Genomic DNA, 144,179 nt, shown 5'->3' on the forward strand with positions numbered 1-144,179 from the left:
TACAACCAGAGAACGTGGTCCTTCTCATCCTTGAAATGGTTCAACATGAAGTTATAAAACCAGAGAAGAACGTGGTCCTTCTCATCCTTGAAATGGTTTAGCACGAAGTTATACAACCAGAGAAGGACGTGGTCCTTCTCATCCTTGAAATGGTTCAACATGAAGTTATAAAACCAGAGAAGAACGTGGTCCTTCTCATCCTTGAAATGGTTTAGCACGAAGTTATACAACCAGAGAAGGACGTGGTCCTTCTCATCCTTGAAATGGTTCAACATGAAGTTATACAACCAGAGAAGAACGTGGTCCTTCTCATCCTTGAAATGGTTTAGCACGAAGTTATATAACCAGAGAAGAACATGATCCTTCTCATCCTTGAAATGGTTTAGCACGAAGTTATACAACCAGAGAAGAACGTGGTCCTTCCCATCTGGGGGCAGTGTTGCGCTTCTGTTTGCGGAATGTAGACATCTGCTGATGTGAATTGTATAATATCCAATACGCCAACCCTGTTAAGCCGGCCATACATGACTCGAAATTCGGCCAGTCCAGTAGGGAGTCTTTCAACAACAATATACAAAAGATATCTATTATCCGGTTTACTAACATGAAAACTACAGAACAATCCTAGGTAACATTAAGCATGGCCACCACACAAAGATACAAGGTATGGTATCATTACATACAATTCATAGCTACCATCAAAAATATTTCAATTTTTAATTTTTTACAATTCTGTACAAATGAGTACACTTTTTTGTTTCAAAATGACCAACGGGTCGAATTTCAGAACACATGTTCAGACTAATTCCAGTCTTCAAAAATGTGATAGAATCGTTGTTTGTCTCTGTGGTTAGGAATTTACTTAGAAGATATCCTGTGTGCTTTCTTCTCAAAAGAATTTGCTGAAAAAATTTTTGTGCTCTATTGACAAAGACTTGTGCTCTTGTGTCCTCTGCATATTCTAATACATTTTTTGCCGTGTACTGACCTCGTGGCTAGTAGGACAGAGCCATATGACCTTTGTGTTTTTTTGGAGATTGGCAAGGCCTTTTTCTTGAAAACAGCTTATAGCCCGTCATCCTAAATAAACCAGGATGTACAGTCCAGTTGACTTACTGCTTTAGTTTTGGTCAACATTTTTGATATGAGATGGTGTTGTTCCTGTGAAATATCCGAATTAGGGGTAAATTGTGTGGTTAAAATTTTTGACAGCAGCAAGTGATGGACTTTTTCTTGAAAACAGCTTATAGCCCGTCATCCTAAGTAGGCCATAATGTACGGTCCAGTTGACTTACTGCTTTAGTTTTGGTCAACATTTTTGATAGGAGACATTGTTGTTGTTAGCTGTTTTTGGTTCCTGTGAAATATCTGGATTAGGGGTAAATTGTGTGGTTAAATTTTTCGACAGCAGCAAGTGATGGACTTTTTCTTGAAAACAGCTTAAAGCCGTCATCGTAAAAAGGCCAGTTGACTTACTGCTTTAGTTTTGGTCAACATTTTTGATATGAGACATCGTTGTTGTTAGCTGTTTTTGTTCCAGTGAAATATCCAGATTAGGGGTAAATTGTGTGGTTACATTTTTTGACAGCAGCAAGTGATGGACTTTTTCTTGAAAACAGCTTATAGCCCATCATCCTAAATAGGCCATAATGTACGGTCCAGTTGACTTACTGCTTTCGTTTTGGTCAACATTTTTGATATGAGACATCGTTGTTGGTGTTAGCTGTTTTTGTTCCTGTGAAATATCTGGATTAGGGGTAAATTTTGTGGTTACATTTTTCGACAGCAGCAAGTGATGGACTTAATCTAAAACTGTTGACACATATAAACAATTCAGCATAGAGTAGCTCAGGAATGCTTGAAAAAGGTGGCAGGATTGAGGCCTTCTTAGACCTTCCGCAGTCTAAGTATGACATCATAGTTCACCAATCCGGTCAGTTGGCTTGTGGCTACAACCAAGTTACAGTCCGACTGCAGGACAACTGCCACATATCTCGCCATTTCACACAGTAATTTTCCGCTGACGATTATCTGTCGGAGGCCACAAAGCTGGATATGTGCACATCATATGACGGTAAGCTGCAAAGAAGTCCATATTCTATACAAATTTAAGGTATGCCTTATTACGTCAAGAGCAAGTAGACCGTTACAGCATCATTTGCCCATATATATATATATATCTAAGTATTTACAATATAATACACATGGTGATGAAATTACCATTTATATTATATAAATAGACCTATTTTTTTTGTCTTTACATTTAAATTCAAGGTTTTTTTTTTAGATATATATATTGTATGTATAAATGTAACTACTCTCGCAGCTCAGAATGCGTTCCCCTATAGGCATGCAGTGTGCTTGGAGACCTAGCGACTGCCACTTGACTACTGCAACTGAGGAAACTAAGAACCCGTTAGCTGTAAATCAGGTGGCACTCACCTGTATGAGGGTTTTCCTATTAAAAAACAGAAGTCCACCTATTGTACAATATAGGGTCCCACCAAAGCAAGGGGGCCTTAAAGACTTAGAAAGGCTGTTTTGCTTCTGAAGAACATATAGTAATATTAACATCTCATAATGCAATTAATTCTCTGTGTTACACAGGAAAAAAAAAAGCATTGGAAGTACAATATTTCACAGCCAGCCATGGCAAAACAGTTATTTTCACAGGTGAAGAAGCCTTAGTATACACTATACATGGTCACACTGAGATTTTTAAAATGGGGCCTATTGAACATCATTTTTACTCCATTCTCTTACTTAACATTTACAACAAATACTACACATTGAAACGTTTTTCATTGATGTGCGCAATCTTAATTCAGGAGCTGCTCCGAAGCAGAGCCTTGATGGCGATGTATGTTTTTGGATGGCAAATCGAAAAAACAAAATGGATACAGTAATGTCACACTTGCCAGTGTTAGTTATAGATTCTGAAACAAATTTGACCACCAGTCTTTTAAAGCCTGACCTAATGGGCATTTTACACAAAGGGCAGGTTACTCTTAAATGGGTTATACTTTAAAATTGACCGCTTTCAGGTTAGGCCCCACTAAAGTGATTTTGGAATGCAGGCGCTCTCCTAGACTTCTAAGTTGTAGTTTCTTTAAGTGTGCTTTTAGAATATTTTAATTACTATATATCTCCATTTTGACTAAAATAGGGACCTTGCTGGCATGGAATGTACCTTCACGTTATGGAATATTTAATTTCTGTTTACCAAAAGCTGGTCTAATGTTTGTGCTTTCTCTATATCTCTATATCTTAAAGTGTACACCAAGAGTTATATTGGGAGACCAGTTAGAGGGGTGGTGACTTAAGTGGTCTTTGGACATCACATAGTGGTCATCCATTCGTGTAAGCTTCTACATGTTCATGACTATGGAGGAGGGAGAGTAGGAGAACATATCCAATCTTTTCTCAGAGGAGAATATTGTTCAGTTGGGAAAAAATCGAACCATGCTAATCAATTCTGTTCCTGAGAACAGAAGGCCAGGGGGTGCTTGGAGGAGAAATCACCAAGTATGGTTGTTTCCTGTTCTGACTTTAACCGGCAAGATTTGCTGATGACCATCCTATGCCTTGGGGCACATTAAGAACTAAAGTATTCACTGGCTAGCACAGTGTTGGTATGCATCAGCAATTATTTTTTTTTTGGAGAGATGACCAAATTCAGATGGCCACATATAATAAAATAAAACGTCTACCCAGAATTGAAAACGTATACATGTGTGGACATATGTGGGTTCACTAATGGGGGGATCTGGACAGTAACTCTGCCTTTCTCTCCTGGACCATTCATTCAGAGTGTGGTCAGTGCCTCTTGTGCTTGAAACTTTACAGGAATAGGTGGAGAACTCGGGCCTAAGTTGTAACCTGGCGTTGCTTCCTATGTGAGATAAGAATATAATATTACTGAGGAACCTTGGTATTTGTTAGAGGAATGAGTTTGTCATGTCCATATGGAATTAACAGAGCCAATTGTGAGCAAGAAAAAATGCATCAAGCACCCTCATGGACTTAGAGCAGGGGTGTCAAACTCAACTTCACCGAGGGCCGAATCAGCATTATGAATGCACTCAAAGGGCCGGTTGTCTTCTCCATTATTATATTCAAATATAGCTTTATTGTGCACCTTAAAAGTCCCATTATTCCCATTTCTTGCCGGTTGTATATGTACTACTAGATGTCCAGAGTATCCCCCCCCCCCCCTTCATCAGATGTCAAGAGTCCCCACCCTCCCTTACCTCAAAGTACACTTCCTTACCTTGTGTTGCTGCTGGACAGAAACTAGGGACGGAGCTGGGAAGCAGATAGTGCAGGGTCTGAAGGGGGCCCAAAAGTGGGCTGGAGCTCTACTGCAGCTTTAGGTGAGGTGCGAGGGCCACATGAAATAGCCTGGAGCAGTGGTCCTCAACCCTGGTCCTCAGGGCCCACTAACAGGTCAGGTTTGCAAGATAACTGAAATCCATCCCAGGTGACATAATTTGCTGCTCAGGGAATGCAGTATTCTAGTCTGCATCTCCCCAAGGTAATACTTAAAATCTGGCCTGTTGAGGACCACTGGCCTGGAGGACCGGATTTGGCCCGTGGGCCTTGTGTTTGACACATGTGGACTAGAGACAAACCAGTCGAGTAAAAAATGTAACTTTATTAATATAAAGCAATATAAAAAAAAGTAGAAAAGATTTAACATATAAAAACAGATACATTGGTGGTGATCCGATGCAAAGTACAGGCAGGTGCATATTGACATAAGAAAAAATGCGACCATCAGATTGTGCCATAGATTCGGTTAACTACATTATAAAATTGCTCTGCCAATCATATCACTAATAGGCTATATTTATATCCTAGTAGATATCGTTATCTAATGTGTCACCTCTGAAGAATGACATTTAAAGTCCGAAACATGTCAGGTGTCTTCACACACATACATGATAACAGAATCTATGGCACAATTTGATGGTCACATTTTTTCTTTTGTCAATATGCACCTGCCTATACTTTGCATTGGATCACCACCAATGTATCTGTTTTTATATGTTAAATCTTTTCTACTTTTTTAATATTGCTTTATATTAATAAAATTACAATTTTTACTCTAATGGTTTGTCTCTAGTCCACATGTGTCAAACACAAGGCCCGCGGGCCGAATCCGGTCCTCTGGACCGGATCCGGTTTGTGTCTAGTCCATGAAGGGTGCTTGATGCATTTTTTTTATTGCTCACAATTGGCTCTATGTGAGATAAGAAGCATGCTGGAGCAAGGATGTTTAGACCATCTCCTTGGTTGAATTCACGGCATGATAACGGAGGCAATAAATCACTCTATCATGCACCCAGAACTCAAAAAAGATCAGTTTCACGTCAACATTTACTTAAAAATTGTTGAAAATGTGGGATATCTATATGCAAAGATTAGGCTAGAAACTAGTTGGCCCAATCTTTGAAATGCATGAGACTGAATCTGAAATGAAGTTACAGAACAAGTACGGGTTAAAGGGATCCATTGAAATTCTTTAGATGTGGTTCATCGCCCAGCACTTATGTGCGCCTTCCCACGTGTATGACAGCCACTATTCATGTCTATGAACAAAGTTGTAATTCACACAGTTTAGACAAGCGCAGTATTGAACACAATGGTCGCATTTCTTCACTTCTGATGTCGATTAGTCTGCTTTCTTTTGCAATGAGTAAATTACAGCTTTGTCCATCCTTAGATGTGAATAGGCTTTGCAGCACATTGTGGAATCTCACACACAAAGTGCCAGGTGATGAAGAGTATGGGAAGGATGCATCCTGTCAACTCCTACTCAACAAAGACAAAGTAGAATAATGGCTACATACATGGGCAGATGGACTCATGGTGTGACTGGATTTTTCATTACACTTTACCAATCTGAAAGAGGACAATTTAATGCAGTCAGTAGACTCCAATAACCCAAAAATAAACTAATATGATATCAAGTGTGACCTAGAAGGACTTCATCCTAAGCTACTATGGTCTAGAACACAGAACAGGCTCCACAGTCTAATACTTCTTTAGACCAGTCATTCTAAACCGGGGTTCAATGGAACTCTAGGATTCTACCAAGGTTGGCAAGGGGTTCCTTGAGCATTGAGAAGTGGTGGATTGACATTCTACTTGATGGTCACCAATGTAGGGGTATTCTTCCTCTCACTGATCACCGATTTAAAGAGACCCTTCTCCGTTGGCCACCAATGTAAAAGGGGCATTTCTTCACTGACCATCAATATATTAGGGCATTACACCACCAGGGTAATTTATTTTTTCTGCCATTGGTATTAGTTTTATTTTACCTTAATGATTATTACCAAAATAATTGTGTTGTAAAGGGCAGGGGAATTTTAAGAAAGGATCTACCTCTGGTACCAAATACTCTAGGCTCCTTATTTATTTATGATTACATCAATTTAGTAATTAAGGTAATGTACCTTGAGTTGTAGATATAATAATTTATAGCAGGGGTTCCCTGAGACCCAAAAAATATTTCAAGGGTAGCTCTAGCTTGAGAAAAGGTTGCTCTACACACTATAACCTATTGTTCTATGTATTTCTCAGAATTAGGAATAGTGCAAACATTGCCATCTCTGATAACCCATCAATGCTAAATGTATGTGAATATGATTTAAGCCAACACTCTATGAGGAGAAAACGAGGAGAGACCTGAAAAAAAAAAGACGTTTCACAGTGTCTACAAATCTGATTTATCTTCTCATCTCAATGAAGAACCTGGCCTCGTGTTTCTGGCAATCTGAGGGCTAAAAAGCTACCCAGCGCCAATGCAGCAGACGCAAGGAGGATAGGCACTGCCTTGGCTATTCCCACAAATGATGTGAAAATGCTTATTCCCAGGACGGCGGCCAGCTTGCAAAGGGCATTCAGGAATCCAAAGGCAGTTGTCCTAAAATGAGAAAAGGAGGTACAGTAAGGAAACGGCTGAGAAGTTATTGAACAGCACTCATAAAAAAAATGCCTGCCCACCTAAAAGTAATATTTTTATTCACAGATGGAGTCTGGTGGGCTGTGTCAGCCCCTGGCACATTATATGTGTTAGATGAGATCCCCCTGCCATAGTTCCCTACTCTGTTCCTGTCCATGTCGGTGTTTCAGGTGTTCCCGTTTACCCGTTCCCGTTTACCTTTGTGTGTTCCAGGTACTCCTGTTACAACAATGCCCAGGTTGGCCTATGCATTAAGATGGCACTGGCCAAGTGCCTGTTAGGTTTTTCTACTATGGATAGGTCTGCTATTGTTATGACCAAGTTTTGGGGTAGACAATGCATTCATCTCTCTCATATGTTCTACTATGTATGTACGGTATAAGTATATCAGGGAGTATGTAACCCTGTATTCTGTTAAAATTTGAAGGATGTGGGCTTTGACAGACCTCTATATTGTTACTGTATGACTTGGATGCTGCCTCCTTATTATGATTTTGTATTCTTTTTTAATCCTTGAACAGAAAACTTTAATAAAAAAAAAGATTAAACATAAAAAATAAATAGAAGAACTAACAGGGATCGAGCAGAACCCACATTTACTTCAATGGCTCATTTACAGTGCCTTAAAAAGTATTCATACCCCTTAAAATTTTCCATATTTTGTAATTTTACAACCAGAAATGTAAATGTATTTTATTGGCATTTTATGAAATAAACCAACATAAGGTGGCACATAATTGGGAAATAGAAGGAAAATAATAAATGGTTTTCATAATTTTTTACAAATAAATATGTGAAAAGTGTGGCGTGCATTTGTATTCAGCCCCCCTGAGTCAATACTTTGTAGAACCACCTTTCACTGCAATTACAGCTGCAAGTCTTTTTGGGGATGTCTCTACCAGCTTTGCACATCTAGAGAGCGACATTTTTGCCCATTCTTCTTTGCAAAATAGCTCAAGCTCTGTCAGATTGGCTGGAGAGCGTCTGTGAACAGCAATTTTCAAGTCTTGCCACAGATTTTCAATTGGATTTAGGTCTGGACTTTGACTGGGCTATTCTAACACATGAATATGCTTTGATATAAAACATTCCATTGTAGCTCTGGCTGTATGTTTAGGGTCGTTGTCCTGCTGGAAGGTGAACCTCCGCCCCAGTCTCAAGTCTTTTGCAGACTGTCAGGGACTCAATACCCTGCGCAGGCGCTGTTAGGAACGCTTCCTGAGCACACTGATGTGCTGTCATGAGTCTGCAACCTAAAGGGTTAACCTAGAGCAGACTAATTGCAATAATTGGCAAACAGGCTGCCTTATTTAAACAGCCCAGCAGCACTGCACTTTGCTGTGTTGTCTTCAGCTCTCCTGTATCCTGTGCCTGTTATATCTGCTGTTCCTGTTTACCTGACCCGGCTTGTCTTTGGATTCTGATTACCTGCTGCCCGCCCTGACCTTGGCTTGTCCTGACTATCCTCCTGTCTCGTCCTGATCTGTTTACCTGCTACCGGCTATTGGTCCTGGACCTGTTCCTGGCTCTCCCAGGGAATCCGGGGGGCCGCGACCTGCTGTTAGCAAGCAGCCAAATCCATCCCCACCATCTGGGGCCCTGGTGAAAACCGGCTTACACTTAGACTCCGCGCCTCTGGTGAACCTGTGCCACCCCAGTTACCCGGTAAGCCACTACTCTTACGTCAGGCTCTGCCACGTTACCCCGTGACACAGAGTCTAACAGGTTTTCTTTTAACCACATTAAGACCGCCTGCTGCACATTTACTGCGGCAGGCTGCCTCTCCTGCGCGAACCGACGTAGCCCTACGTCGGTCGCGTGTGGTGCTGAGGGGCTAGGGTGCGCTCCCGCCCCCACTAGGCAGCGGGGATGCCGATGCACGAAGACCGGCGACCGCGATCGTTCCCCTCTGAGAGAGAGAACCGTTCTTCTCTCTGAAATGATCACAGAGCACCTGTGATCCTCCTCTATAGGATCACAGGCCTCTGTGGTCATTTCACAAGCCCATCCCCCATATAGTTCGAAAACACTCCCCTAGGCTCACACTTAACTCTTTGATCACCCCTAGGTTAACCCCTTCCCTGCCAGTGTCATTATTACAGTAACAGTGGATATTTTTAGCACTGATTACTGTAGTAATGTCACTGGTCTCCCCAAAAGTGTCAAAAATGTCAGTTAGGGGTCTGATCTTTCCGCCCAAATGTCGCAGTCCGGCTAAAAATCGCAGATCGCCACCATTACTAGCAAAAATAAATAAATAAAAATGACATTTTCCCTTGTTTTTAGATGCGATAACTTTTGTGCAAACCAATCAAAATACATTTATTGCGATTTTTCTTTTTTTTTTTACCAAAAATATGTAGCAGAATACAAATTGGCCTAGAAGGATGAAAAAATTTAGATTTAAAATTATTTTTTTGGGGGAATGTTAAATAGCACAATGTGAAAAATATTGTTTGTTTGGTTTTTTTTTTCCCAGAAATGTCGCACATTTTTGTTTATAGCGCAAAAAAAGAAAATCGTAGAGGTGATCAAATGCCACCAAAAGAAAGCTCTATTTGTGGGAAAAAAAGGACGTCAATTTTATTTGGGTACAGCGTCACACGATCGCACAATTTTCTGTTAAATTTGCGCAGTGCCGAATCGCAAAAAATGGCCTGATCATTAAGGGGGCAAATCCTTCCGGTCCAGAACTGGTTAGGATGGCCCTGTATTTGGCTCCATCCATCTTCCCATCAACTCCTAGACAACTCCACTGACCAGCTGCCCTTTTAGTGCAGGTTCGGAATGAATTGAATCTCCAGCTATGACCGGTCCCCTCAGAAATCGCTGTCGATTCGCACCTGCCACAACAGAAATCACACTGTGAAATCGCACAGTGAAAATCGCAGACTCGCACCGCGTCAGTGTCAATCGGAACTCAATGTCAGTCTGTGCACCCAATCTTATCTTTGTGTTCACAATGTCACCCGTGTATCTCTGAAGATAAATGAGGACTGAAAGGAGGGATAAAATCAGGGATGATATATGGGACAGTATATTGTATAATGACAGGGCTTAATGGGACATGCGACAGCGATAGGCTTGTAATGACGCACTTCATCAAAGGTTTTTCCTGGACATATCAGTACCTTTATGGCGCATGTGGTTAAACATTGGCAGAGTACAGGGTGACACAGGCTGTTATATGCTCCCAGGTTGCCATGTGCTTAAAAGACATTCTTCTCCCTTATATGATACTAGTCCTAAAGTGTATCTAAACCCAACAATGTAATATATTGCAGCATAACCAGTCCTCAGATGTGGTGGCTGTATTAGTTTACTCTTTTCAGACTTTTTTTCTTTATTTTCACCTGATGATCCTGCCACTAACATACATCCTGTCCAGCAGTGACAACACTAACTCCACTGTAACTCCACCAGCCTTCCTTGAGGCTCTGAGGAAGAGGCAGGTCCTCGAAACATGTTAGCCAGTCGCTGCAAGGACTTCATTACTGTGATGCGACAATTCAGATGCTGTAACAACATTGTTGATATGCTTTTATGATATCTTAGTTTGTGAGTATGAAATTGTACCTTCTTCTGTTTTTTTTTTTTTAGGTAATGCGCTAGGCTGGTGCGCCCTTAGTTTTTATCTTTCTTGTTTATAGCCTGGTCGGATGTCCCCAGTCTTGGGAGGGCAGCAAGCAGGGCCGGATTAAGAGCATCATGGGCTTGGTGCTGAGGATTTTGAAGGGCCTTAAGGGCCGTGCCTTGGCATGCACCCAGAGGAGGAAGGGTGCAGCCATGCATGCCTAATTCAACATGGGATGCTGTCTCTGAAGCCCATAAACACATCCATGCATCGGCAACTGTCCCTCCTTGTCCGGCCTTCGCGCTGTGTGGGGAGGTTCTGAGGGAGCTGCCTGGGGAAGCGAGCATAGAAGCCAGACTTCTGTGTTTAGAGCGGTATCAGTGAATATGGCCAACCCGGGGCCTATATAAAAGGTAGGGGCCTGGAGCTGCAGCTCCAACAGCCCCTACGTTAATCTGGCCCTGGCAGCAAGGCAAGTGCTATCTTGGAATACTAGCATTTAAGCCCTGAGAGTCCCTTTGCGTGATGCCCACCTTCAAGCGCAGGGGAGTGGAGTGTTTGTTTGGAGACATGTACAAGATCCTGTATAAGAAAAAAATTGTCCCTACTATGTATGTATGTGAGTTAGGGACCTTAGATTGTAAGCTCCTTGAGGGCAGGGACTGATGTGAATGTGCAATGTATATGTAAAGCGCTGCGTAAATTGACAGCGCTATATAAGAACCTGAAATAATAATAATAATAATAATATTATTTTATAAAACGGGACCAGCGCTATGGAGTGATGTTAAAATTATAAATATATACAGGTGTAAAAAGTTGCCACCAACCAACCCCTAGGATATAAGAGCCAAAGGTAGGTAAAAAAAAGTAAAAGGTTGGAACCGGCGCTACCTGGTATGAATATATATAGAGAGATCCTGCTATATGCACTAGCACTTCATTTGCACTTTAATTTGCACTTGTGTATATATTTACTTATATTATTAGTCCCCACTGCCTACGTGCTGTGGAAGGCTAGCTACGAAGTCCAGCAGGGTGTCCCCCCAAGAAAACCCTTTGTTTTTCATGGGCATCCTACAACACAGCTAACAAGGAGACGGCTGCATAGAGAGCTGTCCGACCTCGTACATAGGAAGATAGGACTAAGTGCTTCATGGAGACCAAAAACCTGCAAAAAAAAAAAGTTAGACTTCTTCTTTAAGGCCCAACTCCAGGCTAATTTTGTCCTCCTATACTTTTGTCCCCTAGCTGTAAAAAAAGAAAAGCAGTTCGGGCTGCAATACTAACCTTCAATTCAGACGTTTTTTTCACGTAGTACCTCTTTTTTGCCACAAGATGTACTCAGTCTTCCAGGTTGAATGATGATCACCGTAAGGCCAGCCATACGGCCAAGATTTAAACCGTTAATGGGCAGGCTAATGTACTAAGTTGATCGATCAATCAACTTGGGTACAACCAGCCTGCCAGACTTGCTTCCAATTATCACAATACCCTCTACTGATAATCACTGTCCTCTCCTGGTGGGGACAGCTTCCCCCGCCTGGGGAAGACAATGGCTGATTCCCCTGTCAGCACTGTCTGTGTTAATGGGAGAATCATGCGAATTCCTTTCCTGACCACAAATTTTGCACCGTGTATGGCCAGCCTTAGACATGTACACGACGGAAAAATGTAGTTTCCAATTTATTTGTTAAGTTAATAATTTCATTTCATCATATTCGTTATGTTAGAATGATTTGTTTTCGGAATTCATTTCGTATTTGTATTTGGATTTGGTTAGTACAATCGTTATCTTTGAATTGATCCAAATTTCGGAAGATGGCTATATTTGTTCTATTCTCTTCAAATACATTCAAATTTTGTCTATTCTATTCTGATCATCATCTTATTTCACTTTTATACCTTATTGTATGTGTTGCAATATGTTTCTGTTTTAAATTTAACCTCTTCCGGACCACCCGCCGCCTTTTTACTGCGGCAGTGCGGCCCTCCTGCGTAAACCAACGTAGACCTACGTCGGTCATGTGCCTGCAGCTAGGGGGCGAGCCGCGAGCGCGTGCCACCAGGGGCGCGCCCCTACTCGTCAACGAGGAAGGCGATGCACGGGGCAGGCAGCTCCGATTGCCGCCTGACACCCGCGATCGCTCCCTGCTGAGAGAGAAGAACGGTCGGCTGTTGTAAACACAGCTGACCGTTCTTCTCCCTGGAATGATCACAGAGCTCCTATGATCCTTCTATATAGGATCACAGGTCTCTATGATCATTTCACAAGCCACACCCCCCACAGTTAGAATTACTCCCCTAGGCACACATTTAACCCCTTGATAACCCACAATGTTAACCCCTTGCCCTGCCATTAGTACAGTAACAGTGCATATTTTTAGCACTGATTACTGTAGTAATGTCACTGGTCCCCCGTAAAAGTGTCAAAGATGTCAGTTAGGGGTCTGATCTGTCCGCCGCAATGTCGCAGACCCGCTAAAAATCACAGATCGCTAGTAACAAAAAAAAAAAAAAAACATTAAAAATGACATAAATCTTTCCCGTAGTTAGTAGATAAATTTTGCGCAAACCAATCAAAATACGCTTATTGCGATTTTATTTTTACCAAAAATATGTAGCAGAAAACAAATTGGCCTAAACTGTTAAAAAATTTAGATTTTTTTTGAGAATGTTATATAGCAGAATGTGAAAAATATTGTTTTTTTTTTTCAGAATTGTCACACTTTTTTGTTTATAGCACAAACAATAAAAATCACAGAGGTGATCAAATACCACCAAAAGAAAGCTCTATTTATGTGGAAAAAAAAACATCAATTTTATTTGGGTACAGCGTCGCACGACCGTGCAATTGTCCGTTAAAGTAACGCAGTGCCGAATCGCAAAATATGGTCTGGTCATTAAGAGGGAAAATCTTCCGTTCCAGAAGTGGTTAAATTAATTTTCGTATTCAAATACATTTTTTTGAAATATGAATTTGAATTAATTTTCTAATTCAAATTTGTTTTATTTCAAATTTGTTACTTAATTTCCTTATATTTTTATCGGTTTTGTTTTTTCGTTTTCTTATATTTTTGTTCGGGTTTGTTGAAATTCGTTATTATTGAAAATGAGTAACAGTTGTGTTTGTTGATAACAGGGGTTTTTATCTCCAACACCCATACCGCTTAATATGCTTGACCACGTCTATATCCTCTCTATTTATAGCAGCAAGTTATTTCGGCATGTTTTAAGTCTACTTAAGTTTATTGATATGTTTTTTTTACACTTTTTCCTTTTTTGTTATTGTCTCCATGAGCCGGGGTATGCCCAGAGGCTCTGTTTCTGTACCTTTTTATTATTTTCTTTTGGAAAAAACAATAAAAAGAACCTTCAAAAAAAATTAATTATTATTGTGATTAGGAAATTTGGATTCATCTGAATCTCCCAATAAATGAAAATGAAGTCCGAATTTAAATTCATAACAAAACCAATCGCACATCTCTACCCACCGTCAATCAACCCAGAAGGCTGAAGATTCTTATGGTAAAGCCAAAGACTGGCCATACATTTTTCTTTTCACTTACGTTCATTGGCGGACATAGCTCTTTTAAATCTTGATGATAGGGTTATATCGCCACCTACAGGAGTAGGATACTTCAGAAAAGAACACAGTACCCTCTGGTATAAAACCCCCTCTCTGCCATAGGCCATCCAGTTCATCTACTTAGTGTTCATGCGGCACGCTCCACCATGGCTCCCAACTTTCCCTGATTTCGAAGGGACCGTCCTTGACTTGGAACAAAGTCCCTCTTTCCTCCTCATTTGGGTTGGATCCGTATAGTTGTATATAAAATGCACTTTTTATCTTTCAAAAAGTGTTTCCCAGTGCTAAACCTTTCATCCAACTTCTAAAATGCTGCATTTGTAAAACATTTTTGGGATAATTCAACTGTAAGTGGGCGTAGTAAGGGGTGTGTCCTATCCCTACATCATTTTGCTAATAGGCGTCCCTCATTCCCATCTCAAAAAGTTGGGAGGTATGCGCTCCACTAGGGCGATTGGTGCCTGCTATGGTTCCTGGCATCTCTGTCTCTGGTTTGCGTGCAGCCACCTGGTTATCTGTGCACACTTCTACAAAAATTAGCTTAGTTGATGTATTGACATCCTTGGATGTTTGTTTTTGACATAGTAGTTGAGGTTGAATAAAGACAACAGTCCATCCAGTTCAACCTGTGCAGATATGTGAGTGTCAGTGACGTATTCATCTCCCATAACCCTGAATATTGTGATCTTTGAGATGCACGTCCAAGAGTCTTTTAAAAGATAGCCATACTCCCCGCAGTTACCACCAATTGTGAAAGAGAGCTCCACATTCTCACCGCCCTTACAGTGAAATACCCCTTACGCAGCTTAAGGTTAAACCGCCTCTCCTCTAATCCCATTGCACTCCTTGAGACTAAATAGTTTTTTTCCTATGCTGGGATCACCTTTGAGGTGTTTGTAAATCGCTATCATGTCCCCCAAGGTGTTGTAGGCTGCTGTGTACGGTTACTTGTTTGCCTCTTTTGGGGTTGTTTGGGTGGTTGGCATGTTGGCCTGGTTGCTCCAGTTGTTTTTTTGGTTTGCCCACCCTTCGTTGAGGCACTGCACTGTTGAGGCAATGAACATAAGTGAAAACGGGATTTTTTTTGTTACTCACCGTAAAATCCCTTTCTCTAAGTTCATTGACGGACAAAGCACCCACCCCTTTATTGGAGCTATACTTCTGACAATGCTTTGTTACAATCTGGATTGCCTATGGCAAAGGGGGGGGGGAAGTTATATCAGAGGGGACTGCCCATAGATGGTGGTGTGCTCTTTTCTGCCTAGAGTCCTACTCCTGCACTGTAGGTGGCGATATAACCCTATGGTCAAGATTAAGAAGAGCCGTGTCCGTCAATGAACTCAGGATTTTACAGTGAATAACAAAAAAATCTATTTTTTTGGATCAGTCAGGAGGCTGATAGAAAAAAAATGAATGAATCCTTCCATCCACACCAGCGAGGTGGATGAAGGAATCCTCCCCTCTGTGCTATTGTATTCTGACAGCAGGAATGCACTGATGAGCGCTGCAGCACTCCTGTTCGACAGAAGTCGATTGTTAGATTTACTTCTGTCCGGCAGGAATGGCTAGAGATGGATCGAAATTCGGCTGGTCCTGCCTGAACTGGCCACATTTCAATCCATCTATAGTCAGCTTGAGTTTAGCTAAAATCAAAAACATTAAAATCAGCACAAGGAACATAACTTACAGTTAGTACGATATGTCCCTTGTGCTGATGTGTGGCTGTACTACACATTATTCTAACTTACAGTTAGTGGGGAAGGGTAGGACAAAGGAAGATTTATCCTACTAGAAGAAGAATCAGATCTGTAAGTTATGTCCCTTGTGCTGCTTTTTTATGTTTTTCGCTAAACTTAGGCTTAAAAATACAAGCTATCATGGTCCCACCCCCTAAGGGGGCATCACCAGCGCACCCCTCCTTCACACTGTACTGGTGCAGAGAGAGGCACTGACATCATCACCTCAGTGCTACTCACTGCATCAATATGAATCACTCAGCCAGAAGAAGATGAAAAGGATCCTGCAGTGTTAGGCACGGAGCCGTGGCACGGCCCCACCCCCTCTCTCTTTTCATTGGCTCGCTGACTTTGATTGACAGCAGTGGGAGCCAATGGCCCCTGCTTATGTGTCTCAGCCAATGAGGAGGGAGAGTCTCGGACAGCCGAGGTTCTCATGCTGGATTGAGATGATGCTCAGGTAAGTATCAGGGGGCCTGCTGAACACTGACTTTGGAACCGTTTTATAAAATCTGGCTCTACAAAAATGTGTGTGTGGAATGGCTATATGATGGCTATGTGATGTCTGCATCCTTCATTGAGATCAACATTGCTGGGGTTTTTAGGGAGGTATTGCTGTCTAAACCTTGATCTAGGATAAGGGCTCAGATTTCATATAGCCCTCACCTATCCCATGGATGGATTTTTTGGCTATAAAAGACACGTTGGGTCTATCTGTAGGTGCTTTAATTCACAAAAAGAATAATACCTTTTGTTCGAGGGGTAGAGCTCCACAGTCAGTACATCCAGAGCATTCCACGATGCGATACTGACTCCACCAAAGAGGCAGAGTAAGGCGATCATGGCGGACTCACTGTTCCCGAAGAACAAGAAAAAGCAGCTTATACACGACATCACACTGGATCCCGCTGAAAAGACAGATTGGTATAATAGTTGTTGGTCAAATGCTAAAATATGTCAAAAACCCCAAAATTACCAAATAAAGCATACCCTTTTGCAAAAATATTAATTCGCCTTTGGGTGGATGGGAAAAGATCTCAATGACCTTGCTAATGGATTTCCCACTCTGTCACAGCCTTGATTAGCTTCTTCATGAAGAGTATGAGTGTCTCTTGGCCCAACCTACAATCTCTGTATCTTAGTGATTAAAACTTCTGCTTGCAGTACTGTGGTCCTTGGTTTGAAACCCAACCAGGACACAATGCATGTTCCCGCTGTGCTTGTGTACTTTTCTCTGGGTACTCTTGTTTCCTCCAACATGACACATGGTAGGTCAACTGGCTTCTGTCTAAATTGACCCAAATATGTGTATTTGACATACAGTAGCTTCTCAGCCTTTCATCTAAGATCAAGTGTAAAATCTATTCTTAGCAGTGTCCAGTAGGGGTGCCATCATTCTAGCCTTTTGGCTGGGCTGGCTGTATAGTATCGCTGCTGGTATGATCAGGGTCCTGAGGACCCTGCTCAAGAAGCCCTATCAAGCGCCCACTGGGTAAGGTGGGGGTTTGAGGTATTTTACTGATGTAGAGGGATCTAAGTGGCTCAGTGCCCCCTGATTTAAACAACCTTGCCTTGTCTGGCCAGGGGCTGGGAAGGCAGAGAGCCCGTGGTGTTAAGTGCTCCCTGGGAGTAATGACCAAGGGGTGCTCTAGGTATCACTGTGGGTTTGGGACCCCACTGTAAGAAAAGGCATTCAGCCAAACACTACAGTCTTTTTCTGCACATCGCCTCATGGGCTAGGCCTTTTGGCCACGACCAGGGCAAGTTTTGTTACCAGACCACAAGGCCCAGCCATTTTTTTATGCATAGTAGGGTTCAAATATTTGGCCTACCCTGAAGTCTAGGGGGAGATGTGTGGCCCTTAGGTTCCTTTCTCCCTGTCCTGTGGGGGGGGGGGGGGGTCTCTCTTCAGGAGAGCCCTTCATCCAGTACTCGTTGGTCAACTTCGGTTGATCATGGGGAGAGGAGTCCGCTGGGCCTTTTGGCTAGGTGGACCTGAGTGTGCCTAACTCCCGGTCAGGGTAGGGTCCTTTCTTTTCGTAAGGGGACCATATGACATCTAAAGTGCACTTTTTTGGCTCACTACCGGTGTCTTGTTTTTGTACATCACATTGTGGGCTTGAAAAAAAAAATATGTATTTGAGATACTGAGCTTAGGTTGGCCACATGTTTAGTTTTGTTTTTATTCAGCCAGTGGGATTGATAGTGGAACATTGCCAGGACATTGTAGCCTGATCATCAAAAAAAATTCAAATGGTAGTAGGCCACACATTGATCAAATTTCACCTAGTCCCCACTGGACTGGCCAATTTCGAACAGTGTACTCATATAACCAAGCTCCTTTAAAGGCAGGTACTTCCCAAGCACCTACCCTTAGACTTTAGCTTTACCCTGAACCCAACCTTAAACCTAACTTAAAATAAACTCAAAAAATGTTCACATTATGGCCTTTTCCTCAGCAGCACATAATCATCTTGCCTTTGCTTCTCAGCTGCTATGTTTGCCAAAGCCAGTTAAAACATTCCATATTTCAAAGTACGGAGGAGCATGTGACTCACTCCTCTTCCTCCTACATGGCAGGGGTGGATCTTGGTGTATTTGCTGTGTAGACACCCAATGCTGTCACATGGGAGATGGAGAGAGAGAGAGAGTCTCCAGCCCCTAGTAAGGTCACAACTTGGATCCTAGAATGGTATTCCTACCTTTGCTCCCAGTGGCTGAAAGGAGCCAATGGAAGGTATCTATATACAAATGTGGAGGGGGGCAGTTAAAGCTAAAAAATAATTGGGACGATATTGGCCACCAACATCCGGATTTTTGAATAGTATGGGTTTGGTTTAAAAAAAAACAACCTTGAAACATACTTTGAGAGCCAAAGCCAGTTAAAACATTCCATATTTCAAGGTACAGAGGAGCATGTGACTCACTCCTCTTCCTCCTACATGACAACGGTGGATCTTGGTGTATGGCTGTCTAAGCACCCAGTGCTATCACATGGGAGATGGAGAGAGAGTCTCCAGCCCCTAGTAAGAGCCAGGTCACAACCCGGATCCTAGAATGGTCTTCCTACCTTTGCTCCCAGTGGCTGAAAGGAGCCAAAGGAAGGTATCTATATACAAATGGGAAGGGGGGCAGTTAAAGCTGAAAAATATTTGGGATGGTGGCCACCAACATCCTGATTTTTGAATAGTACGGGTTTGGTTTAAAAAAAAAACCTTAAAACGTACCTAGAAAGCCAAAGCAAGTTAAAACATTCCATATTTCAAGGTACGGAGGAGCATGTGGCTCACTCCTCTTCCTCCTACATGGCAGCGGTGGATCTTGGTGTATGGCTGTGTAGGCACCCAGTGCTGTCACATGGGAGATGGAGAGAGAGAGTCTCCAACCCCTAGTAAGAGCCAGGTTACAACTCGGATCCTAGAATGGTCTTCCTACCTTTGCTCCCAGTGGCTGAATGGAGCCAAAGGAAGGTATCTATATACAAATGGGAAGGGGGGCAGTTAAAGCTGAAAAATAATTGGGATGGTGGCCACCAACATCCTGATTTTTGAATAGTATGGGTTTAGTTAAAAAAAAAAAAAAACATTCAATGCTATCATCCCTCTACATAAAGAGAAAGAATGAACCTCTTGCTTTTCCCCTTAGCACTTAGTTCTTCTTCTTCTTACCCAGCATACGGAGACGTCCGATCTTGTCCATCAGCAAGGCAGACACAATGTTTCCCGGAAGAACGGCCAGAGTCCCCAGGAAACTCACAAAGTAGATCATATAGGCGTTATTGATATCATCACTGAAGTCCAGCTGGCAGCCCTCTTTGCTGTGCAGGAACGTGCTGTTAACTATTCGGCTGTTGATGAATTTGTAGTCAAACAAGTCTGCAAATAGGAAACAAAGCTGGGGACACCTACCATCATAACAGGCCTTAAGGAAAATGTAAACTCAATCATTAAACCTCACAGTAGATTTACCATGTTAATGTCATTTAAAAAGTAGGCTTTCATTAATATAATCCTTAGTGATCCTGCCATGAAGGACTTCTGTCTGTGTTGGGGGGGGGTCTATCATGGGGTCCATCTGTTCAGGCACTTCCTGTTAGGGGGGTGACAACTTGTCAGTAGACATGTGCGGTTTGTTTCGTTCCGAATCGAAATTCGGACAAATTTTTAGTACGTTGGAAATTCAGATACAAAAGTAACGAATTTAAATGAATCGGAAATAACGAAATGAAAATTGGGGCGAAATTCAAATTTGAATAGAAAAGAATAGAATAGAATAGAAAATAATATAATAGAGTAAAACAGAACAGAATACAAAATAAAAGAATTAAAAAAAAAATAGAAAAGAATATAATAGAGTAAAACAGAACAGAATACAAAATAAAAGAATAAAAAAAATTTAAAAGAATATAATAGAGTAAAACAGAACAGAATACAAAATAAAAGAATAGAAAAAAATAGAAAAGAATATAATAGAGCAAAACAGAACAGAATACAAAATAAAAGAATAGAAAAAAATAGAAAAGAAAAGAATATAATAGAGTAAAACAGAACAGAATACAAAATAAAAGAATAAAAAAAAATAGAAAAAAATATAATAGAGTAAAACAGAACAGAATACAAAATAAAAGAATAAAAAAAATTTAAAAGAATATAATAGAGTAAAACAGAACAGAATACAAAATAAAAGAATAGAAAAAAATAGAAAAGAATATAATAGAGCAAAACAGAACAGAATACAAAATAAAAGAATAGGAAAAAAAATAGAAAAGAAAAGAATATAATAGAGAAAACAGAACAGAATACAAAATAAAAGAATAGAAAAAAAATAGAAAAGAAAAGAATATAATAGAGTAAAACAGAACAGAATACAAAATAAAAGAATAGAAAAAAAGAACATAGTAGAGTAAAAGAGAACAGAATACAAAATAAAAGAATAGAAAAAAAATTGAATAGAATAGAAAATAAAGGAATAGAATAGAAAAGAATAGAAAATAAAGGAATATAATAGAATACAAAAAAAAAAGGAATAAAATAGAAAGAATATAACCACCTTCTAAAATTCGAATTTCAAATAAAATATATTTGAATAGAAAAAAAAAATAGAAAAGAATAGAAAAGGAAAAAAAGACTAGAATAGAATAAAAAAAAACAATAGAATTGAAAATAGAATAATAGAGTACAATAGAAAAAAAACAACAGAATAGAAAGAATATAAGCATCTTCAGAAATTCAAATTTAGAATAGAATAAATTGAATAGAAAAGAGTAGAATAGAAAATAAAATAATACCATAGAAAAGAATAGAATAGAATAGAAAAACAATTAAAATAGAATAGATTTAGAAAAGAGTATAATAGAAAATAAAATAAAAGCATAGAAAAGAATAGAATAGAAAAACAATAAAATAGAATAGATTGGAAAGAATCTAACAATATACATCTTCCTAAATTCAAATTTTGAATAGAATACAAAATAATAGAATATACAGTAATGAAAAAGAAAAGAATAGAATAGAAAAAAACAATAGAATAGAATAAAAAGAATATAACCATTTTCCAAAGTTTGAATTTGGAATAGAATAAATTTTATTTAGAATACTGTAGAATTTGATTCCAATTCGAATGGAATTCTAATCCGAATCGATTCGAATTTTCAGCATTTGGTCAAATTGAACTTAATTCGAACAAATTCGGAAAATTTGAATTGGTTTGAATAAACGAAACGAATTCCGAAAACGAAATAAACGAATTAAACAAATTTAACTAAACCAATTTATGTAAATAACTAACAAACAAAATTAAACTAATTTTTTTGTTCTGCACATGTCTAATTGTCAGGTTGTCACATGGCCCCCTGATGGAGATTTTAAGGCGGTGTAAATACACATGTGCAGGCATGGTTGGCACTAATAGGAAAATGGTCCAAAGCAATGTTGTGCAGCTGACATTGATAGAGTGCATGTAGATAGAAAGTGGCTGAAGAAAGCTGTAGGTCAGGGATCCTCAAACTACGGCCCTCCAGCTGTTGCTGAACTACACATCCCATGAGGCATTGTTTTTTTAAAGGGACAGTGTAAAATGAAAAAAATAAAAAGTAAAATAAATAGGAGGAAAAATTTAAAGCGCCCCGTCCCTCCCAGCAGAAGCGAACACACATGTAAACGATGTTCAAACCACACATGTGAGGTATCGCCGCGATCGTTAGAGATAATGTTCGCCCTGGGCTCTAAATGGCCTTGAAAGCTTAAAAATTCTCCTGCGCTCAAGTGGTGTGTAATGAGGGAAAGATTAGTATTCAATGGTCTTTGTTGGCTTCACTTATGGTCTTGCCGCCCCCCTCAGGACCAAGGGTATCCAAAAACACTAAAAAACAAGAGAGGGGCGCACCAACCTTGTGCATTACCATAAAAAGGTTTATAAAAATCCAAAATGATATACATTATGCTCACAAACATCTCCAAAGATCTTCAAGGTAGCCAAGGCACTCCAAGGTGCTGGATAGCGTGCTGGTGTCTGCACGAATGTCTGACGCGTTTCAAGGACGAACCCTCTTCCTCAGAGCCAATGAGTGCTACTAAGTAGCAGACACCAGCACGCTATCCAGCACCGTGGAGTGCCTTGGCTACCTTGGAGATCTTTTGTCCGATTGTGTGTACATGTGTGCTATCTATAATTGTTTGTGAGTATATTGTATATTATTTTGAATTTTAAACACTTGCCAACCGCCCCCCTGTAGTATTACTGCGGCAGGGCGGCTTGGCTGCGCTCAGTCACGTACTACTACGTGACTGTCTGCACGTGGTTTCGGCGGCGCGCGCCGCTAGCCTCCTGCGATTGCCGGTGAAACCGAGAGAAGACCCGCCTGCTTATGTAAACAAAGCAGGCGGATCTTCTGTTAGACAGGCAGGGAATGATCAGAAGTTTCAGCTAAGCTACAACCCCGATCTCTTTGTGCCTGTCACAGAACCACCCCCCCCCCCACAGTGAGTCAGCACATTTAGGCATACATTTAACCCCTTTTATCACCTCCAGTATTAACCCCTTCCCTGACAGTGTCATTTATACAGTAACAGTGCATATTATTTAGCACTGATTACTAGGGATGCACCGAAATTTCGGCCACCAAAATTTTTGGCCGAAGATGAGCCTATCCCATTTCGGCCGATAATGGGTTAAATATGCCGAAATTAATGGCCGCCGTGAGGAAGGAGGAGGGCGCAGCGCAGGTTTGAAAAGTCCCGCCTCTGGCCGGCCGCCCGCCTCTCAATGATGTCCCTACTACGATCTGTGTATGAATGAACTGACCTGACACCGGGCGGGAGGGCGGCCGCTAATAGCTATAACTATTGGCACTTTTCCACTGCAAGTACCGGCTAGTACCGGCTCGGCTCTACTCGGCCCTGCTTGGCCCGGTTTGCTTTTCCACTGCTGGTACCGCATGGTATAGGGTCGGAACGGTTCGGTACGGTACGGTATAGGTTTGCTTTTCCACTAAAGTAGTACTAAGTTAAGTGGGTGGGATAACAACGGGGTGGGTGGGATTCTCTGACCAATCAGTGGCTAGTAGTGACTGCATGCAAAGGATTGTGGGATATGGTACCAGTTTGGAACCACAATCGAGTAGGTACTGTTTTTTCAGAGCCGTACCGTACCGTTCGGTTCCATGCAGTGGAAAAGCAAACCTATACCGTACCGTACCGAACCGTTCCGACCCTATACCATGCGGTACCAGCAGTGGAAAAGCACAAAAGGGTGCCGAACCGGTACGGTTCCATGCAGTGGAAAAGCGCCATATGTGAGCACTTCACTTCCCTGTCATGCGGGTATCTCCTCTGACAGGGAAGTGAAGCGTTCAGATAGTTATAGCTATTAGCGGCCGCTCGCCTGCCCTCCCGCCCGGTGTCAGGTCAGTTCATTCATACACATAGTCCCGCTGACAGGGAAGTGAAGTGAAGCTCTCATATAGCTATTAGCGGCTGCTCGCTCGCTCGCTCGCCCTCCCGCCCGGTGTGTCAGTTCATTCATGCACAATTGCACAGATCGTAGTAGCAGTAGTGACATCACAAGGAGGCGGGCCGCCGTCCAGAGGCGGGACTTTTGAAAGGAAGGACAGTGACCGGAGGAGCAGAGTGAGAGTAAGGAGATCGCATGGGATGGGGAGGGACGCTGAGATCTTACCAATGGTATCTATTATTATGCAGCATGAGGGGGTTAATGTATTGCCACTGCTGGTCACTGATGCATGATTAAACAACCCGCTTTTTCCTCTTTTTGGCTAACAGGAAACCATCCATGTGAAAACATCCTTAGGGAATCGACCACAACTAGACTGACACATAATCACTTACCTGTGTTGTAGAACATGGTGGAGATGAAAGTGCAGTTCTTGAAGAACGTGTTACTGGATGTAATATCTTCAAAGTAGCAGTCTTTGAACAAGGAGTCCTCAAATATGACAGATTTCAACTTGAGGCCAATGAACCTTATGAAGAAAGCGGAGGAGGTGTATTGATTTCAAGCCCCACTAGACAGAAGTCATGTTCACGTCTCAGATAGACATGGAAGGTTGTAGATACTAGAACAATGGGATTTCTCTGTCCTTAGCTTGTTCTACCAGCGGTATCATGATATTCTGAAACCTTATTTTTAACTGTTTCAAGCTCGTCAATTTTTGCTGCAGTTTGTTGGACGTTAAGCGAACATACAATAAAATCAAAAGTCGGCCTAAAAAGCATGTTAGATCTGGATATAGAAGCCTCCAGCTTTTGTTTTCATGAGTCTCTGACAACGAGCCAAGGTTGATGGAAGTATTGCTGCTGTGTTTGGCATTTTGCCTGGGATATTAAAGGGTTACAGCTGCACTTGGCATATGTGTAATTTGTTAATGAAGGGGTTACTATCCCCATGTGGTGGTTTGCCAGATCTGCAGGGTCCTGCCAAAGAGATTTCAGAGCAACAGAATGACTCAGAGAATGTGGGATGCCATTGTCTAACCTATAATGATGCCCTGCCACCGTCTACTCGGGGGTAGAGATGTCTAATCTGTCCGACTCAAAGGAATACAACAGATTGGAAGGAGAAACCCTTTAAAAGACTTGCATCAAGTTGAGTGGCTAGGTTTACAATTGAGCCATCTAACAATGAGGGGCCTATTTATAAAAATAAATAAAAAAATTGCTGTGAAAACCTCTCAGCATTCACCGAGCTGCCATGAATAATCAATACAATGTGTCTAATATATTGATTTCCAATAATTACTATAATTTTTTCCTGATTCCTCTATATATATCTTTACTTCTCACCAGAGGGCTCACCAGCAGGAGGAACGAGGCTCTGATTCCTCTATATAGATCTTTAGTTATCACTAGAAGGATCACCAGCAGGAGGAAGGAGGCCCTGATTCCTCTATATAGATCAGGCATGTCCAACCTGCGGCCCGGAGCCGCCGGCAATGCGGCCCACCGCAGAATTCCAGTCTCCCGCTAACATTTATTTAAAACAGCCGCGCTCACGGCCGCCGTCTCTTGACATTTTTTTTTTTTGAGGAAAAATTGGCTGATTTGCTGCTGCACTGCATTCCGGGAGTTGTAGTACGGACAGTGCTCAAGTTCTCGGTGGCGGTGGGTGGAGAGAACTGAGCAGCAGAAAGCAGGAAACTACAACTCCCGGAGACGGAGTCTTGAGGCGAGCAGAGGCGGGGAGCGAGGGGAAGGGTCATGTATGTTTGGATGGCTGCAGTGAAACAGATGAGAACAGCGAACAGCTTAGTTATAAAACTCCCAGAGTCTTTAGACTGGAGGCAGGCAGAGGAAGATGTCATCACCCTCCAGGAGGCCTTGCAAGGAGCTGCAATCGGCATTACTGAGGTGAGAGACCCTGACACCCCCACCTAACCCCTACATTCCATCCCCCCCATACACCCCATTTACCATGCCCCCGTGCCCTGCCCACCCAGTAACCTTAAAATAGGAAATAGCCTTCAATACTGTCTGGTTGTCTGGTGCTGGCCATAGCCTGTGGGTCCTGATGGCCACGGCCTGCGGGTCCTGATGGCCACTGCCTGCGGGTCCTGATGGCCACTGCCTGCGGGTCCTGATGACCACTGCCTCCGGGTCCTGATGGCCACTGCCTGCGGGTCCTGATGGCCACTGCCTGCGGGTCCTGATGACCACTGCCTCCGGGTCCTGATGACCACTGCCTCCGGGTCCTGATGGCCACTGCCTGCAGGTACTACTGGCCACTGCCTGCGGGTCCTACTGGCCACTGCCTGTGGGTCCTGCTGGGAGCTGGCCACTGCCTGCGGGTACTACTGGCCACTGCCTGCGGGTCCTACTGGCCACTGCCTGTGGGTCCTGCTGGGAGCTGGCCATTGCCTGTGGGTCCTGCTGGGCAAGCCATTGCATGTGGGCCTGCTGGGAGCTGGCCATGGCCTGTGGGTCCTGATGACCATGCCCTGTGGGTCCTGATGGCCACTGCCTGCGGGTCCTACTGGCCACTGCCTGTGGGTCCAGCTGGGAGCTGGCCATGGTCTGTGGGTCCAGCTGGGAGCTGGCCATGGTCTGTGGGTCCAGCTGGGAGCTGGCCATGGCCTGTGGGTCCAGCTGGCCATGGCCTGTGGGTCCAGCTTGCCATGGCCTGTGGGTCCTGCTGGCCAATGCCTTTGGGTCCTGCTGGCCAATGCCTGTGGGTCCTGCGTGCCAATGCCTGTGGGTCCTGATGGCCACTGCCTCCGGGTCCTGATGGCCACTGCCTGCGGGTCCTGGTGGCCACTGCCTGCGGGTCCTGATGGCCACTGCCTCCGGTCCTGATGGCCACTGCCTCCGGGTCCTGATGGCCACTGCCTGCGGGTCCTGATGGCCACTGCCTGCGGGTTCTGCTGGGAGCTGGCCACTGCCTGCGGGTACTGCTGGCCACTGCCTGTGGGTTCTGCTGGGAGCTGACCACTGCCTGCGGGTACTACTGGCCACTGCCTGCGGGTCCTACTGGCCACTGCCTGTGGGTCCTGCTGGGAGCTGGCCACTGCCTGCGGGTACTACTGGCAACTGCCTGCGGGTCCTACTGGCCACTGCCTGTGGGTCCTGCTGTCAGCTGGCCATTGCCTGTGGGTCCTGCTGGGCAGGCCATTGCATGTGGGCCTGCTGGGAGCTGGCCATGGCCTGTGGGTCCTGTTGACCATGGCCTGTGGGTCCTGATGGCCACTGCCTGCGGGTCCTACTGGCCACTGCCTGTGGGTCCAGCTGGGAGCTGGCCATGGTCTGTGGGTCCAGCTGGGAGCTGGCCATGGCCTGTGGGTCCAGCTGGCCATGGCCTGTGGGTCCAGCTGGCCATGGCCTGTGGGTCCTGCTGGCCAATGCCTGTGGGTCCTGCTGGCCAATGCCTGTGGGTCCTGCTGGCAGTTAGCCATGGCCTGTTGGTCCTGCTGGCCATGGCCTGTTGGTCCTGCTGGCCATGGCCTGTTGGTCCTGCTGGCCATGGCCTTTTGGTCCTGCTGGCCATGGCCTGTGGGTCCTGCTGGCCAATGCCTGTGGGTCCTGCTGGCAGTTAGCCATGGCCTGTTGGTCCTGCTGGCCATGGCCTTTTGGTCCTGCTGGCCATGGTCTTTTGGTCCTGCTGGCCATGGCCTGTGGGTCCTGCTGGCAGTTAGCCATGGCCTGTGGGTCCTGCTGGCAGTTAGCCATGGCCTGTTGGTCCTGCTGGCCATGGCCTGTTGGTCCTGCTGGCCATGGCCTGTTGGTCCTGCTGGCCATGGCCTTTTGGTCCTGCTGGGTGGGCCATGGCCTGTGGGTCCAGCATTACCCACCAGCAGTAACCGCCAGAAGGACCCGTCAGCAGTACCCGTCAGCATTACCCACCAGTAGTAACCGCCAGCAGTCTGCAAAATAAGTAGAAAAGGTATGTGCATTAGCGTGTGTAAATTGTTGCAATATGTTTTTAATAACTAGTTGTGTTTTATCATAATATGTCATGTCCTTGTTCGTACATGTATGAATAAGGACATGCCATTTTCTGGCTGCCTAAGTCATAGGTGCTAGAGGGGCAACTATCCCCCAGCACGTAACTGTAAGTATCCCAGCATATGCAGTGTTCCTGACTCCTCACACCATGACCACTTCAAATCACTGACATGGTCATGGTGGTTAGAGTGTTCCTTTATTATCTCTCAGAAGTAAACCTCTGTATACTGATTCCATTTCATGTGATCATCCTCTAGTTGTGTTAAATTAGTTTGGGGGGGGGGTGGCGCGGGAAGGGCGCAACGGCATTTTATTACTTATATACCTTAACTATAGTATATATTTTATATGCGGCCCGGGAAAATTTCTCTATACTCAATGTGGCCCAGAGAAGCCAAAAGGTCGGACACCCATGATATAGATCTTTAGTTATCACTAGAAGGATCACCAGCAGGAGGAGTAAGGCCCTGATTCCTCTATATAGATCTTTAGTTATCACTGGAGGACTCACCAGCAGGAGGAATGAGGCCCTGATTCCTCTATATAGATCTTTAGTTATCACTGGAGGGATCACCAGCAGGAGGAAGGAGGTCTTGATTCCTCTATATAGATCTTTAGTTATCACTAGAAGGATTACCAGCAGGAGGAAGGAGGTCTTGATTCCTCTATATAAATCTTTAGTTATCACTGGAGGGCTCACCAGCAGGAGGAATGAGGCCCTGATTCCTCTATATAAATCTTTAGTTATCACTGGAGGGCTCACCAGCAGGAGGAGTAAGGCCCTGATTCCTCTATATAGATCTTTAGTTATAACTGGAGGGATCGCCAGCAGGAGGAATGAGGCCCTGATTCCTCTATATAGATCTTTAGTTATCACTGGAGGGCTCACCAGCAGGAGGAATTAGGTCTTGATTCCTCTATACAGATCTTTAGTTATTACTGGAGGGATCACCAGCAGGAGGAAGGAGGTCTTGATTCCTCTATATAGATCTTTAGTTATCACTAGAAGGATTACCAGCAGGAGGAAGGAGGTCTTGATTCCTCTATATAAATCTTTAGTTATCACTGGAGGGCTCACCAGCAGGAGGAATGAGGCCCTGATTCCTCTATATAGATCTTTAGTTATCACTGGAGGGCTCACCAGCAGGAGGAATGAGGCCCTGATTCCTCTATATAGATCTTTAGTTATCACTGGAGGGCTCACCAGCAGGAGGAAGGAGGTCTAGATTCCTCTATATAGATCTTTAGTTATCGCTAGAGGGATCACCAGCAGGAGGAATAAGGCCCTGATTGCTCTATATAGATCTTTAGTTATCACTGGAAGGATCACCAGCAGGAGGAATAAGGCCCTGATTCCTCTACATAGATCTTTAGTTATCACTGGAGGGGTCACCAGCAGGAGGAAGGAGGTCTAGATTCCTCTATATCAGGCATGTCCAACCTGTGGCCCGGAACCGCAGGCAATGCGGCCCACTGCCCCCTGACAATTTATTTTTTTTTTTTTGCTGGGGAGGAAGGAAGTCAAATCGGGGGCACGGCCACAGCGGCTTCCAACGGTAGGCAGAGGCTGCCTTGGATTGGATCATCCACTAGTTGTGTTAAATTAGTGCTGGGGGGGGGGGGTGCAGCAGCATGGGAAGGGCGCAGAGGCGTTTTATTACTTATATACCTTAACTATAGTATATATTTTATATGCGGGCCGAGAAAATTTCTCTACACTCAATGTGGCCCAGAGAAGCCAAAAGGTTGGACACCCTTGCTCTATATAGATCTTTAGTTATTGCTAGAGGGATCACCAGCAGAAGGAAGAAGGTTTAGATTCCTCTATATAGATCTTTAGTTATTACTAGAGGGATCACCATAAGGATGGAGGAGTTGCTGATTCCCCTAAACAGATCATTAGTTATCACTAGAGGGACCTACTAGCAGGAGGAAGGAGGTCGTGATTCCTCCATACAGTATGCTGTAGATCTTTAATTATCACTAGCAGGAGAAAGGGGGTCCTGACCCCTATATAGTTCCTTAATTATCCTTAGAGAGATCACCAGTAGGAGGGAGGGGGTGCTGATCCCCCTATACAGATTTTCAGTGATTGCTAGAGGCATCACCAGCAGGAGAAAGAAGGTCCTGATATAGATCTTTAATTATCACTAGAGGAATTAACGGCAGGACAAAGGAGGCCTGATTCCTTTATATAGATCTTTAATTATTGCTAGAGGGATTACCGTCAGGATGAAAGAGGTCCTGATTCTCTCTATAAAGATTTTAGTTATCATTAGAGGGATCACCAGCAGGGGGAATGATGTTCTCAACCCCCCCCCCCCTATATACTGTAGATTAGTTATCACTAAAATAATCCCCAGCAGGAGAAAGGAGATACTGATCCTCTATACAGATCTTTAGTTATCACTAGTTGGAAAACCAGCAGGAAGAAGGTACTTATTCCCTCTATCCAGACCAGGGGGGTAGCTACAGAGGTCACAACTGTGACCCTGCCCCAGAACCAGGAGACCCTTGCAGCCCCCTGTGCACCTGGATAGGAGGGTGGCATATAGAGGAACCGATCCCCTTCATTTTCTTCCTGCAGCCTTTCAGCAGCTACAGGAGGAAAATTGGTTCTTCTACATACCGCTCCCCCTATCCACCTCCTGCTTTGACCAAGTCTCTGTATGCTCTCCCGACTACCCTCATCTTTCACAGTGCTGCTGGGTTCCACCCTCCTCTCTTATGCTGGCTCCTGCGGGGGAAGCTGTCAGGACGGAGAGCGGGGAAAGGTCCTGTAAAATGTGTAATTTACCGGCCCCTTACTTGTCCTAATGAATAAAGTCAGTGATATGTACAATGTTTACTATGCTTCAGTTTGTGAATAAACAACAAGCTCTGTATAATTATTCTGTGCTGCTGAGGCTATAGACATGGAGGTTGAGGGCTGTGTCCTCAATCTCCTTTCTCTGTCTCAAAGGTTAAACATCAGAAGTCTGTTTAGACCCCTGATAATTCAGCAAAGCCCCCCACCAGGCCTACTAAAAAATGTAAAGAAATAAAATTGTAAAATAAATACAAAAAGGACATGGTAAAAAAAATAAATAAAAAAACTACTGACGCCAGTGGTGGAACTACCAGGGTCACAAAGGTCGCACTTGTGCCACCGTTGGTGGGGGGACCCTTTGTGATTTCTTGCACCGGGGCCCAAAAGGTTCTAGCTACGCCTCTGATCTAGACCTATAGTTATCACTATTGAGACCTCAAGCAGGAGAAAGAAGGTCCTGATTCCTCTATTTAAGTCATTAATTATCACTAGAGGTATCACCAGCAGAAAGAAGGAGGTCCTTATCCCCTCCATATAGATCCTTAGTTATAACTAGAAGGGTCAGCAGGAGAAAGCAGGTCTGATTCTATAAGACATGAAAATATTGACTTGATAAACCATTTGGTCTTTTTTTGCCACTACTCCTCTATGTTGTTATGTAGGTCACTGGGATAAGAAAAGGAAATCTCTCCATTGTAAACACAGCATGTAATAAAATCCAGAGAACAAACCAAAAACAAAAGTTGGGGCTCATATATAGAGAGATGACAGTTAGTAGTGGTGGCATTATGTTTTTTTACACACGTCAGGATGGATCATATCTTACTTATCGTTTTGGTACTCTCCATTGGTATGGACTTGGTTTTCAAGAGTGAAGTTGAAGTTGAAGCTGATCACCCGTTCATTGGAGAAAAATTTGGTGCGTGAGGCATAGTCGATGTTCTGCAGATGCTTGATCATGTCTGGGAACCACACCGTCAGTCCGTAGTAGCTAAAAGACAAATGCAGAGGAAAATATTAAAAATGTAATTCCTTTAGACCACTAAGGCATTTTGAGTTTAAATTGTTTTTAATTAGGTTTTTAAAACATGAAAGGGCCAGTCTACCCAATAGTTGGACGGAGGACTGGGCAAGCCTCTGGATTCTTATTGGATATTGCAATTGCGAGATCTCTGTGCCATAAATCCTAACTCTGTTCATGTCCTCCTGGGAATTTTTAGGTGTTTCCACCCGCCCTTGAGTGTTCTGGGTCCTCCTGTTACATTCTCACAAACCTAATATAGACTATAGGAATCCATGACCTCAGGTGTGCAGAGCCGGGAGCCCAGTTCAGAGATCTCACTAAAGCGCCGTACACACGCAACGATTATCGGCCGACCGATCGTCCGTCTTTTGTCCAAAGTTGTGTTTTGTTGGTTGGAATGTGCCTAGACTGCACACAAATTTTCTCATGTGATGTCATGTGTTGGTTTGCTTTCTTTGTGTTCTTTCTTCACTGAGCATGCTCAGACTTGCTCATCAGATTTTTCCCTGTCGAAATCTGTACTGACTGCACGAAAATCGGCCGTTATGTTGACGGCCAACAAAAATTTTATAGTCTGCACACCAGATTTTTTTCGGCCGAAAAATCGGAGTTGGTTGTCGGAAACATCATACTAACAAGCCGAAAATCGGCAGATCGGTCATCGGACGTAAATTCCCTGCCAATTTTCGACGCGTGTGTACGGGGCTTTAGGCTGGCTTCAAACTTTTACATTGTCATAACCAGGGCTTTTTTTCAGCTGGAACTTGGTGGAACTCAGTTCCACCACCTTTGGCTCAGAACCTCTGCTATCTGCTCACCAATATTGCTTGTAAACACAGAAGTCTGGCTTCTGTGTTTACAGGTGACAGATTGTCTCCCAACGGCTCCCACAGATCTGACCTCCTGAGTGTCTCCCGCTGAGTGCAAGATGAGGACAAGGGAGATGCAGATGCCTGGGGTGCAGTGCAGATGCCGACGACCCCAGTGGATGATCTCTACGCAAGTGAGAGAGGCAGAGCCGAATACAGTGTGCGGGGAAGTACCGCACCCCCAAACTCTGCACTCATTTTGTAAACCCCCTGAACTCTGCACTCTGTACATAATGCACTCCTGGTATTTAATGCCTCTTTAAAACCCTCCTACTGTTAGTGAAATATGACCACACCCACTATTTAAGGTGGTTTGGAGCATGTATGTGTGTGTGTGGGAGGGGGTTTGGGAGGGCCGTGGTTGAGATCCTGTACCTATTTTCTAAAAAAGAATGTCCTGGTCATAACGCAACCAACGCACTAAAGCAATGCTCCCTTGTTGTAGTGTTCCATAATGCCCAGTAATGCACTATCATATGTTGCCGCTGGGTCCATTCCTAAATTGAGGGTCAGGTATGGCTTTGTTTCAATAAAAACAACCTCCTGCGCACCAGCGTGATGTTTGTACCCCAATGTTTCTCACTTGTCCAAATATTCAAAAAAATCATCATGCTTTGCTGCCCTCTCGGGACTGGGGGAGCCCCAGTAACAAGGTACTACAAAAGCAAAACAAAGAGAGCTCACTGGCCTAGCGCATTACCATAATAAACCATTTATTACTAAAAGCATATTGGTTATATATTCAAAAACAATTGTGATTCACAAATTCATCTAATTCATCGAAGACAGTGTTGCTCGGTCCTTTCCACGTGCTCCTTGCCTTGGGAAGATGTCACCAAGAAGCCTACAGCTTAAGAGTTTTGAGGAATATCCCTCTTCATCAGAGCCAAAAGCTCAAAAGCTCAAAATAGACAATTGTGAACCACAAATTTATTGAAGACAATGTTGCTTGGTCACTTCCACGTGCTCCTTGCCTTGGGAGACGTCACCAACAAACTTACGGCTCAGGGGGTTAATCTTTTGGCTCTGATGAAGAGGGGATACCCCTCGAAACATGTAGGCCGTAAGTTTCTTGGTGACATCTTCCTGAGGAAAGATGTCACCAAGAAGCCTACAGCTTAAGAGTTTTGAGGAATATCCCTCTTCATCAGAGCCAAAAGCTCAAAAGCTCAAAATAGACAATTGTGAACCACAAATTTATTGAAGACAATGTTGCTTGGTCACTTCCACGTGCTCCTTGCCTTGGGAGACGTCACCAACAAACTTACGGCTCAGGGGGTTAATCTTTTGGCTCTGATGAAGAGGGGATACCCCTCGAAACATGTAGGCCGTAAGTTTCTTGGTGACATCTTCCTGAGGAAAGGAGCCTAGTGGAAGGGACCAAGAAACATTGTCTTCAATAAATTTGATGAATTTGTGCTTCACAATTGTTTGGGAGTATATATATCCAATATGCTTTTAGTAATAAATGGTTTATTATGGTAATGCGCTAGGATGGTGTGCCCTCTCTGTTTTGCTTTTGTGGTTTTGTTTCAGGTGCAGTTTGATACAAAATTAATTGGCTGCCCCAACACAATAGGCATTATCTTGCAATGTGATACATGTTAATGCGCCTTTCTGAATGCACAGCGCAGATGTGACTCCGGACTAATGGAATCCCTGAGAGACAGAAGAAACAGGAGTTTTAGATCTCCAGCATCCACCAAACATTCAAATATCAGTTTTAGGTGGACTGGCCTTTTAAAACTCCCTGATAAGAATACTTAAAACGTAACTCCACTTTTGTAGAGAAAAAAAACATTCCCCTCTGGGTGATCTATGTACATTACAAGGATTTTAACAAACTTTGTTGCAGATTCCTACCCTTTGTTATTCTGAAGAAATCATTGTTTGTCCCTCTGTGTCTCTGTGCTGAGTGGGTCAAATGGGAGTGGTTTCATAATTATCTATCAGCTGTGGCAGCTGCAGGGCTCTAATGGGGGAAGTTGCTGGGCCTGCACCCCTTTAGACGTGTTCCTATTAGGAGTATCTCACCAAAAATGAAATTTTTGTTGCAGGGGATGCCAGAAATCTGACTTGTATCTTAGGCAGACTTCTGGGAAAATTGGTGAGCCAATCACATAAGCAGGAAATTATGTTTCTGGGGTGTGGTCAGTACACATCCTGTGTACAGAACAGCTGCAGGTAGCCATATTGTATTGCATTTTCAGAAAATTACAACAGCTGCAGATTAAAAAGGAAAGGTAATTTTTAATAACATTCAATTACAATATAATTTGTGTCGCAATTGTATACGCTGTATTGTTTTTTCTTTATTTGCTATTTTTTTTCCCCCACAAAAGTGGAGTTACCCTTTAAAGGAAGTCATCTTCATGTCTCACTTCCATTATAAATCCTATTCCTGACTTCAGGACAATGGGCAGAGCTGTGAAAATTATTTGTGTTTTGCCCTCTATCCTAAAATAAGCAATAAACCCCTGTGTAACCTTCTATAACCTGTCGGGGGAAAACCCTCTAAATAAACATTCCGCCCTCTATCCTAAAATAAGCAATAAACCCCTGTGTACCCTTCTATAACCTGTCGGGGGAACACCCTCTAAATAAACATTCCGCCCTCTATCCTAAAATAAGCAATAAACCCCTGTGTACCCTTCTATAACCTGTCGGGGGAACTCCCTCTAAATAAACATTCCGCCCTCTATCCTAGAATAAGCAATAAACCCCTGTGTACCCTTGTATAACCTGTCGGGGGAAAACCCTCTAAATAAACATTCCGCCCTCTATCCTAAAATAAGCAATACACCCCTGTGTACCCTTGTATAACCTGTCGGGGGAAAACCCTCTAAATAAACATTCCGCCCTCTATCCTAAAATAAGCAATACACCCCTGTGTACCCTTGTATAACCTGTCGGGGGAAAACCCTCTAAATAAACATTCCGCCCTCTATCCTAAAATAAGCAATACACCCCTGTGTACCCTTGTATAACCTGTCGGGGGAAAACCCTCTAAATAAACATTCCGCCCTCTATCCTAAAATAAGCAATAAACCCCTGTGTAACCTTCTATAACCTGTCGGGGGAATACCCTCTAAATAAACATTCCGCCCTCTATCCTAAAATAAGCAATAAACCCCTGTGTACCCTTGTATAACCTGTCGGGGGAACTCCCTCTAAATAAACATTCCGCCCTCAATCCTAAAATAAGCAATAAACCCCTGTGTACCCTTGTATAACCTGTCGGGGGAACACCCTCTAAATAAACATTCCACCCTCTATCCTAAAATAAGCAATAAACCCCTGTCTACCCTTGTATAACCTGTTGGGGGAACGCCCTCTAAATAAACATTAAAATAACTTGTTTCCTTTTAATTAGAGAGGAGTTATTTTTATAAACGGTTCCCTAAATGCTAATTGAATTAATATTCTGTCAAAACAGCTAAAAAACGCTAAACTAATGTTCGGGAAGAAAAAAATAAACATTCTTTGACGGCAGTAAAAGCACATTTGGAGAATCAGTGAATTAGCATAACTGAGCTATTAATAAAACATTATTATGATGCATTACGCAAGGTCGGAGTTATTCTTTGCATATATATGAGATAACAGAGCAAGAAATACAAATCAAAGCGGTTCATAACCCATTTTTCTACAGATGAACGCCTGACTTCCCTCACTAGTAAGCTATTGTTGTTTCTCGCAATTGAAGTATAACTAAAGGCAAAACTACTTTTTTTAAATTTTATTTGGATGGAGTGGCAAGGGGTTAGAGCCCCTGACATGACGTCTGTCACATGTGCTCAGGGTGAACCTGCTCTCATCTGTGAAAAGCACAGGGTGCCAGTGGTGGACCTTCCAATTTTGGTGTTCAATGGCAAATGGCCGGGCATTGTCATGCACCAGGGAAACCCAGGACCCACTGCACCAGCGTAAGGTCTGACAATGGGTCCAATGATTTCATCACGATACCTAATGACAGTCAGGGTGCCATTGTCTATCCTGTAGAGGTCTGTGCGTCTCTCCATAGATATGCCTCCCCAGAACATCACTGACCCACCACCAACTGAGTTCCACGGTGCCAGGCAGTTAGCACAGGGCCCACTAGAGGACGTTGGGCCCTCAGGCCACCATCATGAAGTCTGTTTCTTTGGTCAAAGACATTCACACCAGTGGCCTGCTGGAAGTCATTTATTAGGGCTCTGGCAATGCTCATTCTGTTCCACCATGCACAAAGGAGCAGATACCGGTCCTGCTGATGGGTTAAGGACCTTCTACAGCCCTGTCCATCTCTCCTAGAGTAACTGCCTGTCTCCTAGAATCTCCTTCATGCTCCTGAGACTGTGCTGGGAGATACCGCAAACCTTCTGGCAATGGCACGTATTGATGTGCCATCCTGGAGGAGTTGGACTGCCTGTGCAACCTCTATAGCAGTGATGGCGGACCTTGGCACCCAAGATGTTTTGGAACTACATTTCCCTTAAAGCTCAAATACAATGCAGAGAGCATGAGCATCATGGGAAATGTAGTTACAAAACATCTGAGGTGCCAAGGTTCGCCATCACTGCTCTATAGGGTCCAGGTATGGCTGAATGCTACCAGTAGTGACACTGACCCTAGCCAAATGCAAAACTAGTAAAAAACAGTCGGAAAAGATGATTCAGTGGCCTCCACCTGTAAAACCATTCTGTTTTGGAGGTCATTTTATTGTTTGCCCATCTAGTGCCCCTGTTAGTTTAATTAACACCAAAGCTGCTGAAAGTTATTACCAACCCCCTCTGCTACTTAACTGACCAGATCAATATCCCGGGAGTTTAATTGACTTGATGTTCTACTCTGATTAAAAAGTGTTCCTTTAATTTGTTCTTGAGCAGTGTAAATGTGATGCCTTGGAGGTGGAGATTCAACCAAAAATCGAATAAAAGGGGTATTTGTACAAATTCCCCAAAATACAAAGTTCAGGTTTCCAAATTGCAGGTTCCCAAAGGGAATATGAACTTTGAGCTGGCAGCTTTTGGACGCCAAAGGATTTCCACACTCACATTGGGTTGTGATGAGAATGGAAAGAATTGAAGAGCCACACCATAATATTCAAGTCCAAAAAGTTTTATTCCAAAAATAAATGGTATACAAAATCCAGTGCGTTTCGGGGGCTTAGCCCCACCCCCCTTCATCGGGGCTTAAAAAAGCATAGTAACAACGTATGTGGATTTAAAAAATAGTGGGGGTTTTTAGACAGTTGCTTGAGCCAGCCGCTACTGTAACTGGCTGTGCCAAACCATTGTTACCACTTGCCGACCGCCAGCAGTACATATACTGCGGAAGGTCGGATCTGTCCCGCGAAATGACGTAACTGTACGTCGCTTCCCAGGACCGCTAATGGGGGCCATTCCCCACAGGGGGAGCCAATCAGCGGGTCCAGCTGCCGCGACTGCCGCCAGGCACCCGCGATCGCTCCCTGTGAAGAAAGAACGGCGGTCTGCCATTGTAAACCCAGCAAACCGCTGTTCTGTCAGTAATGAACACAGGGATCCTGTGTTCCTCTTATTTAGGAACACAAGTCTCTGTGTTCATTCAGTAAATACATCCCCCACAGTTAGAAAGCACCCCCTAGGGACACATTTAATCCTTTGCTCGCCCCTGGTGTTAACCCCTTCCCTGCCAGTGTCATTATTACAGTAACAGTGCATAATTTTAGCACTGATTACTGTAGTAATGTCACTGGTCCCCCCCAAAAGTGTCAAAAATGTCAGTTAGGGGTCCGATCTGTCCGCCGCAATTTTGCAGTCCTGCTAAAAATCACTGTTTGCTGCCATTACTAGTAAAAAATTAAAAAATAAATAAAAATTACATAAATCTTTCCCCTAGTTTGTAGACATGATAACTTTTGCGCAAATCAATCAATATACGCTTATTGAGATTTTTCTTTTTACCAAAAATATGTAGCAGAATACAAATTGGCATAAAATGATGAAAAAAATTAGATTTTTAAAATTTTTTTTTATCGGAAATGTTATATAGCAGAAAGTTATTGTTTTTTTTTTTTTTCAGAATTGTCCCTTTTTTTTTTTTCGTTTATAGCACAAAAAATAAAAACCGCACAGGTGATCAATAGAAAGCTCTATCTGTGGGGAAAAAAAGAACATTATTTGGGGACAGTGTCGCACGACCGCACAATTGTCCGTTAAAGTAACGCAGTGCCGAATCGCAAAAAATGGCCTGGTCATTAAAGGCTCGTACACACTATAAGAAAATCGTGCGAACATTTTCGTCCAAAGAATTTTCGTACGATTTTCTTATAGTGTGTACAGAACTTTCTACAGACGATTCAGAATTTTCGTAGGAAAATTCTCGAAGGGACAAACTCCAAAATTTTTCTCGTACGGGAAAAAACGAAGGATTTTCGTTTAATGTGTACCGTTTTCGTACGATTTTTGTACAAGAGAAATCAGAAAAGAAAGACTGTGCATGATCAGAAACATAAACAACAAAAAAAGCCTTTGTCTTACGAGAATTTTCCCACAAATTTTCTTACGAAAATTCTTTCATCGGTTCCGATTTGCTGTGAAACAACGAGGAAAATCGGACAATCGTTCGCCCGGTTTTCTTATAGTGTGTAACCCCATTTTAGGGGGAAAATCTTCAGGTCCAGAAGTGGTTAAGTAAGCATTTAAAATATTTTGTTTTTTTGTAGCTTTACCTGCAATTTTTTTTAAGTTGGTGACAGGGTCTCTTTAAGCCTTGTCATTATTTATCTCCCTCCTGTACCGTGGTTAGATAATAAAACCTATGATCTATAATCCTGTAAATGCCAATAATGTGCTTCTTTCTCCTCGTTATTGTGACTGGCTTCCTTTCTAAATGTTCCAGAGTGGAAACCGCATTAGACGTAATGCAATATTTGATTCTCTCCACAAGCCCGGGATCTGGTTATTGCTCCCAGCGCCCAACCACAAGACTATAACTTCATTAGCAACTGATGGCTGCCGCTTTTAATGCACGGCAGAGGAATGCCAAGCTGTAACTGGGAATGTAGCATTTTAATTACCTCCCTGACAGCTCAAATTAATGGATATTTGGGGGGAGTCAATTTGGAAGCCTCAATGCTGATTAGAAAATACAGATGTTAGGCTCCGTACACAAAGCACCTGTCAAGTTAAAGATACACTTCCAAGAGAAGAATCTGCCATTGAAAAGAACACAAGGGTGAATGAAAGGTTTCGTGAAGTAGGTGACCCAGTTCTGGGATCAAGGAGGACCTGTAGGCAATCACCCCCCCCCCCCCCTTTCCTCCAACATACAGTGGGGAAAATAATTATTTGATCCCCTGCTGATTTTGTTAGTTTGCCCACTTACAAAGAAAATGAAGGTTCTATCATTTTTATCTTAGGTGTATTTTAAATGATAGAGAGAGTATATCAACCAAAAATCCAGAAAAACCCATGACTAGGGTAGTTCAGATCCCACCTGTTTAACCATATTATATGGATCAGTACCCAACACCACCCCTCTTTACCTTTAAATGACAATCCTAACTCAGGGATTAAATGGCCGGTTCGACCGTTTATTAACCACTTAAGCCCCGGAAGATTTTACCCCCTTCCTGACCAGGGCCTATTTTGCGATTCGGCACTGCGTGACTTTAACGGACAATTGCACGGTCGTGCGACGCTGTACCCAAATGAAATTGATTTTCTCACAAACAGAGCTTTCTTTTGGTGGTATTTGATCACCTGTGCGATTTTTTGATCATGTGCTATAAACAAGAAAAGAGCGTCAATTTTGCAAAAATAACAATATTTTTCACATTTTTTTATATGAAATTCCCCCCCCAAAAAATTTAAAAATCAAAATTTTTTAACATTTTCGGCCAATTTGTTTTATGCTACATATGTTTGGTAACAAAAATTGCAAAAAGCGTATTTTTATTGGTTTGCGCAAAAGTTATCGCGTTTACTAACAAAGGGAAAGATTTTTGTCATTTTTGTTGTTTTTTTTTTAACGCCTAATGGCGGCGATCTGCGATTTTTTTGCGGTACTGCGACATTGCGGCGGACAGATCAGACCCTTGACTGACATTTTTGACACTTTTGGGGTTACCAGTGACATTTCTACAGTAATCAGTGCTATACATATGCACTGTTACTGTAAAATTACACTGGCAGTGAAGGGGTTAACTTTTTTTGAGAGGGAGGGGTTATGTGTGTCCTTAGGGGCGTGATTCTAACTGTGATTGACTGTGGCTTGAGGTGTAGGAACAGTGATCAACGGTCCTACATAGTAGAACCGTATGATCACTATTCCTACACAAGGGAGAATGACAGGCGGCTTGTTTACACAAGCCACCTGCCTTTCTCCCTCTGCACCGATGATCGCCGAGTGACCGGCGGACATCGGGTCGCCGGTCACACGCACGGGGGGGTCTGTGACCGCGTGGGAGCGGGAGCGCGCCTCCGGGGGCGCGCGCTCGCTCCCTAGACCCTCACAGGCTAGCGACGTAGTACTACGTCGCTCTGCCTGTGAGGGGCTGACTGCCGACGTAAATAGTCATGCGGCAGTCGGCAAGTGGTTAAACAAAACCATAAATAACAGAAAAACAGTCAAACCAATCCAGATGAAAGAATGGTCGCAGATCCTTGACGACACTATCTCCCACAACTTTGGAGTCTGTGGTACCATTAAGTTAGGTTCTGTCCCCAGCTGCCAAAACACCGCCTCGAGGACTATCCTAACTGACAACAGACTCCTACTACCTTACACAAAAGAAAATGAAGGTTCTATTATTTTTATCATAGGTGTATTTTAAATGATAGAGATAGAATATCAACCAAAAATCCAGAAAAAACACATGACTAGGGTAATTCAGATCCCACCTGTTTAAGCATATTACCTGGATCAGTACCCAACACGACCCCCCTTTACCTTTAAATGACAACCCTAACTCAGCATTGAGAATAAATGGCCGGTTCGGCATTTTGTGAAACAAAACCATAAATAACAGAAAAACATAAAACAGTCAAACCAATCCATAACAAAGAATGGTCGCAGATCCTTGACGACACCATCTCCCACAACTTTGGAGTCTGTGGTACCATTAAGTTAGGTTCTGTCCCCAGCCGCTAAAACACCGCCTCAAGGACTAACCTAACTGTCCACAGACCCCTACCAACTTACATTACCGGTCAGTCTAGACCAGTGGTCTCCAAACGATGGCCCGGGAGCCGGATGCGGCCCTTTGCGTGCCTTTATCTGGCCCTTGGAGCACTATTTCGCCCACTGACTGCAATGATGGAGCACCATTCCCCCTGCTGACACTATCAATGGGGCTCTTTTATTCCACTTGATATCTACAATGGGGCACTAATCCTCCCAAAGAAAACAAAGATGGGGTACTGATGTCGAGACATTTTCTACTACCACTGGCCAGAGTCCAGACCCCCTTAAGTCTGAAGGACAGGCCCTTTGCTTAGAAAGTTTGGAGACCCCTGGTCTAGACTGAACCAGACCAACCATAGGACTCCATACCTGAGATGGGTCCCACCATTTTATCATTCAACGCCATGTTTTAGACCTTCGTCAAGGACCTCAACCACCAACGTCCAACCTCCTTAGCAGAACAACAGAAAAAGGCGTCACCAGGGCAGGTGGGAGGGACGTTTCTCCTATGATCTCCAGTCTGCAAGTGAAGCCCCTTCACTCTACCCTTCTAACTACTCTCTCTCCTGCTCCTCCCCATCACCTTGTCTGCTCTGGTACTCCTGACCTCTCATATCCCAACAACTAATTTAACCCCCTACTGCCTGGTTTTCCTTCCACCCTGTCATGTATGCCCTATGCTTATCATTTCCTTCAAGCTCCGGGCATGTCTTGACACAAATGTTATAAATTGATTTGCGGTTCTGTAAGTAAAATAAGTATTTGATCTAGGGTTGCCACCTCATCCCTTTAAAACTGAACACATATTAATTACACAGCTTCTGTGGCTGAATAAGGTGGTAATTAAACCCACTTGGTGCCCTATCTGCATTAAATTAGCATCAAAACCTCTTTAATCATATGTGTTTGGATTTAAAGGGATGAGGTGGCAACCCTAATTACAGTGGTAGAGGTGGAAGGTAGTGGGGCTTAATCTTGACTAGGTAGAAGTCAAATCCAAGTTATCATCTGAGCCTAGGTTTGAAGGGGGCCCCACAGGAACACAGGGATTGATCTAAAGACTAACGCAGGTACTTGTAGAACCCCAATGTGGCCATATTTCACCACTGTTGTTGACTTTAAAAAGTTTTAGGACAGGTCGCTTTAAACTCTACCACATAATATATCCAGTGTAGGGCCAAACCAATTCTCCTAGAAATACCTGTGTTCTTGGGGACAATCAAGGCTAAAACCCTGCTAGTACTTTAGAACCATTTTAGACCAGGTCAAGGTTACTTTAAGTTGCTTTGGAGGTTGGAACTGATGTAAACAGTTTAATGTCCCCTGTAAAGAGCTATGGGAAGTGCCAGCACTATAGAAATTAGCAAAAAATGATATATCTACACAATTTGCCATTGGCCTTATTCAAAAGAGCAACGCCAACAGTAAAATTTTGTTGCTATGGCCTTCTACACATTGCTCTCTGCCTTTAAAAAACTGCTATATTTTCCAGCAACAGCTTGTATGATTCCTGAAAAACTGGGTTACTTCCCTGACTGAGCATAATCCATGGCTAGCAGCCCAGGTCCCAACAGGAATTGGCTTGTGCCCAAAACTGAAAAGCCAGCCATTGTGCCTCTCGATTTTAAAAGCATTGGTCTATCTGTATTTCAAATTACTTCCTTAATGCCTTCTAATGTAAAGGCTTTTGAGAGTATGAATGGTGACCATTAATTCTACCTTATGAAAGTGTGTTAAATTGAACATAACACCATGTATTCGTCACAGTACTCCCCCAATAGCTGCCCTTATCTGCTTTTCTCTCCGACCTTTCTACCCTGGAGGAACGCTTGAAACAATTTTTGGGCCTCAAGAGAACCCATTCTAAACATGGTGGTATATACAGTACATTACACAGTCAAATAGAATAGTAAGCTGTTAAAAGTTTCAAATAAAGGAATACAAAACACAGCATACCTTGACTAGTTCTCACCCAATGATAATCATGAAAATAAACTAACAATAACCAGAAAAAAAGCAAAGACCCTTACACTAGTCCCCAGAGGAAAAGTGTCCATTGGTGGTCATTGGAGAAATATTCCCTTACATTGGTGGTCAGTGGAGAAATGCTCCCTTACATTGATGGGCATAGGAGAAAATCCTTCCTACATTGGTGATCAGTGGGAAGAATGCTCCTTACATTGGTTGTCAATGGGAAGTATGCCCCTTACAATGGTGGTCAGTGGAGAAACACTCCCTTACATTGGTGGTCAGTGGGAAGAATGCCCCTTACATTGGTGATCAGTGGGAATAATGTCCCTTACATTGGTGGTCAGTGGGAAAAAATGCCCCTTACAATGGTGGTCAGTGGAGAAACACTCTCTTACATTGGTGATCAGTGGGAAGGATGTCCCTTACATTGGTGGTCAGTGGGAAGGATGCTCCTTACATTGGTTGTCAGTGGGAAGTTTGCTCATTACAATGGTGGTCAGTGGAGAAACACTCCCTTACATTGGTGGTCTGTGGGAAGAATGCTCCTTACATTGGTGATCAGTGGTAAGAACGCTCCTTACATTGGTGGTCAGTGGGAAGAATGTTCCTTACATTGGTGATCAGTGGGAAGAATGTTCCTTACATTGGTGATCAGTGGGAGGAATGCTCCTTACATTGGTGATCAGTGGGAAGAATATTCCTTGCATTGGTGATCAGTGGGAAGAATGCTCCTTACATTGGTGGTCAGTGGGAAGAATGTCCCTTACATTGGTGGTGAGTGGGAAGAATGTTCCTTACATTGGGGGTCAGTGGGAAGAATGTTCCTTACATTGGTGATCAGTGGGAGGAATTTTTCTTACATTGGTGATCAGTGAGAAGAATGTCCCTTACATTGGTGGTGAGTGGGAAGAATGCTCCTCACATTGGTGGTCAGTGGAAAAAAAAAAACTTCCTTACATTGGTGGTCATTGGAGACATGCTCCTTTACATTAGAGGTCAGTGGAAAAAATACCCTCTGCACCGGTGATCAGTGTGGAAGTGAATTACATTACTTACATTGACTACAGTTGGGAATTACCTCCTTACATTTGTAGTCATTGGAGGTGGGAGATCAATCTGTCTTTGCTCATTGCTCTACCAACCCCAAGCAACCTCTGAAGGAACTTTAGGTTTCCATGGAACCCTGGTTGAGAAAGCTTGCTCCAGAAGAACTGGGTGATTTATTTTCAAGCCTCATCAAGGGTCACCATCTACATCCTGGATAAGATATTAGCTCCGAAATGTACACAATTTTGTAATTCCTGGTTTCTGTGCAGTTTTTGCTCATGTTCAGAAATGTCTGATAAGGATCAGCTTATCACCTTATGGCTCCTTTCAAACGGGCGGTGCGCCCGAAGGAGTCCATTTTGCTCAGCGGGGAATCGATCCGCCGATCCCCACTGAGCGGGCGGATGGCAGCTCCATCTCCCCTCTGTGTGCAGAGATGGAGCTGTCAGATCCCCGCTCTCCTCTATGGGGAGATAGGATAAGAACGGACCGCCTGTCCATTTTCATCCGATCCTATCCAATCCGATCCTCCAGATGGATGGAAATTAGGATTTCCATGCATCCGGATTTCACAAACAGCATAGGATCGGATAGCAGCGGGTGTCAGCGGAGAGGTCTCCGCTCACATCCACCGCTCCATAGGGCTTCATGGAGCATCCGACCCGGATGCCTGAAAAACTGACAGGCAGATCGGATCGGAAAGCCCGCGTGAAAGGGGCCATAGACTTGCTACAAAGTTACAATGTTGCAATCTGATCACTGGGGCAGGGAGGATTGAGGAAATGCTTTTTTTTTTTTTCATTATTTGTATTGACATACTGCAAATACCAGGGTCAGCCATGGTTGCTCATTGAAAAACTAAGCTCCTTTTCCTGCTGATCCTCTTAGCTCACTGATAACATTTGTCTAATTTAAAAATAATTGACCATCATCACTACTACTAAATTAACGATCGACAAAGCCTGAAAAACAATTACCATAGAGGAGTATTGATCCCTCAGCGTTTTTTTTTTTTTAAATTCATTGAGCACAATAAAATAGGCATTCCCCGGAGAGCTCCCTGTCTGAAATCTTTAGACAACCTTTCCTTGTGTTTTGTTTCTCTTGAACCTTAAATCCTTTGCGTCACCCATGAGCTTCCTGTTTAAGCCATGCCTTTGCACGTCCTGTTTGCCAAATTATTGTGCTCTCTTCAGCCAATATCTTGCTCTTGTCACTTCTGCTGTTGTCTGTATCTTTGCTACCGCTCGTTACCAACCTTTGGCTTGTTCTTTGACTGCACTCCTGTTTGATCCCAACCTGCCACACGGTCACCCTCCTCAAGAAGGCACATGTACAGGCCCGGCTGAACTTTGCCAATGAACATCTAAATGATTCAGAGAAGGATTGGGACTAGTCTCGCGGGAGTGTATCACAGCCATACACCTACCCACAGCAGCCCGGTGCCAGCCAGCCACCCACATCCACAGGCCCTGTACCAGCCAGCCACAGGCCCTGTACCAGCCAGCCACCCACCCACAGGCCCTGTACCTGCCAGCCACAGGCACTGTACCAGCCAGCCAGCCACCCAAAGGCCCTGTACCAGCCAGCCACCAAAGCCCCTGTGCCAGCCACCCACCCACCACAGGCTTCCAGCCAGCCACCCACCACAGGGTGCTAGACAGCCAGCCACCCACCACAGGGTGCCAGACAGCCAGCCACCCACAGCCAGGGTGCCACACAGCCAGCCACCCACAGGCCCTGTACCAGCCAGCCACAGGCTCTGTACCAGCCAGCAGCCCACAGCCCCTGTGCCAGCCACCCACCTACCACAGGGTGCCAGCCAGCCACCCACCACAGGGTGCCAGCCACCCACCTACCACAGGGTGCCAGGCAGCCAGCCACCCACCACAGGGTGCCAACCAGCCAGTTACCCACCACAGGGGTGCCAACCAGCCAGCCACCCACCACAGGGTGCCAGCCAGCCATCCACCACAGGGTGCCAGCCAGCCACCCACCACAGGGTGCCAGCCAGCCAGCCACCCACCACAGAGTGCCAGCAAGCCAGCCACCCACCACAGGGTGCCAGCCAGCCAGCAACCCACCACAGGGTGCCAGACAGACAGACACCCACCACAGGGTGCCAGCAAGCCAGCAATTAAGTATTAAACAAAAATTAACATGTTCATTACCAGATTTGTGTCAAAAATTGTCTTTATCTTTCAAAACTTTAAATGTACAAAATATCAGGCCATATCAGCCGATATCGATACGTTGTGACCAAAATATCGGTATCGGCCCTGAAAAAACCATGTCGGTCTATCCCTATCTCAAATCTGTGCAATTTAATTGGAGCATATGATGGAAAATGTGCATGCATAGGTTAACATGGCATGTCAAAATGATCAATAGGCAAAAAGGTGGCTGAAGTTATGTACAAATCTCAACTTGTTCTATAAAAAACACTTTGGCTCATCCTCTGATTTCTCCTAAACCCCTATTGGTCATCTTATGTCAGAGGGGGCCTCTGTGATTAAAGGGAAGGAGATAAGCTCATCAGTGGAAAGTCAAAATTGACATATAATTTAAGCAGTTAGTATCTCTACTTATAAACTCTACATGACGTTTTCACTGAAGCTAATCTCACCTTAGGTGTTTTTCATCATATACTCATAGAATATACACAAAAACGCAGAACCTAGCACTGCAATGGATGGACTTTACTGGCGATAGCATGAGATCAACTCAAGTTTTTCTATAAAAGTATCAAATATTTTATTTAGACATATATCTTAAAACAGGATGTTTGCAGGACATCCAAAAATACATTAAAATCATACGATACGACATATAAATGCAAGATGTGGCCATTATACAGCACCTCCCTCACTTTATACACCCTGGGTTACAATACCCAGTATAGCGGGTCGCCTCCGTTGGCCAACGCGTTTCACTTTAAAGCTTAGCTACCTCATGACCACTGATGGAGAAAATCATATTCTGAGCAAGAACAGCTGGAACCAGTAAAGGTCACAAATAGTGAGTCTTTTGGGCGGACACAGGGACGGCGAATGATCTCACCTAAGAAGCGGCATTGCCTGAAGGCAACCTAAAATTCTGACATCTGCACATTGGTTATGTCTCTCCCCTTGGCAAATAGCCTTGATGTGTAGCATGGATAGATCATGTGTGCAATAGCTATGGGACGTAAAGATATAGATCCAATGCTCTGAACAGCATTAAGGCAGTGGAGACATCCATCCACTCATCTCGGTGGAGCCTATGGCGAATTCCTAAAGGGATCCCCCAACTATTAGTGCTGCCTCAGAGTCAGGCATACCGTCTGACCTCTAAAATAATGGAGAACCTCTGATGTGATGGGGGCCCTTTGATATATAGGGGTGACCCAAATGTGATGAGGGGTTTTCATATATGGGGGGGGGGGGGGTCAAATGGCATGGAGGACCTCTGAAATAATGGAGAACCTCTGATATGATGGGGGCCCTTTGATGTATAGGGGTGACTCAAATGTGATGAGGGGTTCTTATATATAGGGGGGCTTTGATGAGATGGAGGACCTCTGAAATAATGGAGAACCTCTGATGTGATGGGGGGCCTTTGATGTAGAGGGGTGACTCAAATGTGATGAGGGGTTCTCATATATAGGGGGCTGTGATGGGATGGGGAACCTCTGAAATAATGGAGAACCTCTGATGTGTTGGGGGCCTTTGATGTATAGGGGTGACTCAAATGTGATGAGGGGTTCTCATATATAGAGGGGCTGTGATGGGATGAGGACCTCTAACGTATAGGGGTAACTCAAATATGATGAGGGGTTCTCATACATAGGGGGGATCTGATGGGAAGGAGGACCTCTGAAATAATGGAGAACCCCTGATGTGATGGGGGCCCTTTGATGTATAGGGGTGACTCAAATGTGATGAGGGGTTCTCATATATACGGGGGCTTTGATGAGATGGAGGACCTCTGAAATAATAGAGGACCTCTGATGTGATGGGGGACCTTTGATGTATAGTGGGGGGCTCAAATGTGATGAGGGGTTTTCATATATAGGGGGGCTCTGATGGGATAGAGGACTTCTGAAATAATGGAGAACCTCTGATGTGATGGGGGCCCTTAGATGTATAGGGGTGACTCAAATGTGATGAGGGGTTCTCATATATAGGGGGGGGTCAGATGGGATGGAAGACCTCTGAAATAATGGAGAACCTCTGATGTGATGGGGGCACTTTGATGTATAGGGGTGACTCAAATGTGATGAGGTGTTCTCATATATGGGGGGGGGGGGAGATGGGATGGATGACCTCTGAAATAATGGAGAACCTCTGATGTGATGGGGGCACTTTGATATATAGGGGTGACTCAAATGTGATGAGGGGTTCTTATATATAGGGGGGCTTTGATGGGATGGAGGACCTCTGAAATAATGGAGAACCTCTGATGTGATGGGGGCACTTTCATGTATAGAGGTGACTCAAATGTGATGAGGGGTTCTTATATATAGGGGGGCTTTGATGGGATGGAGGACCTCTGAAATAATCGAGAACCTCTGATGTGATGGGGGCCCTTTGATGTATAGGGGTGACTCAAATGTGATGATGGGTTCTCATATATAGGGGGGCTCTGATGGGATGAAGGACCTCTAAAATAATGGAGAACCCCTGATGTGATGGGGGCCCTTTTATGTATGGGGGTGACTCAAATGTGATGAGGGGTTCTCATATATAGGGGGGCTGTGATGGGATGAGGACCTCTGATGTATAGGGGTGACTCAAATGTAATGAGGGGTTCTCATATCATATATAGGGGGCTGTGATGGGATGGGGAACCTCTGAAATAATGGAGAACCTCTGATGTGTTGGGGGTCCTTTGATGTATAGGGGTGACTTAAATGTGATGAGGGGTTCTCATATATAGGGGGGCTGTGATGGAATGGAGACCTCTGATGTAAAGTGGTGACTCAAATGTGATGAGGGGTTCTCTGAAATAATGGAGAACCTCTGATATGATGGGGACCCTTTGATGTATAGGGGTGACTCAAATGTGATGAGGGATTCTCAAATATAGGGGGCCTCTGGTGTGATGGGGGACTTCTGAATGAATGTAGAACCTATGATGTGATGAGGGCCGTTTGATGTATAGGGGTGACTCAAATGTGATGAGGGGTTCTCATATATAGGGGGCTGTGATGGGATGGGGAACCTCTGAAATAATGGAGAACCTCTGATGTGTTGGGGGGCCTTTGATGTATAGGGGTGACTCAAATGTGATGAGGGGTTCTCATATATAGGGGGGGCTCCGATGTGATAGTGGACTTCTGAAATAATGAAGAACCTCTGATGTGATGGGGACCCTTTTATGTATAGGGGTGACTCAAATATGATGAGGGGTTCTCATATATGGGGGGCTCTGATGTGATGGGGCCCTTTGATGTATAGGGGTGACTCAAATGTGATGAGAGCTTTTTATATTTAGGGGGGCTTCTGATGGGATGGGGGCCTCTGACATGAAGGGGTGAGTTTGATGTGATGGATGTGAAGTTAATTTCATCAATGTCATTACTGTCCCAGGCTCAGGTTTCCCATTGATAAGCAAAATTCACATTTTAGACCGGGGTGCCTGAAAATTCTGTGCACTTATAAAGGGTGCCGCGACTGCATAAAGGTTGAGAAGCGTTGTGTACCCTGACCAATCAGAGAGGCATTATTCAGATACTTTAGCTATATTTCGGTAGGAGAAAGCCATACACCACAGAAGGATTGGCAAGAGGCCGCAGTCCCTCTTAAAGGCACTCTGAAAGCCCTGCTGTGTCTTAAATGGCATCACCATGAAGCTTTTTTTTTTGTAAATCAATTATTGCACATTGATTTCTGTATAAATAAGCAACCCATTGGAATTTTGGATGCAGTCGCTCTCTATTTTCAGAAGGCACAAGTTTCTGTTATACCTAAACACGCAGCAAAACATAGTAATTTCAGCTCTGCGGTATGGTGCAATAATGATAATGGACACCTGGCAGAAATGGAATTCTGACAACTGAGGCAGTGCAATGGGGAAAAGGCTGGAGCCCCGGTAGCTATGGGGGATGTTGTGCCTAACGCTGTCAGTCCTGCCTAATTAAAGATGAAATGTGCGTTCGCTCCAGCAAAGAATGAAGGGCCCCCTCGCTGCCCTAACAAAAAACAGCGACAAACTGAAAAGACAGCAGGGTCCAAAGAGGAGGAAAACAGACGGGCCCGCAGTGGTTGCCATAGCGACGGTAATTTCACCGTGATGCTTGCGACTTGATGAAGCAAGCGTGTGAAAATGAGCACCATTAAACTGTCATTGGCAAAGCTGAGCCTTCTTAGTGTCAGTTGTCTGGGGGCAGCCATCAAACAAACGTGCAATGCGAACACTAGGCATGGAGCACGCCAGAGGAGTCAAGCGGCAGCCATTTTGAACTTAAAGTGGATCTTCACTGCATCTGAGCACCACAAACCAAAAGCAATATTTAATTTATTTTTAATATTCAAAGCAAATTCCCCCATTTCTCAAGTGAGAAATCACTTTGAAAAACACTGCCTAGCATTTCTGGGAATGGCCATCTTGAGTGAGGGCAAATGAATTATGTAGAATTTACTTCCTGGAATTTATCTGCACTTAGCGCAAGCATGCACCATGTTCTTCTGGCATCTTCAGGGGGTTTGTGAAAAGAAGAGAGGAGGGGAGTGAGAGAATCCCACAAATGGGATTTCTCAACCTCTCAAGTAGGTTGGGACTTTATAGGCTATAAGTGGGTGCTGATCTTGATGGGAACAAAATGCAACAGTCGTTTTTTATATAAAAGATTAAATCATTTATTACATATATACGTACAAAAGTGTTTAATAAAACATGATAAGTACATGCATATAAGTCATAAGACAAAATTGGTTAACCACTGGATCCCCAAATGCCTCTACTGGCTAGGGCAACTACACTGAGGTATATACCAGATCATGATAAATCATGATATAAGATCATACACATATGGGGTTCTCCTGTGGTAACCGGGGAATCGATCTTATATCATGATTTATCATGATCTGGTATATACCTCAGTGCAGTTGCCCTAGCCAGTAGAGGCATTTGGGGATCCAGTGGTTAACCAATTTTGACTTATGACTTATATGCATGTACTTATCATGTTTTATTGAACACTTTTGTACGTATATATGTAATAAATGATTTAATCTTTTATATAAAAAACGACTGTTGCATTTTGTTCCCATCAAGATCAGCACCCAGTTATAGCCTATAAAGTCCCAACCTACTTGAGAGGTTGAGAAATCCCATTTGTGGGATTCTCTCACTCCCCTCCTCTCTTCTTTTCACTGCCATTACTTAGGGATGTGGCAATAGTGGGTCTCAGAGTATGTCTTGTCCTTTTCACATCTTCAGGGGGTTTCTTCTGAATTGTTCAGTGGCTCCGTGACTATGCGCATGCGTTGTGCCATATTATCAGGGGTTTGTCTGTCCCTTTATGTCTCTTATGCAAAAGAAGAGACATCAGAACCCCTGATAATGAAAGTACCATGTGGCCTCCTGGGATTCGGGATGTAAGTTGGGTGATGTAGGAGGCTGAAGGCACTGTAACTGTACAAACCAGAAAGAACAGCGAGGGGTCCCTAAAAAGATATTCCTTTACCCCGGCTACCCCCATCCCCTAAAATATACAATTCTGTGAGAGAAGAGGGGCCGACGGCAAATGTGAGAATGTTGATGTGGAGGGTGAAGGTCTACTTTAAGTTAGCCAGTAAAGGCTATAACTTAAAGCTGGCCATATATTATACAATATTCTTATTTAATTTCCTTTAGATTTACCTTCAACTATGTAGTACAAGGGCCTGCTTGACTGCATACATATTGAAAGTGTTTAGGTTTAACCTCATATTATATGGTTTTGGCAAATCTAAAGGAAAATTGAATAAGAAAATTGTATAATGTATGGCCAGCCCCAAAATGGTAGTTCACCTTTGAAATAATAAATGTTCTTGTAACAACAATACACCAAGGATACCTGTGTGAATGCATTACACCTAGTATGGTAGCTAGTCTGGTGCTCTTGTTTTGCTCTAATTAGCTGGTGACTGTGCTGGCAATTATAAGCGACACCATACAATTCAGTGTGTCACTCAGGACCCCCTCCAGAAATAAACATCCCATGATTGACAACGGTGTCCATAGTAAGCGCATGCACGTAGGCTGCTGGTTGGTGGCATGTACACTTTGGAACTGAGCCGTTTGTAGTTGTGGGTGATCTTTACATAGAGAGGCCTTTGATGTCAGGCCCCTGCAAACCGCTTCCCAAAAGAAAAAAAAAAAAAACGCTGTTCACGGATGAAAATGTGGAATAATGTTAACCCGCGATGGGTGAAACCATGCATAAAAGGATTCCCTTCACTTTTTCCTTCACATTTTCCACATTTTGTTATGTTACAACTTTAGTCCAAAATGATTTAAATTCAATGCTTTTCTTTAAAATTCTTTTTTTTTAATAATTGTAATTTTTATTGAAAATATAAAGAAGGATAATAAACATACAAGGGGTAGGGAACCCCCCAAAAAAACAATAACATTGCAAGGCAGTTCAGAACAGTCCCAGTCGGTATATGCAAATACTAAGGGACATAGAAAAAAGAAACAGTACAAAGCACACAACTGGCCATAAAAACAAGTATGCAAATGACACGATAAGGAGAAACATTAATCAGCAGGGAACAAAAGTATACTCATGTAAGGGCAGAATCCTGAAGATCCCAATCTGCCCATACAGCGTTAAAATGAGAAACTTCATCATGAACCGTAGCCGTAAGGAATTCCATCCTCCGTATCTCCAGCACCAGGCGTTGAAAGAGGGCAGCATCAGGCGGTCCCGCCTGCCGCCAGCATAACGGGATTGCTCTTCTGGCTGCAACCGGAAGGTAAGATATCAAACGCCTGGTGGGTTTGGAGACCCCAGGGAAGGGAGGGCCCAAAAGGTAATGAAGGGGATCCAACGGGAAGGACAAGCCCGTCACTGATTGAATCTTTGACCCCACCATGTCCCAAAAGGGTTGTAGGAGAGGACATTGCCAGAAAATATGAAAGAGTGTGCCCAAACCAGTGCCGCAACGCCAACAAGTGGCCGGGCATGCAATTTAGCCGGGGTCCTATACCAAAATAACAAGATTTTCAAAGTAGTCTCCCTTGGCACCATTCCTTTAAAATTCTACACACAATTCCCCATATTGACAATGTGAAAGAAGTTTGTTGGAAATCTTTGAAAATCGATAAATTCAACAAACAATGGGCACCTTGGTTAGACACACCAGGTCTAGCACCATGGGACTTGACTATGGACCGGCTGGTCATTGGTAGAGGGTAATTATGAATTGGTTTTAGAGGTTACTCTTGGGTACTGGTAAATGGGGTTATGGGCATTTCATGCAAATCTGTTAATGGTTATGATGTACTATGTTTCCATGGACGTAATACGTTTATGCTTTTAAATACAAATGTTGAACTTTATTTTGACTGACATGGAGACTGTGCTGCTGGCACAATTTTTTTCAATTGTATATTCAATAAAAATTATAAAATAAAATAAAAAAATGCAAATTTATTAGAAAAAAAAATCTCATGTACATAAGTATTCACAGCCTTTAGGTTTAACCTCATATATTAGGTTTAACCTCATATTATATGGAATTATATTAGAAAAAAAAAATCCCATGTACATAAGTATTCACAGCCTTTGCCCAATACTTTGTTGAAGCACCTTTGGCACCAAACACAGCCTCAAGTGTTTTTGAGTATGATGCTACAAGCTTGGCACACCTATTTTTGGGCAGTTTCTCCCAATCTTCTTTGCAGGACCTCTCAGGTTCCATCAGGTTGGATAGGGAGTGTAGGTGCACAGCCATTTTCAGATCTCTGCAGAGATATTCAATCGGGTTCAAGTCTGGGCTCTGGCTGGGACACTCAAGGACATTCACAGAGTTGTCCTGTAGCTACTTCTTTGTTATCTTGGCTCTGTTCTTAGGGTCATTGTCCTGTTAGAAGATGAACCTTCGCCCCAGTCTGAGGTCTAGAGGGCTCTGGAGCAGGTTTTCATCAAGGATGTCTCTGTGCATTGCTAAATTCATCTTTCCTCGATCCTGACTAGTCTCCCTGTTCCTGCCACTATAAAACACCCCCACAGCATGATGCTGCCACCACCATGCTTTATTCTAGGAATGGCATTGGCCAGGTGATGAGCAGTGCCTGGTTTCCCCCAGACATGGCACTTGCCATTCAGGCCAAAGAGTTCAATCTTTGTATTAACAGACCACAGAATTTTACTGCCACCACCATGCTTTACTCTAGGAATAGCATTGGCCAGGAGATGAGCGGTGCCTGGTTTGCCCCAGACATGACACTTGCCATTCAGGCCAAAGAGTTCAATCTTTGTTTGTTCAGACTAGAGAATTTTGTTTCTCATGGTCTAAGAGTCCTTCGGGTGCCTTTTGGCAAACTCCAGGTTGGCTGTCATGTGCCTTTTACTGATTGGTTGAGTGCTGCAGAGATGGTTGTTCTTCTGGAAGGTTCTCCTCTCTCCAGAGAGAAACGCTGGAGCTCTTTCAGGGTGACCATTGGGTTCTTGGTCACCTCCCTGACTAAGCCCTTCTCCCCGATCTCTCAGTTTGGCCAAGTGGCCCACTATAGGAAGAGTTCTGTGGTTCCAAACTTCTTCCATTTATGGATGATGGAGATAACTGTGCTCACTGGGACCTTCAATGCTGCAGAAATTGTTCTCTACCCTTCCCCAGATCTGTGCCTCCATACAAACCCCTCGTCTCCGAAGTCTACAGACAATTCCTTGGGCTTGATAAAAACCTGCTCCAGAGCGCTCTGGACCTCAGACTGGGGCAAAGTTCATCTTCCCACAGAACAACGACCCCAAGCACACAGCCAAGATAGCAAAGGAGTGGCTACGGGACAACTCTGTGAATGTCCTTGAGTAGCCCAGACTTGAACCCGATTGAACATCTCTGGAGAGATCTGAAAATAGCTGTGCACTGATGCTCCCTATCCAATGTGATGGCGCTTGGAAGAATGGTAGAAACTGCCCATAAATAGTTGAAACAAGCTTGTAGCACCATACTCAAAAAGACTTGAGGCTGTAATTGGTGCCAAATGTGCTTCAACAAAGTATTGAGCAAAGGCTGTGAATACTTATGTACATGAGATTTTTATTGTTTTTTATCTTTTTTTTATAGTTTTTTTTATCTTTAATACATTTTCAAAGATTGCAAACAAACTTCTTTCACATTGTCATTATGGGGTATTGTTTGTAGACTTTTGAGGAGAATAATGAATTTAATCCATTTTGGAATAAGACCAATAACAAAATGTGGAAAAAGTGAAACGCTGTGAATACTTTCTGTGTGTACTGTAAAAAAAAGTGTATGTAAATCCTAACAAAAGACTTATTTGCTCCCTTTCTGTCTGATAAAGATACCATCAAACGGCGTTTGTTATATCTGTTCGATAAGTTGAAAAAAAAATATACCTATTGAATCTGCTAGAAATCCAGCAGGCTAATACCTTGTTGAGCACTCCGAAGTGTTATCTGCCCTGCCTAGTTCTCCTCAGTGGAGTACAGAACGCCTCCCACCATATTGTATGGAGAAGAGGAGAGAGGGTGGAGTTCTGTAGTCCTGTCTTAGGGTGGCAATGCGGCTCCTTCATAGATACAGGACAGTGAATGAGTATTGTCACCCCAAGACAGGAAATATGTTACTGGGAGGATCACCAGGTGAAAATAACGGAAACAAATTCTGAAAAAGAAAACTAACCACACACATCTAAGAACTAGTAAGGTGCAATATGCAACGTATTACATTTTTGTGCCTGAGTTTATTTGCAGTGTAAGTATACAGTGTGACATGGCGGATCCTACCTGAAGGACATGGTGAACCACACAGCCATCATCATGAGGGTGATACGGCGATACTCTGGTGCAAAGCACTGGAGGAAATTAGACCAGACCTATTGGAAATGGGAGAACAGTTAGAAAATTGTGTTTAAGCATTAATGTAAAAAAACATGAGAAGTAGTGATCGACCGATATCGTTTTTTCGTTGCCGATATCGATATTTTGGCCATTGCATATCAGTATCGGCCGATATTGACTGATATTTTCGTACATTAAAAAAAAAAATCACTTGACAGGTACTCTTATGGAAGGATCTGGGGGTCCAAAGACCCCAAACACCCCCTGTACTTAAAAGCATTAAAAAAGCCTATATTTTGGCCATTGCATATCGGTATCGGCCGATATTTGCCGATATTTTCGTACATTTAAAAAACATTTTTTTTATTTTTTTTTCATTTGACAGATACTCTTGTGGAGGGATTTGGGGGTCTAAAAGACCCCAAACCCCTCCTCTGTACTTAAAAGCATTCAAAAAGCCAAGTTTGACTGTTTTGAATGATGTCATTTTTTTTAAATCTGGCGCCGAGTACCCGGAAGTCATGACATCATTTCCGGCTTTGATCGGGTCTTCGGCGGCCATGCAGGCTGGTTGCCCGGGTCTCCCGGTGGGACGGGAGACCCGGGCAAGCCATGGAAGGTGGTGGGAGGGGGGGGGATGTCCCCTCCCACTCCTTGTAATGACAGCGGTGAGGCTTCTCAGCCGCATCAGTTGTCATTACAAGACAGCCGACCGTCGGCTATGGACGCCGATACCGGGGTGATGGCTCTAGCTGCAGGCATCACTCCGGTACAGCACTTTCCTGAAATATTGGCAATATCGATTCCGATCGGGGAAAAGTGCAGATCGGCCCTCGATATATCGGCTTTGCCGATAATCGGTCGATCACTAATGAGAAGGACTGCTTTATATATTACATGGACAACCTGAGGGAAAGTCATTCTATTGGACCTAAACTCAAAAAATAGGGTTCTTGTAGTCACCATAAAATCCTTTTTTTGGAGTCCACTGTGGGACACAAAGTGTTTAAAGTGGAGTTCCAGTCATTTTTGTGTTTATTAACCACTTAAGGACCGAAACGTTTTACCCCCTTAATGGCCAGGCCATTTTTTGCGATACAGCACTCGCATACTAGCTCATTATGAAATACTTACCTTAGAAAGAAGCCCCAACTCGGTCGCCAAGAGGCAGCTGACATCGCTGTCTCTTCCAAGCTGCGATGACGTCACTGTGCGTGGGAGTTCACTTTCCGGCAAGGAGCTCTGAAGGTCCATCGGACCACACCAGCCCGCACACCATAACCCCCCCCCCGATCAGGGCCGGAGTGGGACTCATTTTCAGCCCTGGAGTTTCATGCCTTAGACTGGCCCACTTTAGTTCACGACTGACTATATTAAAATAATCAAATTAAAACCTCAGAATATAAGTTTGCAATGGCGCACTGTTCTCTACAGCCTTGTAATTCATTGTATTTTTTTAAAAATATCATAATTTCCAATTTAGTGCAAATACCCCCCTACACTGACCCCCCCCACCTCACACTAGCACCTACACTGACACCCCCCCCCCCACACTGACACCTACACTGACCCCCCTACACTGACCCCTCCACTCCTCCACTGACCCCCCTACAGTAAAAAAAAAAAGTAAAAAGAGTGGAGCTCCTGGAAGCCATATTGACCTCACACTAACCATCACCTCTCCAGCCTAGGACTTCTCAACAACCAGATGCTCATAGAATGCCCATTTCAGGAATTATGCTTCCAGTACTGACACCCAGCCAACATGGCAGAGAAGATTAATGATCCTAAAATGACTCCTTATGTATTGAAGTCTCATGGCAAACACGTGCAGCCATGGGCTCTTTTATTCCAGGATCCTGTAGTGATAGTGATAAATGGAGGACTGAGAACAGTCACCTCCTACAAAGTTATTTAAAGTTATTTGGATCCACTGATCTTCCTTTTTTAAGTGCTACAAAGAAAATACAAAAAACTGAAATCCATCTTTTTCAAATGCACATAGACTACAATCCCCATAAATGGAGGGTGCTCAATCTGCTGTGTGGGGACCCATCGAGTCCTCAACCTGCACCCCCTCTGCTTCCCTGAGATGCCAAAGAGCCTGGAGCCCATCAGCTTGGGCTTGGGCAGCCTGTCCTAAAATGTCCATTTGGTGTTGAAGGTCATATGTGTTGGTATCAGTACAGACAGAAAGGGCACGGAGGAGATATTCGGATATAATAGAGGGATTAGGCTTAGGGATGGAGGAGTCTCATTTACCTGTTCCTGAGGCGCCTTAGATTTAAAAATGGCGCCGCCCGGCGCCAACACGTCATTGCGCATGCGCCGCCGCCACTCGGGAAAGCTCGTATACGTTCAGCTATTCCCGGGAATAGCCTTTCCTGAGTGGTGGCGGCGCATGCGTGGTGACCAAACCGATTTCAACACAGTGCCATGACAACGGCCCTCACGGCCAAAAAAAAAGATCAGCCCACCGGGAATTCTCCTGGTGCTCCAGATTAGCCAATCCGGGCCTGCCCCCCCATCGCCGGCTCACTCACCCTAAACATATGGAGGGCAGGCAGCAGCGGCAGCGGCGGGTTCTCCTCAGTTTCCTGCATCTCCTCTCTCCTCCTCCTCGGCCAATAGCATGGCATCTCCTTTCGGCCAATCAGGAAACGGGTTTCAGGATTTTTTTTCAATTTCAGGTTTCAATTTTTTTTAACCAAAAATATGTGGCAGAATACAGTACATATTGGCCTAAATTGATGAAAATATTGGATTTTATAATTTTTTTTTTTCATTGGATATTTTTTATAGCAGAAAGTAAAAAATATGGTTATTATTCTTTTTTTTTTGTTTATAGTGCAAAAAATAAAAACCGCAGAGGTGATCAAATACCACCAAAAGAAAGCTCTATTTGTGGGAAAAAAAGGATATAAATTTTGTTTGGGTTCAGCATCGCACGACCGCGCAATTGTCCGTTAAAATAACGCATTGCTGAATCGCAAAATAGGGCCTGGTCAGGAAGGGGGGCAAATCCTTCCGGTCTTAAAGTGGTTAATGTGGCCACTAAATGAAAGTCATTCAGCACAGATGACCTCTGAACCTTCAAACTAACTCACTATTGGTTTCCAATATAACATGGCTCTACCTGCTGTGACAAATTGACAATTCGAATCATCCAGCGGCTGTACCACGTTCCCGAATCTGATTGGATCTCGATCAGCTCGTCCTCAGATTTCATGGTCTTGATTTGTGTGACCTGCAAATACAATTTAATGGTTTAAAAAGAACTCTGATAGGGCACATTTCCATATGAAATATTACAACTCCTTCTGAGAACATACTTTTTACAACATGTCCAATGGCTGTAGACTGTACAAAAATGTAGAAAGGTTTTTGAGTCAGGATAAAGCAGCTCACCAGCTGACTCTTCAGAGGCTCTCCTTTTTATTAAATTTATCTCATCAGCTGTTGCACATGCTGCTCTGTTAGAAGGGCTGCTTATGGACCTGTACAATTAAATATGGAAGAACAAACATGTGCAGGGGGTGCGCCGGATGTGCCTGGGCACACCCTAATCACCCTGTGCACCAGGGCTGGTGATACAACAGTACAGCCGGGCCCTATCCGTTCAAAAGGGGGGGCCTGAGCACCTGCCAAATAGGAGGACCAGCTGTACTGCCTTATTGCAGACAGCAATCCTCTTGTTTCTCCCCTTGCAGCGCTGGTGGCTTCTCCTCCTCTCCCTCCTCCAGGTTCACTGCAAGGGGATCAGTTCTAGCATCTGTGCCCCCATCCCCCTGCTGTCTGGGCCCCCTGTGTGCCCCTTTTCCCTGCAGCACTGCCAGCTTTTCTCCTCTCCTCTCTTACCTGCAGCTGCTGTGGGCACACAGGGATGTTTCAGGATGGAGAGCGGGTTAGGGGCCAGTAAATATGTAATTACCAGCTCCTTCCTTTTCTGAATGAACATAGTGAGCGATCAGGAACCAGTCGCTCCTGTGTCCATTCATCGCTTAAGCATAGTAAACTGGGTTTACTATGCTTCCGTTTGTGAATGAACAGGAAGCCTTGGAACTCTTTCTATTCATTCATCTGTGCAGAGAAAGGGACTGATGAATCTATGTCCTCAGTTCCTTTGTCTTAAATATGAGACATCAGGGGTTTAGATCCCTGATATTTCACTCCTTCCTTTTCTGAATGAACACAGTGAGTGATCAGGAACCAGTCCTGATTTACTCCCTTTATTACAGTCCATCAGTGAGACCCTTTCACAAGTTCTTCAGTGGGCCCCCTTCCTGCCATCTTGGGACCTCCCCATGGTGGTGGAATGCCAGGGCCCGGTCGCAAGCGTGACCTTTGCGATCCTGGAAGTTCACCCACTGGTGTCAGTAGTTTTTATTTTTTTAGTTTTGATATTTTAATTGTAATATTTTTTATCATTTTATTTTATTTTTACAATGTGACTGACTATGACTCTGTCCATTCAGAAAAGGAAGCAGCTGGTAAATGACATATTTACCGACCCCTTCCTGGTTCTCTATTGTGACACATCCACTGCAGCAGCCGGCAGGAGAGGAAAGGGAGCACAGTGGGGGGGGGGGGGGGGCAGGGGAGCACACAGGGGCCCAGAGACAGCAGAACACAAGTGAACTGGATAGGAGGAGTGGCAAGGGCAACATACAGAGGAACCAATCTCCTCCATTTTCCTCCTGCAGCTACAGGAGGAAAAAGGAGGACAGTGATACTGATTTCTCTACATGCTTCCCCCACCGCCCCTCCTATCCAGCAGTGGCGTCACTAGGGTGGGGCCAGAGGGGGCCACGGCCCCTCCAAAATTAGTCTGTGCCCCTCCATGTGCCCCCCCAATTAATACGAGCACACTATACTGTACACACTGACAGGGCCGCCATCAGGGGGTACAGCCGATACAGCTGTAGGGGGCCCGTGCACAGGGTTGCTATTGCCGACTGTGTGTCCGAGTAGGAGCGGGCCAAGCACGGAGCCAGTGATGTCATGGCACTGCTCTGCTCGGCGCCTTTTACAAATAGTTGAGGACTGAAGGGGGCGTGGCCGAACACGGCATGAGAGGAAGAACCGGAGCTCCAGTCCCGCTGTAGCCTGTAGATCTTCTTGGCCGCAATACTGCCTGGACCTGCTGCTCCATCCTCTGCCAGTCTGCCTGCAGCTGCTCTCTGTCCCGCTCTGACCTCCGGTGCAGTCTCCTCCCACCAGCCCGACATCCCGAGGAGACTGCACCGGAGGTCAGAGCGGGACAGAGAGCAGCTGCAGGCAGACTGGCAGAGGATGGAGCAGCAGGTCCAGGCAGTATTGCGGCCAGGAAGAAGAGAAGAAGATGGAGGGGTTGTCCCTCTCTATGCTCTGTATGTCCAATGTGGAGGGTCTGCAAACACTGCACCCCAATGATCTGTACAGGCCCAGATCTATGTGCAGAGGTGACAACTCACTCAGGTCCTCCCTGCTTCTGTGCTGTGACCAGCCTGGCAGTGGCACGGTGGAAAGACACAGCACCAGCGCAGCACTGGCACAGAGGACACACCACACTGAGAAGATGGACACAGTGAGCAAACAGGGCAAGTCTGCTAAACCAGTCTGAAAATCTCGTGTCCTATGTCTCTGCTAATCTCTTGCACCATGTCTGCCATCTCTGATCATCTCCTGTACAATATCTGCAGTCTCTAAACCGTCTCCTGTAGTATGCCCGCTGTCTCTAAACCGTCTTCTATAGTATGCCCGCAGTCTCTGACCGTCTCCTGTACTACGTCTGCAGTCTCTGACCGTCTCCTATAGTACCTCTGCAGTCTCTGACCGTCTCCTGTAGTATGCCCGCTGTCTCTGACCGTCTTCTGTAGTATGTATGCAGTCTCTGACCATCTCCTGTATCATGTCTGCAGTCACTGATCATCTCCTGTATCATGTCTGCAGTCTCTGACCGTCTCCTGTACTACGTCTGCAGTCTCTGACCGTCTCCTGTAGTATGCCCGCTGTCTCTGACCGACTCCTGTCGTATGTCTGCAGTCACTGACCATCTCCTGTAGTATGCCCGCAGTCTCTGACCATCTCATGTAGTATGCTCACAGTCTCTGGCTGTCTTCTGTAGTATGCCCGCAGTCTCTGACCATATTCTGTAGTATGTCTGCAGTCTCTGACTTTCTCCTGTAGTATGCCCGCAGTCTCTGACTGTCTCCTGTAGTATGTCTGTAGTCTCTGATTGTCTCATGTAGTATGCCCGCAGTCTCTGACCGTCTCATGTAGTATGTCCATAGTCTCTGACCATCTCATGTAGTATGCCCGCAGTCTCTGACAGTCTTCTGTAGTATGTCTGCAGTCTCTGATCGTCTTCTGTAGTATGCCCGCAGTCTCTGACCATCTTTGTAGTATGCCCACAGTCTCTGACCATCTCCTGTAGTATGCCCCCTGTCTGACTTTCTCCTGTAGTATGCCCGCTCTCTCTGACTGTCTCCTGTAGTATGCCCGCTGTCTCTGACCGTCTCCTGTAGTATATCTAATGGGAGAGAGGCAGAGGGGATAGAGGCTATGAGGAGATATGAGGGACAGAGACTGCCTGTGAAAAGATGGAAGCTCCTGAGGGGACAGAGCTTTTATAAAGCAGTGTGTCCTCCCCACAATGTCCTCCTCTCTCTGAAGGTGGGTGCACTGAAGGACTCAGTGGGACAGCCAGTGGGCGGGCCTAGGGAATGTTGGTGGTCAGCCCAGGGGGGAGCCTTGGCCTAAAGCTGTGTAAGGGGCCCCAAAATTTCTGATGGCTGCCCTGCACACTGACACTGTCTGTGACTGTCACAAAATTGTCCCGCCGCCGCTCAGTGCCTCTAACACACAGCAGGACAGCGAGCGGGCTGGGCGGACCGGCACCCCGACGAGCGAGCGGAGGGGGCGGTGCACAGCGGAGCGGCATTAAGTCAGGGAGAGATGCGCACCAGCCCGCCCCAGCCTGGCCGAAAGCGCGCGCGGGAGTGGCGTGACTGGCGGCGGGCGCGGGCTGTTGTCCAGTGTGTGTGTCCACAGTGTGAGAGTGTCTGTCCTGTCAGGGACCAGGAGTCACTGTCCGGGACGGTCGGGACTCGGGACCAGAGTGGACCACTGACCAGACGGTGAGGCCAGGAGACGGCCAAAGGCAAGACACACTGGAGTCTGAGTGGAGTGGACTGGCAGCCAGCAAGCATAGGCCTTAAGGCCTAAGACCAGCCCAGCAGCAGTGAGTGACCAAGAGCAAGCCAAGGCCAGAGGAGGAGGAGTGGAGGATTCTTGCAGACTGTCTGAGGAGCAGTGGAGCACGCAGGAGGAGTGACTGAGGAGCCGACTGAGGAGCCAGCCAGGCCAGCAGCCATCAGCACTGCAGCAGCAGGACACCAGGAGCAGCTTAGAGGTGGCACTCTGCCTGGGAGGTGAGTCAATGCCCAGCCCAGCCATTTGTAATGCATCATACCACCCTCAAGCACATCCAACAATTGTCAATGTGGAGGGACAGTGCTTGACTTGCCAAGCTGACATAATTTTACAGCTGAACAATGCTGTAAAATTCTGTCAGCATGTCAGCCCACATTGTCATTTTCAGGGGTATGAGGGTGGTATGAGATGCAAATGTGCAATGGTCTCACATTGAGTCCACTGCACATTTGCATCTCATACCACCCTCACCCCTGAAAATGACAATGTGGGCTGACATGCTGACAGAATTTATTTTACAGCTGAGCTGAACTGCTCCACTAGTGCCACCTCTAAAACCGATGTCCCCGGGCCTGCTTCTTGTGTGCTGGCTCACAGTGTCTGGTTCCATTGCTGCGTACTGCTGCCTCGCCTTACAGGTGACTCCGCTAATGCTGTCCGCATGCTCTGGGCCTTCAAATATATAAACATGAAATATTCGTGACTGATTCCCATTGTTAGGAATATTTCATGTTTGTCTTTATTTGGCCAATTTTTCACAAATATTTCATGTTTTATGCTATTGAAGGCCCAGAGTGTGTGGACGACATCAGTGGAGTCACCGGTAAGGCGAGGCAGCAGAGGAGCTAGACACAGACAGCACACAAGGAGCAGGCCCGGGGACATCGGTTTTAGAGGTGGCAGGTAAGTGGAGCAGTGAGTCCACTGCACATTTCCTTTCTCGCACCGCCCTCACGCCCCTGAAAATGACAATGTGGACTGATCCGCTGACAGAACTTTACAGTTGAACATGGCAAACATGTATAATACATGTCCATAAGTTTGCTATGTCCAGCTGTAACATTCTGTCAGCGTGTCAGTCCACATTGTCATTTAATGTTTATGCTTTTATTATCCATTGTCAGTAATATTTCATGTTCATGCATTTGATGCCCATTGTTAGGAATATTTCATGTTTATGTGTTTTGATGTCCACTGTCAGCAATATTTCAGGTTTATGCTTTTGATGCCCATATTGGGGGGTATATATATATATATATATATATATATATATATATATATATTGTGTGCATATGTATATGTATTAGGGATGCACCGAAATTTCAGCCACCGAAATTATTGGCTGAAAATGAGCCTATCCCATTTCGGCCGATAATGGGTTAACATGTGTATTGTATTTTCAACAAATAAAACAAAGTGAATTTGTAACAAGGCCTCTGGAGTGCATTCTAGATAGATAGATAGTGTGTGTGTATATGTGTATGTATATATATATATATATTGCGTTTTATAGTTGGCCCCCCTACTTTTGTCCCTGTCCCCATATGTGCCCCCCCTAAATATGAAAGCTGGAGACGCCACTGCTATCCAGGTGTACAGGGGAGCCACACAGGCCCCCTGGAGCATGGGGCCCAGTTGCAATTGCAACCCCTGTAGTTACGCCCCTGCTCCCTGCCATAATTCCTGTTTCTATTCCTGGCCATCTGGGGTGTTGCGGGACACTCTCCACCTCTGTGTGTTCCAGCATCTACCAAAAACTGAACCAACACCTTCGGGTGGGATCACCGTTTAAGTAATCTGCTTAACTCAATTTGTGTCGACAGCTAAAGGGTTAGCCTGAGAATGACTCTGCAGTTACATGAGCTATTAAAATGCTTCATTCAAATTAAATCAGCCTTGGGACTTTGTTCTTCTATCAGCCAGACCGTCTCTATATTTAACATAATCCATCTGTAATCTCTTTCACTACCCCGAAGACCAGGAGAAACGTTGCACTTCCACCTTGTTTCCGCGCCGTTTGAGCAGCTGCCGGAATGCTAATTACTGTGCTCACAAGCCATGTGAACGTATGACAAGCCCGATTACCCATCCATGATATGCTAACATGTTGTGCCAGTGAATTGTCATAGAGTGCTGAACCATACAAATACTTACAGAGAAGACCCTTTCTGGGTGACCTTTGGCCCTCATGTTGGTGTCGTGGACTTGTTTAAGAACCATCCAGGCTTCGTCATGCTTTCCGTTCTGGAAGAAGATAGGGTGGATTTTTGAGCTAGTGCAGTATAAGAAAGCAGATGAAAGCCAGTTCAACGTGCAAAGTGAATGAACCCATGCCAACGACATTCCTAAATATGTCCTTCAACAAAGCCGTTACAATGCCATCCTAACAAATGAAAAGGAATTGTGGTGGCCATTATGGATGAGTGAAAATGAGAGTTTTCATTTTCCCGAATGTCTGTGGAAATTGTTTTATTTAGGTAAAATGTCACCAGGTCGGCGAACTTTATTGGAGTCTTTGTGGAGGGAAAAATCAAAGCAGACCTCCTCTCCCCAATAATACTGCCAACCAAATTTGATATTATTCAATAAAACCCATAAATATTGTTATTGTTACTTGCTTCTTTAGTATCTTTCTTCGCCAATCCTATTGCTCCGTCTAACCCACAGTTGAAACCCATTCTAAAAATATATGCCATTGGTGGCCAGCTTCGTATCCATTGTGCTCGGTACCGGCCCACCAATGACATCAGAGCCAGATCTCACAAATGCGCCTTATGAGATCTGGTGCCATTTTTTTATGTTTAATCTTTGCCATGGATTTAAAGAGGAAGTAAACTCACTTAAAAAAAACGAGAAAAAAAAGCCCTGTAAAGAGAAAGGCATAATGAGCTAGTATGCATCACATACTAGCTCATTATGAAGTACTTACCTTAAAACGAAGCCCCCGCCGTGCCGCCCCCTCAGCGACAGGATGGCCGACATGTCCGGCCGTCCTGCTTCCGGGTTCGCATCCTCCGGCCATCTGATTGGCCGGAGGGGCGATTACATCACTCCCGCGCGTGCGCGCGGGAGCCGCCGTTCACGGCATAGGACTCTGAAGGAGCGGCACGGGTGGCTGTTCCTTCAGAGCGCATGCGCCGATGACGTCATTGGCAGTATGCACTCTAAATATCTCCTAAACGGTACATGTTTAGGAGATATTTATAGCACCTATAGTTAAGCCTTAATATAGGCTTACCTATAGGTAAAAGTTTGTGAAGTGGGTTTACAACCTCTTTAACGTCATCATGCCATACAAGGTTCTCATTTGTGTTGTTATGATCTTGCTGTTTATACTCAGGAGCTCCCTAAAAGGCACTGGTGATGTAGCCCTCACAGGGGTCAGTTGGGAGGCAATGGCTTTGTCACAGATGGATATGACTATAAATAGGGCTGGCACATTGTGCTGCCTGGGTCCAGGAATAAAATGCCCCCCTCCCCCCCCCCAAAAAAAAACATTATGCCCAACAAAAGGTGCTGATGTCTGAGGTCATTGCACACACCATAATCACGTGAGGGAAGTTTCCAGGAGGAGACACTCTGCCTCCTCATACTCCTCAGTTTGCACTACGGGCGGCAGTATGAGATGGGGGAAATGCCACCCGTAACGTGCCGCAAACTGGTGACACAAAACTGCTGTAAAAAAAAAACTTGGGAGTCAATTTGCTGCCCCTCTCCAAGTTCTGCCTGGGTCCAATTGACCCAGAAGGATCCATGGTAGGGCCAGCCATGACTATAAAGTGCTAACTGTTCAGCCTGCAGAGCTGCATGCTGGTATGTTTTTTGGTTTGGTTTTTGGTTTGGTTTTTGGTTTGGGGGGGGGGGTCTGCTTTAAGGTTGTTTTTGGAGATTTTTAAGGAGCAATGGCTCCTGAAGATTACAGAAGCTACTTAACTGATATTCAATGACATTCTAATCTTAAAGTTGATTATCCAATATACTGTGTGCTATATGTCCTCGTCCCTAAATTTAACATATACAAACAACAATAGTAGTAGCCAAAGACTTTTTGAGGAAAATATACACAATATTGTCAAATATATTGGGACGCCCGCCTTTACAGGTAAAAGATAGAGAAGAAAGAAAGAAAGAAAGAAAGAAAGAAAGAAAGAAAGAAAGAAAGAGATGAAAGAAAGAAATGAAAGAAAGAAATGAAAGAAAGAAAGAAAGAAAGAAAGAAAGAAAGAAAGAAAGAAAGAAAGAAAGAAAGAAAGAGAAGAAAGAAAGAAAGAAAGAAAGAAAGAAAGAAAGAAAGAAAGAAAGAAAGAAAGAAAGAAAGAAAGAAAGAAAGAAAGAAAGAAAGAAAGAAAGAAAGAAAGAAAGAGATGAAAGAAAGAGATGAAAGAAAGAAAGAAAGAAAGAAAGAAAGAAAGAAAGAAAGAAAGAAAGAAAGAAAGAAAGAAAGAAAGAAAGAGAAGAAAGAAAGAAAGAAAGAAAGAGAAGAAAAAAAGAAAAAGAAAGAAAGAAAGAGAAGAGATAATAGATAGAAAGCGATAGATACACTATATTACCAAAAGTATTATGACCCCTGCTTTACACTCACATAAACTTTAATGGCATCCAAGTCTTAGTCAGTAGGGTTCAATAATAAAATGACCCACCTTTTACACCTATAACACCTTCAGCTCTTCTGGGAAGGCTGTCCACTAGGTTTAGGTGTGTGTCTATGGGAATGTTTGACCATTCTTCCAGATCTTGGTCGAGAAGGCCTGGCTCGCAGTCTCCACTCTAATTCATCCCAAAGGTATTCTGTCGGGTTGAGGTCAGGACTCTCTACTCCAAAACTCGCTTATCCATGTCTTTATGTTTTGTGCACTGGTCCAAATCATTTGGTGGAGGGGGATTATGGTGTGGGGTTGTTTTCCAGCGGTTGGGCTTAAGGCCTCAGCATACGACGACATTTTGGACAATTTCATGCTCCCAACTTTGTGGAACAGTTTGGGGATGGCCCCTTCCTGTTCCAACATGACTGCGCACCAGTGCACAAAGCAAGGTCCATAAAGACATGAATGAGTGAGTTTGGGGTGGAGGAACTTGACTGGCCTGCACAGAGTCCTGATCTCAATCCAACAGAACACCTTTGGGATGAATTAGAGTGGAGACTGCGAGCTAGGCCTTCTCATTTGACCTCACAAATGCGCTTCTGGAAGAATGGTCAAACATTTCTATAGACACCCCTAAACCTTGTGGACAGCCTTCCCAGAAGAGTTGAAGCTGTTATAGCTGCAATGGGTGGGCCAACTCAATATTGAACCCTACGGACTAAGACTGGGATGCCATTAAAGTTCATGTGCGGGTAAAGGCAGGTGTCTCAATACTTTTGACAATATAGTGTAGATACAAGAAAAACACTGGGTATATAGAAAACATTAATTTTATTATAACATTCAACAAAAACATATAACAAACAAATAAAAAACTGAATTTTGGGTTCAAGTAATTGTTTAGGTCCAATACAATCCACATGTAGACTCAACGAGTTTCGATGGATCTTCTTCAAGAGTACATGTGAATGAGCAGCATGATGAAACCCGTAATTAAATCCTCAAAAAATAATTGGCTACTACTATTGTTGTTTGGACATTCTAATCGAAGTCATGAGTGTGGTTATAGTTAACATATTGTACACATTCACCAATTTAGGAAGCTCAACAAGCACAAATCCTTTTGACATCTTAAGGAAGTTTTAATTTGGCCCAGTTCCCCAAGGACTAAGGACCCACTAAAGCTGAAAGTGAATTGCATAGCTCTTTGTGAGTTTACGTATATCTCAACCTATTTTGGGGATACAAATTACTGAAACTTCCTAATTTCAAAGAGGCTAATCTTTTCTCTGATATTACTGAGTTCATAAACTTCTTTGGTCAAAATCAAAGAAAACCATATATTGACTAAAATTTTAGACCGTAAATGGTTAGTTCACCTAAATCACCATAGAAAAATCTTAGATCTTCAAAAAGTTCAACGTGTAATCTTGCCCTGCAAAGGCTGGCTGGAGCCAGAGCAGCCATCAGAAATTTTGGGGCCCCTAACACAGTTTTAGGCCTGCCCCCCCCCCCCCCGGCCTGACCACCAACATTCCCCAGGGCCCGCCTACCATGTCATCATCCTCCTGCAGTCCCATGTCCTACATCTCCTCCAGTCCCATGTCCTCTTTCATCCCATGTTCTCCTCCTCATAAAGGTGAATGGTTCTAGTAAATGCTGCCCCTACTGTCCAGGCGTGAACATCTGGAGAACAGGGGAGGGCAGGGCCTACAGCTGTGTGTGTGAGGGCTAGTAAGGGGCAGGACCCCCCACATATTGCCAGTCTGCAAGGGATTGGCAGAGCTTACAATTGAATGGTATTGCAAGGACAGATTGCAACCCTACCCTGTTTGGGGCCCCTTGGGATGCCCGGGCTCCCTACATGTGTATTGGCTGTACCCCCCTGATGGCGGCCCTGGTTGGAGCTCAGTAGAGTTATCTTTGTCACACTGCAGTTATTTGTACTTTCTGCCATTTGCTCCCCTGCCGATCCATTGAGCAAATGAAGCCAAGAGGATAAACCCTATGAAAGCTCCACTCTCATGTGACAGTGAGCAGGCCTAGCACCGACTGCTCAAAAACCCAGCACTGCATCATGGGAGGAAGGGGAGTGAGTCCTATGTCCCTTCATACTAAGTACTTGGACAATCACATGGTTCTAGTCAGTGCTTTAAGTGGCCCAAAAGAGGTGCCGGTACTCTATTATAGCCTATAAATTTTGTCCCCCCCCCCACCCCACATCAGGGTCCTCACAGAGCACCCCCCCCCCCCCTTGGCCTGGGCTGGGATTCCGGAGCAGGGGGACTCACTGGTGGTGACTGGTCTGGTTCTGGAGAGAGAAATATTCTTTGGGGGGCAATTGAGGGCGCAGATGTCCAAAATGAGCGTAGGAGAGGTGGCGGTATGCTCAAGAGCCATATTTGGAAGTGGCGGTACCAGTACCAGTGCATACCGGCCCACTTAAAGCACTGGTTCTAGTAGTGAATGGATCTGCAGGGAGCAGGGAGAAGGTAAATATTAGCAGTGGAGGGGTTAGTTCATCATCACATGAACCTGTAAATCTGCCCTGAATAGGCAAAATACAAGTTTACTTTAAGGTTGATCCTCTTACCTCTAAGTAGAAGCGTGGACTTTCTGGCATAGTGGTTAGCGCTCCGATGGCGAAAACAGAGGGAAAAGCACAGACCAGTACGAACACTCTCCAGCTATGGAACTGATAGGCTGATCCCATCTGGAAGCTCCACCCTTGAAGAGAAAACAAAGCGTACCAGTTATGTTCACCAACCATAGCTTAGTTTAAAAAAGTCCTTCAATAAACCCATCACTGGTTAGATTTTTCGTGTTGAGGTGCAGATGAGGGCTTTCTATAGTCCTTCGTGGCATTTATGACCAAGCTCATTCACAATTCAGAATGAACATATCTCTGATACTCTAGACAAATGAACAAAACACCCTTTGGGTCACCTACATCTACCTTCAAAACTGGGTAATTATTTTTATTTCAGTGTAGTTACTAGATACCTGTCTTCATACTGAGTTGTCACACCAGCTGAAAGCACGATAAGTGCCTGTTACGTACGCTGCTGGATGGGTAGGGGAACTTAAAGTGGAGTTCCACCCTAAATTAATACTTACGTCCATCTTCTCGCTCCGGGTCACCTGAAAAACAAATGGATAATGGCAATTTTTTTTTTTTTTACTTACCTCGTATAGAAGAAAATATACTTACCTTAATTCCTTCTTCCTCCCCTCGGCGGCCATGGCAATTCGTCACTTCCTGGCTTTGCAATGATTCCTGGGAGCTGAACGTCATCGCTCCCAGGAATCAATGCACCTGCACCGGCCCGACGTCAGTTCCGGTGCACGCGCGTCATTCCCTTCTAAACAGCTTCTGGGCATGCCCAGAAGCTGTGGAGGGATGACGTGCGCGCACCGGAAGTGATGGCGGGGCCGGTGCAGTGCATCGTGGGACCGAAGAAGACGGAAGAGGACACAGAAGAGGATCGCGCTGGCTTCAAGCTGCCCACACCTGAGATGGCAGCGCTGGACAATACTTTTTCAAGGTAAGTATTTCTCCTAAAAGGTGAGTGCAACCCGGGACAGATCAGAGGCTAGCCATTGTGGAATGTACTAGCCCTGACTGTCCCGGGGGTAATTTTATTAAAAAAAGTATTCCCAGGGTGGAACTCCGCTTTAGGTTGGCTTACAGGAAGTGGAGAGCTCAATGTGGTGATATTCATGAGTAGGCCAAAGAACTGGCAGAAGGGGGGGGGGGGGGCAGCGGCATAAAGTCTCTGCAGTTTCTGTCCCTTTTGCTACCTGTCATCAAGTCTGTTAACTCTACTATGAATGAGTCTTGGTGCCGAAATCCAAGGTATGTGTTCTCCTACAGCAAATGTACCCTGTTCAATAGTTTGTTCTTTATTGGTTATGCTGATGACTAAAAAAAATAATTTTTTAAAGAAATGTTTTCACTTTTTTGGAAGTCAGTTTGAAAATATCACATTCTAATATTTTATATTTACAGTTTCCACACACTGGTTGGAACTCTAGGTGCTTTTTTCCTATGTTTATTTGACTACTTCTTTGCTGCTCACAGAGTTTAATAGCTCAAGCTTAGGTACACATGTAGCTTTGGCTGTGGAGTGACTCATTTTCCTCCCTTTCTCCATGGCTCCATGCAAACTTTTAATTAGAAAGAGACAGTCCAAAAGCAAACAGCAGCTGCTGCCGTCTTGCTTTACAAAACTGAATATGCTCTGTGACACGAGTGTAATGGGTGCACTCCATAGAAAATGTTTATTTGTAAAATAAATATTTTTATATAAGTGTAGCCCTGTCCCCTTGAGGGTGGCTGGATTTCTCACCTTTTCGGGTCCCCTGGGTTACCGATAGCAACTACATGCAGAATCTTAACATTTTACTTTCTGGCTCAGTCAATAAAGGGGTTGTAGTTTTGTTGTTTTATTTTATATGGGGAATTGAGAAGGGAAGAGTGGGATACTCTATAACTCCAACACTTGAACTATTCACACTGCTGAGGACTTCTATCTGAGAATGCGGCAAGGCCGCAGCTTCATCCTGCCACTAGATAAATCTGAAGTAATGTTCTTTAGCACTTATCTTCAGGGCACTTGCCTAGTACCCCCTTTCTATCCACCAGCTGACACCCGTCCTCTGACTACTCTACTCCGGAGTGTCCCCCTTCCTGGTCAGGCCCGTAGACACGATCCCCTGTACTCGCGATACTGCTTTTCAGGTTCTCCAGTGTCTCAACTCCTCCTAGTAAGCTCTCCTGGACCTCTGGGTTCAGCTACACACTTCTGGCCAACTGCCTGTGACCATACACCAACTACTGCAGAAGAGGAGGCAGCCGCCACCCTCCTTTCGGGACTCTGCTAACCAGCCAAAGACCCCGAGCTCATGTGCTCCTGGCTTTTATACCACACCACACAATGCACCGAGACATCAGTCTGTGCCAATCACTGGGGCTGTATCAAAGCCTGTGTGCCCATTGGTCAGGTTTTCTCCACTGTCCAACATGCCTCCCTATTGGACCAGTGTGAAACCCTATTCCAGACGAATCACACACTGAGCACATAGAGCAGACCTAACTCACAGATCCTGCTCCCTGTTAAGCACAGAGCAATATAGAATTTACCTGCTGCTCCTCTGATAGGCAGACAGAGCCAAAAACTATACTCTCTCTAGCACCTACCTAGGAGGGTGCAACATACGGAGTAAAACAAAAGATGTAAATCAACCCGGCTAGGTGTGACTACCATTTGACAGTGCTCAGGACTGGCAACTTACTGAGCAGGCACAGTGCACTGCAATGCTGTGGGCAAAGGAGAGAACTCGGTATCCTACGGGACAAAATCACAGGATTTTTAGCAGAGCACCAGTGGCCGGTAAATAAAAGTGTATGAATAAAAGTGTATCTAAAGCCAAAACTTTATATTTTACTTTTAAATGGAGTAGGGAGACCAGGACAGAAAGTAAGGGAAAATCCAAAACTTTACAACTGTTACTGAACCAAGAGGTGAATGGAAATCTTCAAATAGTGACAAATTAGACATAATTTCCCTTTATCTCGAAGATATTTGTTTTTTCACTGTCTGTTGGGTCTCTGCAACAGGAAGAGAATGCACAATAAAGACTGACAGGGGCTCTAAACCTTCCCCACACTATGCAAAAGTTTTTAAAAGTTTTGGCTATAAATACACTTTTCTCTAGGACATCATCTTTTAAAAATGAACATGGCCATTTTTTTAAGCTTCAGTTGTAAAAAATAAAAAAACAAGGAAGAGAACACTCAGGGGCTGACTATCAACCTTCCGCCTAGGGGGCAAGTGCAAACCAGAGGCCTATGGTGCAGCGACTCCCACTTTTCCTCTTCCCAGCCTCCTCCTGACTCCCATTTCAGGCTGAATCTCCACTTCAGGTACTCTCTTTACTTACTGGCGGAACCCGGGTTCCCGATCTGGCCAGCAGGGGGTGGTTGGGGGCAGCTGGGACAGATCGCCTGGGGCTGGCCGGGGGAGGAGAATTTCCAATGGGGCTTAAATCTGGCCTTTGCTCAGATACAGTTTACACCATCCATGCTGGGGGAGGGAGGACGGCGCTCTGTCCTTGTCTTCAACCCGCACGTAGTAGATCAGCGGCAGGGATTTTCACTTCTCTTCACCACAAATCCTTTAGGCATGTCTGTGGTAGAAGTGCAGCCTTTTTACGGGGCATCAGGGCGGCCCAGGAGGCAATTGCCCCCCTGCCCACTGGCCCAGTCCTTCCCTGAGAACACTACATCCCCACTAAGAAGCAGTTAACAACTAATTTGAAGTGAACTGACCATACTGGTTGGTTCACAGAAGAAGGACCCCAAAGTAGACACCATATATATTTCCTTACCATAGTGAGGGATGATGGCCCAAGCCATGGCTGAGGCATATATACCACCGATCATCCAAAACATACATAGCCAGCTCAGGTGCTCGCCTCTCTTCTCCTGGGCCAGGAACTCAGAGAAGTAAGAGAAGACGATGGGAATGGACCCTCCAATGCTAGGGGAAAAAATTGTCAACATTATCAGCAATATTAAACCAAAGAAAAGAATTACATAGTTACATAATATGTGAGGTTGAATAAAGACAATATTCCATCCAGTTCAACCTGTGTAGGTGTGTGTGGCCGTAATCATCTCACATACCCCTGAATGTTCTGATTCTTGAGATGTACGTCTAAGAGTCTTTTGAAAGCCACCATACTTCCCGCAGAAACCACCTCTTGTGGTAGAGAATTCCACAATCATGTAGCCCTAACAGTAAAGAACCCCCCACGTTGCCTGAGGTTAAAACGCTTCTCCTCTAATCGCATTGTATGCCCTCGAGTCCTCATGCAATCCCTTTGACTGAATAGCTGTTTTTCTATCCCGAGATCACCATTGAGATATTTATAAATTGCTATCATGTCCCCTCTCAGGTGTCTCTTCTCCAGGGAGAATAAATCAAGCGATTGCAGAAGCTCTTCAAAATTAAGGTCCTCCAATCCCCTAAATAGTTTAGTTGCCCTTCTCTGGACTCTCTCCAGCTCCAACACATCCCTCCAACACATCCCTTAAAGGTTGAGTTTAAAGAACAAACATGTGATATTTAACTACTATGGGGAATGGTTTGGGAGCAACTCTAATCCTCTTCTCTTTAAGTCCCCCACCAGCGGTCCTGGCTCCTCCCTCTGGCTGAGTGCCCTCAATAGCAAGCCTCTTGCTATGGGGGTACTCAAGCAGGCTCACTCCTGAGTCAATAGCTTTTGCTTCTATGTGAGTCAATGAGGAGAGAGAGACCTGGGAGAGCCACTGCTCTCATGTACATCTCTGAATCATGATGGGGCACAGGCAAGTACAAGGGGTGAGAGCTGGAGGGGGGAGCTGCACCCAGGCTTTTTACCTTAATGCATAGAATGCAAGCCTCTTGTTTTGGGGGTACTCGAGCAGGCTCGCTCCCAAGTGGGACTTACGGCCAATGGCTCACGCTTCTATGCGAATCAATGAGGAGAGGGAGACCCAGGAGAGCCACTGCTCTCATGTTCATCTCTGAATCATGATGGGGCACAGGCAAGTACAAGGGGTGAGGGCTGGAGGGGGGAGCTGCACCCAGGTTTTTTACCTTAATGCATAGAATGCAAGCCTCTTGATTTGGGAGTACTCGAGCAGGCTCGCTCCCAAGTGTGACTTACGGCCAATGGCTCACGCTTTTATGCAAATCAATGAGGAGAGGGAGACCCAGGAGAGCCACTGCTCTCATGCACATCGCTGAATCAAGATGGGGCTCAGGTAAGGAAAGGGGGGGGGCTGGAGGGGGAGCTGCACCCAGGTTTTTTACCTTAATGTATAGAATGCAAGCCTCTTGCTTTGGGGGTACTCAAGCAGGCTCGCTCCCAAGTGTGATTTACAACCAATGGCTCCTGCTTTTATACGAATCAATGAGGAGAGAGAGACTCAAGAGAGCCACTGCTCACGTGCACATCGCTGAATCAAGATGGGGTTTAGGTAAGGAAAAGGGGGGGGGGCTGGAGGTTGAAGCTGCACCTAGAAGGTTTTTTACCTTAATGCATAGAAAAACTTTCTGCCTTTAGAATCACTTTTCCTTTAATGTTTAGAGCTAGGATAAGCTTTACTCCTGCCAATTTATCGGTGTGGGCTAGAACTTAATGTGCCAATTCTCCAGCACCAAACACCTTTCATAACTCATAAGTAAATTTACTACAATTTTATTCTGTAGTGTTCAATATTGAGTTGGCCCAGCCTTTGCAGCAATATCAGCTTCAACTATTCTGGGAAGGCTGTCCACAAGGTTTAGGAGTGTGTCTATGGGAATGTTTGACCATTTTTCTAGAAGCGCATTTGTGAGGTCAGGCATTGATGTTGAATGAAAAGGCCTAGCTCGCAGTCTCTGCTCTAATTCATCATAAAAGTGTTTTACTGGGTTGAGGTCAGGCCAGTCAAGTTCCTCCACCCCAAATTCGCTCATCCATGTCTTTATGGACCTTGTTTGTGCACTTGTTTGTGTCTTTATGGACCTTGCTTGTGCACTGGTGTGCAGTCATGTTGGAACAGGAAGGGGCCATCCCCAAACTGTTCCCACAAAGTTGGGAGCATGAAATTGTCCAAAATGTCTTGGTTTGCTTGCGCCTTAAGAGTTCCCTTCACTGGAACTAAGGGGCCAAGTCCAACCCCTGAAAAATAACCCCACACCATAATCCCCCCTCCACCAAATGATTTGGACCAGTGCACAAAACAAGGTCCATAAAGACATGGATGAGTGAGTTTGGGGTGGAGGAACTTGACTGGCTTGCAAAGAGTCCTGACCTCAACTGAAAGTTCACGTGAGTGTAAAGGCAGGCGTCCCAATACTTTTGGTGATATAGTGTATCTTCTGCTCACAAAACAACTAGAACAATTGACATGCACTTTTGCTAATATACTTAGTAGCTGATTTTAATTACCCAAAGTGTACTACGCTAGCTTGTCACCGCTATTGTTCCTGAATTAAGACAAGTAGGATGCATTAATTGTAAGCGGCAGTGCACATATCGGCCATTACATCAGCAGTATATTGAATTACACAGCTCATTACACATCTACAGCCCATGATATAACTGCATGGCTGCTTTTCAATACAACGATCAGGAAACATAGCTGTACAGAGATCTTGCACAGAGGCATAAAGAGAACCTGTCACAGCCCTGGGCTTTCACAAATTCATGATATGAATATGGTAACAAAAAATACACAAGCCTTCAGTGAAAACTGCATGTCAAAATGATCAGTAGGTCCGGATTTGAAGTATAGGCAGCTAAAAGTGGACCTTCACTCCCTTTTCTTCTTCTTTGAAGAATATTGATCCTTCCCTCTTCCTTTCATGAAATCTTGGATACTTTTTTGAAAGATACTTTTTTGAGGAGCGCACCCGCGTGTCCTCCTTTCCTGCTCAGGCAACAATTATGTCCCTGATTGCCCAAAGCCTCCTGAGATACTGAGGCAACAGATTCCAGGAGGCTTTGGGGTGATCCAGAAAAACCTTCGCATTTACTGCTGTGGTCATCAGGAGAGCTAGGAGAACCCAGAATAGACAGCTGACTTCCCAGGGGCGTAACTACAGGGGTTGCAGGGGTTGCAATTGCAACCGGGCCCCATGCTCCAGGGGGCCTGTGCGGCTCCCCTGTACACCTGGATAGGAGGGGCGGCGGGGCAGCATGTAGAGAAATCACTGTCCTCCTTTTTCCTCCTGTAGCTACAGGAGGAAAATGGAGGAGATTGGTTCCTCTGTATGCTGCCCCCGCCACTCCTCCTATCCAGTTCAGTGGCGTTCTGCTGTCCCCTGTGTGCTCCCCTGGTCCCCCCCCCCCACTGTGCTCCCTCCCCTCTCCTACCTGCTGCTGCAGGGGATGTGCCACCATAGAGAACCAGGAAGGGGTCGGTAATTATGTAATTTACCAGCTCCTTCCTTTTCTGAATGGACAGAGTCATAGTCAGTGACATTGTAAAAAAAATAAAATAAAATGATAAAAAAAATAATACAATTAAAATACCAAAAAATAAAAACTACTGACACCAGTGGGTGAACTTCCAGGATCGCAAAGGTCACATTTACAACTGGGCCCTGGCATTCCACCACCGTGGGGAGGCCCCAAGATGGCAGGAAGGGGGCCCACTGTAGAACTTGTGAAAGGGTCCCACAACGAGAGTAAAGGGCCCCAGGATTAGTGGGAAGAGCCCTGGGTTTGAAGGGAAGGGCCAGGGGCCGGGGGGGCCCTTCATGGTTTCTTGCACCAGGGCCCTGAAGGTTCCAGTTACGCCTCTGTGACTTCCAATTACGTAACCAAAGAGAATGGAGGTGTGGGACCCAGCATGTGGCTGATTACAGCAGGGCAATGCTGGACGTGTGAGTATGCTAAGGTCCCTTTGAAGTTATATGCAAATTTTATTCTTTGAGATAAAAATTGGACTTGTTCCCTTCCACCTTTCAGGGCTTTCTCTTGTCAGTGAGGTTACTCATCATAATAATGGACCAATAGGAAGACAGGGCCAAGTTGAAAAGGTTGAAAATTGCATATGACTTTAGCTGTTTGTAATTCTGGATCTACCCATGTGACCCTGTATGGTAAAACAGGAAGTGAAGAAAAATCTCTGTTTCGAGGATAAATCTGTTCAGATCTTTGGCACTACCCAAGGACAGCCATTGTCATTCTATACAGGTGAGTATTCTCCGCACTTCAACTGGTCCAGCTAATCAAATGGATTACTAAAGTCTCCCAGCAGCTGGAAATTTCCCTCTAGCCTGGCTGCCAATTGGCTGGCAGGATAGCGTGATGGCGTCCTCAAAACCTGATGTGGCTCACGCGTTTTGAGGGAGGACCCTCTTCCTCAGAGCCAAAATCAATTGGCGATTTTGGCTCTGAGGAAGAGGGTCCTCCCTCGAAACGCGTAACCACATCAGGTTTTGAGGACGCCACCACGCTATCCAGCAGTAGAGAAGTGTCCTGGAAGCGAGCGGTGCCCATTTCCTATATGCTTGTTCATATGCTACGTTTGTGAGTATATTGTACGCTACCCTTCTTTGATTTTAATAAATGTTTAAGTGGTAATGCACAAGGTCGGTGTGCCCTTCTCTTGTTGTTTTCTTGTAGTGCCTTTTGGATACTCTTGGTCCTGAGGGGGGCAGCAAGACCACTTCATTTGTGTCATAAAACCACCTAAAACATTCACCTTCCCGCGTACCACTTGAGCGCAGGAGAGATATTGTTGTTAATTGGCTGGCAGGAACAGTAAGATCAGCATCACTACTCCTGTCAGCCAGCAGCCAAGTAGTGATTGGCCACTGGAGAAAGTTGGGAAAGTTTCAGGCTGTGCTCTCTTTTCCTCCAACTCCTCCATCTTGCCACTAAGAAGGTGTGTGACCAGTGGGAGGAGACGATTAAAACCTGCTGTTGAAGACACAGAATAAATATAGTAAAACTAAAGAATTAGAATTGGAACCCCGTCAGGTTTTTATAGTTGTCTTTCCCCCCCGTTAGGGAGACTCGCCCCCTCTTTTTGTCCTGTTTACTGTCATCACAAAGAGTGAAAGTTAGGGAAAAATCACAAATGTTGTCATCAGAACAGCAATAGAGGGGAAATCTTCCAATGGGGACACTAGCTCTGGTGACAACCAGGGATTCTCACATTGGAGACATTTTATCGTTATAGTGTTAGAATGATTCGTTTTTGGAATGCATTTAGTATATTAGGATTCGTTTTATATATTCGTTGTTTTCAAATTTGAATTTCCGAAGACAGCTATTATTCTATTCTATTCTAATCTAATCTATTCTATTTTTTCTATTCTATTCCATTCTATTAATTTCTTTTTCTCTCTTTTATTTTCTATTCTTTTCTATTCTATTCCTTTATTTTCTATTCTATTCTGATTTATTCTATTATTTTCTATTCTGTTCTATAAAGCAGCCTAAGTAGGTATCATAATCTTATTTCACTTTTTTACCTTACTGTATTTATTGCAATATGTTTCCATTTCAAATTCGAATCCATTTTTACATTTGGATAATTAATTTCATTATAATTTATTTTGGATTAGTTGAAATTCGTTCCTATTGTGAATTGGAAATTTGGATACAACAGAATCTCCTAATCTCTGATTTTTCTGCCAAATTGCTGCTACTCCCGGACGTGCTGGCAGTGGGTTGTTTTTCTGCCTCTTAACTCCTCTATATGCCTATGTGTGCAAGGACACATGGGCTAACATGCCCAGGCATTAAGAGGCAGAAAAAAAAGAGCAGCATTAAAAACATTCAGTGCCCCTCCAGCGCTCACTGGATCACTGGGCTGGAGAGGGGGCGGGGACGGGTACAGCTGGTTTTTGGCTCTGAGTCAAGCGCTGAGAGCCAGAGCCAGAGCCAACTGTTGATCAGGCAGCTGGGTAGATAGCAAACAACATGCTTCCAGAGCCTGGAGCAACTCATTGACGTCAGCCGACCGTGGGCTGTTGGTCAGTGACATCACAAGAGGGGCTGCCATCCAGCGACATCACTGGGTGACCCCGCCTCTTTAGTTATTTAAAAGCTGATGGTGTAGCCAGCAGAGGTCAGGAGCCTTCCTCAGGACCAGAGATTGTTTTTTTTTTTTTTTCGGTTCGTCAGTGGCAGCGGGCAGTGGGATTGACGATGGATATACAGCAAGGGACTTATAAAAACTTGTGTTGTCATTTACTTTGTACACTTTTTTGGTGAATGTGTAGGGGTACTATGTATCCCCTACTCATTCACATTGGAGAGGTACGGGATCTGGGGGCCCCCTTGTTAAAGGGGACTTCCAGATTCTGATACGCCCTCCCCCACCCGCAGATCCCAAAACCACCGGCCAGGGTTACGGGGAAGAGGCCCGTGTCACCATCAACATAGGGACAAGGTGCTTTGGGGCAGGGGGGTCAAAGCCCCCTGCCCAGTGGTGTATTTCGGTTTTGTGCTGCCCTAGGCCTGACTAAACTTGGGCACCCCCCAATTTAAATATGACCCACCCCTTCCTGTAAAGGCAACACCCCTTCATGTTTATGACCCACCCTGTTATCTGTAAACCACAGACTACAACCAGTTTGTCAGTGCCCATCAGTGCCTGATCAGTTTCCATAAGTTCAGCCTCATCAGTGCAGCCTTATCAGTGCAGCCTCATTACTGCCCACCAGTGCAGCCTCATCAGTGGCCATCAGTACAGCCCCATCAGTGGCCATCAGTACAGCCCCATCAGTGGCCATCAGTACAGCCCCATCAGTGCATCATATCAGTGCCCATCAGTGCATCATATCAGTGCCCATCAGTGCAGCCTCATCAGTGGCCATCATAGCAGCTTCATCAGTGGCAGTCATTGCAGCCTCATCAGTGGCCATCAGTGCAGCATATCAGTGCAGCCCCATCAGTGAAGCTTATCAGTGCCCACTTTTTTGCTGCCCCCCCTGCAAAGTGCCGCCCTAGGCCTGGGCCTTGTTGGCCTAGGCCAAGTTACAGCACTGCCCCTGCCCCAATGCACCCCCCCATGTTAAGGCATATGGCCTGCTATGGTTTATGAGGGGGGGCTTCCCGCTCGTTACCCTCTTTACTGGCTTGTCAGGCTGCATGCTCAGATAAGGGTCTGGTATGGATTTTGGGGGGGATCCCACGCCTTTTTTTTAGATTTTGGGATGGGGGTTCCCCTCATATCAGACTTAGGGTTTTTTTTTAAATATTGCTGTGGGGTTTCCCTAAAAATCCATACCAGACCCGATTGGGGGGGGTGACCCCCTTGCCATTTTCTTCACATTTTTGTATTGCCGGCAATCGTTTTTTTTACTTTCAGCTGTCAGCGGGATTCCCGCTGACAGCTGATGATTCATCCATTTCCTGGCCGGCTGGCTCGCTCCCTGACAACCAGCTATTTACTGGTTGTTTAGGATGCCGGCGGCCCCGCTCCTTAACGCTGCAGCTATTATTTGTAGCTTACACACTAGGTTAATCATTGCAAAACGCTGGCAAAAATGCTAAAACAGTAGCATTTTTTTGTCCAGCGTTTCTAATGCAGTTTTTAGCTTTCTAGCGTGCATGAATCCTTATTGGCATTGCCCTTGTATTGTAACGGTCGATAACAACGTTTAGTGAAAATCCTTGCCACTATCAAGCCAAACGCCTCCTAAAAACTTCAATACATTGACCTTGCCCTCAAGACAATTTGCTATTCTATATTATAATAGTTCACTGCCCCCCCCCCCCCCCCCCCACTCCTTCCTCCTCAATCTCAGTCTCTTGGTGTTTTCAAAGTTCCCAGCCATACATATATTGTGTCCCCGATTGACTACTCACCCTACTCCAGACAGAAGCCGACAGAATAGGAAGGTCCCATAGCCTTGAACAAAGGAGGAGAAGAAGGCGAATACGCTGTTGACAGAGAGGGACATGAGGAGACACTGTCTTCTGCCCATACGGTCTGCCAGTCCTCCCCACAAGAAGGCGCCCACCATCATGCCAAGATACACGATGAGACCTGCAGTAAAACAACAATCAGGACTTAGAGGACTATTCCATACAGTAGATTCTATTGATTAGGTAACATTTGGCCATTGGATCTAAAAATACTTTACACCGCCCAACTCTGAGATTGGTATGGTGGCCACACACTTCCATTTTCATTCCATTTATGATCCGTGTGCGATTCAATTTTGCCCTTTCGCTGCCAGAGCCGTTGCAATTTTTTGTGCACATGATTAAAACTTCTATATATACACTATATTGTCAAAAGTATTGGGACGCCTGCCTTTACATGCACATGAACTTTAATGGCATCCCAGTCTTAGTCCGTAGGGTTCAATATTGAGTTGGCCCACCCTTTTCAGCTATAAGAGCTTCAACTCTTCTGGGAAGGCTGTCCACAAGGTTTAGGAGTGTGTCTATGGGAATGTTTGACCATTCTTCCAGACAGGCATTTGTGAGGTCCGGCACTGATTTTGGACAAGAAGGCCTGGCTCGCAGTCTCCACTCTAATTCATCCCAAAGGTGTTCTATCGGGTTGAGGTCAGGACTCAGGCCAGTCAAGTTCCTACACCCCAAATTCGCTCATCCATGTCTTTATGGACCTTGCTTTGCGCACTGGTGCGCAGTCATGTTGGGACAGGAAGGGGCCATCCCCAAACTGTTCCCACCAAGTTGGGAGCATGAAATTGTCCAAAATGTCTTGGTATGCTGACGCCTTAAGGGTTCCCTTCACTGGAACTAAGGGGCAATGCCCAACCCCTGAAAAACAACCCCACACCATAATCCCCCCTACACCAAATGATTTGGACCAGTGTGAGTTTGGGGTGGAGGAACTTGACTGGCCTGCACAGAGTCCTGACCTCAACCCGATAGAACAATTTTGGGATGAATTAGAGCGGAGACTGGCCAGGCCTTCTAGTCCACATCAATTCCTGACCTCACAAATACGCTTCTGGAAGAATGGTCAAACAATTCCTACAGTCACACTCCTAAACCTTGTGGACAGCCTTCCCAGAAGAGTTGAAGCTGTTATAGCTGCAAAGAGTGAGCCAACTCAATATTGAACCCTACGGACTAAGACTGGGATTCTATTAAAGTTCATGTGTGTGTAAAGGCAGGCGTCCCAATACTTTTGGTAACATAGTGTACATTTAGTTTTTAAAATTATAGGTGGAGGTAACAATTATTAAAAAAAAACATTGTAGGCCTGAAGATTACATAATACCCCCCAAACATCATATCTTTTCTGAAAGCAGACACCCTAGGCCAGTAATGACTAACCTTTGCAACCCAGATGTTTTGGAACTACATTTCCTATGATACTCATACACTCTGCAGTGTAGGTGAGCATCATGGGAAATGTAGTTCCAAACCATCTGGGGTGCCAAGGCTTGCCATTACTGCCCTAGAGAATAAAATAGTGGCAATTCCAATTTTTGATGTCACACGAAATTACTGCAAAGGTAAAAGTATAAGTAAAAAAATAAATTAAAGGTAATTTTAGGGCACACAAAAGCAATAAATGACCCATTTTTGGTAAAATAAAAAAAGATGAGGTTGCACCAAATAAATTAATACCCAATATGCCAAACCTTAATTTTACATAGCCCATGAAATAGGGGAAACTTCAGTACCCTGTATTTTCCATAGGCAACAATTTAACCACTTGCCGACCGCTCACGTTGAGGGTACTGCGGCAAAGTGGCTCGTTATCGTCCAGCGACGTAGACCTACATCGCTGGACAACGCCCCCTCTCTATATTCAGACACAGCGGGAGTCGGGCCAGGGGAGGAGAGGCAGTGATCACCGCCGCTCTTCCCCGATCGTCGGGGATCGAGTGTGGAAATCCGCCCGCTTGTGTAAACAAAGTGGGCGGATCTCCTAAGTGACAGACAGTCACAGATTACAGGATTCAACATAGCTGAACCTGCGATCTGTGTCTGTGTCACACAATCCCCTCCCCCTCCACACGTCAGTAAGCATGAGACATACATTTAACCCCTTGATCACCAATAAAGTTAACCCCTTCCCTGCCAGTGTCATTATTACAGTAACAGTGCATATTTTTAGCACTGATTACTGTAGTAATGTTACTGGTACCCCCAAAAGTGTCAAAAATGTCAGTTAGGGGTCCGATCTGTCCGCCGCAATGTCGCAGTCCCGCAAAAAAAAATCGCAGATTGCCGCCATTACTAGTAAAAAAACAAACAATAAAAATGACATAAATCTTTCCCGTAGTTAGTAAACGCAATAACTTTTGCCCAAACCAATCAAAATACGCTTATTGTGATTTTTTTTTTAACCAAAAATATGTAGCAGAAAACAAATTGGCCTAAAATGTTAAAAAATTTTGATTTTTAAATTTTTTTTTTGGGAATTTCATATAGCAGAATGTAAAAAATATTGGTTTTTTTTTTCAAAAGTGTCGCTCTTTTTTTCAAAAATTAAAAATCGCACAGGTGATCAAATACCACCAACAGAAAGCTCTATTTGTGGGGAAAAAAGGGACATAAATTTAATTTAGGTACAGCGTCGCACGTCCGCGCAATTGTCCGTTAAAGTAACGCAGTGCCGAATCGCAAAATATAGCCTGGTCAGGAATGGGGTAAAATCTTCCGGTCTTAAAGCGGTTAAAAATACGCTCATTGAGGATTTTTTTGTCAAAGGCATGTAGCTAAATACATTTTGGCCTAAATATATGACAAAAATTGAATATATTGGATATTTTTTTAACTGTCAAAGTAGAAATGTAAATTTTTTCGCAAAATGTTTGCTCTTTTTTTATTAATATCGCAAAAAATGAAAAGCGCAGAGGTGATCAAATACCACCAAAAGAAAGCTCTATTTGTGGGAAAAAAAGAATGTAAATTTCGTTTGGGTACGGCGTTGCATGGCCGCGTAATTGTCAGTTAAAGTTGCGCAGTGCCAAGTTGCAAAAAGTGGCCTGGATGTAAAGCAGGAAAATCCTCCGGTGGTAAAGTGGTTAAAAGCCCCCTATAGGTCATTCGTTTAGTGTTACCAAGGAGGTCTGGTGCTATAACCGGCGATATGTAATGTGTATCGTAATCAACGTTTTTATGCGTAGGCGCCCCCGAAGTGTATGTTTACGTTTGTATGTGTGTATAATATGTGGGGGGGCCTCAATAAAATTTGGGGGGGGGATTTTCTTTTTGTGCTTGGGTGTAACTTACATTTTTTACAATTTTTTTCACTTAAACTTTTTTTTTTCATCACATAGGGGGCAAAAAGTCCCCACTATGCCGGTTCTGGGCCTGCAGATGAGCAAGTGGAGCCTGGGATGCATGGCGGGGTCACTATTGCTGGGGGGGCAGTACACATGCTATGGCTCTGATGCTTTGCTTCATACGAAAAAGAAGTGGCATGTTGCATTCGGTGGGCGGGACCATAGCCAGACGCTACCCAACCAAGTGAATGCTGCAACCTCACGCGATGTCAAATGCCTATAAAAAGCGATCCACCAGGGATTGCTTTTCACAGGGGCAGCAAAGGATGGTGCACATATGAACAAGCCCTTAGAGGAGATTTCCCTCACTCTGGAAAGGTTTCCTCTTGTTTTCTGTTCTCTTTTTCAGGCTCTGACTTGCCGCAGCTTCTAATGCACGATGTGAGAAGCTCACAGTGTGCAGTGAAATCAGAGTAAGCCATTTCAGTCCAGGAGAGGAGTCGGTACAACTGTGCAAGACTAAAGGGAAGGCCCGGAGTTCACCTTTAAGTCTGTCTAGGATTTCTCTTATTTAGCGACAAATGTTGCCAGTGATCTTCAAATCCCATAGCAGTAAGAAGCGGCGACGAAACCCGTAGGTGTGACGCCTGTGAGCGTGGCAGGTCTGGAAGCTGTAAATGATGTTATCAAGTTGTTCTCTCACCTCCGCGCCACAGGAGGCCAGAAAGGTTTGTAGATGGCAAACTGCATCTTCATTCTTCGCACACAGCGCTTCCTCCTGCCGGATCTCCGGCCTTTGTATGTCACGATGGGAGCTACATTATTGCCGGCTATTGATCCTGACTCCTCTGCTGTAACAGATACTCCACCCCGCTGGGTCAGTATCCTAGGATGGGAATCCCTCTCTGACAATTTCCACTCCACAGAACCTGACCTGTCATGGATCTTCTGCTTAGATTACTTTAACCACCTCAATACCGGCCGATTTCACCCCCTTCCTGCCCAGGACAATTTTCACCTTTCAGCGCTGTCGCATTTTGAATGACAATTGCGCGGTCATGCAACACTTTGCAAGTTATATTTCTATCATTTTTTTTTTAGATAGAAAGAGCTTTAGTTTGATGCTGTTGTGCACTGATGAGGCTGCACTGATGGGCACTGATAGACTGCACTGATGAAGTTGCATTGATGAAGACTGATGAGGCTGCACTAATGGGCACTAATAGGCTGCACTGATGGGGACAGATGAGGCTGCACTGATGGGCACTGATGAGGCTGCACTAATGGGCACTGGTAGGCTCTGATGAGGCTGCACTGATGGGCATCGATAGGCTGCACTGGTGTGCACTGAAGAGGCTGCACTGATGGGAACTGATATACTCTGATGAGGCTGCACTGATGTGCACTGATAAAGCTGCACTGATGGGGACAGAAAAGGCTTGACTGGTGGGCACTGATGAGGCTGCACTGATGGGGACGGATGAGGCTACACTTATGTGCACTGATGAGGCTGCACTGATGGCCACTAATGAGGCAGCACTGATTGGCACTGATAAGGCTGCACTGATGGGCACTGATGAGGAGGCACTGATAGACAACACTGGTGGGCACGGATGGGACTGATAAACAGTGCCCTGATTATCAGTGTAAATGCTGTACTCACTGTGCCCCTCACTGATCAGCTCTCCTTTCCTCACATGTTGTCTCTGTGTGTGGAAAGGAGAGCCGATAACCGGCAAGTCTGTTTACATTGTGACAGCTGTGATTGGACACAGCTAATCACATGGTAAAGGGCTGCTGTGATTGGCCCTTTACCCTGATCTGTGATCCGCTGTGTCCAAGGCACACAGCGGTCACAGAGCGCGCCCGATGTCCGCTCGATGCGCACCCGATGCGCCCCCCCCAGGGGGCGCGCAGGTGGTAGGAAGTCCAGGGACTTCCTCTCAGAACTGGAGAGCCGCAATGTAGCCGATCAACAGTTGGAAAGTGGTTAAAGTAGAACTATAGGAAAATCTTTGAATGGAGAGGGATTAGAACCCCTTTCAGGTTTTGATTGCTGTCTATGTCCCCTTTAGGGAGATTCACGCTCTCTATAAGTCCTGTTTACCATTATCAACAAAAGAGAAATAAAAAGAAAATCAAACATTTTGGGTTGTCCCCAGAAAAGTAATCGAGGGGAAATCTTCCAATGGGGACACTGGTTCTGGTTGCCTGGGGGTTCCCTAGGAATTCCCTTACTTTTCAGGGATTTCCTCTCACTTCCTGTTTTGGCTATGGGGCAGGAAGTGAAGGGAAATCTCCCCAACGGGACACAGATGGCAAAAAAAGAAAAAACTGGCTGGTGTTAAAATGAAAAAAAAAAGTTTCGTCTGTAGTATTTCTTCAAGAGTAACTAAAGGCAAAACGTTCATTTATTTTGGATCAAGTAAGGGAGGGTTATAACCCCTATAAAGTTTGCTTTTTGCCATCTGTATATCATTGTGGAAATTTCCCTTCACTTTCTGTCCCATATTCAAAACAGGAAGGGAGAGGAACCCCCTCTAAAGTGAGAGAATCCCTGGTTGTCACCAGAAATAGTGTCCCCACTGGAGGATTTCCCCTCTATTCCTGTAAACAGGACTTATAGAGAGGGTAAATCTCCCTAATGGATCTGTGCAGTAAAAAAACATATAATCTGTGCAGTAATCCAGTGTGAGACTTTGGAACTTCCTAAACACTTGGACCCCCCCCACGTGCTATAGCCGAATGACGGCTACAGCGTGGCCGGCCAGTTCCATGAGGGCATCATATGACGTCCTCCCATGATCTGTTCGCTGCGGCGCGCTCTATGATGGCCATTTCCTAAGGACTCAGCCCCTCCCACAGCTCTGCTCTCTGCACAGACTATGAACAGCACAGCGATGATGTCACCGCTACTTTACAAGGTGATATCTGGGTTTGTAAAGGCATTTAGTGCTCACAAAGTGGATTGTTATCCTTTGTGGCTATTGAAGAATAGATTTAAATGAAAGTTTATGTTCTCGGAGTTCAGCTTTACAATAAACGAATAACCCGACATGCAGTGCGCGCTCCTCGGAAATAATCATTCCTCTCTATACCATGGACACACGTGGAAGGAAAGCGAGGTGTTCTCTGTGGGGTCTCTGGTTTGTGTTTTTATCAATCTCGGTCGCAGTCACCGCGGCTCTGGCAATGTTCGCTGGAGCACCAGGAAGAAAGCTTTAATATAACGCAGGAAGGTGAGGGACCCGGGGGGGGGGGGGGGGAGAGATGAAGGCGGGGGGACTCCGAATTACTGAAAACTTCCAGAACAAAAACTGGCGCAGAGCGCTTCCATCTCCCGCCGTGGTGAAGTCTTCAGGGTGAGAGAATGAAAGGAGCAGCGGGTGAATGTGGTTACCGATAATCACCGTCACAGCAATCATAGCGCAGGAAGAATCTTCTTTTATATAACTGCTGTCTATGGGGGAGGGGCTCTCCATTATCTACAAATAGACCATCGCTTAATTGGAACTCCGCACTACTATTCCATCAGAGAAGATTATCTGCGCAACCTTCTAATGTCAGCTGCAGGAGTACATTATCATCTATCTATCTATCTATCTATCTATCTATCTATCTATCTATCTATCTATCTATCTATCTATCTATCTATCTATCTATCTATCTGTCTGTCTGTCTGTCTGTCTGTCTGTCTGTCTGTCTGTCTGTCTGTCTGTCCTCTAGTATTGTTAATTAGGCAGAGTGTACAAAAAGGGGCATAGATAATGGGGGGGATAGAGGGGTCCTAACCCTCCTCCAGAGTATTTTTGGCGAACCTCACTGTAGTAGCTAGTGCTGACAGCCACACTGATTTGTAGATTGACTTTAGTACAGCCACAGTGTCCAAAGATTATCATCTATCTATCTATTAGTGATGGGCCGAACAACCCCCCGTTCGGTTCGCACCAGAACATCTCGAACAGGGAAAAAGTTCTAGCGAACATACAAACTCTATTAAAGTCTATGGGACACAAAAATGAAATATGAAAAGTCCTCATTATAAAAGCTTATATGCAAGTTATTGCCCTAAAAAAAAAAAAGGGGGGGGGGAGTGAGCGCCCCCGCCCCTGAACCATACTAGGCCACATGCCCTCAACATGAGGGGGGTGCTCTAGGGCAGAAGGGGCTCTGCCCCCCTCCAACCCCAGAGCACCCTGTCCCCATGTTGATGGGGACAAGGGCCTCTTCCTGAAAACCCTGGGCTGTGGTTGTCAGGGTCTGCAGGTGGGGGGCTGATCGGAATCTGGAAGCCCTCTTTATCAAGGGGGGCCCCCAGATCCTGCCTCCCCTTGTGAATGGGTATCGGGTGCATTGTACCCCTACCCATTCACCAAAAAATCGTACAAAAAAAAAAGAGAGTTTTTGACAAGTCCTTAATTCAAAAATAAAAAAATAGTGTCCCCCCCCCCCAATGTAAATCTATCGTCAATCAAAAAAAAAAAGATCCCCTCTCGGAGAACACTTTCCGTGGACTGCCAATTCGCGGTTTGACAGTTCTTATCTAGGGAATGGGCGGAGCAATGCCGGTGACATCACCGAGTGGCCCTGCCCCTCGTGACATCATGAACCGGTGCATGCTGGGTAAGTGACGTCGCGAGGGGCGGGGTTGTCGGGTGACATCACCGGTGTGACCCCACCAAATTCAGGACATGTGCCATGGAACATGGGTCAAGTGTCCCTGACGGAGGGTGCAGAGAAGGTTGGTGCCATTGTCGCATACAACCAATTCTGGCTCAAGCTACCGTGGAGTGAGTCACCTCTGAGCCTGCCCCTGCAGAGTTCACAGAATCTCTGCCCCTGTGTGGCTCCTGTCCCCTAGACAGACCAACTTAAGCACTGCGTGGCATCTTTTAGCCTGACTGCTTGCATAGCCCCTTGAGCGCTTAGGGAGAACTGCTGGTTCAGTGGACAATTCAGCAGAAGAGGCCATAGAGGAAGAAGAAGATGAGGCGGTTGAGCAGACACGACAGAATCACCACCAGCTTTTTGGAGGCATGGTGGCAGAACAAGCTCCAGCATTGAACCCTGGCCTGTATCCTTCCCAGCTGCCAGCAGAATTACCCAGTGTGCCGTGAAGGAAATGTAACGTCCCTGACCATGCCTGCTGAACCATGAGTCAGCATTATTGTAAACCTTTTCTGCTGACCGCTCTGTCCAATAAGGCCAAAACATTGCCTTCCACATGATGGTACAGAGCTGGAATGGCCTTAAGTGAAAAGCAATTTCTTTTTGGAACCTGCCACTGTCGTACAGTACATTCCGCCAATTCACAAAAAGGGAGCAGAGTCTACCAGATGAAAAAGCAGCAGTTGTAGTGCTAGCAATTTGGCCAAGCTGAGCATGTGGATGGCTAGGACCGCTTTTTTTTTTTTTTTTTACGGTTCAGCAACCTGGGTAGCAAAATTTGCCTGGTGGTGAAATCAACAGGTGGTGCACTGCTAGCAGATTGGTGCAAGTACCTGTGGCACCCATTGCTATACAATCATCCCTCTCAATGCAGGTTTTGGAGAAGACATGAGGCCATACATTATATAATTTTCTTGCACGATTTTCCTTTAGATTTACCAAAACCATAGACTATGAGGTCAGACCTGAACACTTTCTATTTGTATGCAGTCAGGCAGGCCTTTGCACTACATAGATGAAGGTAAATCTAAAGGAAATTGAATAAGAATATTGTATAATGTATGCCCAGCCATATTTTCTAAATCTATCTATCTATCTATCTATCTATCTATCTATCTATCTATCTATCTATCTATCTATCTATCTATCTATCTATCTATCTATCTATCTATCTATCTATCTATTTAGCTCTGTCTGTCTACCTATGATAATCTCTATGGAGTAAAAGAAGTAAACAGCTGAGTTTGAGAAGTTAAGAACTGACTTTGTAGAGATTGGCCCCGGATTTGTTGTATCTTATACCCGCCGTGTTTTATTCACACTCACATCCTGAAAATAAAATCTAAAGCAAATAAACAAAGTAAATATTAGTTAACATCAAATATTGACTTCCAGACCTGCCATTCACTGGAGAATATCACATCAATATGTATTCAGGATGGGAAAAGGAGGGGAGGGGGGTATACATCTCTGCAGGCAACTTGCATGGATAAATATCTGTAAGAGCAGCGATGTGATTAACTCTACATCTACCAGCAGGTCCAGACCAATGGTGAAGCTGATGAGGCATCTGCCTGGGGCACATCAAGAGGGGGGTGACCCCCCTCTACCCCCACACCCTACAGTATATTGCTGCACTGTATTGTTTAGCTCTATATATCAATATGTATTCAGGATGGGAAAAGGAGGGGAGGGGGGTATACATCTCTGCAGGCAACTTGCATGGATAAATATCTGTAAGAGCAGCGATGTGATTAACTCTACATCTACCAGCAGGTCCAGACCAATGGTGAAGCTGATGAGGCATCTGCCTGGGGCACATCAAGAGGGGGGTGACCCCCCTCTACCCCCACACCCTACAGTATATTGCTGCACTGTATTGTTTAGCTCTCAGCCCTTTGAGAGAGTAATACAATATGGCCATCTAGCACAATCTGTGCTTGATTAGCTGCTTTGGAGGGCAGGGGGAACCATTGGGGGTCTTGGTGTTTCTATAAATCGTATTTGTCACCTGCCAAATGCTATCATATGAAGGTTTGTTAGCCCCCTTGTGAATAGCAAGAAAGTTAAATGAAAAACACAAATTAAAAAAAGAGTAAACAAATTAATAAAATAAATGTAAAAAAAATACAAACAAATGTAAAAGCCCCCTATGAATACATGCCAATAAAAACTGCCCCATCGTTCACGATTACCTCCACACTAATAGCCTGTAAAGGATTTTAAACCATTATCAATTCAAAGGAATTTTATATTTTATTTTAAAAAATGGGTATGATATTGTGTTTGCATGTATTAAAATTAAATGTAGTGCAGTCTTTTGTTCCTGAAAATTTGGCATTAAAAATTGCAACAGCCACCATTTAATTCTCCAGGGACTTTGCTTTTAGGAAAAAAAAATATGTTTGGAGGTTTTAAATTGTTTTCTAGAAAAAAAATGCTGATTTTAACATGTGCGTAAAAAAAAAAAAAAGTAGTTAAAAAAAAAACCTTTATCATTAAAAAGCGATCCTTGAGCTCCAGTCGGTGACTTTAGCCTAGGCTAAGATGATGATGATGACACAAAGCCCCACCTCTCTCAGCACTAAGCCCTCCTTGTTATCCATTTAACAGGCCAATGCTGGTGCTCCTACAGCAGTATTATTAGATTAGGCAGTTTGTAGAAGCTGATCATCCCTGCCATAGTACTTAAGGCAAGAAAATTCTTCTTTTATATAATTATCGTCTTTTATCTTTTTCTGGGGGGGGGGGGGGACCTCACTTACGGTATGTGGTCATGTGGCCATATTGGGTCAATGTTCTTTATCTAATATGGCTACATTGACATGTGGCCCCATTGGTTCAGTGTTCTTTATCTAATATGGCTATGTAGTCATGTGACCATATTGGGTCAGTGTTCTTTATCTAATATGGCTACGTGGACATGTGGCCCCATTGGTTCAGTGTTCTTTATCTAATATGGCTATGTAGTCATGTGACCATATTGGGTCAGTGTTCTTTATCTAATATGGCTACGTGGACATGTGGTCACATTGGTTCAGTGTTCTTTATCTAATATGGCTATGTAGTCATGTGGCCATATTGGGTCAATGTTCTTTATCTAATATGGCTACGTTAACATGTGGCCCCATTGGTTCAGTGTTCTTTATCTAATATGGCTATGTAGTCATGTGGCCTTATTGGGTCAATGTTCTTTATCTAATATGGCTACGTTAACATGTGGCCCCATTGGTTCAGTGTTCTTTATCTAATATGGCTATGTAGTCATGTGGCCATATTGGGTCAATGTTCTTTATCTAATATGGCTACGTTGACATGTGGCCCCATTGGTTCAGTGTTCTTTATCGAATATGGATATGTAGTCATGTGGCCATATTGGGTCAATGTTCTTTATCTAATATGACTACGTTGACATGTGGCCCCATTGGTTCAGTGTTCTTTATCTAATATGGATATGTAGTCATGTGGCCATATTGGGTCACTGTTCTTTATCTAATATGGCTATGTAGTCATGTGGCCATATTGGGTCAATGTTCTTTATCTAATATGGCTACGTTGACATGTGGCCACATTGGTTCAGTGTTCTTTATCTAATATGGCTATGTAGTCATGTGGCCATATTGGGTCAATGTTCTTTATCTAATATGGCTACGTTAACATGTGGCCCCATTGGTTCAGTGTTCTTTATCTAATATGGCTATGTAGTCATGTGGCCATATTGGGTCAATGTTCTTTATCTAATATGGCTACGTTAACATGTGGCCCCATTGGTTCAGTGTTCTTTATCGAATATGGATATGTAGTCATGTGGCCATATTGGGTCAATGTTCTTTATCTAATATGGCTACGTTGACATGTGGCCCCATTGGTTCAGTGTTCTTTATCTAATATGGATATGTAGTCATGTGGCCATATTGGGTCACTGTTCTTTATCTAATATGGCTATGTATTCATGTGGCCATATTGGGTCAATGTTCTTTATCTAATATGGCTAGGTTGACAGGTGGCCACATTGGTTCAGTGTTCTTTATCTAATATGGCTATGTAGTCATGTGGCCATATTGGGTCAATGTTCTTTATCTAATATGGCTACGTTGACATGTGGCCACATTGGTTCAGTGTTCTTTATCTAATATGGCTATGTAGTCATGTGGCCATATTGGGTAAATGTTCTTTATGTATTGTGGTAATATCAGGACAAGGATATTCCAAGCTACCTTCTACCCTTTGAGTACACGCAGCTGTGGGGTGGAGAACGTCCCAACCTAGCTGATTGAGCTGGCAATGACAGCTTCCTTCTGGGTTTGGCTAAACATGAATTCAGACCAAACCTAAGCTCATCCTTAGTACTGATAATGCTCCAGTATACAAAGACATTTAAGACAACTGTACTTTTCTAACCTTAAGGTAATGTTTTTGTGAAGGCCTTTTTCTGTTTAAGCATGACCATACAAAGCCAGCACCATAAAGACATGGTTTGATGAGTTTGGTGTGGAGGAACTTAAGTGGACTGCACAGAGCTCTGAATTCAACCCTACTGAATACCTCTGGATTGAACTGGATGGTCAGGTAGCTCTTCTCATCCAAGATCAGTAGCTGCCTTCACAAATGCTCCTTTGGCTGAACAGGCACCAGTGGCGGCTGGTGTATACGGGGCGCGGGGGCGCCGCCCCCCCATCTATGCGTCCGGCCCCCTAATCTACATGCGGGGTGCCAAACACATGGAGTTCAATGGGGATTTTTTCTTTTAGCCATTTGATTAAAGCCAGAGGCTCTCACAGGCTAAAATAAGGATGGGCTCGGGGCGCAGAGCAGTGCAGTTGTGTGACAATAGCGAATGAAAATTCACTATTGTCACACGGATCCTCCTCCTGGCCAATCAGAAAGCGGGCTCTGAGTCCCGTTTCCCAATTGGCTGAAAGGATAAGCCATGCCATTGGGCATGGAGGAGGAGGAGGAGGGAGGAGACGCAGAAGCCGCCGTCACTGTCACCGCCGCTGATGTCCAGCCAGGGTGAGTGACCCTGTCCTGTCCTGGGGGTCCTATCCTGTCCTGGGGGTTCTGTCCTGTCCTGGGGGTCCTGTCCTGTCCTGGGGGTTCTGTCCTGTCCTGGGGGTCCTGTCCTGTCCTGGGGGTTCTGTCCTGTCCTGTGGGTCCTGTCCTGTCGTGGTCCGGGGGTGTGCAGCCTGGTGTGGTCTGGGGGGAGGGGGGTGTATGGTGCGGTCCGTCCGCCGCCCCCCTTGGCCCATGGAGCACCAGCCGCCACTGACAGGCACACATTTCCCTAGACACCCTCCAAAATCTTGTAGAAAGCCTTCCCAGAAGATTGGAGGCCATGTTATTGGAGTGGAATGTCCAACAAGCTCATAGAGGTGTGATACTCAGGTGTTCACCAACATTTGGCCACATAGTGTATAGGACCAAGTAAATATATTTGGGATATGAACTTTACTCCCTGCTATTCCTTCTCTTTACTGATTGTGCTAAACAAATGGACTTGATCTTTAAGTAAAGCCTGTGTACTGTATATAAAAATATCTTCAAAGAAACTTGTCGGAATTCCAATCACTGAATGGGTTAAGTGTGCCTCCGCTGTGCCAGAGGTACCCGGGCACTCTGAGTCAGCAGCAGTGACATGCAGAGCGTACAATTTATTCTGAACGGCTGCGGGCGGTGTGAACTCTCAGCCGTGCCGCATTTTGAAGCGGAGCTATGACAATGACAAGCCACTGCATAGAGGAGGGAGGGAAGTAAGGTAGGATGTTTTTGGTAGGACATATCAGCAGGCAATTAGGCTTATTCTGAAATGCAAAAGAACAGTGTGCACAATGCAGTAACCTGTAGCAACCAATCAGAATGAATCACCCGCTTAACTAACTGAGATCTGATAGGCTTGCTAGGGGGTCACTGCAATTTTGCATGCCGTCAGTGCTGTAAACACTGCTACACTAATAAAATACAGTGTCATTTTCTAAATGTCTATTGTCCAAAGGCAAAGATCGATTAAGTCATTATGCAAAGTTAAGTCAACAGTTGACTTTGAAACATCTTATTAGGGACCACTCTATGTCAAACCTACTAAGACTTAAGGAAGAACTCATGTCATTGGCTTAGAGCAAGGATCCTCAAACTACGGCCCTCCAGCTGTTGCAGGACTACACATCCCATGAGGCATTGTACAACTCTGACATTCACAGACATGACTAGGCATGATGGGAATTGTAGTTCCTGAACAACTGGAGGGCCATAGTTTGAAGACCCCTGGCTTAGAGGTAGACCACAAAAGGGCTAGCCAGCTTTTGCTGCAATATTCACCTTCAATACAGAGATTTCCCCTGCAGTACTTGTATCTGCCACTAGATGTCCTCAGTCTGATAGGCAGTAAGGATAAGCTTGGTGTTCGGACTGAACCCTGACTGTTTGGACATTTTTCCAAATGACAAATGTTTAGGGCATTCAGGGTGGAAGAATGTGATGGCTTCTAGCTGTCTATGGTTGCTAAGGAAGCAGCTGATGTCACCCAGCTCATTCATTTTTTTTTTCAAATGTAAAATCCCAGCTTATTAACCACTTTACCACCGGAGGATTTTCCTGCTTTACGTCCAGGCCACTTTTTGCAACTTGGCACTGCGTGACTTTAACTGACAATTGCGCGGTCCTGCAACGCCGTACCCAAACTAAATGTACGTCCTTTTTTTCCCACAAACAGAGCTTTCTTTTGGTGGTATTTGATCACCTCTGCGCTTTTCATTGTTTGCGATATTAATAAAAAAAGAGCGAAAATTTTGCGAAAAAATTGACATTCTCTACTTTGACAGTTAAAAAATATCCAATATATTAAATTTTTGTCATATATTTAGGCCAAAATGTATTTAGCTACATGTCTTTGACAAAAAATCCTCAATGAGCGTATTTTTAACCGCTTTAAGACCGGAAGATTTTACCCCATTCCTGACCAGGCTATATTTTGCGATTCGGCACTGCATTAATTTAACGGACAATTGCGCAGTCGTGCAACGCTGTACCCAAATTAAATTTATGTCTTTTTTTCCCCACAAACAGAGCTTTCTTTTGGTGGTATTTGATCACCTGTGCGATTTTTAATTTTTTAAAAAAAGAGCGACAATTTTGAAAAAAAAAAAAACAATATTTTTTACATTCTGATATATAACATTCCCATAAAAAATGTACAAATCAAAATTTTTTAACATTTTAGACCAATTTGTTTTCTGCTACATATTTTTGGTAAAAAAAATCACAATAAGCGAATTTTGATTGGTTTGCGCAAAAGTTATCGCGTTTACTAACTAAGGGAAAGATTTGTCATTTTTATTGTTTATTTCTTTTTACTAGTAATGGCGGCGATCTGCGATTTTTTTTTTTTTGCGGGACTGCGACATTGCGGCGGACAGATCGGACCCCTAACTGACATTTTTGACAATTTTGGGGTTACCATTGACATTACTACAGAAATCAGTGCTATAAATATGCACTGTTACTGTAATAATGACACTGGCAGAGAAGGGGTTAACTTTATTGGTGATCAATGGGTTAAATGTATGCCTCATGCTTACTGACGTGTGTGAGGGGAGGGGGTTGTGTGACACAGACACAGATCGCAGGTTCAGCTATGCTGAGTCCTGCAATCTGTCCCTGCCTGTCACATAGGAGATCCGCCCGCTTTGTTTACACAAGCGGGCAGATTTCCTCACTCGATCCCCGACGGTCGGGGAAGAGCGGCGGTGATCACCGCCTCTCCTCCCCTGGCCCGACTCCCGCTGAGAGGGGGGCGGGATCCAGCGACGTAGGTCTACGTCGCTGGACGATAGCGAGCCACTTTGCCGCAGTACCAGCTCAGTGAGCGGTCGGCAAGTGATTAATTTACATGGCTGGGAATCCCTGACCACGTAAGCAAAATGGAAGGGAATGGGGCAGGTGACATCATTGCCTAAATATGGCCACTCTGCCATATTTGGGCCATGCTGTCAATGGTTAATAAGGAAGCAGTGGGTGCTGGCAGCTGCTGTGTCCTTGCCAACCACTGACATCACCCCGCCCTTTCATGTAAGTGGGAATTCAGGAATTTCCAGCCATCTAAACAAATAGACATGGAAAGGAGCTTTACATCATTGCCCAAATAAGGCCACATGGGCATATTTGGGCAATACCATTGCTGTGTAAATCGCAGGACTGGATGGATAAATACAAATCCTTGGCAGGTAAAACATCTGGTGTAGTCAGGGCTGCTGTTAGAAATCGCGGGACCCCGTACAGACTACCTGGCAGGGCCCCACCGAGAAAATATTAAAGATATATTTAGCTAAAATTACAACAAAAATTACAACAAAATCACTATTAGCAGACACAAATATAACATAACTCGCATAATTCCTGCTAAATCTAAAAAATAAAAACTATGTTAAATAAAAATGAAGATGAGATAAGAAAAATATACAGGAAAAAGGGGGGAGATTGGCGCAATCGGACGGCAAGAGCTGCTGCGATAATCTGGATATGGGCAAAAAGCAGATGGCAGAGTCCAGAGGAATTGCTAACACTTTGATGGCTGCAGGCTTTGTAGGGTAAAGTAACCCTGTATGGATCCAAGACAAAAGAGAGAGAGAAGACCAAGCGCCGATCTAAGTGTAGCAATAAAGTCAATTTAATAGCAATTTAAAAGAATATTACTCACAAGCGAGCGTAAAAAACAGGCATCTCAATAAGTATGGGGCATCTGGGCACTGTTTTTGAATGACACCCTGGACGAACAGTGCCCAGATGCCCCATACTTATTGAGATGCCTGTTTTTTACGCTCGCTTGTGAGTAATATTCTTTTAAATTGCTATTAAATTGACTTTATTGCTACACTTAGATCGGCGCTTGGTCTTCTCTCTCTCTTTTGTCTAAGAAAAATATACAGGCTGGGCAGTTGGAGCTCAGTGATCAGAGACAGAGAGAGAGAAACAAAGTTACAAATAAACTCCTGAGCAGAGATAACATTAGAGCCTGTGCTGGGAGGGGGGCCCACACAAGGGAGGAGGATTAGTGCAGTTTTTCTGAAGTTCCCCATCTCTAACCTGACCCTGCTGCACAAGAAACCACTGCTGCTTTCTCCCTCACGTGACCAGATACCATGCAAAGAAGCTCAAGAGGAGTGGGCGCCTGTAGTTTAGTGTGAGGGCTCTTGCCTTGACATTTCATATACAAGGAGGTAATGTAAAACTCAACCTTTCTCCTATGCAACAGTACCTACAAACTGTGATTTGCCATCATGTCGGCCACAGTGTTAATGTGATAATATTATTAATTGCACAGCATGTTTTATTTGGAGGAACACTCCACTCCAATTCTGAAATGAGCTGCTGAGGTTCCCAAGCGGAAATCTAAAACTGGCTCTGACAGCACACACGTATCACAGCCCATCAATCTAACAGCCTGTCTACCGGAATCCGGTAATTTATTGGGATAATGAGCCTTAGCAAAGCTTGCATTGGCGTCTGCAAGGTTCTTCCCTTTAAGGCGGAACTCCTCTAACAGCCGTTGCACTCCAAAAAGCCCATATGGTGAATCTTCCTAGTAAATTTGTAAAAAAAACAATTGCCCTATATAACTCTTGCAGTCCCCCAGAAAGAAAGAAAGAAAAAAAGAAAGAGATAATAGAGAGATGAAAGAAAGTAAGAAAGAGATAATAGAGAGATGAAAGAAAGTAAGAAAGAGATAATAAAGAGACGAAAGAAAAAAAAAGAAAGAGATAATAAAGAGAAAGAAAGAAAGAAAAAAAGAAAGAAAGAAAGAAAGAAAGAAAGAAAGAAAGAAAGAAAGAAAGAAAGAAAGAAAGAAAGAAAGAAAGAAAGAAAGAAAGAGATAATAGAGAGATAAAAGAAAGAGATAATAGAGAGATAAAAGAAAGAGATAATAGAGAGATAAAAGAAAGAGATAATAGAGAGATGAAAAAAAAAAAGAAAGAAAGCCATTGCATTCCAAAAAGCACATACGACGAATCTTCCTGGTGAATATGTAAAAAAAAAAAAGAAAAAAGAGATGATTCTTTTAGCCCCCCTAGTCGAAAGAAAGAAAGATAATAGAAAGATGAAAGAAAGATAGATATAGATGGCAAAGAAAGAAAGAAAAAAGAAAGAAAGAAAAAAGGTAATAGAGATATGGAAGAAGGATAGATATAGCTAAAGGAAAGAAACAAAGAAAGAAAGAGAAGAAAAGAAAGAAAGAAAAAAAGAGAGAATAGATAGAAAGAGATAGTAGATAGAAGAAAGAAAGCCATTGCACTCCAAAAAGCCCATACAGAAAATCTTCCTGGTAATTTTTGTAAAGAAAGAAAGATAATAGAGAGATGAAAGAAAGACAAATAGACAGACAGACAGGCAGACAGACAGACAGACAGAAAGACAGACAGACAGACAGACAGACAGACAGACAGACAGACAGACAGACAGTGCTGGCAGCTGCTGTGTCCTTGCCAACCACTGACATCACCCCGCCCTTTCATGTAAGTGGGAATTCAGGAATTTCCAGCCATCTAAACAAATAGACATGGAAAGGAGCTTTACATCATTGCCCAAATAAGGCCACATGGGCATATTTGGGCAATACCATTGCTGTGTAAATCGCAGGACTGGATGGATAAATACAAATCCTTGGCAGGTAAAACATCTGGTGTAGTCAGGGCTGCTGTTAGAAATCGCGGGACCCCGTACAGACTACCTGGCAGGGCCCCACCGAGAAAATATTAAAGATATATTTAGCTAAAATTACAACAAAAATTACAACAAAATCACTATTAGCAGACACAAATATAACATAACTCGCATAATTCCTGCTAAATCTAAAAAATAAAAACTATGTTAAATAAAAATGAAGATGAGATAAGAAAAATATACAGGAAAAAGGGGGGAGATTGGCGCAATCGGACGGCAAGAGCTGCTGCGATAATCTGGATATGGGCAAAAAGCAGATGGCAGAGTCCAGAGGAATTGCTAACACTTTGATGGCTGCAGGCTTTGTAGGGTGAAGTAACCCTGTATGGATCCAAGACAAAAGAGAGAGAGAAGACCAAGCGCCGATCTAAGTGTAGCAATAAAGTCAATTTAATAGCAATTTAAAAGAATATTACTCACAAGCGAGCGTAAAAAACAGGCATCTCAATAAGTATGGGGCATCATGGCACTGTTTTTGAAAAATATACAGGCTGGGCAGTTGGAGCTCAGTGATCAGAGACAGAGAGAGAGAAACAAAGTTACAAATAAACTCCTGAGCAGAGATAACATTAGAGCCTGTGCTGGGAGGGGGGCCCACACAAGGGAGGGGGATTAGTGCAGTTTTTCTGAAGTTCCCCATCTCTAACCTGACCCTGCTGCTTAGGACCATTTTCGGCCTCCCAGGGCCAGGAGCACATTTTTGGTCACCCTCTACCAGGAAATTCTAAAGAACTTCATGCTTCCCTCTGCTGACCAGCTTTATGGAGATGCTGATTTCATTTTCCAGCAGGACTTGGCACCGCCCACACTGCCAAAAGTACCAATACCTGGCTTAATGATCATGGTATTACTGTGCTTGATTGGCCAGCAAACTCGCCTGACCTAAACCCCATAGAGAATCTGTGGGGTATTGTCAAGAGGAAGATGAGAGACACAGACCCAACAATGCAGATGAGCTGAAGGCTGCTATCAAAGCAACCTGGGCCTCCATAACACCACAGTCAGTGATGATTTGGGGAGCCATGTCATCTGCTGGTGTTGGTCCACTGTGTTTTATCAAGTCCAAAGTCAGCATGCTTCCCTCTGCTGACCAGCTTTATGGAGATGCTGATTTCATTTTCCAGCAGGACTTGGCACCGCCCACACTGCCAAAACTACCAATACCTGGTCACATGATCATGGTATCACTGTGCTTGATTGGCCACCAATGACCTAAACCCCATAGAGAATCTGTGGGATATCGTCAAGAGGAAGATGAGAGACACCAGAGCCAACAATGCAGATGATCTGAAGGCCGCTATCAAAACAACCTGGGCTTCCATAACACCTCAGCAGTGCCACAGGCTGATCGCCTCCATGCCACGCTGCTTTGATGCATTAATTCATGCAAGAGGAGCCCCGACCAAGTATTGAGTGCATTCTATACTGTACATGGACAGACTTTTCAGTAAGCCAACATTTCTGTATTAAAAATCCTTTTTTTTTTGGCCTTATGTAATATTCTAATTTTCTGAGATCCTAAATTTTGGGTTGTCACTAGCTGTAAGCCCTAATTATCAAAATTTAAAGAAAGAAATGCTTGAAATATATCACTCTGTATGTAGCGCATTTATATAAAAATATGAGTTTCACTTTTTGAATTGAATTACCGAAATAGATTTTTTGATAATATTCTAATTTTATGAGATGCCACCACCCCTTAAATTATATTTAGCAAGGTCACATTTGGATGAATTATTGCAGCATTGACCTATTGATAGGCTGATTTGATTGGAGGATGGTATCTATATGTGTATGGCTGGCATTATCTAGAGGGAAAACCCTGCTGGATCATGTGAGCAGCGAGTGACTGGATGGGACTGCGCTTGTGAGCGGGCGGCATTGTGCTGAAGCATCCTATAGAGAGTGACCTAGTTTTATGGCAGCGGTCATTTAAATCAGCACGCTTGCCCTGCTGCACGTCGGAACGATTTGCAATGGCTCCGCTCAGTCGTTAGTCACTTGGATTTATGTGTGGGCGTGCGGACGGATTGCTTCTTGCCTGCAGCCTGCACAATCATTCCAAGCTGTTGGACGCACTCCAAGCTAAAATGTCCCTTTTTTCATTCCCTTTTTATTTCTACGGTGGCGGCTGGGAAGAGGCTCCGGGAATGAACTCAAACTGCCAGGAGAGGCTCATTCTTAATGTTAGTCTATTTATAAAAGCTCATTTATAATTCAGAAGAACAAATAGAGCTGGCGGGGGGGGGGGCTCAGGTTCTCGGGGGTCACCCGTTCGGATGATAGGCGTGCGTTTTATCGGGAGTGGAAAAACCTATCCTGTGCTTTCCTCCAAGGGGAACTCCACTTTTTTCATACAGAGGGTAAAATAAGTATTGAACACGTCACCATTTTTTTCTAGACAAATCTATTTGTAAAGGTGCCATTGGTATGAAATGTTCACCACGTGTCGGGAACAACCCATGCAATCCATACATACAAAGACACCAAAACAAATAATTTCAGAAATGACTTTATGTGTAAAAAAATTGAATGACACAGGAAAAAGTATTGAACACTGTAACTGAAATTTATTTACCGCTTCCATACTGGGAGAATTCCGTCATCTCTCTCCTACATGTAAAAATCATCATTTTTTTGCTAGAAAATTACTCAGAACCCCCAAATAATATATATATATATATATCTAAGTATATATATTTATATGTGTATATATGTATATATATTTATATGTGTATATATTTATATACATATGTGTGTGTGTGTGTGTATGTACAGCAGTGTTAATTTTGTCGACTAAAACCGACTAAAACGTTTTCGTCGACTAACACAATTCAGATGACTAAAATACGACTAAAACTAAAATGGCATTTTAGTCTTAAGACTAAAATACGACTAAAACTAAAATGGCATTTTAGTCAAAAGACTATAACTAAAACTAAATCGAAATTTGCTGCCAAAAATTAACACTGGTGCATGCTCAAAGCATAAATAATAACATATTAGATTTTTCACTCCAGGACCAGCAGTAGTATATAATGAGTTTGGAAATTGTAGAGAAATGCTTAAATAATGCATTACAAATTACAATTGAACTACACCCATTCGATTATAGATGACTAAAATGAGTTTTAGTCGACTAAAATGTAGGGCGTTTTAGTCGACTAAAATATACTGGAGTTTTAGTCGACTAAATACGACTAAAACTAAAACACTTGCAGAAGACTAAAATGGGACTAAAACTAAAATGCCATTTTAGTCCTAAGACTAAGACTAAAACTAAATTGAAATTTGCTGCCAAAATTAACACTGATGTACAGTATATATATATATATATATATATATACACATATATATACACACATATATATATATATATATATATATACTGTACATACACACACACACATATATATATAATTATATACACATATAAATATATATACATATATACACATATAAATATATATACTTATATATATATATATATATATATTAGCAGAGACCCTACAGAATAAAATGGAGATCATTGAAATTTTGTATGTCACACGGTATTTGCGCAGCAATTTTTTTAAAGGCATTTTTTTTTTTGGGGAAAAAAACACTTTTATGAGTTAAGAAAAAAAGAAAAAAAAAAGGTAAGTTAGCCAAATTTTTGTGAAAGATGAGGTTACGCCGAGTAAATAGATACCTAACATGTTAAGAGAAGCGGGATTTATCCTTCATTTTATGGATAGTGTAGGACCCACTGATAATGGGGTAATTTGACGTAGTTGTGTGCTTAAGCATGATATGGCCATATGGTGTTACTAAATCCCCATATTTACTCATTAAAATCAGGTTTTAGTAGCCTTGTAAGATTTGGACTATATATATATATATATATATATATACAGTATCTCAAAAAAGTGAGTACACCCCTCATTTCAGACTTTCAGGCTAGATTTCAGACTTGCCCCCGCAGAATCCTGGGACTCTACATTCTGCTGGACTAGTCTGAAATTGCAGCATGATCTAGCACATATGCAGTGGGGAGCCGGTGTTCCGTGAGAATTACCTACCCGTGAGAAAAACCTACCCTCGTCACTTCCGGGTGCACGGCAGTGTGTTTAATGCGGCGGTTACATTAAAACAGCTGGCCTGCAATACGAGTCATCTCCGCTCCTGTCCCTGTCACTTCCCTGATCTCGGCTAGTAAATATAAAAGCGGCGGCGGGTGTATGAAAACATAAATCATGGAGCCGCTTTTATATTTACTAGCCCAGATCAGGGAAGTGACAGGGACAGGAGCGGAGATGACTCATAATGTAGCTGTTTTCTGTAACCGCGGCGTGGGTAGATTTTCTTCACGGTACACCGACATATTTCCATACTAGTGCGCATGCGCACTAGTCAGCTCCTCTGTTGTCCCATTAGGTATCCGGGGCTGTGAGCATGCGCATTGCTGCGCTGCTCAGTTGTTCCTGGCCGGAAGTGACGAGGGTAGGTTTTTCTCACGGGGTAGGTAATTCTCACGTTACACCGGCTATCACAGTTGCAGGCAGGCCATGTTTCTGTAATTCTCACCTAGACGAGAAATGTGGAAGTGGGAGCGGGTACTTGGTAGAAAAAGGTACCTGCTCTCAGAAAACAAAAAAATTACTTCCAAGAATGGTGGAGGAGGACAGGAGGAGGAGAAGGAGGAGGGGAAGGACAGGAAGAGGACAGGAGGAGGAGGAGGACAGGAAGAGGAGGGGAAGAGGAGGAGGACAAGAAGAGGAGAAGGACAGGAGAAGGAGGAGGACAGGAGGAGGAGAAGGAGGAGGGGAAGGACAGGAAGAGGAGGAGGACAGGAGGAGGAGGAGGAGGACACGAGGAGGAGGATGGGAACAGGAGGAGGAGGACAGGAGGAGGAGGACAGGAAGAGGAGGAGGTCAGGAGGAGGAGGACAGGGGAAGGAGGAGGAGGAGGACAGGAGTAGGAGCAGGACAGGTAGGGGAGGAGAACAGGAGGAGGATGAGGAGGACAGAAGGAAGAGGAGGAGGAGGACAGGAGTAGAAGGAGAACAGGAGGAGAATAGAAGAGGAGGAGGACAGAAGGAGGTGGAGGACAGAAGGCGTGGATCTTTTACTTTTAGGTGAAGTTCTGCTCTAAGTGTGAATGTCCCCTTACATTTAAACCTGATTTACAAATTACTCATATTTTTAGCTTTTTTTAATTTTCTAAATTAGGTATCAAAAAATGTGGTGCTGTGTGGGGTTTATAGTGACTTAAAGTGGACATATCACCTACATCAAGCGTTCTCTGTTCCTCTACCTACCCTGCTCCATGAAAATGATAATAGGCAGCAGAGGTCCTATAATACTTAAAGTGGTTGTAAACCTCAGACATGAAATACGAACAAAGCATATCCCTCTATAGTGTGTACTTGTCTCAAATAAGAGACACCAATAGATAAATGGTGACAGGGATGGGACCTACAGCAGAATAACAGCCTCAGCTCTGTTCCTGTGTGCCGTGTGTAAGGGGGTGTGTCCTTTCTCTCCAATCAACTCTCAGAGCTCTCCTCACTGAGCTCTGCAGAGTGTAACTTCATCTCTCTGCCACCTTTTTTCTAAACTCTCGGACAAGCTTTTAAATTCAGCACTTTGAACAGATGTAGAGAAGAGAAAACAGCAGATAAACAGGTGCAACTTATGTAGGAGGATTTGTCTCTGTGTATCACCTGAGGATAGTACCATCACTGGGTGTATAGAAGGTTCTACAACCATGTTAAGCTGACCATACATGGATTGAAATCAGTCCCTGCTGAACCAGCCAAATTTTGATCCCTGGTTGTTGTGGGTGATCGACATCTATATAACTAGCCTCTTGGGTTTTTTTCCTGAGTAGCCGGTGCCACCGGCTAAAGCCAACAGCACTGATCATTGTATTCTGACAGTGGGGAAGGCTCCCCATCGTAGGAACACAATAGCACAGCGGGAGGATTCCCCTACCCTGCTCAATCCGCTAATTGATGATGAATGACGGATGTATGGGTTGCCTTACCATGGCTGTTCAGGGAAATCACACCTCTCCTTTACCCAGTGTAATACATTATCTGGTTCATATCAGGTATGGAAGGGGTGGAGTCTGATACTGAGAGTTGGACCGTTTGACTGCAGTGAGTGGATGAGCGAGTTTGGGGTGGAGAAACTTGACTGGCCTGCACAGATTTCTGACCTCAATCCAATAGCACACCTTTGGGATGAATTAGAGCAGAGACTGTGAGCCAGGCCTTCTCGTTCAACATCAATGCCTGACCTCCCAAAAGCGATTCTGTAAGAATGGTCACACATTCCCATAGACACACTCCTAAACCTTGTGGACAGCCTTCCGAGAAGAGTTGAAGCTGTTATAGTTGCAAAGCGTGGGCCAACTCAATGTTGAACCCTACGGACTAAGACTGGGATGCCATTAAAGTTCATGTGTGTGTAAAGGCAGGCGTCCCAATACTTTTGGTAATGGTAGTGTATATCCTGATCAGCCATAACAATATGATCACTGACAAACATGGTCCAAGGAAGGAAAATTAGAAAAACTGGTGACAGGGTCATGGGTGGCCAAGGATCATTGATGCATGTGGGGAACGAAGGCTGGCCTGTGTAATAATCTAATAGAAGATCTACTGGAGCTCAAATTGCTAAAAAAAGTAACGTTGGTTTCGATTGAAAGGTGTCAGAACACACAGTTTGTTGTGTATGGGGCTGTGTAGCCAAAGACTGGTCAGGGTGCAAATGCTGACCCGTGTCCACAGCCAAAAGCCCCCACAAAAGGGCCAGTGAGCATCAGAACCTGAACACAGAGCAATGGAAGAAGGCGCCCTCGTCTGATGAACACAACAAAAAGTTTGAGGTGTTGGCTTGGCCTCCTAATTCTCCAGATCTCAATTCAACCAAGCATCTGTGGGATGTGCTGGAAAAACAAGTCTGATTAAAGAAGGCCCCACCTTGCAACTTACAGGACTTAAAGTGGTTGTAAATCCCTACATATACCTAGTGAAGTGAATCTCCACAGATATTAAACCAATCCTCCTACATAATTTGTACCTGTTTATTTTCAGTCTTCTCTTCCCTACAGCCGTTCAAAGTCCAGAATTCATACAGCTTGCCTGAGAGTTCAGGAAATAGGGGACAGAGAGCTGAAGTTACACTCTGCAGAGTTCAGCAAGGAGAGCTCTGAGAGCTGATTGGAGCTGAGGCTGCCAATCAACTGAAGGCCCCTCCCCTGTCACCTCTTGGTATCAGGAAAACTTGTCAGAAGTGACTCATGCTGATAGCAGAGGGACAAAGCAACAGACAGAAATTACACTTAGATTTCATTCACACTTGTGCGACTTCAAAATCATGCAATTTCCATTGCGACTTTACATTGCAACTTGATGCGACTTGGATCCAACTATGGGTGAGTGTGAGTTTGTTGGGACTTTGGCTTTGACCAATGACAACATACATGGTGTGACACAATTCCTTTTCCTGCCGCAATGATGGTTAGGGTTATGGCTAGGGTTAGGCTAGGGATAGGGAAAGGGCAAGTGTTAGGGTTAGGGCTTGGGTTAGGCTAGGGATAGGATAAGGGCAAGTGTTAGGGGTAGGCTAGGGATAGGGTTAGGGCAAGTGTTAGGCTTGTGTAAGGATTAAGGCTTGGGTTAGGCTAGGGATAGGGTTAGGGCAAGTTTTAGCCTTGTGTCGGGGTTATGGCTAGGGTTAAGCTAGGGATAGGGTTAAGGCAAGTGTTAGGCTTGTGTTAGGATTATGGCTAGGGTTAGGGTTTAGGCTAAGGATAGGGTTAGGGCAAGTGTTAGCCTTGTGTTAGGGATATGGCTAGGGTTAGCCTAGGGATAGGGTTAGGGCAAGTGTTAGGCTTGTATTAGGGTTAGTGTTATGACTAGGGTAAGGCTAGGGTTAGGGTTAAGGCAAGTGTTAGGCTTGTATTAGGGTTAGTGTTATGGCTAGGGTTAGGCTAAGGATAGGGTTAAGGCAAGTGTTAGGCTTGTGTTAAGATTATGGCTAGGGTTAGGGTTATGGCTAGGTTTAGGCTAGGGATAGGGTTAGGGCAAGTGTTAGCCTTGTGGTAGGGATATGGCTAGGGTTAGGCTAGGGATAGGGTTAATGCAAGTGTTAGGCTTGTATTAGGGTTAGTGTTATGACTAGGGTTAGGTTAGGGATAGGGTTAAGGCAAGTGTTAGGCTTGTATTAGGGTTAGTGTTATGACTAGGGTTAGGTTAGGGATAGGGTTAAGGCAAGTGTTAGACTTGTGTTAGGGTGTTGGCTAGGGTTAGGCTAGGGATAGGGTTAGGGCAAGTGTTAGGCTTGTATTAGGGTTAGTGTTATCACTAGGATTAGGTTAGGGATAGAGTTAATGCAAGTTTTAGCCTTGTGTCGGGGTTATGGCTAGGGTTAAGCTAGGGATAGGGTTAGGGCAAGTGTTAGGCTTGTGTTAGGATTATGGCTAGGGTTAGGGTTTAGGCTAAGGATAGGGTTAGGGCAAGTGTTAGCCTTGTGTTAGAGATATGGCTAGGGTTAGCCTAGGGATAGGGTTAGGGCAAGTGTTAGGCTTGTGTTAGGATTATGGCTAGGGTTAGGGTTATGGCTAGGTTTAGGCTAGGGATAGGGTTAGGGCAAGTGTTAGCCTTGTGGTAGGGCTATGGCTAGGGTTAGGCTAGGGATAGGGTTAAGGCAAGTGTTAGGCTTGTATTAGGGTTAGTGTTATGACTAGGGTTAGGTTAGGGATAGGGTTAAGGCAAGTGTTAAGCTTGTGTTAGGGTGATGGCTAGGGTTAGGCTAGTGATAGGGTTAGGGCAAGTGTTAGGCTTGTGTTAAGGTTATGGCTAGGGTTAGGATAGGGATAGGGCTAATTTCTCCTGCAGAGGGGACACCAAGAACAGAGATGGATGGACAGTTTGCTCTGGAGGGGCTTCTCTGCAGAAGGGTTGAGCTGGGACAGGGGTCAAAAAGCTGGTACTCATTGGGAAACATGGGCTGCAACTTTCTCATGTGACCTTGGGATCCAAAGTCGCATGACAAATCGCACAAGTGTGAATTGGGCCTTAGTGCTTTTAACTGAGACAAGTACACGCTATAGAGGGATATGCTTTGTTCATATTTCATGTCTGAGATTTCCAACCACTTTAAAGGATCTTCCACTGAAGACTTGGTGCCAGATGCCCCAGCATACCTTTAGAGGTCTAGTGGAGTCCATACCTCGATGGCTCATGGCAGGTGGTCATACTGCTATGGCTAATCGGTGTATATGCCCACGGTTTCCCGGGAGCTCAGCTTTAAATGATTAACTTTATGACGAAAGCACAATGCCCGGGACTTGCTGTAAGATGTGGGTGGAGAACAACAGAGGTTTTCAAAAGCCGGGGATCAAGGTTTCTGCTTCGGTGGAATGAAATCTGGATTTCCCAGCTGGACTTTAAAAGCAGAGGAATCGATGAAGGCAAATGTCTGTAACAGAGATTTCTGACTCGTTGGCCGATCAATGAATTTTCTTTTTTTTGCTTCTCTCCCAGCGGGGATGTGTAGATCTCCCAAGAAGAATAGGAAGGTCGTTTGAAAGAGACTAAAAGAAGTGACCCTCTGGGATTTCAGCCTCGTTACAGGAAATGAGGATGGATGCTGTGACTCGGAGACCCAGCCTGTCTCATTACCGCAGTACTAAGCCATATGGATTTTTAACTACCTACGGCGGAGGAGAGATTACATGTCACTCCATCCAAGAATAAGAGTGTACGGGGACAACCCTGTATCACCAATCCACCCTCCAAAGTGTTTATTGTGTCCAAACTGGCCACAGCTTAGGAACATGATTTCCTAAAGTCACACCTATAGTGGCAAACACATATATACAGCCCTGAGCAGTTGCATGCTCAGGTTAAAGTGGTTGTAAACCTCATATGTGAAATATGAAGATAGTATATCCCTCTATAGCGTGTACTTGTCTTAATCCAGAGCACTAAGGGTAATTTCTGTCTGCTGCTTCCTTCAGCATGAGTCACTTCTGACAACAAGAGAAAAATAGTGACAGGGGAGGGAGCTCCAGCATACAGCCTGTGATTGATAGCCTCAGCTCTGTTCCTGTGTGCTGTGTGAAGGGGATGTGTCCATTCCCTCCAATCAGCTCTCAGAACTCTCCTCAGTGAGCTCTGCATTGTGTAATTTCAGCTGTATGTCTCCTTTTTTCTGACCACTCACTCATTTGTTTAGTAAATCCAGCATCAATCGTGATAAACCCCAAGAGAAAAATAGTGATGGGGGAGGAAGCTCCAGCACACAGTCTGTGATTGGCAGCCTCAGCTCTGTTCCTGTGTGCTGTGTGAAGGGGATGTGTCCATTCCCTCCAATCAGCTCTCAGAACTCTCCTCAGTGAGCTCTGCATTGTGTAATTTCAGCTGTATGTCTCCTTTTTTCTGACCACTCACTCATTTGTTTAGTAAATCCAGCATCAATCGTGATAAACCCCAAGAGAAAAATAGTGATGGGGGAGGAAGCTCCAGCACACAGTCTGTGATTGGCAGCCTCAGCTCTGTTCCTGTGTGCTGTGTGAAGGGGGGTGTGTCCATTCCCTCCAATCAGCTCTTAGAACTCTGTTCAGTGAGCTCTGCAGTGTGTAATTTCAGCTCTATTTCTCCTTTTTTCTGGCCATTCACTCAATTGTTTAGTAAATCCAGCATCAATCATGACGAACACCAAGAGAAAAATAGTGACGGCCGGGGAGGAAGCTCCAGCACAGCGCCTGTGATTGACAGTCTCAGCTCTGTTCCTGTGTGCTGTGTGAAGGGGGTGTGTCCATTCCCTCCAATCAGCTCTCAGAACTCTCCTCAGTGAGCACTACAGTGTGTAATTTCAGCTTTACGTCTCCTTTTTTCTGACCACTCACTCCTTTGTTTAGTAAAATTAGCATCAATCAAGACGAACGCGGCCTCCGCCGACCCGAAAAAAAAAGGGAAAGGTCGGCACCCATCACTGGTTCCCACTGTCTGACAGTTTCGCCTCCTCCCATAAACGAAGCGGCGGGGCCATCCAATGACATTACTGGGTGCCCCTGCCCCCTTGTGACGTCATCGACTAAAGCAGGTGGCGTTCATCATGATTGATGCTGGATTTACTTTGCCGTGTGAAGGGGGTGTGTCCCCTCCTTCCAATCAGCTCTGAGAACTCTCCCCAGTGAACATTACAGTGTGTAATTTCAGCTTTACGTCTCCTTTTTTCTGACCACTCACTCATTTGTTTAGTAAATCCAGGATCAATCATGACGAACGTGGCCTCCGCTGACCCCCCAAAAAAAAGAAAAAGGTCTGCACCCATCGCTGGTTCCCGCTGTCTGACAGTTTCGCCTCCTCCCGCTGCTAAATAAACGAAGGGGTGGGGCCAACCAGTGACATCACTGCCCCCTTGTGATGTCATCGACTAAAGCAGGCAGCGTTCATCATGATTGACGCTGGATTTACTTCGGGGGACATTGCTGTGTGAAGGGGGTGTGCCCCCTCCTTCCAATCAGCTCTCAGAACTCTCCTCACTGAGCTCTGCAGAGTGTAATTTCAGCTCTCCACCTCCTTTTTTCCGACCGCTCAGACAAGCTTTATAAATTCTGCACTTTAAATAGATGTAGAGAAAAGAAGATTGTAGATAAACAGGTACAACTTATATAGGAGGATTTGATCCATCTCTGTGTAACACCTGAGGCCAGTTACTTCACTGGGTATGTGGAAGGGTTTACAGCCACCTTAACCCTGTAAATGCTGCAATAGCACAGCCACGTGCGCTGCAAAATGTTGCGGCAGGGTCCTATAGACTTATATGGGCCATGGAGGGATAGGAATTCAACCAGTTCAGTAAAATAAATTTTGATTTATCTATGACTGTTCCCGCTTACCAGAAGTTGATCTAACGATCGACTTCTTTAGAACGGGACTGTTGGAAAACTTTAATTCACTCAACAATTACATTGGTTGCGTTCGGCCGCGGTAACACATGATGCATTTAGCGGGCATTACAGCCACCGAACGCAACCTGCTGTTTCATTTTTGATGCAAAGCACAGCATTACGGCCAAGGCATTTTTGCCTTTACAACCACTTTGACAACTTTCCACCAAGACCAACTCTGACGTTTCTCTCCTAAATGTAAAAAAATCACCATTGTTTTGCTAGAAAATTACTCAGAACCCCCAAACATTATATGCATTTTTTTTTAGCAGAGACCCTAGAGAATAAAATGATTGTCATTGCAATTTGATATGTGATGCGGTATTTGCGCATCAATTTTTCAAACGCAATTTTTTTGAGAAAATACACTTTAACCACTTCTGGACTGGAAGGATTTGCCCCTTAATGACAAGGCCATTTTTTGCGATTCGGCACTACGTTACTTTAACGGACAATTGCGCGGTCGTGCGACGCTGTACCCAAATAAAATTGATGTCCTTTTTTTCCAAAAATAGAGCTGTCTTTTGGTGGTATTTGATCACCTGTGAGATTTTTATTTTTTGCGCTATAATCAAAAACAGAGCGACAATTCTGAAAAAAAAAAGAAAACAATAATTTTCACATTCTGCTATATAACATTCCCAAAAAAATAAAATGTAAAAATCTAAATTTTTTAACATTTTAGGCCAATTCGTTGCCTGCTACATATTTTTGGTAAAAAAAAAATCGCAATAAGCGTATTTTCATTGGTTTGCGCAAAAGTTATCGTGTCTACTAACTACAGGAAAGATTTATTTCATTTTTATTGTTTTTTTCTTCTTACTAGTAATGGCGGCGATCTGCGATTTTTTTGTGGGACTGCGACATTGCGGCGGACAGATCGGACCCCTGACTGACATTTTTGACACTTTTGTGGGGACCAGTGACATTACTACAGCAATCAGTGCTAAAAATATGCACTGTTACTGTAATAAGGACACTTGTAGGGTAAGGGTTAACCCAGGGGCGATCAAAGGGTTAAATGTGTACCTAGGGGCGTGTTTCTAACTGTATTGGGGCGGGGCTTGGGAATTGATCACAGAGCCCTGTGTTCCTATTTAGAAGGATCACAGGGCTCTGTGATCATTCCAGGGAGAAGAACGGTCAGATGTGTTTACAACAGCTGACCGTCCTTCTCTCTAAGTGGGGGGAACGATCGCCGGTGTCAGGAGGCAATCGGAGCTGCCTGTTACGTGCATCGGAGTCCCCGCTGACGAGTGGGGGCGGGAGCTCACCCCCTAGCTGAAGGCGCGTGCCCGACGTATACTTATGGTGGTTTGCGCAGGAGGGCCAGCCTGACGCAGTATAACTGCGGTGGGCGGTCCTTAAGTGGTTAATGAATTTTAATGAAAAAAAACCCCACAATATATAACCCAATTTTTTGGTAAAATAGAGATGTTACGCCGAGTAAATAGATGTTTTAAAATATTTTACAGGTTATCTGTTTAGAGTAACAGGGGAGGACTAGTGCTAGAATTATTGCTCTCACTCTAACAATCACGGCGATACCTCACATGTGTGGTTTGAACACTGTTTACATATGCGGGTGCAATTTGCGGGTGCAATTTGCGTATGCATTCGCTTCTGCGTGCGAGCACGAGGGGATACAGGCGCTTTAAAAAAAAAATATATATATTTTTTACACTGTACCTTTAATTATTATTATTTTTTTTTTAATCACTTTTATTCCTATTACAAGGAATATAAACATACCTTGTAATAGGAATCAAGCATGACAGGTCCTCTTTATGGAGAGATCTGGGGTTAATAAGACATGAGCATGAGATTAAAAAAACAAAAAACAAAAAGAAACATCGCTCTCTAATGGCAGTGTTTACATCTGTCAGAGCCAGACATAACGTCATGACGTCGTGACGTCTCTTCCGACCTCCCAGAGTCATAGAGATGGCAGGGGACCATCCGAAAGGAAAAGAGCTAAAAGTGCTAATCGGTTGTAATAAGTGGTTTGATCAGGCTCTTTATTAGCAAATTATCCTTTTCCCTTAACCACTTCTGGACCGGAAGGTTTTGCCCCCTTAATGACCAGGCCATATTTTGCGATTCGGCACTGCGTTACTTTAATGGATAATTGCGCAGTCGTGCGACGCTGTACCCAAATACAATTGATGTCCTTTTTTTCCCCACAAATAGAGCTTTCTTTTGGTGGTATTTGGTCACCTGTGCAATTTTTGGTCCATGTATACTCCTCTCTGTTCTAGGCCAGGTTCTGTAGAATGGTCTAGCTGGAAAACCAACATTCGATCACTGCATGAAGCCAATGGCTGCAAAGCTGATCTGTGTATCCCTGCATCCCCATCGCTTTTGTGGATACGGGGTCTGTCGCTTTTTTTGGTTCAACTCGCTGGTTGACCAAAGAAAAAAAAAAAACTTGTACATACATATCCTGCTAGATGGGTGGCTGGGGAGCCATAAAGCCACCTGCTTTTCCAAAGCCCCCCCCCCCACCCCGGAATGATCACAGAGCTCCTGTGATCCTGCTATATAGGGTCACAGGTCTCTGTGATCATTTCACAAGCCCCGCCCCATACAGTTAGAAAGACACCCCTAGGTACACATTTAACCCTTTGATCGCCCCTGGGTTAACCACTTCCCTGCTTTTACAAAGCCCCCCCCCGGCCACCTGTATGGCAGAACCTTAACAGCAATACAGACAGAAAGACAAATAATTTTCTATAATAGAGTACAGGAGATCACAGTCACATTTTGATTGCTGTCCATGCTCCTGTTGCAGATTTCCCATCGCTTCATGTCTGGTGAAACCATTGTCAGCTCTCTCACGGAGCCCTGGATAGTGGTAAAAACTAGAGAAATGTTCTAAACCTTCCGCATCTAAAACTAGATTGGAATTTGGGGTGTCACATAGCTTCAGTCAGGCCTTTTTTCAGCAGGAACGCGGGGGAACGCATTTATGGCACCTCCAGCACAGAATTTATGTAATGACAAGGGGTACTAGAGTGTGCTGGAGGGTCTATTGATGGTGGCTGCTGGGGAATCTATGGTCGCTGGGGGTTTTGTTGTTGTGGGGGGGTCTAGTGTTGCTGGGGAGGTTTTCTTTTTGCTAATGGAGGATCTGTTGTTGCTGGGAGGGATCTACTGTTGAGGAAGGGGGTCTATTGTTGCTGGCTGCTGGAGGGTCCAATAATGCTGGCTGCTGGCAGATCTACTGTTGCTAGTGGGGGGTCTATAGTTGCTGGGGTGGGGGGTATTTTATTGTGGCCACTCTATTGTTGCTGGCTAGATCTATTGTTGATGGGGAGGGGTCTATTTTTGCTAGAATGGGGGTATTTTATTGTGGCGACTCTATTATTGCTGGGGGCATCAATTGTTGCTGGGCAGACCTATTGTTACTGGGGGCGTCTATTGTTGATGGAGGGATCTATTGTTGCTGTGGTGGGTCTATTTTTGCTGGGCAGATCTATTGTTGCTGGGGGCGTCTATTGTTGATGGAGGGCATCTATTGTTGCTAGAGGAGGTCTATTATTGCTGGGGTGGGGTATTTTATTGTGGTGGCTCTATTGTTGCTGGGGGCATCTATTGTTGCTGGGCAGATCTATTGTTGTTGGGGGTCATCTATTGTTGATGGAGGGCGTCTATTGTTGCTGGGGTGGGGGTATTTTATTGTGGCGGCTCTATTGTTGCTGGGGGTATCTATTGTTGCTGGGCAAAGCTATTGTGGCTAGGGGCATCTATTGTTGATGGAGGGTGTCTATTGTTGCTAGAGGAGATGTATTGTTGCTGGGGTGGGGGTATTTTATTGTGGTGGCTCTATTGTTGCTGGGGGCATCTATTATTGCTGGGCAGATCTATTGTTGCTGGGGGCATCTATTGTTGATGGAGGGCGTCTATTGTTGCTAGAGGAGGTCTATTGTTGCTGGGGTGGGGGTATTTTATTGTGGCAGCTCTTTTGTTGCTGGGGGCATCTATTGTTGATGGGGGAATCTGTTGTTGCTAGTAGAGGTCTATTGTTGATGGGGTCAGGGTATTTTGTTTGTGGCAAGTCTAGCGTTGTGGGGGGCATCTATAGTTGCTGGGTGAATCTATTGTTGCTGGGGATGTGGAGGTTTATTGTTGATGGGTTTATCTATTGTTGCTGGGGGGATCTATTGTTGTTGGCTGTGGGGATCTATTTTACTGATTTTCTTGGTATTAGTATCAAATTCCATACAACTGGCTTCCATACAAATTACTTGTTTATGTATTTCCTAAAGGGGCTGGTACTGGAAGGTGGGTAGGGGGTGGAACCAAGGGATGGTGCTCAGGGGTGGGTAAGGGGTGGAACCAAGGGACAATGCTTGGAGGTGGGTAGGGGCAGAGATGTATAGTAACTAAGTAGAACTACTTCACTACTGTACTTAAGTACGGAAAGGCGGTATCTGTACTTTCCTGGAGTAGAATTTTTTTCTCCTACTTCCACTTTTACATCACTACATTTTTTCGATGATTTCAATACTTCTACTCCGATATTTTTTTTTTGTGCTGCATAGTTACTCGTTACAATTATAAAAACTACCACTGCCAGAACAGTAGATGGCAGGTTTCATAAAGCTCAAAACATGTGTATTATCAGCGCATACGAAAATAAAAGCTACTGTATGTATAAATAAAAGCTGCATTTTAAATAATAAAAAACAATATGATGTTCAAACTTTTGACTTCTTTCTTTAATAACTACATAACACAGTACTTGTACTTTTACTTTCAGTACTTGAGTAGCAATTTTTTTTTCAAAACTACTGGTACTTTTACTTTCAGTACTTGAGTAGCAAAATTTAAAAAAAACTACTTGCAATACTTAAAGTGGAGTTCCACCCATTTTTAATAAATTGGATTACATAGATGTATGTAATCCCCTTTAAAACGACTTTTACCAATGGAAAGTTTTTTTTTTTTTTTTTGTTTTGCTAGTAAATACCTTAATTTCTGCTTTATTTATCCTCTTCTCACTTCCGGGTCCGGTCTGCGATTCGCAGTGTGTGCTGGGATGTATTTCAGGCCATGAAATCTCGCATTATTACACAGGATATGAGCTGTACTGCGTGCTTTGCCCCGCCTCCGACCCGCGCCTCCTCTCAGTGAGCTCAGTGAGGATATAATGCTTTCAGTCCTCGCTCACTGAGAGGAGGCGGGGCGGAGAACAGCCTCAATACAATACATTCAGTACAGCTCACTGAGAGGAGGCGGGGCAGAGCACGCAGTACAGCCATATCCTGTGTAATAATGCGAGATTTCATGGTCTGAGATACATCCCAGCACACACTGCGAATCGCCGAATGACGTAATCGCCGACCGGACCCGGAAGTGAGAAGAGGATAAATAAAGCAGAAATTAAGGTATTTACTAGCAAAAAAAAAAAAACTTTCCATTGGTAAAAGTCGTTTTAAAGGGGATTACATACATCTAAAGTCACTAAAATGGGTGGAACTCCGCTTTAAGTACAAAAAATGTTGAATACTTTAGTACTTCTACTCAAGTCACTTTTTGATCGAGCACTTCCACTTCTACTCAAGTCACTTTTTGATCGAGCACTTCCACTTCTACTCAAGTCACTTTTTGATCGAGCACTTGTACTTTTACTCAAGTATGGGTTTCGAGTACTTTATACAACTCTGGGTAGGGGGCGGAAACAAGGGGTGACTCCGAAGGGAGGAGTACCTGCACCTATTCTCTGAGGGAAAAAAAAGCCCTGGTTTCAGTTAAATAATGAAACAATTTGAATTGGTACAGTAGACTTACCGAGCATGCCTTTGTTGGAGTCAGACAAGCACATGTCCTTCTCTGCACTGGGCAAAACAAATCCAACTACAAAAATTTCTACCCCATCTGCCATGAGGGCAAGTCCTAGAACAAAATAGAGGGTCCACTGAAATCGTCCATGTCCACATTCTTGAAGGATCAACTCATACTGCTGAGCCAGCTCTTCCTCATCCTTCCTCCTTTGCCCTTCCAGATCAGTAAAGTCTTTGAACTCAGTAACGAGTTGTTGGTTATCAGTGAGGGTATCTCCTTTCATGGAATCAGCCCTAGGAATACCTTGATACTCTCCCTCGTAGATTTCATCATCCTCATCGTGGCCTTCAGTGGCATCACTAGACCCTCCCTCATCATCGTTGAGAGGATCTCCTCGGTAATAACCATCCTGTGGCGGGTAGTCATCATCGTCATCTTCTTCGAATCGAGTGTAGGAACGTTTTGTGTATTCATCTTGCACCTTATCCACGCTTTTCCCAACTTTCTTGGCTGCATGTCTCTTAACCTCCTTGGCTATGTCTTTGGCTCCTCGTATAAAAGCAGTCCGATCTCTGAATGCTTCATCCATGGTGACCAGCACAAGATATATTAACTATTATCTGGTGGAAAGTAATCGTAAAGAAGAAGGTTCTATTTTTCTACAGCTTCTTACTATTCCTACAGAACTAATGTTTCAGAACTTCAAAGGCTGGACAGCGACCTACAATAGTATCGATGATGCTAAGGGCATGCCACAAATACTTGAAAGCTGGACCACTTGCAGGAAAAACCATGAGATACTTTCGGCAATGCTAGGAATTCTGCAGAAACATGCTTTGGAGGAAATGAACATTTCATGGGACGTTCAAACCTTGACAGATCCCTCAGGCCCTGGAAAAAACAAAATACAAGAAAAATCAAAAGGGATCATTTCAAAAATTATTACAGTGAGTACGGTGAGTACGTTGCAATCAAATTTAAAACATTTTCATAGAAACTTTCTTTTTATATTTAACATTTTTTTAAATAATTACAGTGAGTACGTTGCAATCAAATTTAAAACATTTTCATAGAAACTTTCTTTTTATATTTAACATTTTTTTAAATAATTACAGTGAGTACGTTGCAATCAAATTTAAAACATTTTCATAGAAACTTTCTTTTTATATTCAACCACTTTACCACCGGAGGATTTTGCTGTCTTACGTCCAGGCCACTTTTTGCGATTCGGCACTGTGCGACTTTAACTGACAATTGCGCGGTCATGCAACGCCATACCCAAACAAAATTTATGTCCTTTTTTTCCCACAAACAGAGCTTTCTTTTGGTGGTATTTGATCACCTGTGCGATTTTTACTTTTTGCGCTATAAACAAAAAAAAAGCGACAATTTTGAAAAAATAACAATATTTTTCACATTTTTTTATATGAAACCCCCCCCCCCAAAAAAAATATAAAAATCCAAATTTTTTATCATTTTAGGCCAATTTGTTTTCTGCTACATATTTTTGGTAAAAAAAAATGCGTATTTTGATTGGTTTGCGAAAGATTTCTGTCGTTTTTGGTGTTTTTTTCTCTTAACGAGTAATGGCGGCGATCTGCGATTTTTTTTGCGGGATTGCGACATTGCGGCGGACAGATCGGACCCTTGACTGACATTTTTGGGGGTACCAGTTACATTACTACAGTAAATCAGTGCTATAAATATGCACTGTTACTGTAAAAATGACACTGGTAGGGAAGGGGTTAATTTTTATTGGTGATCAAGGGGTTAATGTATGCCTGGTGCTTACTGACGTGTGTGGGGGGAGGGGACTGAGTGACACAGGGACAGATCGCAGGTTCAGCTATGCTGAATCCTGCAATCTGACCCTGCCTGTCACTTAGGAGAACCGCCCGCTTTGTTTACACAAGCGGGCGGATCTCCACACTCGATTCCACGGCGATTGGGGAAGAGCGGCGGTGATCACCGCCGCTCCTCCCCTGGCTCGACTCCCGCTGTGACTGAATACAGCGGGAGCGAGTCTCCGGCAGCGCGCGCCGCCGAGGAAGGGGAGTGTCTAGTTCTACGCCGCCAGACAATAACGAACTACTTTGCCGCAGTAAAGCTCTAGTGAGCAGCGGTAAAGTGGTTAACATTTTTTAAAATAATTACAGTGAGTAAGTTGCAATCAAATTTAAAACATTTTCATAGAACTTTCTTTTTATATTTAACATTTTTTTAAATTTTTTTTAAAACTTACATTTACATTTTTAAAATGTTAAACATTTAGAATTTTTATACTAGTTTACAGTATACAGTATATAATTTTTTAACCACTTTAAGGCCGGAAGGATTTGCCCACTCCCTGACCAGGCCCTAATTTGCGATTCGGCACTGCGTTACCTTAACGGAAAATTGCACGGTCGTGCGACGCTGTACCCAAATAAAAATTGATGTTCTTTTTTTTTCCCCACAAAAAGAGCTTTCTTTTGGTGGTATTTGATCGCCTGTGCAATTTTTATTTTTTGTGCTATAAAGAAAAAAAGAGCGACAATTCTGAAAAAAAAAAAAACAATATTTTTCACTTTCTGCTATATAGCATTCTTAAAAAAAAAAAAAAATTAAAAAAATCTAAATTTTTTAACATTTTACACCAATGTGTGTTCTATGTCGCACCTATGTTGTATGTAGCACATCCCAGATACAAAAAAATTAAAAAATCAAAATTTTTTAACATTTTACACCAATTTGTGTTCTTCTACATATTTTTGGTAAAAAAAATTGCAATAAGCGTATTTTGATTGGTTTTCGCAAAAGTTATTGCGTCTATTAACTACGGGAAAGATTGATGTCATTTTTACTGTTTTTTTTTTACTAGTAATGGCGGCGATCTGCGATTTTTTGCGGGACTGGGACATTGCAGCGGACAGATCGGACCCCTAACTGACATTTTATGACACTTTGGGGGGGGGGGGGGTACCAGTGACATTACTACAGTAATCAGTGCTAAAAATATGCACTGTTACTATAATAATGCCATTGGCAGGGAAGAGGTTAACCCTGTGGGTGATCAAGAGGTTAAATGTGAGCCTAGGGGAGTGATTCTAACTGTGGGCGGGGTGTGGCTTCTGAAATGACGATAGAGACATGTGATCCTATATAGAAGGATCACAGGGGCTCTATGATCATTCCAGGGAGAAGAACGGTCAGCTGTGTTTACAACAGCTGACCGTTCTTCTCTCTCTGCGGGGGGCAATCGCGGGTGTCAGGTGACAATCGGAGCCGCCTTACCCCTGCATCGGCTTCCTCGCTGACAAGTGGGGGCGGGAGTGTGCCGGCGGTGGGGCGCACTTGTCCCCTAGCTTTCTACGTGTGACCGACGTAGGTCTACGTCGGTTTGCGCAGGAGGGCCACCCTGCTGCAGTAAAAAGGCAGCGGTTGGTCGGGAAGCGGTTAAGGCTGGTGAAAACCAGGACCACTCCCACACTTTTTTTCAATAAATAAAAAAATTAGGATGAAGAGACTCTTCATTACTAAACCCACAACACTAAAATCAGTCTGTATAAGCAGTACAGCATGCTTGTTATACTCACTGTGGAACCTAAGGGGTTAATCCTCTGCATTGTGTAAAAAGGCTGTTTGATCCTGTCGTTTCTGATCCTCCCCTTATTTTACTGTCCCCAATCCATCTACTAATTGAACAGAGACTTGGAGGCACTCTCTGTATGATGTGTATTGTTTTATTTTTTTGGGAAGATGCATGTGATCGGCATAGGGCCAATCAGAACTTTCCAAACAGAAAGTCAGGGGTCATGCAGTCTCATAGGACAGTCAGAGTAGAATGAAAACTCCTCCTACAAGTCACACGACTGCTATATACTGCTGGTGAGAAAAGATATTTAGCAGTTTTTATTTACTAAAATGATTGCATTTCCATGTTCTGTGTACTGTGGGAGACCACCACATATAATGAATGCAGGGTCCTGGGTTTAGTAATACTTACAGCTTAAGAAGTCATGTGACCCTGTATGAAACACAACCTTGTGTAGAGACAGTACTGTCGTCTGACCTGTAGAGCTTGGAACCTCAGAGTTACCCAACCAGTAGAGATTAGGAGGTAAAATGAGGAGAAGGCCCTGGCCTGTAGAGATTAAAAGCTCAGGGGCTCCTGACCTGTGGAAGTTAGAAGCCCAGATAGATAGATAGAGGAAAGTGACTCATAGAAAGTGCAATGTGAGATATAAAGCGTTATCTGAGCTGTACAGTGGCTCAGAGAGATAGTTGTAGACCACATATGTCAAACACAAGGCCCGTGGGCCGAATCACACAGTGCATATTGCACCTCTAAGCCCTGCACTCTACACCCCCCTGAACTTTGCACTCTGTACATAATGCACTCCTGAACCCTGTACTCTGTACCTAGTGAATCTTGCACTCTGTACTTAACACACCCTCAAACTCTGCACTCTGTACATAACATACTCCTGAACTCTGCAATCTCTACATAGCATAATCCTGAACTCTGCATTCTATACATAACTCACCCCCGAACTCTGCACTCTGTACATAAAACACTCCTGAATTCTGCAAACTCTACGTAGCATAATCCTGAACTCTGCATTCTATACATAACTCACCCCCGAACTCTGCACTCTGTGCATAGCACACTCCTGAACTCTGCAATCTCTACATTGCTCAATCTTGAACTCTGCACTCTGTACCTAGTGATTCCTGCACTCTGTACTTAACACACCCACGAACTCTGCACTCTGTACATAACACACTCCTGAACTTTGCAATCCCTACATAGCATAATCCTGAACTCTGCATTCTGTACATAACGCACCCCTGAACTCTGCTTTGTACATAAAACACTCCTGAACTCTGCAATTTCTATGTAGCATAATCCTGAACACTGCAATTTCTATGTAGCATAATCCTGAACTCTGCACTCTGTACATAACACACCCCCCAACTCTGCACTCTATACATAACACACCCCCGAACTCTGCACTCTGTACATAACACACCCCCGAACTCTGCACTCTGTACATAACACACCCCCAAACTCTGCCCTCTGTACATAACACACTCCTGAACTCTGCAATCTCTACATTGCTCAATCTTGAACTCTGCACTCTGTACCTAGTGACTCCTGCACTCTGTACTTAAAGCGGAGTTCCACCCAAAAATGGAACTTCCGCTTTAGGTATTCTAACCCCCTGACATGCCACATTTGGCATGTCATTTTTTTGGGGGGGGAGCGGGTACCTAGTTTTGACAGGTACCCGCTCCCACTTCCGCTCGGAGCACCGCGGCGCCCTGAACGGAAGTTCTCCTCTCCCCCTCCCTCCCTGCAATCTTCTGGGACATGTCAGAGGTCCCAGAAGATTGCCGGCCAATCAAGACGTGCAGCGCGACTCGCGCATGCGCAGTGGGTACCCGGCTGTGAAGCCGCAAACTGTCACAGCCGGGTGCCCACAGCAGTGATGCTGGCGCCGAGGGAGAGGATCGAGGCTTCGGGCGGCCGCATCGCTGGACCGTTGGACAGGTGAGTGAAATGGCTGGAACTCCGCTTTAACACACCCTCAAACACTGCACTCTGTACATAACACACTCCTGAACTCTGCAATCTTTACATAGCATAATCCTGAACTCTGCATTCTGTACATAACGCACCCCCGAACTCTGCTTTGTACATAAAACACTCTTGAACTCTGCAATTTCTATGTAGCATAATCCTGAACTCTGCAATTTCTATGTAGTATAATCCTGAACTCTGCACTCTGTACATAACACCCCCCCGAACTCTGCACTCTGTACATAACGCACCCTCGAACTCTGCCCTCTGTACATAACACACTCCTGAACTCTGCAATCTCTACATTGCTCAATCTTGAACTCTGCACTCTGTACCTAGTGATTCCTGCACTCTGTACTTAACACACCCACGAACTCTGCACTCTGTACATAACACACTCCTGAACTCTGCAATCCCTACATAGCATAATCCTGAACTCTGCATTCTGTACATAACGCACCCCTGAACTCTGCTTTGTACATAAAACACTCCTGAACTCTGCAATTTCTATGTAGCATAATCCTGAACACTGCAATTTCTATGTAGCATAATCCTGAACTCTGCACTCTGTACATAACACACCCCCCAACTCTGCACTCTGTACATAACACACCCCCGAACTCTGCACTCTGTACATAACACACCCCCGAACTCTGCACTCTGTACATAACACACCCCCAAACTCTGCCCTCTGTACATAACACACTCCTGAACTCTGCAATCTCTACATTGCTCAATCTTGAACTCTGCACTCTGTACCTAGTGACTCCTGCACTCTGTACTTAAAGCGGAGTTCCACCCAAAAATGGAACTTCCGTTTTAGGTATTCTAACCCCCTGACATGCCACATTTGGCATGTCATTTTTTTTGGGGGGGAGCGGGTACCTAGTTTTGACAGGTACCCGCTCCCACTTCCGCTCGGAGCACCGCGGCGCCCTGAACGGAAGTTCTCCTCTCCCCCTCCCTCCCTGCAATCTTCTGGGACATGTCAGAGGTCCCAGAAGATTGCCGGCCAATCAAGACACGCAGCGCGACTCGCGCATGCGCAGTGGGTACCCGGCTGTGAAGCCGCAAACTGTCACAGCCGGGTGCCCACAGCAGTGATGCTGGCGCCGAGGGAGAGGATCGAGGCTTCGGGCGGCCGCATCGCTGGACCGTTGGACAGGTGAGTGAAATGGCTGGAACTCCGCTTTAACACACCCTCAAACACTGCACTCTGTACATAACACACTCCTGAACTCTGCAATCTTTACATAGCATAATCCTGAACTCTGCATTCTGTACATAACGCACCCCCGAACTCTGCTTTGTACATAAAACACTCTTGAACTCTGCAATTTCTATGTAGCATAATCCTGAACTCTGCAATTTCTATGTAGTATAATCCTGAACTCTGCACTCTGTACATAACACCCCCCCGAACTCTGCACTCTGTACATAACACACCCCCGAACTCTGCACTCTGTACATAATGCACCCTCGAACTCTGCACTCTGTACATAACACACTCCAGAACTCTGCACTCTGTACATAACACACCCTCGAACTCTGCACTCTATACATAACACACCCTCGAACTCTGCACTCTGTACATAATGCACTCCTGAACCCTGCACTCTGTACCTAGTGAATCCGGCACTCTGTACTTAACACACCCTCGAACTCTGCACTCTGTACATAACATACTCCTGAACTATGCAATCTCTGCATAGCATAATCCTGAACTCTGCATTCTATACATAACTCACCCCCGAAATCTGCACACTGTACATAACACACTCCCAAACTCTGCAATCTCTATACGTAGCATAATCCTGAACTCTGCACTCTTTATATAACACACTCCTAAACTCTTCACTCTGTACATAAAACACCCCCGAACTCTGCACTCTGTACATAACACACTCCTGAACTCTGCAATCTCTACATTGCTTAATCTTGAACTCTGCACTCTGTACATAAGGCACACTCTGTATGTAACATAGCAATTTAAGGGCAACCATACTGCTGATGTGGCCCGTGATGAGACACCCCTGTTGTAGATAGTAAAAGCACGTACTAAGTTAACTGATGTGCAAATATTATAAATTTGGATAGAACCACCACACCTGTATAGAACATTATATGAAGTTTAGATAAGACCTGTCCTGTAGAAAGAAGAAGCTAAGAGAGAAGCGGCTGACCTGTAGAGGTTAAAATTGCAGATGGGTGTGGGCATATGACCTTGGGGAGAGGGAGATTAGACAGAGACAACCAATTTATAAAAAACAGATATTTAAATAGATTGAAGGATGCATATAGCTGAAACTCATACAGAGGCACCTGACCTGTAGGAGCAGTATCATAGAAACATGACTTGTAGAAAGTGAAAGCCTACACAGATGCTCAGAGGCGTAACTAGAACCTTCAGGGCCCTGATGCAAGAAACCATGAAGGGCCCCCCCAGACCCCTGGCCGGGGCCCTTACCTTCAAGACCAGGGCTCTTCCCACTAATCCTGGGGCTCTTTACTCTCGTTGCATGGCCTTTTATTACGGTCCTGCAGCAGGATTCTTTCACAAGTTCTGCAGTGGGCCCCCTTCCTGCAATCTTGGGGCCTCCCCAGAGTGGTGCAATGCCAGGGTCCGGTCGCAAGTGTGACCTTTGCAATCCTGGAAGTTCACCCACTGGTTTGCTACCGGGCCCCCTGGAGCATGGGGCCCGGTAGCGATTGCAACCCCTGCAACCCCTGTAGTTACGCCCCTGCAGATGATCCTGATCTGTAGAGAACAGAAACTAAGATAGTGGCACCCAGCCTGTAGAAACTAGAACTAGCCTGAACTAGAATCTAGCCACCTGACTTGTAGGTAGTAGAGCTCATAGAGGGGCATCTGAGATATAGGGAGCAGAAGCTCAGACTGGGGTACCTGACCAGTAGAAAGCAGAAGCTCAAACGGAAGCTCCCTAAACTGTAGAGAGCAGTAGCTTGGATAGAAGCATCTGAACTTTAGAGAATATCTTTAGGATACAGGCCCCTGACCTGTAGAAAGTAGAAGCTCAGATGGAGGCACCTGATGCATAGAGAAGAATCTCAGATTGAGGCACCAGGCCTGTAGAAAGTAGAAGCCCAGACAAAGGCATCTGATCTGTAGAGGATAATCTTAGATAGAGGCACCTGACCTGAGAGTAAAAAATCAGATAGGGGCATCTGACATACAGCAAGCAGATATTCAGTTAGAGCTACCTGACCCATAATTAGAAGATCTCAGATGCACTTGATTTGTAGACAGAAGAAGCTCAGAAAGAGGCACCTTACTGCAGAAAAAATTAGCTTACAGTGAGGCACCTTAGTGGTAGAGAAAAGAATCTAAGACAAAGATGCCTGACCTTTAGAAAGCATTAGATCAGATAAAGGTACCTGACCTGTAGAGAGCAGAGGCACAGACAGAGACACCAGAACTTTAGAGAATTAAATTCAGATACGAGCCCTTGACCTGTAGAGACTAGAAACTAGATAGGGGCATTTGACCTATAGAAAGCAGAAACTTAACCTGCAGTAAGCAGAAGCTCAGAATGAGGCATCTAACCTGTAGCAGACGCTCTAGTAGAGGGACCTGACCTATTGGGAAAAGAAGCTCAGATAGAAGCACCAGACCAGTAGCGAACAGAAGCTCAGACAGAGATATCTGACCTATAGAAAGCAAAAACTCAGATAGACGCATCTGACCTGTATTGAGCAAAATCTCAGGCAGAGGCACCCAACTTGTAGTAAGCAGAAGCTCCAGTAGAGTTACTTAACTTATAGAGAGAAGTATCTCAGGCGGAGGTGCCTGACCTGTAGAGAACAGAAGCTCAGATGTAGGCACCTGACTTGTAGGGAACTGAGGCTTGGATATAGGCACTTGAGTTGTAGGGAACAGAAGCTCAGATGTAGGCAACTGGTCTGTAGAGAACAGAAGCTCAGATGTAGGCACTCAGATGAGGCATCTAACCTGTAGCAGAAGCTCCAGAAGAGGCACCTGACCTATTGGGAAAAGAAGCTCAGATAGAGGCACCTGACCAGTAGCGAACAGAAGCTCAGACAGAGACATCTGACCTATAGAAAGCAAAAACTCAGACACATCTGACCTGGATTGAGCAGAATCTCAGGCAGAGGCACCCAACCTGTAGTAAGCAGAAGCTCCAGTAAAGTTACTTAACTTATAGAGAGAACTAGCTCAGGCGGAGGTGCTTGACCTGTAGAGAACAGAAGCTCAGATGTAGGCACCTGACTTGTAGGGAACAGAGGCTCAGATATAGGCACCTGACTTGTAGGGGCCAGAAGCTCAGATGTAGGCAACTGGTCTATAGGGAACAGAGGCTTGGATATAGGCACCTGACTTGTAGGAAACAGAAGCTCAGATGTAGGCAACTGGTCTGTAGAGAACAGAAGCTCAGATGTAGGCACCAGAGCTGTAGAGATCAGAGGATCAGATGAAGGCACCAGAGCTGTAGAGAACAGAGGCTCAGATGTAGGCACCTGACTTTTAGGTAACAGAGGCTCAGATATAGGCACCTGACTTGTAGGGACCAGAAGCTCAGATGTAGGCAACTGGTCTGTAGAGAACAGAGGCTCAGATGTAGGCACCAGAGCTGTAGAGAACAGAGGCTCAAATGTTGGCACCAGAGCTGTAGAGAACAGAGGCTCAGATGTAGGCACCTGACTTTTAGGGAACAGAGGCTCAGATATAGGCCCCTGACTTGTAGGGACCAGAAGCTCAGATGTAGGCAACTGGTCTGTAGAGAACAGAGGCTCAGATGTAGGCAACTGGTCTGTAGAGAACAGAGGCTCAGATGTAGGCACCAGAGCTTTAGAGAACAGAGGCTCAGATGTAGGCACCAGAGCTGTAGAGAACAGAGGCTCAGATGTAGGCACCAGAGCTGTAGAGAACAGAGGCTCAGATGTAGGCACCAGAGCTGTAGAGAACAGAGGCTCAGATGTAGGCACCAGAGCTGTAGAGAACAGAGGCTCAGATGTAGGCACCAGAGCTGTAGAGAACAGTAGATCAGATGTAGGCACAAGACCTGTAGAAGCTTAGGTAGCGTTATCCGACAGGTAGAAACAAGAACTCGGATAGAGGTGCCTAATTTGTAGATATTAGAAGTTCAGTTAGGTGGACTTGTAGAGACTGTAAACTGAACAACCATTCAGAAGACACTATTGTGCAAAGTACAGTGCACAAAATCAGCCAGACGTCAGTTTACTGCAGTCAGATGAAGAACAAATTACGACTAAGAGTGTAGTTGCCATCATCCCTTATCATGGAACTTTGACTGCGAGGCGTATTCAGCCTAGGAGCATCCGGTTATCCAGATACCCACTGGCTGAATACACCTCGCAGTCAAAGTTCCATGATTGTGTAGGCCTCAACCGCTATGGTCAGTGATTATCATACCAAGATGAATTGTATTCAGCCTAGGGGTATCCGGTTATCCAGATACCCACTGGCTGAATACATCTCGCAGTCAAAGTTCCATGATTGTGTAGGCCTCAACCGCTATGGTCAGTGAGTATCATACCAAGATGAATTGTATTCAGCCTAGGGGTATCCGGTTATCCAGATACCCACTGGCTGAATACACCTCGTAGTCAAAGTTCCATGACTGTGTAGGCCTCAACCTCTATGGTCAGTGAGTATAATACCAAGATGACATTTTTTTTTTTGAAAAATGTTTTTCTGCTCTATGAATGTTGTAAATTGAAGTTTGATGGTAAGAAATAAAATGTAAAGAATTTTAAACATATAAGCAGTTGTATGGTTGCCTTAGAAAATCCCACCTCAATGGGTATAAATTACGATTTTTTTGTATTAAGTTGTAACACGTACTTGTAATAAAAACAGGTGGTATCCTTTATTTTTTACAGTTTCTACAGGAAGCATTGCAAACCATAAGATTCACCCTTTGACTTTCCCATACAGCACTGAAAAAATGAAATGTTATTGGTTGCTATAGGCCAAGCAGAATGCTAGATGCTTTGGAAGATGGTACTCAGGATGCCCATAAATGTCTTTATTAATTTTACAGGTCACTAAACGATCTATTTGGATTGTTTTTTTTTTTTTCATGGTGGTGAAAAAAATAGAGAGACATTTATTTATTTGTGGGTAACTGGAAGGCTTTAGCCTCCTAATTCTCTGAGCTAAAAACAGACCTTAAATTAATACACAGCGAGAGAGCGGAGTAGTTATTCTAAGCATGTCTGCAGGAACGCCAGAGGCCAAATCATGTAATCGCTCAGTATAAGCTGAGAGGAATTCATTTCGAAAGGAAAAATTCATTATGAGAAGATGGTGAGGAGAAATCTGTTGCTGGTCAGTTCAGAAGTAAATGGTAATATCGCCTACGCAAGCTAAAATGCAGAAATAATCTGAAATCTGGGCTGGCAAACATGACATTATACCATAGAACGTGGTGCCCATAATAGGCCATGTTATCCACCACAATTCGATTATTCAATCAGAATCCAAATGCCACACTGTCAGGATTGATGGATTAATTTGATGGTTGAGTTGGCCATACACAGTTAGATTTTCATTTGAACCTTCATAGAAAAATTGTTTGTCAGAACAATCTTTTTTGCCATCATTGATTCAACTAATTTCTTTTGAAATCCCTTGAAGTTTTGTCCAGACCTGCTACTTGAATGGAATCCCAGACATATTACACAGGTTCAATAACAATATGTACGAGAACATCTTTCAACTTCGAATTTTCTTGCCGATGTAGATACAAATGTCATCGGTTTGACTCAACTGACGATTAGAAAATCGAACATTCTGAAAATGACTTGGATGGGCAGCAAAGTGCGCCTGGTGTCCAGAAAAATACAACTTGTATGGTTCATGTTTGACTATTGAGAAATGGCAACATGATGGTTCCAATAACAAAGTCGTATAGAGTGCACTCATCTTCTCCTGGGATACTTTCTTCTTCTTCTACTATTCTTTTCTGGTACTTTTCCTTTTCCTACTGTTTTTTCCTTTTTTCCTCATTGTTTTTGATAATGTTGTGGTTGGAGGGGATGCTAAACCCCTTCAAAATTTTCATCACGGTGTCCACCTTCCTTCTTTCGGACCTTGTTTTGTTTTCTCGGTTCGGAGGGAGGGAGGGGGTCCGTGCCATTCCGGGGGAACCTGGGCGACAGCTGATAGAAGGATCGCTGTGCGCATCTGGTACCTGGATACATTCGGCCATACGATTGTCAAATATGGTATCTATGTGTGAATGAGGAATACCCTGCTTGTTCCTTTTACCACGTTTAGTTGTCATGGAACCATGGAAGTTTATGTTATCTGTACAATATGCTTTGTATTACTTTCTCTTGTTTAAAACTTAAAAACCAATAAAAATCATTGAAAATGAGAAATGGCAACATGTACATTAATCCGACGTGTTTCGGGAGAAAGGACTCCCCCTTCTTCAGGGCTAGCAAGCAAAGGGTAATAAAACAAATATATGATATGACAACAAAATAAAAAATGTCCGAAATATTTATATACGTGTAGGGCTTTTCTTATTATTGGGCTCCCCCTTGACAGGTATCCAGTCTGGGGAACCGAAGGTGGATTCATGGTCTTTATTTCATGGACATCGTACTATTCATAAGGTATGATCCAGAGCAGCCTATGGTTCGAATCAAGTAGAGCAATGTATGGAGGAAATATGTGGAAGACTGTTTTGTATAGACATGTGTTTGAAAATCTCTAGTAAAAGTTCGAGAGTTGCAATACGGTGCCTGGTCTGAAGTTACTTAAAAGGGGTGTGTGCATTGGGGAATCTAAGAAAAGGGCTTAGATTGGGGATTAAGAAGAGTCAGTGAAGATACATTACAGAGGTCTAACGTGGTGCAGTGGAGTTAAAGTAGAAGAGGCTATATTGCCGTTGCTAGTGACAAGAGGAGTACTATTGGGTGCTTAAGAAGCCAGCCAGCAGGAGAGTCGTTGGTGACCTGGCAAGGGTGATGGAAGGCCCTGATAGTGAGGGGGCTTGTGTGCTTGGCCCCGTCCTTGAGGACCAGTGCTCCACATACAGAGACCATCATCGGGGCACAGGGCATCCTAAGTACCCAGCCTGAGAGGTCACAGAAGTGGAGTGGAGAGAATGAGAGGCTTCTGGGTGAAGAAGCTCGGGAGCATGTGAAGACATGACTTCTTTATGTCAGGGAGAAGGCTCATAATGTCACGATATGTGGAGTGGGGTATAGGCTCAGCGGTACCCACTCAAAATTGCTGCATCCACCGGGGGAATTAAAGAGCAGTGAAAAATAAGGTGTGAACAATGAGGAAGTGAGGAACAGAAAGGGTTAACTGTGAATGTGTGGAACAGGCTTGCTTCTAAGTTGGACAGCCAGCCTCAACCTAATGATTAGGCAATAGCGAGCGCAATTACCGCGTCTTGTTAAATCCTGCCCACAAACAGAACAGAAATAGAGCAGAAATCTTCCAGGACTGGATGGAAAACAAAACCTTGAATGGGTTTTTACATGTTCTTACTCTACCAAAAATGGAAAAGAAAGGACCCCCAAATATTTGAATTGGCCCACCCACTGCAGATGGCACTGTGCCACTGACACCCTAGTCCTAGAGTCCAGATACCGCTACAGTTTACTCTATAACTATTAGTATATTAATAATTTTATACATATACTATTTTGTTTATAACATTAGTTTATGTCTTCATCAAGCTGGATCCTCAAATACTTGAATTGGTCCACCTACCGCAAAGGGCACTGTGCCACTGACACCCTGGTCCTAGAATCCAGGGAACAGTAGGGATTTGTTCCAATCAGTTAGAACAGGGGCGTAATTGCAGGGGTTGCAATTGCAACTGGGCCCCATGCTCCAGGGGACCTGTGCGGCTCCTCTGTACACCTGGATAGGAGGGGTGGCGGGGGCAGCATGTAGAGAAATCACTGTCCTCCTTTTTCCTCCTGTAGCTGCAGGAGGAAAATGGAGGAGATAGGTTCCTCTGTATGCTGCCCCCCCCCCCATTGCACAGAGCAGGTAAGCATAACATGTTTATTTTATTTTTTTTAATTACAGCCTTACAACCGCTTTAATTTAAAAATTATATATCATTTTTTAGCCCTGATGAAGGAGGTCCCTTCACACCCCGAAACATACTGGCATTTAAATACACCATGAACAATAAACTTTATTTGGACCTAAATATTCATTCTGGTGCTCCACTTTCTTTATTTCTCGCTGACATTAAAGTATATCTGGACTCCAACAATAGATTTCTCTTTATTATTCCCTTTTGATATTTTAGAGTATAACCAAAGGCAAACTTTTTTTTTGGATAGACTGGAGAGGGATTAGAACACCCAGCAAGTTTTTGTTGCTGCCTCTGTCCCTATAAGAGAGATTCCCCCTCTTTATTTGTCCTGTTTACCCTTATTGCGGAAAGTAAAAGAAAATTCCAAATTTTGTGTTGACACCAAAACAGTAGTAAAGGGGAAATCTTGCAATGGGGACACTGGTTCTGGTGACGCACAAGGATTCCTGTCCTTTGGAGGGATTTCCTCTAACTTCCTGTTTTGGCTTTGGGACAGGAAGTGAAATCTCCCCAATGGGGAGTCTCAACAAACTCCCTGTCCTAAGATGACAACGCTGCTCAGTATAGTTGTCACCCTAGGACAGGAAGAGTGCTGGTTGCAGGATTACCAGGTTAAAATTCAGGAAACAAAGTGTGAAAAAGAAACTGTAACGGTAACAATACACACGAACAAGCTTATTTTTTAACAATAACACTAATTAACCAAAGTACTTCAGTACAGATCAGCATTTCACTACCTTTTTTTCCCCAGAGGAACCCTTGGATTGTTAGGTCTCAGGAGAAATTTGCTATGGTAATTCATTGGGGGCCATTGGCAAAATGCCCCTTACAGTGGTGGTCAGTGGGAAAAATGTTCCTTACATTGGTGATCAGTGGAAAGAACGTCCCTTACATTGGTGGTCAGTGGAAAGAATGTCCTTTACACAGGTGGTCAGTGGCAAGAATGCCTTTTATATTGATAGTCTGTGGGAAGAATGCCCTTCTTACATTGGTAGTCATTGGGAAAATGACCCTTAGATTGGTGGTCATTGGGAAGAATGCCCCTTCTAAAGTGGGGGTCATTTGGGAAATTCCTTTACATTGGTGGCCAATGGAAAGAATGCCCCTCTTACATTGGTGGCCTTTAGGAAAATGCCATTACATTGGAGGTCATTGGGAAGAATGCCCTTCTTACATTGGTGGTCATTGGGAAAATGCCCTTTACATTGGTGGTCATTGGGAAGAATGCCCCTTTTACAGTGGTGGTCATTGGGAAAATGCCCTTTACATTGGTGGCCAATGGGAAGAATGCCTCCCTTACAGTGGGGGTCTTTGGGAGAAATGCCATTACATTGGAGGTCTGTGGGAAGAATGCCCTTCTTACATTGGTGGTCATTGAGAAAATGCCCTTTACATTGGTGGTTATTGGGAAGAATGTCCCTTCTACAGTGGGGGTCATTGGCAAAATGCCCTTTACAGTGGTGGTCAGTGGAAAAAATGTTTCTTAAAATGGTGCTTATTGGGAAGAATGTACCTTACATTGGTGGTCATTGGGAAGAATGTCCCTTACATTGGTGGTCAGTGGCAAGAATGCTCTTTATATTGAATGTCAGTGGGAAGAATGCCCCTCTTACAGTGCTGGTCTTTGGGAAAATGTCCATTACATTGGAGGTAAGTGGGAAGAATGCCTCTCTTACAACTGTGGTCTTTGGGAAAGTACCATTACGTTGGAGATCATTGGAAAGAATGCCCTTCTTACATTGGTGCTCATTGGGACAACACCCCTTACATTGGTGGTCATTGAGAAGAATGCCCCTTCTGCAGTGGTCATCATTGGGAAAATTCCCTTTACATTGGCAACCAATGAGAAGAATGCCCCTCTTACATCGGTACTCTTTAAGAAAATGCCAATACATTGGTGGTCATTGAGAAAATGCCTCTTACATTGGTAGTCATTGGGAAGAATGCCCCTTCTACAGTGATGGTCATTGAGTAAATTCCTTTTACATTGGTGGCCAATGGGAAGAATGCCCCTCTTACATTGGTGGTCTTTAGGAAAATGCCATTACATTGGAGATCATGGGGAAGAATGCCCTTCTTACATTGGTGGTCATTGGGAAAATTCCTTTTACTTTGGTGGTCATTGGGAAGAATACCCCTTCTATAGTGTTGGTCATTGGGAAAATGACCCTTACATTGGTGGCCAATGAGAAGAATGCCTCTCTTACATTGGAGGTCTTCGGGAAAATGTCGTTACGTTGGAGGTCAGTGCGAAAAATGCCCTTCTTACACTGGTGGTCATTCGGAAAGTTCCCGTTACATTGATGGTCAGTCGGAAGAATGCCCCTCTTACGTTGGTGGTCATTGGGATAATTCCCCTTACTTTGGTAGTCAGTGGGAACAATGGCCCCCCCTTACAGTCAACTAAAAAGACCATTGGTGCCATACTGCAGGCTCTACCAAGGCATGCTGGACCTGGAACTATGTAGGCACCATCATAGGGAAGTCCAATTAGCTATAGCTCAAGGAACCCTTAGCAACCTCTGGAGGAACACTATCCAAGAATGGCTGGTATAGATGATCACCTTCACATGTGTATAAAAAAAAAGAAATGTAAAAAATGGTAGATTCACTTTAAGCCGGCTTTTTTTTTTTGCACTATGCATGTGAAATGGCTGTGTATGGAAAATCCTGATGTAGTATGAATAGTACAGGGGAGGAGAAGAGAGAAGGGAGGGAGGCAATGCAGCCTGCAGCTCTCAGCACTGTTCTGTCTCCTTCAATCTTATCTCCCTCTTCCAGCCTGGCTCCCCGCACAGTCTTTGTGTTCTCTGAGCTGCTGACATGTGACGCAGAAGCTCCGCCGTACATGCAGGATGATGTACATTCAGAATTCAATCAGACGCTGCTAGAAAAACAAGGATGAAACCCTGTGCATGCAATTATATACCAAAAAAGGCATTGCGGCTACGGGGTCTCCTAATAGGGAGATTCCGACTTTTACGTAAAGGAATGTTGGTCTTTTTGCTTAGATATCCATGCAAAAGGGATCAGGTTGACTTACATGAGTGCCGAAAACAATCTAAAACCTTTTTTTAGTGCATAATTTGTAAAAAATATATATATATTTATATATATATATATATATATATATATATATATATATATATATATATATATACACACACATCGGGACAGCCATGTTTGCTCATTACATACTCAAGCTTTGCTTCCTGCTTAGCATTGCCACACAATGGTTGTGATTTACTGCTCATTCTCTTAATGCGAATGTGGGTTGGCCAACTTAGTGAAAACAATGCACCCGCAGTGTGTCTGATATCTCACTTCAACAGTTGTTAAGCAGTGAAGCAGAGTACTAATCTACAAATCTCAACATGCAACTTCATGAAGCCTTCCATATTTTCTGCACCTCTCTTCTCATAGATCTACCTCTCCATAGGCTATCCCCTCTTCAGTCTTTTATGAATGCTACTGCAAGACTCATCCACCTTATCCATGCCATTACATTGGAGGTCAGTGGAAAGAATGCCCTTCTTACATTGGTGGTCATTGAGAAAATGCCCTTTACATCGGTGGTTATTGGGAAGAATACCCCTTCTACAGTGGGGGTCATTGGCAAAAGTGATGGCCAATGAGAAGAATGCCTCTCTTACATTGGAGGTCTTTGGGAAAATGTCGTTACGTTGGAGGTCAGTGCGAAAAATGCCCTTCTTACATTAGTGGTCATTGGGAAAGTTCCCTTTTCATTGATGGTCAGTGGGAAGAATGTCCCTCTTACGTTGGTGGTCATTGGGATAATTCCCCTTACTTTGGTAGTCAGTGGGAGCAATGGCCCCTTACAGTCAACTAAAAAGACCATTGGTGCCATACTGCAGGCTCTACCAAGGCATGCTGGACCTGGAACTATGCAGGCAAAATGCCCCTTACAGTGGTGGTCAGTGGAAAAAATGTTCCTTCAAATGGTGGTTCTTGGGAAGAATGTATCTTACATTGGTGGTCAGTGGCAAGACTCATCCACCTTAACAACCGCTCAGTGTCTTATACTCCTCTCTGCCAATCCCTCCACTGGCTTCCCCTTGCCCAGAAAATTAAATTCAAAATACTAACAACAACATACAAAGCCATTCAGTAGCTCTGCCCGAGCTACATCACCAATCTTGTCTCCAATAATGACCCAAAGCATCCTCTCCACTCCTCGCAGGACCTCCTGCCAAGCTCTCTTGTCTCCTCCTCCTATGCTCGTCTCCAGGACCTCCCCAGAGCCTCTCCCATCCTCTGGAACTCTCTACCTCATTCTCTCTGGCTAACTCCTATTGGCATCCTTTAGGGCGATCCCTGAAAACTCATCTATTTTACCTCCCGCTAACTGAACTTTTAACTTTGCCATCAGCTCAGCCTCCACAGTTATAACCGTTGTACCACTTGCCTCACCCTATTAGACTGTAAGCTCTTATGAGCAGGGCCCTCCTAACCCTTGTGTATTTTATTGTATTGTAATTTAACTATCTCCCTTTAGATTGCAAAGTGCTGTGCCAACTGTTGGCGCTATATAAATCCTGTATAATAATACTTTATTGCAAAAACAAACATATGGAAAAGCAAGCACAAGTTTTTGTGTCATTTGTACAGCAGATACTCCTTCTGATCACCATGGAAAGTCAACCATGACAGGATAACCAATCCACATATTTTTTTTCCTTGCCAAAAGCGAACTCCATTGTGTGACCTAAAGCCTAGACAAAGATTATATATATATATATATATATATATATATATATTTATATATATATATATATATATACACATACACACACACACTATATTGTCAAATGTATTGGGACGCCTGCCATTACACGCACATGAACTTTAATGGCATCCCAGTCTTATTCTGTGGGTTTAATATTACGTTGATCCACCCTTTGCAGCTATAACAGCTTCAACTCTTCTGGGAAGGCTGTCCACAAGGTTTAGGAGTGTGTCTATGGGAATGTTTGACCATTCTTCCAGAAGCTTATTTGTGAGGTCAGGCACTGATGATGGACAAGAAGGCCTGGTTTGCAGTCTCCGCTCTAACTCATCTCAAAGGAGTTCTATGAGGTTGAGGTCAGGACTCTGAGCCCTCAACTCACTATAGTGCTTCCAAATTCCAGTGTCTTCGAGCCCCTGCTGTGCCCTCCTGTCTCGCACGGTGCCCCTGAAAAACCCCAAACCTCCTGGAGAGACCCATGTTGCGGTCAGGACTCTGTGCAGGCCAGTCAAGATACTCCATCCCAAACTGGCTTCCCCTTGCCCATTGTGCATTGGTGCCCAGTCATGTTGGAACAGGAAGGGGCCATCCCCAAACTGTTCCCACTACGTTGGGAGCATGAAATTGTCCAAAATGTCTTGGTATGCTGACACCTTAAGAGTTCCCTTCACTGGAACTAAGGGGCCAAGCCCAATCCCTGAAAAACAACCCCAAACCATAATCCCCCCCTCCACCAAATGATTTGGACCAGTGCACAAAGCAAGGTCCATAAAGACATGGATGAGTGAGTTTGGAGTGGAGGATCTTGACTGGCATGCACAGAGTCCTGACCACAACCTGCGTCTCTCCAGGAGGTTGGGGGTTTTGCAGGGGCACCGTGAGAGACAGGAGGGCACAACAGGGGCTCGAAGACACTGTGGGACACTGCTGGAAGTTGGAAGCAGCTGAGGGCTGGGAGACACTGTGGGAGGCTGGGTAGCACTATAATAGGTTGAGGGGGGGGGGGGCTCTCATGTGGCCTAGGGGCACTGTATGGGGTTGAAGAGCACTGTGGGCAATAATGGGAGGTTGGAGGCACTATGGCAGCTTGAAGGCACTGTGGTAGGTTAGGGAATCTGGAGTTGGCTGAAGGCCTGTTAGGAGGGAGGCTGTGGCCCCACAGCGGGTAATGACCTGCAGATTGAGAACAACTGCCCTAGAAGATAAATAAGAGGATCTATACAGCATAAACACTGTGCAGAAATACAATGCACTCCATGGAATTCATTTTTAACCTTCATTCTTCAACTACTCAGGCAGGTACACACAGTGACATGCCACCAATAATGCAAAGTGAGGCGACCACCTCAGTTGTAAATTATAAATTAAAACCCGCGCTAATGGTGTGAAGTGAGTACTTCCGGTACGGCTCTGACGCATCGTCACTTCCGGTTTCTGGATCGGCAGTGGAACGCACGCTATTCAGCGGCATCCACCACCATTTGTATTTCATACACTGTGTTTTATTCAACTTCTGATCGTGAGTATGTTTTTATCCTATTGGGGCAATAAATTTGTATATGCATACTACACTATATGCGGTCCTTTTGTCTTTTTACTTGGGGTCCACAGAGGAGACTTGGACCAATTCGATCTAAGGAGACATTAGCAGTCCTGTGATATCCTCAGAAGGAGGCTGGGTGCAACATCTATATTGATATTTCAAGCGATATTTACCTATGGTTGCAGTGAGTAGGGAACCAAGAGGGGTCACCTGTCACCTTTGAGCACCTTGAATAGAATACCTGCACTGGAGCACTTCTTTGGATTTTAGCCACTTTTAACCACTTAAGCCCCGGAAGATTTTACCCCCTTCCTGACCAGGGCCTATTTTGCGATTCGGCACTGCGTGAGTTTAACGGACAATTGCGCAGTCGTGCGACGCTGTACCTAAACGAATTTGACATCCTTTTTTTCCCACAAACAGAGCTTTCTTTTGGTGGTATTTGATCACCTGTGCGATTTTTTGATCATGCGCTATAAACAAAAAAAGAGTGTCAATTTTGCAAAAATAACAATATTTTTCACATTGTTTCATATGAAATTCCCCAAAAAAAAAATGTAAAAATCAAAATGTTTTAACATTTTCTGCCAATTTGTTTTATGCTGCATATGTTTGGTAAAAGAAAATTGCAAAAAGCGTATTTTGATTGGTTTGCGCAAAAGTTATCGCGTTTACTTACAAAGGGAAACATTTTTGTTGTTGTTTTTTTTAACGCGTAATGGCGGCGATCTGCAATTTCTTTTTGCGGTACTGCGACATTGCGGCAGACAGATCGGACCCTTGACTGACATTTTTGACACTTTTGGGGTTACCAGTGACATTACTACAGTAATCAGTGCTATACATATGAGAGGGAGGGGTTATGTGTGTCCCTAGGGGCGTGATTCTAACTGTGATTGGCTGTGGCTTGAGGTGTAGGAACAGTGATCAACGGTCCTACATAGTAGAACCGTATGATCACTATTCCTACACAGTGAAGAATGACAGGCGGCTTGTTTACATTAGCCGCCTGCCTTTCTCCCTCTTCACCGACGATCGCGAGTGACCGGCGGACGATCGGGTCCGACGGTCACACGCGCGGGGGGGTCCGTGACCGCGCGGGAGCGTGCCTCCGGTGGCGCGCGCTCGCTCCCGAGACCCTCATAGGCTAGCGACGTAGTACTACGTCACTTTGCCTGTGAGGGGCTGACCGCCGCAGTAAATAGTCGTGCGGCGGTCGGCAAGCGGTTAATAAGGACTCATTATTAACCTATTTCTTATGATATTTATGCCAACTTGTTCACTATATTTATATTCATTTTTATTGGATGACATTTTCTATATGCTAGCGCTGTTTTAAATTTGACCACCGACCACCTCAGTTCACAAGATTTCTGGTAGGATCATACATTTTTTTCTTCACTTATTGAATAGATACAACAAAACACTTTCAATTATATATTTAACCAGACCAAAAGGGAGCGTGCAAGAGAAGTTCATTAAAAATGCTACAGCCCCCCTGTCACTCTATTTCCCTTAGGGGTGGGTGCACTCTTCAATATGTTCAACCCTGTCAGCAATGTACAGAGGGAGTTTTCATAATATACCCACACAACCCCTTAACGACATCATCAAATGTAATTTCGTGTTTCAAGGAACATCCGCCTGATTATGCATACAATCTGCAGAGATATTTATAGCATGCCGGAGTATTGCTGCGTATACATTTACTGAGCATCAGCTGAGGTCAAGTAGAAAATGGATTGGTAGATCCCTAGAGCTCTAATCCAAGGTCTGTAACTGTGTGTATGAAGGAAGAATAAGGCAGAGGACCTGCACTGCATTTACTATCAGAGCAATCATGGGCCACCATCTAGGGCTGCAGAGGTAGGGGGAGCAGAGCCAAATTTCAGAATTTACAAACTGTGAACACATATTCTCCTGGATACCACAAAGAAATCTGTGGAATTTAAAAAGGAATTTCATACAAAATATGTAAGACACACTTATTAAATCCACTACAAAAAAATAAAAATAAAAGAAACCAACACTTGTATCTTATTACTGATTATCCATGTTGAAGTGTGCAATCCAAAGACGTCAAATGCACTCAAATACCAGTGGACAGCCTCTATTTTCTAATTGAAGAGACAAGAACTCACTGCTCAAGGTGGTGTGATTGCCTGATGACTCACACCGGTGCATGCCCCGGCTCGCCTCCGTGGAAACTTGATAAAGGAAAAGGAAATGGCAGCACTCCAGGTTGAGTCAAAATCCAGATTTATTGACTGGACATCCAAATATGACAATCGTGACAAGGTAGACGCGTTTCACACACTGACTGTGTGCTTAATCATAATGATTAAGCACACAGTCAGTGTGTGAAACGCGCCTACCTTGTCACGATTGTCATATTTGGATGTCCAGTCAATAAATCTGGATTTTGACTCAACCTGGAGTGCTGCCAATTCCTTTTCCTTTATCTATTTTCTAAAGTGATTCTATACAGCGGTAGGATTAAGTTAATCTGTGCTTTCAAGGCCCCCAGGGTAGGGGAAGATGGGATCCAAGTCAATAGTAAGGTTTTTTTTTTTTTTTTACATTAAAAAAAATATTCTTATAGGAAGGATTCAAAACGGTTGAGGTCAGAGCTCTCCATCTTCCACTTTTCAAGTTTATCAACACCAAGCTCGGTCACAATACCAGGCCACTCAAAATACTCCACACCAAGCTCAATTCCTCCACAGTATGCCACTCACGTTTTTCAACACCAAGCTCGATAATGCAACCTTCCAGCAAGTTCCTCCACACCAAGCTTGGTTCCTCTACACCAGGCATGTCCACCCTGCGGCCCAGAACCGCAGGCAATGCGGCCCACTGCCCCCTGACAATTTTTTTTTTTGCTGGGGAGGAAGGAAGTCGGGTCGGGGGCACGGCCACAGCAGCTTCCAACTGTAGGCAGAGGCTGCCTCGGAGGGGGGAGGCGAGCATGTGCAGTGTTTCTGACTCCTACCACCATGACCACTTCAAGTCACTGAAGTGGTCATGGTGGTTAGAGTGTTCCTTTATTGTCTCTGTAAACCTCTGTATACAGATTCCATTTCATTTGATCATCCTTTAATTGTGTTAAATTAGTGCGGGGGGCGCGGCGGCATTTTATTACTTATATACCTTAACTATAGTATATATTTTTTATGCGGCCCGAGAAAATTTCTCCACACTCATTGTGGCCCAGAGAAGCCAAAAGGTTGGACACCCATGCTCTACACCAAGCAACTCAGATTCCTTCACACCAAGCTCCATTCCTTCACATCAGGCCACTCAAAATCCCACACACCAAGCTCAATTCCTCCACAGTAGGGCACTCAGGGTTTTCCGTACTAAACTCAACAAACCACCAAACCCCTTAGGTTCTTCCACACTAAGCTCCAAAAAAAACCCCAAGACTCAAGTTTCTCCACACCACTCAAGTTCTTTCACACCAAGCTGGACAACCCAAGTCTTTATGATACAGTCAAACTGTACTGAAAAAGGCCTTCTCCAAAACTTTTGCCACAAGGCTGTAAGTGCACAACTGTCTATACTTTTTGTATGCTGTAATAATATCAGTACTCTTTACTGGAAATTCTTGAACTCAAATATAAAAAAAGGGAACCAACACTCGTATCTTGTTATTGGTTTGTAATGTCCAAGAATTTGAACAACTAGATATACATAATAGGGAGCATTAGCAAAATTACATGGACTTCAAGGGGCATAGATACTCTAACTCAGTGGTCCTCAACTCCGTCCTCAGGACCCACCAACAAGCCAGGTTTGCAAGATAACTAAATTACATCACAGGTGATCTCATTTGCTGCTCAGTGATTGCAGTATTCTAGTCTGCATCTCCCCAGGGTAATACTTAAAATCTGGCCTGTTAGTGGGCCCGGAGGATCGGAGTTGAGGACCACTGCTCTAACTGATGTCTG

General features: G+C 44.2%; 1 protein-coding gene across 1 annotated transcript; it reads right to left on the minus strand.

Moving 5' to 3' along the window:
- Nucleotides 1–6,531: 6,531 nt before the first annotated feature.
- Nucleotides 6,532–120,032, minus strand: SV2A (synaptic vesicle glycoprotein 2A). Its single transcript, XM_082242559.1, has 12 exons — nucleotides 119,306–120,032; nucleotides 82,830–83,010; nucleotides 74,856–75,007; nucleotides 71,059–71,192; nucleotides 66,037–66,126; nucleotides 59,825–59,935; nucleotides 56,635–56,723; nucleotides 31,456–31,620; nucleotides 24,215–24,348; nucleotides 19,538–19,744; nucleotides 16,618–16,777; nucleotides 6,532–6,931 (listed from the first exon to the last, which is right to left on the minus strand). Exons 1-12 carry the CDS (start codon nucleotides 119,886–119,888, stop codon nucleotides 6,748–6,750), a joined length of 2,190 nt encoding a protein of 729 aa, XP_082098685.1. The 5' UTR covers nucleotides 119,889–120,032; the 3' UTR covers nucleotides 6,532–6,747.
- Between the last annotated feature and the right edge of the window lie 24,147 nt (nucleotides 120,033–144,179).

The sequence above is a fragment of the Pelophylax lessonae genome (assembly GCF_965119305.1).
Source record: "Pelophylax lessonae genome assembly, chromosome: 13".
Lineage (NCBI taxonomy): Eukaryota > Metazoa > Chordata > Amphibia > Anura > Ranidae > Pelophylax > Pelophylax lessonae.

Bases quoted from the DNA above. Each gene is read 5' to 3' on its own strand.
- SV2A (XM_082242559.1), bottom strand. From the start codon at position 119,888: ATGGATGAAGCATTCAGAGATCGGACTGCTTTTATACGAGGAGCCAAA. The intron at 66,127-71,058 runs GTAAGAGGATCA...ATCTTCTTCCAG, and splicing joins GTCCACGCTTCTACTTAGAG to AACGGAAAGCATGACGAAGC. The intron at 56,724-59,824 runs GTAGAGCCATGT...CATTTCCAATAG, and splicing joins TTGTCAATTTGTCACAGCAG to GTCTGGTCTAATTTCCTCCA.